Source organism: Sphaerodactylus townsendi, linkage group LG07 (assembly GCF_021028975.2).
Source record: "Sphaerodactylus townsendi isolate TG3544 linkage group LG07, MPM_Stown_v2.3, whole genome shotgun sequence".
In the NCBI taxonomy this organism is placed as follows: Eukaryota; Metazoa; Chordata; class Lepidosauria; order Squamata; family Sphaerodactylidae; genus Sphaerodactylus; species Sphaerodactylus townsendi.
The window spans coordinates 114,820,461-114,950,971 of NC_059431.1; the positions used below are offsets into that span (position 1 = coordinate 114,820,461).

Below are 130,511 nucleotides of genomic sequence, written 5' to 3' on the forward strand. Positions count from 1 at the left end.
GCAGGGTTTGGAGACGAAAGGGGACTCAACAGGATATAATGTCCAACCTCCAAAATAGCTATTTTCTTCAGGGGGGCTGATCTCTGTCATCTGGAGATCAGCTAATCCTTGGGGAACAGACTAGATCCAAATTGAGGGTAACAACTCTACTTTTGGGACTGGGGCCATCCCTAGGAGACATGGAAGGTGACCTTCAATGGACCCTGTGTGGCTTTTTTTACTTGGCGGAAACAAATAAGTATTACCTCAATTCCTTATGCCAGTAAGGTCCAGCTCCTATGCAAGCAGAGGAAATATCTCTTCATCCAATCAGTTTTCAGCTTACATCCCAACATACCCATATTTATGGAATTTATCTCCATCAAAGCCTTGGGGAGACCTGAAATCATTATTACATGCATTTTAGTGGAGATGTTTTTCCATTGTGCGCGGCGGAGGGTGACCTACCGCACGGCTTTGATGGGCTGTAAGGCGGATCGAAGCAACGTTGGTGGCTACTGCCCAGCTGGTGGAAAGATGACAAAATCAGCAATCGCGTAATCTGCGGGATGAGTTGATTTTGGCGTCGTAACATCTTCAGTGAAGATCGGGCGATCCCTTCAACCAAAGGGAAAATAAGCTGCATGTTATTAAAAATCAGTGCTCACTCAGGTTCCTTTGAAAGTATTAAAATCACTTCTTGGTGACTCCTGGCATAAAATCTAAAAGTGATCCTGCGGTGGAAGTTACAGTCTTGGGCTTAAATGCTGTGGCACAGAAATTCTCAACATGGTGCCCGTGAGCCTCATGGCACCTATTGGCACATTTCCAGGCATTTGCCAAGTATTTTTAGAGGGTAGATGGGGGCAGGCAGGGCTTCTGATTGGCTGTGAAGTCATTTAAAAAGTTGCAGCCACCCGCACAACACTCAGATCTTCACTATGGGACTGAAGGTAAGCAGTTGGTCAGCAAGAAAATATTTTAAACAATGTGTTCATTTAAAAAGACCCTTGGAGAATTACTGGCCCTTTCCACACAAACCCTTTAAAACGTTTTCAGGCAGGAAATAAAATATTTCCTCTGGAATTCAACATTGGTTTTCCCCAACTTTGTTTCCAAAAAACATTTCATTTCCAGTCTGGAAACGTTCTATCTGAATCCCCCTTTAAAACGATTCTTTATTTCCGGAAAACGATTTGGTAAAGAGCATTCTCCTCTAGACAGCAGGCATATTAAAAACACCTTCTTTTTCCTGCTCCAGTTTTCCACACCTCTGCGCCAGGCCCAAACTTCCTCCTTGGTGCCATTTTATCGTGCCCCTGAGCTCTCTCGGTTCCCCCTCGTCTCTTATTTCCAACATTTCTGTCCACCCACCCACCCCCCTTTGTGGTGGGTTAAATCTTTGAACCATCAAATACACGTAGCTACAGAGAATCACTGCTAGGAAGCATTTAAGCAATGAAACATCAATTGTAAAAAATATCTCAAAAAAGGGGGAAAGCACCTCATGGTGGTCATAAATCTTTTCAAGGGTGGACAAACATTGTAAATGGGGGGACCAAAAATGTTTTGCAAATGTTTCTGGTGACTTGTGCAGAAAGAGTCGGTCGAAAGAAAGATTTCAGACGTGGCTGTAAAACAGCGCAAGGAAAGCGGGCGTTTTACGCCATTTGGGCCTTTAACACCGTTTCTACACTAATCGTTTTTGGCCCATGCAGAATCCGCTTTAGAGTTGTGCATGGCCTGACACCCTCGCAACTTGTTGTCGTGCCCTGTGGTAGCAATTTTTGTGGATCGCCAATTCCCGTGGCACCTATTCTTGGAGGTTTGCATTGACTCACCCTGAGCCTGAACCCGGCAGAGGTATCCTTCAGGCTCGCAAGATTGGGGACCCCCGCTGTGGCCGCTTTTTTTTTAACGTTGGATGATTGACAGCCGGCTTCGCCATAGGTGCCCTCTGGCTCTTCTGAGGCTGAAGGCCGGTCTTCTTCCATTCGGTCGCTGGAAAGAAATGCTGGTCCCCTAAAATGGGTAGTTTTGATCCCGCATAGGAAAGCCCAGAACTTACTGCGTATCAAAAGCTTTCACGCTGGATGACCGCGAAGTTGCTGAGATCGTACTTATATGGCGCGTAGTTCCCATGCCAGGCCGCGACATTGAATGGAGAACATGCCTGTAAGATGGAGCAGAGTGCAAAATTAGTCTGATAACCAGAAGGCACGAGAATAGGTAACTGGTACAGCACAAAGGCCCCTTCCACACACGCAAAATAATGCGTTTTCAAACCACTTTCACAATTGTTTGCAAGTGGATTATGCTATTCCGCACAGCTTCAAAGAGCACTGAAAGCAGTTTGAAAGTGCGTTATTCTGCATGTGCGGAATGAGCCAAACAGCGACTAGGAATGCTTTTCTTACACAGGGGCTGATTAAAGCAGCGACCAGGGCTTACCCTGGGCACTGTCTCCAAACAGCTATACCCCGTCCCCAAACTCCTTGTGGCATTTGTGGCAGGGACGCAGTTGGGCCAACCAATGGGGTTGACCTGGTTCCTAAACTCCACATGGAGTTTGGGAGGGATGTGGGCCTTTTTGGTGCTGGCTTCAGCTTGCCTGGGTCCAACTTTACACTGCAGGCTACAAGCCTGCAGTTTAAAGCTTGAGCCAAGCCTTGCAGTGGGCCGGCTCAAATTGAGCCAGCTGATCTGACCAGCTTCAGTTTTACATTGTTGACTCTGACCAGTTTTTGTCCACTCGGTCTAATCTCGAAGAGCCAGCATTGCATCCTGCTTAGAGTATTTGACTAGAATCCAGGAGGCCCCTGGTGCCCCCTCCCGCCCTTTCCCCTCAGAATGGGTGGGCCTTGATCAGATGACAGGCCCCCTCCCCCTTTCCCCCCAGGGTGGGTGGATCACAACCAGAGGCTGGGCCCCCTTTCCCCTCCCCTTCCCCCCAGGCTGGGTGGGTGGGTCACGACCAAATGATGGGCCAGTCACTTCCAGTTTAACCTACCTCAAAGGGTTGCTATAAGAATAAAATGGATCACAGGAGAACAGTGGCATAACGGCAAGGGCCCGGGGGGGGGTGCGCAATGCACTGGGCGCACGCCGATGCGGGGGTGGACAGGCGCTTGGCAGGGGTGCGGGGCGCATGCGTGCCGTGGACGCAGTTCCCCCTCGCTCCAGCCCTGGAGGACAATGCTGTAAGCTCTTTTAGGTCCCCGCTGGGGAGAAAGGCAGAGTGTAAGGGACATGAATAAATTTCAGAGGGGTAGCCACATTAGTACATTGCCGCAACGTTAAGCAGCAGTTCAGTGGTGATGTTAGCACTTCATCAGCTGCATGGCATGTATGTGGCAAACTTCTATACTTAAAAGCAACACAAAAGGGCAGGAGTTAGACGTTAAGAGAAAAAGGGGGTGGGCTAAGAGAAGTCAAGCCAGAGGGGCTGAGGTGGGGGTCACTCCTAGTTGTTGACAGGGGTAGGATTAACATAAGGGTAAGATGAGTTTTCCGCAGTGTCTTTAGCAGCTGGCTTCTGAGTTTGGAAACAAAAAGGTGTAAGACGGACCATTCAGCCGAACAGCTATTTGGGAGCTCTAGCCTTGTTTCAGGGCGGCATAAATAGGACTTGCAACGGCCCATTCCGGCAGAGGAAGGGGACAGACATTGCTTTTCCGCAGCACAATTTTCAGTGGAACTCCACCCTGTCAGCTGCTTAACTCCACCCCACAGCTTATTTTCAGTGAAATCCTTCATGCTCACTGGCGTAATGCCCATTGGGCAAGGTGGGCAGCTGCCCAGGGCATCACCTTGTAAAGTAATCAAAAATGCTGGGTTCAAGTATTTTAGCGTGAAGCTCTTCCATTTGCGGCCTGCAGGTAGGGTGCGGTTGCTTCGGTTAGCGGCACTGTAATTTCAGCGTATCATCAGGATCTGTTCTTGTTGTACTCCCCACGGTAGAGCGGTTCTGGGAGTCCAAAGTTATGGACTCCCAAAGGGGGTGCCCCTATCCCCCATTGTTTGCAATGGGAGCTAATAGGAGATGGGGGCTACAGTTTTGAGGGTCCATAACTTTGGCCCCCCTGAACCAAACTGCACCAAACTTGGGGGCTATCATTAGGGAAGTCTCCTGATGAGACCCTGAAAGTTTTGAGACTGTGCCTTCAGAAATGTGCCCCCACAGCCTGCAACCCCCATTGACAGCAATGCAGAAAACTCAATGCAGAACAAAGATTCTTGGGCAAATTTCTAGGATGTGTTTGGCCTGCAGGGGGCGCATTTTTGGATTGGGAGCACCAAAATTTCAGTGGCATCATCTGGAGATGATGGTAATCCCCCCCTGCTTGGTGCAGTTTATCTCAGGGGGTCCAAAGTTATGGACCCTCAAAACTGTAGCCCTCATCTCCTCTATTAGCTCTCATTGGAAACAATGGGGGATGGGGCACCCCCTTTGGGAGTCCACAACTTTGGACTCCTTGAACCAAACCTCACCAAACTTGGGGGGTAGCATAAGGACAAATCTCCTGATGATATGTTGGAATTCTAGTGTCTTGGATATGTCTAAAAATGCACTCCCTGCAGGCACCAATGTCCTGGTGCAAAAATTTTTTTGGTCATGGTGGAGTGGCCGCCTGGGGGGGGCATCCAATTCAGGTTTTGCCCAGGGCTACAGTTTGCCCAGGGCTGCCTCGTTACGCCCCTGTTCATGCTACGAACAGACGATGCTTGATTTCCCAACCTGCATGTCACGCGGCGAGCTTCCCCTGGCAGCCTCTATTGACGACTGTGTACCCTTTCCTGCGACTCCTTTCAGCTTTGCCCCTTCTAAACCCTGGTGCAACGGGCACAAGGAAATCCCGTGGGTTAGCCAAACCGTTAGCTCCTGAGGGAGAAAGCAGCAGGTCTTGGTAACATCTTACATACTGGAACAGCAGATGTGGATTGTTGGTCTACTCCTGAGCAGCCTCTAATGCAGGGGCCCATAACCTTTTTGAGCCTGAGGGTACCTTTGGAAATCTGACGCAGCATGGCCTGTGTGGGGACAAAATGGCCGCCACAGGACCTGAAGCCAGCCACAAAATGGCTGCCCAGCTTACTTTCAATCACACAGCTTAGGATCCTTTTGTGCTGTGGTGGCTACAGCAAAAGCCAAAACTCAAAAAACCATGCAAAGTGTCTCAATTAAATACAATAATAGTGGAAATCCCTAAAACATTATCATGCAAGGGCTTACACGCATAGATAGCATGCTTGAAACACGTGAGTTTATATCATGCCATAGAAGTGCAAATCCCAACAAATGCAACATAGTCAAATGAAAGCAAGCAAGCTCCTGAACAGGCGTAGCATTAGGCAAACGCCTTATGCGATACCTTGCGATAATATGGAATGTCCTGAAAGCCCACAACACTTGTGATGTTTTTCAGGAAATACTTATTGCATGTGAGAATGCAGACCAAGTCCCTGCCTCTGGCTCCCCCCACGTGACCGAAAGGCTGGTGTCAGCGCCCGGCACCCCACCCCCAGCCTCCAGGGATGAGGGGAAGCTCTGCTCTGCGCCCCCTGCCCTACCCCTCCACTTGCCCCAGTTGGAGACTGTCTTTGGGCAAGAAAAGGTTTGCCTCCCATTGACTGTGAGAAGAGTATCATTTTCCAGCAAGGGTCACTGCTTGTTAATGATGTGTTCAGCCAGTTTGAGATGAGAGCCATATTTTAATGTTCTAAGCTTGCTGTAACCTGCCCAGAGCCCTTCGGGGGTTAGGCGGGATATAAATGAATGAATGAATGAATGAATGAATGAATGAATGAATGAATGAATGAATGAATGAATGAATGAATGAATGGAATGGAATGAATAGTGATACTGGTATTCCTTGGCGGTCTCCCATCCAGGGCTGGCCCTGCTTAGCTTCTGAGATCTGAGGAGATCAGGCCATCAAGCTCAGGCCCTTAAGGAGCAGCAGTGGCGTAGGAGGTTAAGAGCTCATGTATCTAATCTGGAGGAACCGGGTTTGATTCCCAGCTTTGCCGCCTGAGCTGTAGAGGCTTATCTGGGGAATTCAGATTAGCCTGTGCACTCCCACGCACGCCAGCTGGGTGACCTTGGGCTAGTCACAGCTTCTCGGAGCTCTCTCAGCCCCACCTACCTCACAGGGTGTTTGTTGTGAGGGGGGAAGGGCAAGGAGATTGTCAGCCCCTTTCAGTCTCTTACAGGAGAGAAAGGGGGATATAAATCCAAACTCTTCTTCTTAATAGACCTATCTTCTGTAGCTTTGATCCTTTTCAAAAAAAGGTTTTCTAAGTTACCTCCACAAGTTAATGATTTGCTGTGTTCACTTTTTTAAACCTATCCACTCCCAAACCTTCTAGCACCCATAGATAACGCAGAAAACGATAAGGATCCTCTAGCAGTAAATGCACGGAGGGGATTTGGCAAGGCCAGCGTATGTAACGGATTGGCCTCTCAGGTATGTAACTCTTGGCTTTTTTTTTTACACATTTAATTAAGTTTCCTTAGTAGCAAATCTTTACCGACGTGGGTCCGAGGGTCCGCAACTCCAAAATGTACCTCCATAGACTTCCTGTGGATGTAGCCCCGGTTTCCCTAAACACTTCCACGCTTTCGAAACGCGATTCCTCAGCTGGGAGACAAAAAACAAACAAACAAAGCTAGATATTAAAGGCCTGCTTGGGCCAATTGCTGTGGATGGGCATCCGGTCGATCCAGGGGCAGTCATGTACGTGGAGCTGCCTTCTGCTGAATGAGAAAACCAAGGTCGGTATTGTCTGCTCAGGCTGACAGCAGCTCTTTTGGGACCTCAAGCAGTGGTCTTTCCCATCACCTACAACCTAATTCTTTTCAAGGGAAGTGCTAGGAATTGAACCCAGGGCCCTCTGCATGCCAAGTGAATGTTCTACCACTGCGCCACGGCCCCTGCCCAGGAGTGCATGAAACACCATTGACTTCCTTGGATCAGAGAAGAAGACCAGCATATGGCTTTTGTTGGGCCAAGGATGACACCAAAACATGGCAGCCATCTTTCATTTTCGGCTTTGGCATTCCTGAAAGTTTTAAGTAATCTGAGATCATTCTTTTGGATTCCCTTGAATTTAGTGCACTGTTTCACAATTTTCACAAGGGGGGGGGGGGTTCGTCAAAGATGGCAAGCTGGGAGTGATGTATTTTGCAATAGACTGCCATAGTGCAGATACACCTTAATGTAGTATTTGGATTCTTGGATATTAATTTATATACTGCTCTCCCCCGAAGAGCTCAGGGTGATGAACAACATCAAATAATGAGATACATCATAACACAATACAGCACATAACAATGCAGGGAGCAGCAGTGGCGTAGTGGTTAAGAGCAGGTGTACTCTGATCTGGAGGAACTGGGTTTGATTCCCCGCTCTGCCGCTTGAGCTGTGGGGTCTTATCTGGGGAATTCAGATTAGCCTGTGCACTCCAACACACGCCAGCTGGGTGACCTTGGGCTAGTCACAGTTCTTCTGAGCTCTCTCAGCCCCACCTATCTCCCAGGGTGTTTGTTGTGAGGGGGGAAGAGAAAGGAGATTGTAAACCCTTTTAAGTCTCTGTACAACTCTTCTTCTTCTTCTTCTTCTTCTTCTTCTTCTTCTTCTTCTTCTTCTTCTTCTTCTTCTTCTTCTTCTTCTTCTTCTTCTTCTTCTTCTTTCTCTTTCCTTCTTCTTCTCTTCTCTCTCTTTCCTTCTTCTTTCTTTCTTCTTCTTTCCTCTTCTCTTTCTTGACTTTCCATAGGTATAGTTTTCTTTGTTCTTTTACTAGTTACTACCCTGTATCTTCCCTTTGTATTGGTTGATTCAGTGTACAGCAGCTTCAAGGATCCAAGGTGAAAACTTCCACCTGAAGGAGAATTGCTGCCAGTCTGGTTGACCAAGGGACTGATTCAATATAAGGCAGGCTTTGCATGTGGGGCTCTAGAAATATGTCCAGAAACACAGACAGGATATTCTAGCAATAAACCACAACACAGAGGAAAGATTTCTTCTGATTCTATCCGCCGCCACCCCTCCAACTGTATGTTAGATGCCTTTTGCTCAGGTCTGTGATGGAGAAAATCCTGTTTCATTCTGGAGACCAAGAGCACCTGTCGCTTACCTGTATGACACAGATCTCGTTGATATCCACTAGTAACTTCCCAAACTCTGTAGTGATGAGGAGCTTCCCTTGTTGGGGTACTGGAGGAAAGAAAAGGAAAGTACACCTTCTTGGCCAAATCCCCACTGAAAATTTAATCTAGATACAACCAAGTTTCAAAAGAGTCGGCCCCTTTTCGTCCAGGTTCCAACATCCTCACTGCAGCATGTTTCTAGTGAAGATGTCGAGGCCTGCCCCTTGGGGGGGGGGGGGGCTGCTGTCAGGGGTGCAATTGTTCAGCTAGCAGCACCAAAATTTCAGAGTATCTGTAGGAGACCCTCCTGATGATACCACCCAGGTTTGGTGAAGTTTGGTTCATGGGGGCCAAAGTCATGGACCCTTAAATGTGTAGCCCCCATCTCCTATTAGCGCCCATTGGAAACAATGGGGGATGGGGGCACCCCCTTTGGAAGTCCATAGCTTTGGACCCCCTGGACCAAACTTCACAAAACCAGGGTGGTATCAGTAGCAGTTCGCCAGCTGTTCAGTGGGATATCACCCCATGGATCATAATGACTCGGCTCATGCACAGAGGACTAACTTTACCTTTAATAAGGGCTGTGTGGTGTAATGGAGCAAGAGAACAGAGCCTATGGTTACTGGATTGAAATCCTTCACTGTACAATGGAAGCCGGCCGGGTGACCTTAGGGGACAATCACAATCTCTTAGTCTAAACTACTCTCACACAATTGTTGTTGTGAGAATTAAGTGGGTGAGGGGAGAATAGGGCAAGAAGCCTCTCTGAATCCATAATCAGGGGAAAAAGAAGAATATAAATAAAAAGTAAGCTTAAAAACAATAAGTATATATAAGGAGAAAAGAAGAAAGCAACCACAAGTTCTTACAAGTTCCCTCCATGCCACCCTAACATTGGGAAGGGAAGGAGAGGTGGCATGCAAGGGAAGGGGAGGGAGGGGAGGGGCCCCAGCATCTGGATGTGGCCCACCCACCCTAGCATTGGGAGGGGGAGGGGAAGGAGGGGTGGCATGCAAAGGGAGGGAGGAGAGGGAGTGAAGGGTGGCATGCAAGGGAGGAGAGGGAGGGGCCCCAGCATCTGGACGTGGCCCACCCACCCTAGCATTGGGAGGGGGAGGGAAAGGAGGGGTGGCATGCAAAGGGAGAGAGGGGAGGGAGTGAAGGGTGGAATGCAAGGGAGAAGAGGGAGGGTGAGGGGGCCTGGCATCTGGGCATGACCCACCCACCGTAGCGGAGGGAGGGGAAGGGAAGGGAATAGTGGCATGCAAGGGGGGAGGGAGTGAGGGATGGCATGCAAGGGAGGAAAGGGGAGGGGAGGGGGCCCGGCATCTGGATATGGCCCACCCACCCTAGTGGAGGGAGGGGAAGGGAAGGGAGGGGTGGTATACAAGGGAGGGGAGGGAGTGAGGGATGGCATGCAAGGGAGGGAAGGGAAGGGAGGGGTGGCATGCAAGGAAGGGGGGAGGGGTAACTATAGAAGACAGCCAGCTGCTCAGTGATATTATATATTTATCAATGCTGAGCCTGAAAAAAAATAAAATATTAATTTGTTTGGTATTATTGGATGACCCCTGCATTTTATGCTGGGGAATGGAGAAATAATAAACCTAGTCCTGAAAACTACATTAAATTTAGAAGTGGTCCCACTTCAATGAGGATTGCTAGCTGTCACATTTCTCCATTTTGGTCTGCACCCAGATTCCTTAAAACCATTTTATTTATTTTACTTGAAAGATTTATACTCTGTATTCTGAGCTCTTCGGTTCTCAAGGTGGCTTTCAGCAAAGGAGCAATACATTACAATTACGATGTGTACATAATGTCAGTGTTGACAATCATAAATCAAAAGATGGCAGTGGAACACTTAAAGTAGTGAAGCAGGATAGTTAAAATGACAATAGTCTGCATGGATGATGATTAAATTTAGTAATCAAGGAACCATAAACCAAAGATAAAAACCAAAGCAGTGCATCCAATACTGTGTAGACAGAAAGGTCTTTACTTGGTGTTGAATTCTCATCAAATTTGAGCCCGCCATGGGTGTGGTTACAGTCAGTAGTGCCATGATTAGAGAATCCAACCGTTCCACCTTCAGAAGGTGGCAAGACACGGGCAGATGGTCAAGAAGCAAAAGGACAAACTCCTAGAGGTACAGATGTTGGGTTGCTATACCCACAATACACTGTGACTGATTTAAACTGGACATCCTACCAGAGGTATGCTTTTGAGGGATCTAATTTCCCATTACTATGCAGCAGATTACATTTCTTACGCTCATTAACTACAATATTTTCTGGCAGGACCTGGTTGCAAGTGGCATAGACCCCATTAACACAGGTCAGAGTTGATCTGAGGGGAGGGATGAGGGTTGAAACCCTGACTCGTTTCCCACCCTGGAGTGTGATGCAGAATTTGGGCAGCCAATCAGCACTGCGATGAACATGCAGCCTTTCTTTAGTTTCATTTCTGCTTTTGCGATCGGCCAGCAGAAGGGGATGCAAACATTAAACAGTCAAACGCGTAACTTTGAATTGTTCATGGTTTACACAGGTAACGATTAACTGTTTGCACAGTTAAACAGTTAAACGTTAAACTTTTACACGCTGGTTTTTTTGATCACGGCCCTACAATGGACGTTTCCACAGTGGGAAAAGGTCCCACCCCATCAAGGCACACCAGCCAATCAGGGGAGACCGGCGAAGCGAGCTCGCCTGGTAGTGGGGATTGCTAAGAGTTCTGCAACCGGGTGTGTCTGCTGTGTGCTCGCTGCGATGGGGAGGGAGAAACTCTGATGAAGAGGACACAGTTTCACATCGAACAGGTTTGGATCTGCGTGCACATTTCAAGTGGGGATTCGACCCATGTTGCAAACCTCTAAGATTCTTCCAACCACCTACATTTCCATACTTCAATTTTACATAAGGTAGCAATAACAGTCCACAAAAGAGCAGAGGTTTTTTTTAAAACAAACAAACAAACAAACAGATCAGGACAGACACTCACCAATCAGAAAATCCCCATCTGAATTGTAAAAGCATCTGTGAAGAAAGAAGAACATTTGATTTGGGCTCGTACGATGGGTGATTTTGCCGGATGGATTCTCAAGTCATCTCAGAACACACAGCAACATTCTGCATCCTGCCAGAGGAGTTTGAGTCCTTGTCCTTGAAATGAGGGGGAGGGTTTTCATGTTGCCGGTTTCAGCTCAGACGAGTCGGCTGAGCACCAAATCAGGAAGCAACGCCGTTCAAACCTCAGGACTTCTTTGTGAATAATTAGTGCTGAGGCAGATGCTCTGTTGTCAGCAGACATATATTGTCCATTTGCGCTTTGGTTAAAAAATTGGATCCTGACCTGGATGGCCCAGGCCGGTCAATCTCATCAGCTCTTGGAAGCCAAAACAGGGTCAAAGTCTCATCAATTGATTGTACGGGTATAGCCCAAGAAGTTGCTACATAGAGCCGGGCAATGGAAAACCACCTCTGAACATCTCAGTGGCATACTGCCAGAAAATGGCACCCAGAGCAAGTACAAAAACTGTGCCCCTGGGCCCTGCAAAACCATGTCCTCACCCCATAATTGTGCCTCTATCTCTCTAAAGCAGGACCAAGTGGGAGTTTGAAAAGTGGTTAGTGCGCGAGTGCAGACCACTGCCAAGCAAGGCAGCTAGCGATGCAGCTGATGAAAGCATATGGAACTGCTTCTCATGCATACCCAACACTCCAAGAAACTCAATCAGGGGACACAGCAGTTCAGTTGATGAGGATGAGCTGGAAGTCTCTCCTCACTTAATCTTCATCAAAGGGTTTGTAAACGGAGGCTATTGCAAACACAATCACAGCCTCCAAACACCATTGTCCAAATGAAACTCAAAGATTTATTTATTTATTGATTGATTGGTTGGTTGGTTGTTTAGTTTTATATACCGCCCTATCCCCGAAGGGCTCTGGGCAGTGTACAACAAAATTAAATCATAATACAACTAAGCACAATCAAAACTAAACAATTAAATTTAAATACAAATAAATTATTAAATCCCCTTTAAAAACAGCGGTTAGTACAAAATTTAAAATTGAAGTCGAAGGCGCCCAGCAAAACCCATTTTTAAAGCCCTCCGTAAATGGGAAGACTGCTGGCTCCATCAATAAAAAGATGTAAACAGAGGCGAGAACATTTATTGGGAAAAATTCCCTGAGGTTAAATAATCAGCTCCCCATGTAATATGTCAAATCTTAAAAGAGATAGTAAATACAAAATTAACACTCTGAGTCACAGAGGTTTAGGGACAGTGGCGGAGCTGCAAGGGGATGAGGGTTTTTTTGCGTGTTGCACTGTACGTGCGCCTGGGGTGTGTGAAAATCACCCCCACCTGCTTCTCCCCTGGCCCTGCCCCATCGGCCTGGCCCATTTTCAGCTGACAGAAAGCTGTTTTCTGCCAGCTGAAAAAGGTAAGTAGCCACAGGGGGCGGGGGGAGGCGCGGGTGAGGGGGCATGGCCACACGGGGCAGAAAACACAGAGTGTACCCCAGGCGCACTTCTGCCCAGCTACGCTTCTGCTTATGGAGGAAGGAAAAAGCCAACCGACTCTCAGTGAAACACAGCCTCCTCCTTCTCTTACCTCCCAACAGTTTTTAAAAGTCAATTACCCCGCTCAAAGACGGGCTCGCCCCTTCCATCACTGAAACCTGTGATAACCATTTCCAGGTGTCATTAGGGAAAGAGTAAGATAGCAGAAGACAGTTTGTCGAGCAAAGTCAACCCTCATACAGCAAGCGAGGCAGGAAGGGACAGCACCGGCGACCAAATGCACCCCCCACCTGACAAGGCAAGTAGCACCTGAGACGTGAGACACACACACACCCGGTCCCCTCAAGATATGCTTGTGAATATCTCTTTCCTTGGAACCCTACAGCAGAGGTGTCAAACTCACGGCCCTCCAGATGTCCATGAACTCAAATTCCCATCAGTCCCTCCCAACATGAGCATTGGCTATACTGGCAAGGGCTGATAGGAATTGCAGTTCATGAACATCTGGAGGGCCGTGAGTTTGACACCTGTGCCCTACAGGATTGCCAGAAATCAGCTGTGACTTGATGGCACTTTCTACCACAAAAAGGATTAGAGGCCAAAGAGGCCATGTTGACTGACATCTGGATATACCGGTCCCTGGAGTGAGCAACTCTGGGTTTGCCCCCACTTTCTCAGGTGCCTGGTGTGCTGGATTTATCAGTGGCACACGGCTGCCAAGTGCACATAGAGAGCTAACATGTCAGGGAAATGCATTCTAGCTGCTCCTGGCTAGCAGTTTAGGAACAGACGGGTTTCTTTTATGGCGGAGCATTCAGTTATATATGATCTCACTTGGAGTCCAAAGTGGTTGAGCCCAGATAGGAAATTACCAGCCTAGTTTCTACCTCTGCGTGGAGGCAACGGTGGGCTTTTATTTATTCATTCAATTATAGTTTGGTGATTTATAGGCTGTCCGACTCTATAAATGGGCTTAGGGTGGCTTACAACAGTTGATTTACAATTAAAACCTAATCCAAATTATGAAGTGGGGAATGAATTAAAGGGTGGAGGGAAAGGGAGGGAAAAGGAAGGGAAAGGGAAATAGGACATCAGCTATGTTGTGGGACCGGTTTAGCTGTCAAACCCACACAAAAACCTTGGTCTCTTGGTCGGTGTCTCCGGTGACAGAGGATGAAAGCAACCTCCTTGCTGTTGCTTATAGTGTGAATTAGAACTATGCTATGTGTGGGCTTCATTGAAAGGCAGGGGTGGAGCGAGGGGGAACTGGGGCATGTGTGTGTCCTGCGCCCCTGCCACGCCCGGAACGCCCCCGCCATGCCCCCGCCATGCCCCCGCACTGGAGTGTGCCCGGGGCAAGATGCCCCACCTGGTCCCCTGAGCGCTACGCCACTGTTAAAAGGGGTGCATCTAAGAAAGGGGTGCATCTCAGAGCATGATCTTGGAGAGTTGCAGGCTTGGGAACTGGCAGTGAAGATGAAAGGAGGGGGTTGCTTAGCAACTGAGGGAATAGAGGGAATTAATGGGAAGGACGGGGGCAAAAGCTTTAGTTTAGGCAAATATCTTTGAAGTGTAACCTGTTTGAACTCCAGTCAATTAATCAGTTTTGTATCTGCAAGCCTGTCCATAGCATCCCGCTCAAATGGCTAAGGAGGAAGGTTTTGTTTCTGATCGTCATCACGTCAGCCAGAAGAGTCTCCGAGCTCCGAGCGTTTTGTCTACCAACTCCAACCTATGTTCTTTTCATGAGGATAGAGTAGGGGAAGGCCACGAGAGAGGACAACTGCCCTCAATCACAGGCCCTGCAGAACTATGATAAATCCAACTTGGCACCTCGTTTGCCAAAGCATCCCACCAGACTGGAGCCAGAGCTGAAAGCTATTTGACTATTTTTCAGGTCAACCAGTTGTTATCCGTACAACAAAGTGCTCTCTGGGCAGTGATGGGGGGTGCAGTCCTGCCTTTCACTAACCAATTTAAGAGGCAGTCCTACCTTTTACTAACCAATTATTAGGCCTACAGCCAGTTGTGGGATTCTATTAATTTATCTACCGGTTTGCTCCAGTGGTGGGATCCGAAGATTTTAGTAACAGGTTCTCATGGTGGTGGGATTCAAACTGTAGCGTAGCGCCAATGGGGCTGGGCGGGGCACGACGGGGGCGTGGCTGGGCATTCCGGGGGCGGGGCATTCCTGGGCGGGGCTGTGTACATGAGTAATAGTTATTACAGTTCATCAATTTATTACGCTTCCTTGTGTTGTGGCAAGTTATTGTTGGATTTTGGCTAACCCGGTTCCTGTTTCCCCTTCCCCTTTACTATCTTGCCCTTTTTTCTTTGATATGCCAATCCTAACTCTGCAGTGGTTTCTTAATCTCTTCTTGGGGTTCGTTTTCCTTTTCCTGTGCAGAGTAGCCGAAGCCAGGATTTGGGAGAAGAAAGAGAGGGGGAAAGGAGCTGGGATTGGAAATCTCTGTTCCTGTCCCATGGTGTATTATGTGTAAAGTGCCATCAAGCCACAGCCAACTTCTGGTGACCTCGTAGAGTTTTCAAAGCAAGAGACTGTAAGAATTGGTTTGCCATTGCCTTCTTTGGCATAGCAACCTTGGAATTCCTTGGTGGTCTCCCATCCAAATACTAACCCGGTCCAACCCTGCTTAGCTTTCAAGATATGATGAAATTGGAGTAGGTCAGAACCCAGGTCAGGTTCTGACCCACCCAGGTCAGAACCCATTGTGTACTGCCCGTGCATTTCCCCTAATGGCTGAGCCCCCCCTGAAAATAAGCAAGCATGCAAGTGCTGTATACTGGCAAGCTGGTGTAGCCCCTATGGCTGATCCCTGGTCCGCATCTCATTTTTGTCACATATTCGATAAGTGACCTTCAGGAAGTCTCAGCCACCCTATCTCCAGACAACACTGTCTTATTTTACAGGGTTGTAGTAAGGATTACAAGCCAATGCATGTCATGTACTTTTGAACACTGAAAGCTCTCTACAAGTCCTCAATTAGTATCCATCTCCTCATAGGTTACCAACTCCAAGTTGGACAATTCCCAGAGTTTTGGAGGTGCAGTTTGGGTGGGTGGGGTTTGGAGATGGGCCTCAGAAGGGGATAATGCCATACAACCCACTCTCCAAAACAGCTGTTTCCTCTAGGGTAGGGGTGGCCAACCTATGGTGCTCCAGATGTTTATGAACTACAGTTCCCATCAGCTCCTGCAAGCATGGCCGACCATGCTGGCAGGGGCTGATGGGAATTGTAGTCTGTGAACATCTGGAGCACCATAGGTTGGCCACCCCTGCTCTTAGAGTGATTCATCTGGAGGCTGGCAACCCTAATGCTCAAAACTACTTTAGTGGCATTCTAAAAACCCATGGCTCTGTAAGAAACAGGGAGAGCGGAGGGGGAAGAGGGGAGAGAAGTTGACTTGACATCTGTCGAATCTCAGTGGACCATCAATATCCCTCCTGTTTTTGAGAAGACACAGCATAAATCACAGATCAACCCTCTGGGGTTTGAAGCAGAACTTTGAAAGAGGCATGACACCTCACTTACGAACATATGACTCACAGACCTGTTGACCATGGAAGTGTTGCAGGTGAAGATGTGGACTGCCAGCCCATTCCTAGACCTGGGTTCTCCAGCCCCACACAGTGTGTTCATCCCCTGTGAAAAGAAACATCCCAAGGTAGAGCAAACAGCAAATGCCTCTACTGTAAGAGCACTTGCTAAAAGTCCATATATCAATCAAACAGAATCCCTTGGTCTGTTAGAACAACTCCAGAACTTTGGAAGTCTCCATGCCTGAATTGGCAGAACATGTCACAGTGTATCTAACATGTATCTGTTGTGGGTTTTCTGGACTGTGGACATGGTCCAGTGGTTTTAGCTCCTTACATTTTGCCCACATCTCTGGTTGGCATCTTCAGAATCGTATCATGGTAAGCAATGGTGGGATCCAAAAATTTTAGTAACAGGTTCCCTCGCCAGCCCGCCCTCAGCAAAAGGAGCAGAGGCCTACCTAGGCAAACCTGAGCCCTGGGCAAAACCTGAGTTGGATGCCCCCCCCCCACATGGGCAGCCACCCCACCACGACCCCCCCAATTTTTTTTTGCACCAGGTCATTTCTAAATCATCATCACATTATAGAAAATACCCCAACTCACAAATCTGAACACACCAATGGTGAAACACACAGGTTCTTTGATAGAGACTGGTGAGATAAAAGGTACGAAAGGCTGAGAATCCATGAATTGCAGTACCTGAAAGGGATTGACCCAGTTCAGGGAGTTACATTATTAGTCGCAATTTCTATATGGAACCTTCACATTCAAAGGCAGTATGCCTCTCGGGTAGGCGAGGGCGTGGAGATGGAAAAGCGGACCCAATTAGTAACCCCCTCTCGGCACACACAAATAATTAGTAACCCACTCTCGGGAACTGGTGAGAACCTGCTGGATCCCACCTCTGATGGTAAGATGTCTAACGTATTAAAATGAAACACAGAAGTGTCATGCGGAGTGTTAAAAGGACATAATTGCTTTACGAGTTTTGGGATAATGGCCAATTTATGTTGTTCCTTTAAATATTTTTTCTAGGCTTACATATTGGGTGGGATCCTACCAACTTGTTCTGCTCTATCGAATCCAGTCTCTGCTACCAAAAGAAGCCCCTTTCTTACCCTCACCAGCAGAAAAGTTGGCAGAGGTTTGTACTTCTCTGCTTCATATGTGGTCATTGGGGATGGGGAAGTCCACCTGTGTGGGGCCAGGCAAAGAGAACATGTTCACCGTATGTCAGAAATCTCCCCATCAGGTTGAAAGTGTGGGAAACAGTGGCACGATAAAGAGTTTGCATTATCATGTGGCTATCCTCAACAGTAGGGGTCCCTAACCAGAGGTGGGATCCAGCAGGTTCTCACAGGTTCTCGAGAGTAGGTTACTAATTATTTGTGGGTGCTGAGAGGGGGTTACTTATTGGTGATTTTGCCACGGGATTTTTGCCTTAGTGACGCCCCTCCTCTCAGCAGTAGCGAGCAGAACTTGAAGCAGTCTAGCAGGAGGTGCACCGACGTGCATGGCAGCCTGCGCCTGTGTGCATTTGTTTCCCGCCCAAGGACTGGCGCAGCGGCTGCATCCTTGCCACAGCCCCGCCCAGGAATGCCCCATCCCCGGAATGCCCAGTCACGCCCCTGTCATGCCCCGCCCAGCCCCATTGGTGCTACGCCACAGTTTGAATCCCACCACCATGGGAACCTGTTACTAAAATTTTTGGATCCCAACACTGTCTAACATTTATGAGCCTCCTGGCATCTTTGGCATTCTGACACTGCATGATGGAAAAGCCACAAAATGGCTGCCACAAGAAGCACAGCCACTCACAAAATGGCTGCTGTAGGAGGCAGGGCCTGTCACAAAATGGCTGCCACAGCTTACCTTCAGTCACACAGTGACGATCCTGGAGCTGTGGTGGCAGCTTGTGCTAAAACGACGTTTTTAAAAATCTGGGCAAAGGGCCCACCTGGCTCCATCTGCTTTCTAAAAGCACTCGGCAGATGCCACGGGGCCTGAGCTGGGGATCCCTGTTCTGCAGGTAGCCAGATTCTTACATGCTTAGATGCTCGTTGCATTAAGCAGGCTGTGATTTATATCCATTTGCCATCTCATTTGGAAATCAGATTAGAGCATCGGGCGACTCTTCCTCCCCTCTTTTATTTTTCTGGTGGAGACTAGGAGTGAGGATCTCAGTCCCCAGAGTGTGAACTGTGCGTGCATGATTCAATTATGCATGTGTGTGTTAAGTGCCATCAAGTCGCATCCGATTTATGTCGACCCTGCGAATGAATGGCTTCCCAAACATCCTATTGTTAAAAGCCTGGCTATTACCGTATTTGTCATACATGCCAGTATCTGTGGCAGAGTGATTGCTGTAATATCTGGCTCTTGACTTTGACAGGCAGCTGCCTTGGGGCCAGTCATCTTGCCTCATTTATTTTCTCAGTTGCAAACTGTAAAGCACCACTGCAGAGGCGTAGCTGGGCCAAAGTGTGCCCGGTGCGCAGTGTGTTTTTTCCGCCCTCCATGGCCCCCCGCGCCCCCCGTGGTACCCCCCCTTTCCCACACCCCCTTTCACACTTACCTTTGTTCCTTTTCTTTTTCTAGTACTTTTTCAGGCTGAAAAAAGCGGCCTCTTCACAGTTCAGGCTAAAAACTGCCTGAGGAACTATACTTCCCAGGAGCAGTGGTGTACCTGCCTAGGGACAGGGGGTACCCTATGTCCCCGGGCGCCCCCATTTGGTCACGTGGGGGGGCACCAACATTTCAGGGTCGTTTGTGTGTTTTTAATTTTTTTTAGTGTTTTTTATGTTTTGGCCTGCAGGGGGCGCATTTTTAAGGCTAGCGGCACCAAAATTTCAGGGTACCAGGAGACCTTGTGAGCCCCAAGGTCTCCTGGGAACTGTAATTCCTCAGGCTGTGTTTGAGCCTGAACTGTAAATAGGCTGCTTTTTTCAGCCTGAAAAAGTACTAGAAAAAGAAAAGGGACTAAGGTAAATGTGGGAAGGGGGAAAGGGGGGCTGTGTGGGGGGGTTGCAAGGAAAAGTGGGAGGGGCCGGGGCAATTTTCTGCCCCCAGGCGTGCGCCCGGTGCGCAACACACACCCCGTTCCCTTGCCGCTCCGCCACTGCACCACTGTCTGGCTTCCTTCGTCAGAAGGACCTCCTGAGAAACTCTTGGGTTAACTTACTGTCACAAAGTCCAGCTTTTTCTGTGAGGCTGTAGGTATCTCAAAAGGTTTCCATCTCAGCTGGAATTAAACAGATAAAAATCAATTATGACACCATGAAACAACTAGTTCTTTATCACTATGTATCTGCCTCCCACCCACAATTCATATCCAGTTTAGCTCCTTCACAGTCTCTGACTAAGATCTTTCCACAGCTGCAGGGTAGACTCCTGCAGAAGTGAGGGGGTCTCTCTTATCCTTTGCTGAGTGTAGCATCTGCTGTTTTTTCCAGGCAGGTTTGAAGACGGTTTGTAGGTTGTGTTTTTTCATCAGTTTCCCAATTTTGATCTGTGATTCCCTTGATGTATGGTAGAAATATTTTTCTGGTGGTGGGCTGTTTCTCCTCAGTCCTCTGGGTTTCTCTTGGTCTTAAAGCTCCACACTTCTGTAGGAGTCTGTCACATACCCTGCAGCTGTGGAAAGGTTTACATGGGAACCACAAAATGCAGCATTCAGACTCGCATTAAGGAGCACGAAAGACACTGTCGGCTTAACCATCCTGAAAAATCTGCAGTTGCAGAACATGTGTTAAACAAAACGAGACATAACATTTTATTTGAGAACACTGAAATTCTGGACAATTCAGAAGGTTACTATGTCATACTGCACAGGGAGGCCATTGAAATTCACAAACACCAAGACAACTTCAACAAGAAAGAAGAGACTCTGAAAATTAGCAAATCTTGGCTACCAGTACTTTAAAAAATGGACTGATAACCCCACCTGCAATACAATGCACTCAACGACACCTTTGCATAAAAAGTTCCACCCAAACACTTACTTATTGCCCCCCCCCCGAGACATGGACAATATACCCCACTAAACTTTCACCTTCTCACTAGACACGGTGTGAAACAGACTTTTCTCTGTGATACACCTCTGAAGATGCCAGCCACAGATGCAGGCAAAATGTTAGGAACAAGATCCACCAGACCACGGCCACACAGCCTGGAAACCCCACCACAGTGCAGGAATACACAATCAAAGGACTGACAGTTGGCCATCCAGCCTCTGTTTAAAAACCTCCAAAGGAGACACCTCCACACTCTGAGGCAGTGCATTCCACTCTCAAACAGCTCTTACCATCAGGAAGCTCTTCTTAATGTTCAGGTAGAATCCCTTTTCCTGTACTTTGAACCATTTGGTGAAGTTTAGTTCAGGGGGTCCAAAGTTATGGACCCTCAAAGGTGTAGCCCCCATCTCCTATTAGCTCCCATTGGAAACAATGGGGGAGGGGCACCCTCTTTGGGAGTCCATAACTTTGGACCCCCTGAACCAAACCTCACCAAACCTGGGTGGTGTCATCAGGACAGTCTCCCAAAAAATCCCTGAAATTTTGGCACTGCTAGCCTAACAACTGCACCCCCTGCAGGCCAAAATGAAAAAAACACTAAAAAATACAACAAACAACAAACCTGCATTTTTGCGCCCCCCCACAAGGGGGCGCCCAGGGACATTTGACTCCCCATGTCCCTATGGCAGATATGCCACTGTCTACTTACCTGGTTGGGCTCTGGCTCTGCTTCATCCCAGTTATGTGTCAGAGAGCCCTGATCCAGAGGCAGAAAGGGCTTGTGGCAAACAGAGGGCAGAATCCTATACAGCCAACTGTAGCGACAAGAAAGACAGCTACTGAGGGGGAGATCTTGCATCTGAGACAGGTTCTAAAGCACAAGGACATTCATCTCCCACTGTAGAGGGTTTCAGGCAATGCCTGGAGAGGGATTGTAACTTCGTGGCAGAGCTTCTGTTTCGCATACAGAAGGTCCCGGGTTCAATTCCTGGCATCTCCAGGTAGAAGGACCTGGAAACACATGATGTGAAAGACTTCTGTTTTGTGTGTGTAAATTATCACACAGTAATAAGCTTATGTAGATATTGTTTAGGTTACACAGTACAAAAGCTTATTTGTAATTGTTTAAGTGTATGTATATTGAATATTAGAGACATTGGGACATTAATACCATTAGCCATACAGGTGCTTGCTTGGATTGTTAATCTCCAGGTGGGGCCTTGAGATCACCTGGGATTACAATTGATCTCTAGGCGACAGAGATCAGAACCCCTGGAGAAAATGGCGGCTGTGGAGGGTTGTAATTCTGGAGATCCTCAGACCCTGCCCCGAAACTGGAAACTCTAGTCGTGAGAGACAGATTGCCTCTCTCTTCAGAAGAAACTGCCCCCAAGGCCTTCCTGATATACTTTTACCACAGCCTCCTTCTCTGTCCTCACTCAAGTGTGACCCTTTCCCCCCACATCCAGGCATTACAATACCTTCTCTTGTTGGAGGATCGTGGGCAGGTGAATGCTGAGCCCGACAACTGCTCGGCGTACAAACCATATGCACACACCTGGGGATTATTCTAAAGCAAAACAGGTTACAGGTTACACGGGTTGATTCCCCACTGGCAATTAATCGCATGGTACTTAAGCAAAAAAAAAAGGATTCAGGAATGCCTCCCCACTTCTTGAGCGACAAAGAGGGTCTCTTACAGTTTCTGGCGCTTGTCCCCCCCCTTATTCTGCATCCTGGTTGTACCTGCTTGAAAGTATAACTCTTTCTTTTACTGCGGTTTTTGCCAGTCTCAAGGGGAGGAACAGGGGACTAATCTTCAATTAAAATTCCTGCCATAGAGCGTGACGTAAATGTCGACAACCGATCGGTGATCGGCGATCGGCGATCGGCGGGCTCTGAGCGATGGGCACACAACATTTCCTGGTTGCATTTTCGCCTTTGGGGTCAGAGATCGCTTGCACAAGGAGACGAGGAGTCGTTGTCCTCTGAGCGAGCTGCATGCTGCCTAGGCAGAGATAAGTACCCTGTCCCCAGCCGCAAAGGAAAACTTTTTTAAAGTAGCTGCTGACGAAAATGCGAGAGCACGAGAAAACGTTAGGTCTCGCGAGAACATGAAAACACGTAAAAACGAGAAAACGATAACCAATTAGAAAGTAGGGGTGGACGTGTTACCATTCTAACGTCATGACGGATTTGACTTTTTTTGCGGGGGGGAAAAGGACGCGCCCCAACACGGCACGCCAGCCAATCAGGAGAGACGAAAAAACAGAGATCAATTTGTCGTGGGGATTGCTGCATTTCTGGAACCCGATATAGTCCTACATGCCTTCGCTGAATAAATGCTGCAGTAGGGAGGTTGAAACCCCGATGAAAAGGTGCAGTTTATTTTTAAACTTGGTTTTAACGATATTTCATTTCCAGTGGGGAATCGCCCATGGATAAAAAAACCTTGATTGTACAAGTCCTCTCAGAACCACAGGGGATCCAGGTGGATCATCCTGGGTCATATAGATTCAACTATCCATTAGCGTCCAGTTTGAAATGTACATTATGGCATCAATTCACCAACTAACTGAAAAAGAGAGGGAAAACACTTAAAGGCGGCCATGAATCATTTTGAGGAGGTGAGCCCGAAAGTACATCGTTCTAAAGGGGGGGGGGGATTGAAAATGTTTTACAAACATTTACAGTGATTTGTGCAGAAAGACCCTTTGCCTCCCAAGCCTTGAAGGCTTCAAATGGCACGCTAGCAAAGGAAATATCTGAACTGGGCCTTGTACTGGCCAGAATTCTCCCGGCCGGGGCCATCTGGGAAACCCAACACTGTGGTCTGTATCCTGCGCCACAATCACCCATCTTTTCAAATACCTGTCCTTGTGGCAAGGCTCCAGGACAGCGGGGATCTTCGGAGCTGAACTCATTCCCAAATCCTGACATGTACTGCAAGACAAAAGAACAAGGCAAAACCCAGGTGAGGCCGCTTTTCCCAAACGCCGGCCTGCCCCATGAACCACGGCCATGCTGTTTCCCATAAAACAGGCCTGCGTAACTGTTGACACCAGGGGTGTAACGAGGCAAACTGGAGCCCTGGGCAAAACCTGAGTTGGATGCCCCCCCCCACCATGGGCGGCCACCCCACCACGACCCAAAAAGTTTTTTTGCACCAGGTTATTGGTGCCTGCAGGGGGTGCATTTTTAGACAAATTGCCACCAAAATTTCAGCGTATCATCAGGAGGCTGTCCTTATGCTACCCTCCAAGTTTGGTGCAGTTTGGTTCAGTGGGGACAAAGTTATGGACCCTCAAAAGGGTAACTCCCATCTCCTTAGCTCCCATTGGAAAGAATGGGGGATGGGGCACCCCCTTTGAGGGTCCATAACTTTGGACTCCCTGAACAAAACTGCACCAAACTTGGGGGGTAGCATAAGGACAGTCTCCTGATGATATGCTGAAATTTTGGTGCCGCTAGCCTAAAAACTCCGCCCCCTGCAGGCCAAAAACGGAAAACCACTAAAAATTCCTAAAAATGAACCCTGCATTTTTGGTGCCCCCCACAAGGTGATGCCCTGGGCAGCTGCCCACCTTGCCCAATGGGCATTATGCCCCTGGTTGACACACCAGCCAAGCACTGCAGTTTGCCAGCCACTTAGGGATGCCAACCTCCAGTGGGACCTGGAGATCTTCTGGAATTACAGCTCATCTCTTGACTCAGTTTCCCAGAAGAAAAGGGACGCTTTGGAGCTTCAGAATTATTCAGGAACAAGTCTTTGACTCAGGCTTGTTTTACTACCCATTTTTATGCGGCATCCGTCCGATGCGTATGGAGAAGGTTACATTCAAAGCGACCCTATTGCGAAGTACGTAAATTCCATCAATAAATCAAGGTACATGCCAACATTTAGTTTTGTTGAATTGTTTAATTAAAAAAGACATTTGCGTACTTGGTTAAAAATTGTTATATTAAAAACCAAGAAGCATGTTTGCGAAAACACACGGTTTCAAATAATGTAAGAATTGTTGACATTTACGATGCAGTGAGAATCTGGTATGCGCTCATGACTTTCCTGGAAGTAAGCTATACAGACTGAAATGGGACTTGCTTCAGAGTAGACTGCTTAGGTTTGCTTAAGAACATAAGAACATAAAAAAAGGCCTGCTGGATCAGACCATCTAGTCCAGCACTCTACTACTCGCAGTGGCCCACCAGGCGCCTTTGGGAGCTGACATGCAGGATGTGAAAGCAAGGGCCTTCTGCTGCTGCTGCTGCTGAGCACCTGGTCTGCTAAGGCATTTGCAATCTCAGATCAAAGAGGATCAAGATTGGTAGCCACAGATCGACTTCTCCTCCATAAATCTGTCCAAGCCCCTTTTAAAGCTATCCAGGTTAGTGGCCATCACCACCTCCCGTGGCAGCATATTCTGAACACCAATCACACGTTGTGTGAAGAAGTGTTTCCTTTTATTAGTCCTAATTCTTCCCCCCAGCATTTTCAATGGATGCCCCCTGGTTCTAGTATTGTGAGAAAGAGAGAAAAATGTCTCTCTGTCAACATTTTCTACCCCATGCATACTTTTATAGACTTCAATCATATCCCCCCCTCAGACGTCTCCTCTCCAAACTAAAGAGTCCCAAACGCTGCAGCCTCTCCTCATAAGGAAGGTGCTCCAATTCCTCAACCATCCTTGTTGCCCTTCTCTGCACTTTTTTGATCTCTTCGATATCCTTTTTGAGATGCGGCGACCAGAACTGAACACAGTACTCCAAGTATCTGTATTTCTTTCCCCAACGCAAATACAAGGGGCTCTTGACAGATTAGCTGGGTCTCTGCCTGCGTGGATGTACTGTTCTCTGTAAGACTTGAGTGAAATGGAATTCTGGTTTTGAACCCTGATTTTGAACCCTGGAATTCTGGTTTTGAACCCTGGATGCCCAGCCACGCCCCATCATGCCCCGCCCAGCCCCATTGGCACTATGCCACAGTTTGAATCCCACCACCATGGGAACCTGTTACTAAAATTTTTGGATCCCACCACTGCCCATGACCCTCTGTGACCCCCTCAGATCTTTGTCTGGCTATCCTGGTCATGTTGTATATGACGGCCAATGCGAGGCAAATGAATAGCATGCACGCATATTCTTTTGTTCCAGTAAAAATACTTGGGCATAAATTATTTTAATAATACTAGTTTTGACAGAACAGAGTGGATTTATGTTATTAGAGAGTAATATGCACATATAAGTTCGAAGTATTATTTGATATGTATTAAGTAAGAGAGGGTTAAGATAAGATGTAGATTGCAAGATTAGGAAGTAAAGCCATAAATCATAGGCTATAAACTGAGTCAGAATATAAGGATAGTGTCGGATAGAAAAGAACAGTTATTCCACAAAGTTAAATTTAGCTAAGCAATTCCTTCCATTGCCAGTATTAAATTCAAACTGCTTTATACCATTACTGTAAAAGCCATGACCAGCAATTTGTCTTCAAAGGTGTTTCGATAAGGAGAGGGGCTCCAAGTAGACCACAAGCTGAACATGAGCCAACAGTGTGATGTGGCAGCCAAGAAAGCCAATGCCATTCTGGGCGGCATCAATAGGAATCCATGTCTAGATTGAGGGACGTGATTCCGGGACAATAACTAATTTTGCACACTTCTACACATGCAGAATAATGCACTTTCAATCCACTTTGCCGCTGGATTTTACTGTGCGGAATAGTAAAATCCACTTGCAGTCAATTGTGAAAGTAGATTGAAAGTGCATTATTCTGCATGTGCGGAAGGAGCCCCAGTGAGCATCCAGATGGCAAGAGGGTCTATGTGGCTGCTCAGCCCTTTCCCTACTCCCTCGCTGGGGAGAACTGGAACCTCCCTCCACCCTGCCCCCAGCCTCCACTCACCATTGCTGCTCCTGCCCAGGAGAGACAGAAAGAGAGAGGGAGAGGAAGAGAGAGACAGGAAAAGAGGGAAAGAGACAGAGAGAGAGGGAGAGGGAGAGAAAGAGAGACAGGAAAAGAGGGAGACAGAGAAAGAGAGACGGAGGGAAAGACAGCAGTTTGGAAAAGTGAAGGAGGAGAGTGAATGAAGAGAGGAAGTCCTGTTGCTCCTGGTGTGGCACAACTCCCCACAGCCATTTGCGGAGGAAGGAGAGGTGCTGACAGAGGTGTAGCTGCAAGGGGACGGGGGGCACAATGCACCAGGTGCGCGCCCCTGTGGGAGTGTGGCGAGGGCATGGTGGGGCATGGCAGGGGTGTGGCGGGGGCATTCCGGGGCAAGGCGGGTGTGGAGGATGCACCAGTTCACTGGGCGCTCCCCCCTTTCTACGCCTCTGGGTGCTGGAAGGCTGTGCACAGCACAGCTGCCCTCCCAGGGTGCCCAGTTGGTCAGTCAAGGAGCAACATGTAAGACCACAGAAGCCTGCCAGTGCCTGGGTGGAGGCCCTCCCACCTCCTGCCCAGCTGCTCAGTCCCCGGGGAACTGGCTGCTCACTGCCCCATTCCTTTCCCCCCAAAGGGCAGTGCCTGGGGCGGCTACACACAAGGAAGGGAATGCTAAGTGAGGCTGCACTGCCCTGGCAGATGTGGCTGACCAAGGTAGGAGATGCTGTGCGGGCAAGGGGGGTGGGTGGGATTGTGCGACCCAAAAAGGCACCAAAGGCTGGAAAAGGAGGCACCAAAGGGAGCAGGGCACAGCTGCTAACCGGCTAGCCAGTTGGCAAGCACGGCCAACAGAGCGGAGGAGAGGTGGCTGCGGGGCTCACTTGCTCACACACTTTCTCCTGGTCCTGGTCATGCTGGCACTTGAAGAAGAAGAAGAGGAAGAGGAAGAGGAAAAGAGGAAGAGGAAGAGGAAGAAAAGGAGGAGGAGGAGTTTGGATTTATATCCCCCCTTTCTCTCCTGCAGGAGACTCAAAGGGGCTGTCAATCTCCTTGCCCTTCCCGCCTCACAACAAACACCCTGTGAGGTAGGTGGGGCTGAGAGAGCTCCGAGAAGCTGTGACTAGCCCAAGGTCACCCAGCTGGCGTGTGTGGGAGTCTACAGGCTAATCTGAATTCCCCAGATAAGCCTCCACAGCTCAGGCGGCAGAGCTGGGAATCAAACCACGAGCTCTTAACCTCCTACGCCACTGCTGCTCCTTTAGGACTTGGGGGGAGGACTTAGGGAGAGGCGTGAGTGGGCTATGTCCTTTCTCGCCTAAATCCCAAATGCTGGCCTGTCCCGTCCGGCCCCTGCTTGTCCTTCTGGCCTATGGGGGCGAGGTGGCCAAATGCCTAGCCACATGGGGTCTAGGTCCCAAGACCCCTTGCCCCGTCAAGATACACCCCGTCTCCATCCCCCAAATCTTTGGGCATTTTCCAAGCCCAAACTGGCCAGCCCAAAAGAGACAGTGGCGATGGATTTTGCAGATCTCCAGATAGGTATGAAGAGGAAAGGAATGACTCATTGTTTGTCCCATGAGTTCTTGCGGGGTGGGGGTGGGGGGGCAGATTCCGTGCTGCAATTTGGGGCTGGAAAAACACCAGCAGTTTTGCTGCCCCACGGATTGGGGAGAAAAGGTGCCAATTTGGTTTTTCATTTTATCAATGCCTGAGATTCAAGGTCGGCTTCTTGCTCTCTGAATACAAGATGACTCAGTTCCACACGCGCACGCACGCACGCACGCACGCACGCACGCACGCACACCCTTCACTCATGGCTCTGTACAAAGTTTTTGTTCTGAAAAGCTGCAACTGTTTGCATACTTTTTTCTTGCTCTGGTCACTCTTCAAGTCAAGGCCGTTCACTTTCGATTGGAGCAGGGGTCATGCAATTAAAAAAAAAAAAGTTGAAGGGAGCCCAGGGCAGCTAGCAAGAGCTGGATCCAATGAAGACAAACCAGCAATCCTGCATCGATTCCAATTGCTCTCCAGGACTGTTTGCAGATGATGCCCTTGCAGGGATTTAGATGTCTGAATGATGCAATTGATGAAAAAAACCACTGGGGTGTGTAGCTCCCTGCTGAATTAAATCAGGAAGCTGGTGGCACTTTGCAGATGCGTAAAAAGGACATGCCAGTAAGAGCTTTCATGAGTCACAGACAGTGCCAGATTTCGATGAAAAGATGCCCTCGGCTATGCCACTTGTGAGGCCCCTCCTAACCCCCCCTCACGACAAGAGGCAGATGGGGTCGACAAAATGGGGTCACAAAATGGGGTCCATTTCAGTGAAGGACAAAATCAATATGGAAATCAATGCGAGCGTCGAGTTATCGCCTTGAGGCAGTATTATTCCGAAATGGAGTGCAAGAAAAATTCCTGAAGGGTTGTTCAGAGACTACAGGGCATTATGTGTAAGAAAGGCCTATGATAGTGTGAAATTTAGTATACAACTTCGTCGCAGGCCCCCTAGAGTTTGAGACCCTACACTTCTGCCTGCCAAGTCTATAGGAAAATCCGGCACTGGTCGCAAGTTCACAACCCATTTCATCAGATTCCTGTAAACCATGGGTCCCTAACTCTTCAGTAGCCTGCAGGCATATTTGCAACTCTGATTTGGCATGGAGAACGCAGTGGCAAAATGGCTGCCACAAAATGGCCGCCAGAGTGTTGGCTGGATTTAGGTGAAAGCAAAGCATCGCAAAAGAACAATAGTGACGCAGATACCATTGAGTTGCTTAATAATAAGTTTTACTAGCTAAAAGAATGGTAAACGTGGAAGGAAAACAGTAAACTCTCATCTACGTGGTTCTAACTGCTACATATTCCAGCTGGCGCATGCACAGGATAAAGAAGCTAAGTTAACTTTATAACCTCAGATGTATATGTGTTAGCATGATCTGGACACAGAAATCCAAAAGGGAGTCAGAGCAAAAAGATTCTCCGCTTGATTTATGTAGTCGACCCACGCGGTCAGCGTAAGAACGAGACGAGACACGGAGATAACATCTGGTGGAGATCGCCAGCAGCGGGAGACCGGAGGTCCGTGTTCCTAGCGAATCTCCCGTCTGCCGGTTCCTGGCACCTTTTATTGTTATTCTATTGGGGGCGTGTAGGAGGGAGGACTGGGGGGAGTTCCGGGAGAACGGGAGGCGGGAGGTCGGGAGATCATCATGTGATGTATGATCTCATCTGGCTACGTGCGGAGAGGAGCGTACGCGTCTGAGCCTAATCCTCACCTGGGGGCAAGACCATTGTCCCTGCGCCCGGTGATTGAGTCAGACAGTTCATGACCCGTGACTCATGGGGGGATGAGGAGTGGGGGTGCGTTGCGACCGGCAAGGCCGCCCAGGTCGATTGGCGTCCCAGCAGCGTTCTACTTCACGGCGCTGCTGGGTCAGCAGTGCACTACTACCTTCCTCCTTTTTAATTTTTTTTTAGAAAAGGGGACCGAAATCTAAGAGGCGATTTAAAGGGCTTGTGTCTCCTCCGCCCGTTTAGTAGAAGTTGACCAAGCTGCTTGTGTAACATTAGAACTTGGCTGCGGGGTAAGGAAATTCGAGGGAATTCTTACACCGTTACAGGCAATATTAGACGCGCATTGAACGAAACAAGATCCGGATAATAAGGCACACAATTAAACCAATGCAGAGCTGTACAATAGCACTCAACCATCCTCCCGCAGCCAGCTCCAGAGGGCTGACCACCAATGGGGCAAAACATCATACTTCAGATTAGATACAACTTCTTGCGGCTCACGCTTTCATGTGAATCAACTGGGAATTATCAGAGATTAAAACAACACATATTATGTACATTCTCACAACCTTGGTGGTGTAACAACAACAAGTAATCAATAGCCTACCCACGATTGTCTAGGGTCGCTTGGCGGAAGTTCCTGCTGCTCGGAGGCCAGAGGCGTCCAGGCGGTGGAGGTGGAGTTGATGGACCATGAAGGGCACAGGCCAGCCCGGCCCAATAGTCTTAACATTGTAGGAAGCCCAGTCCGGGGACTCCCACTAGATTCACGAGGAGGCGAACTCTGCCCGGAGAGAGGCGACGCGTCAGCTCCGACAGGAGAAGTCCGAAAGGCAGAGCCGGGCGGCGGCGTCCGGAGCTCCAGGGGTGGAGCTTGGGGTAGGACAATGGTGAAGGCTTAATTGAGGCAGCAAGAAGTTCCGGCAGGGAGTCGAGAGGCGGAATCGTAGTTAAGCGTCCTCTCCCGCCCAGGTCCAGAACCAGCCTGGGGAGCAGGATGTTTCGAACACGGGGAATGTCCTCCATGTGTGTGCAGTTCCAACTGGCCGAGCAGCCGAATAGGCCCGGAGTCGGTTCCCGTTGGCTGGCCCGGTGATGCGGCGCAGGTGTTGGATTCGTGGGTTAGCGACAGTCTTGGTGACAAAGGAGAGAGCGCCAACGAGGGTTTGGACGGCGGGTCCCCAGTCGGGCTCACTTAGAGTATCTGATGGATGAAGGCATTCATGAAGGGCTCAGCCCAGACTCCGCTAGGAAGTCTCGGGTGCTTTGCAGGCGGGGAGCAGGCAGGAGCTTAGCAGGCTCCGACTCCTAAGTACTGGCCCAGGCAGAAAGATGAGGCGTTGGCAGCGGCAGCAAACTGCTCCCAGATGTTGGTCTGGTGAAAGCTCGTCAGGGGGGTGGCGATGCCATCGGCCAGGAGGCAACAGAGCAGGCAAAGGATGAGTGGTGGCTGAGTTGGCCCGGTGATGATGCTTAAAGGCGGCACAGAGGTTCACCGGGTGTCACCGGGGTGAGGTCTTGCTGAGCGCAGCAGCTCTAGGACCTGGCTGGTGGTCGCCAGCGTCTCCCAGGTCATTGGGTCTTTGGGCATTGGCGGCGGCGTTCCTGTTGAATGCGGCTGGGCGGGGGATCCTCTAGAGAATCGCACGTTCCATCTCCGGGATAGGGGTTGGTTTCCTCCTGGGGCCATTCCATGGGTTGGCCTGTCATGGGCGAATCGGAGTCCAGGAACCTGTAGGAAGAGGGACTGAAACACACCCACACTTTCCCAGGTTACGGGGGGGGCGAGGTCCCGCCAGGCTCAGTTCTAGAGTGGATGGCGGAAGTCGGGATCGAGTTAGTGTTTAGATTTAATATGGGAGAGGAAGAAGGCTTGTTTTGCAGCCTGTGAAGGTTGCTTTTAATGCAACCTCCTGGGGCGCCTACACTCCTCTTTCTTTAGTTGTTTGACAGGGAGGGCAGGAGGTGAGGCGACCCTGGTGGGAAGTAGCTTCAGAGCGTCATCAGGGTGCGTCAAAGGCGAGTCCGAGCCTTGAGAGGAACAGGCGAGGTCCTGGGGGATTGTGGTATGCATGCTTAATCAGCAACACAAGGGGCTTTGGAAGCACCTTTTGGGGGGGGATGGGTGCATCCGGGAATAGAAGCAATCCCGGCAATTAGAGCCAGTTCCCCTCGCACACATAAAGGAAAAAAAAAGAAGGGGTTTCTTTGCAAGGGAGTTGCACTTACCGTGACCTTGGTGGCTAATGCAGGAAGCTGGATGGTGCTAAATTTTGTGTCCGAATTATCTGCGAGAGTTTGCAGCCGCGGGGCCGCTCATAAAGGCGGCTTCGGCGAAGCGTGGCAAACACCACCCACCCAATCATGAAGGGATCTGTGTTTGCAGCAACCCCTTGTGGGTATTAGGGGCATAATGGCGGCAGCCCTTTTTAAACTGGGGCCTGTCCTGACAGTGCTGATATCAGGGCAGACCCAGATTTTAATCCAGGGAGGAGCCAGTCAGCCAATTGGCCCTCCGCCTTTACTGGTCGAAAAACAGAAAGGAGGAGAAGAGAGGAGGGAGAGGGAAACAGTTTTCCTGCGGAAGTAGAAAATAATTTTGGAGGGGCAAGATTAGGATCAACGTCTGTGGCGGCTTTACCCGTCCCAGACCAGAGTCGTTTTGACCTAACTCATGAGGTCCCTTCCCCAGAAATTGACATGGATGTCCAAAATGATGGAGCGGACTGTGAGCTGCCGCTCGAGTACTAGGCTGTTGACCGTGGCCAGGCGGATCTCCGTCACCGGCGGTTTGTCTCCCCACCCCAGATGTCGCGGGCAAGCCACCGATGCGGCCACTGGTCAGACCCACTCGGCTGCTCTGATGGCCGGTATTTTATCAGCGGTGTCCACAGGCCCTTGAACTTTATCCTTCTATGGCGAGCTCCAGATATGGGCCAGGGAGCTCGATAAAGCGTCTCCACCGCTCTGCGACGGTGGTGTAAGGCTCGCCATGTTGGCTGCTGGGGCACCGTATTAGCCTTTATTGGAATTACGGCAGCGGGCGCATGGGGCAAAGAAGAATCAGCTGGCGCAGCTGGCTCAGCGGGCAGCTCCTGTGGGATGTTTGTCCAGACCTGGAGAGGTGGATGGGTCACTTAGTGTGGAGTCCCGATCACTCGAGGAATGAACAGTCCTGTTCAGCGGCAGAGGCCGCTGGCAACACTAAGCCCAATTGTCCGGTAGGGACTGGGCTGCGTCATACTGGGTTGGGGCGACAAGAACCTGCATTAAGAACCAAGGAGATGGGCTGGGTGCATGCGAGCGAGATGCCACGAGAGGGGTGGTTTTGGTAGGGGCCTTGGCATTTGGGTCTGCTCTAGTACTCTCCTCCTTGGTCCTGGGCTGGGGAGGCGTGGAGTTTCCCGGCCAGACGGTCGTTTCTCCAGTGGAAACCCTTCTGGCAATGTGGGCACGGGTTTTGGTGGCCTTCTCCTCCTGGGGAGGACCCTCCTCCATCGGGGTTGTAGGCCCCCCGCCGGGCTGCCTGCCGCCGGAAGTGTCGGGGTCTGCCGCAGTTAAAGCAGTCATCCTGGGGCTGCCTCCCGCCCGGAGAGTGCTGCGGCGGGGAGGCCAGCTTGGTGGGCGGAGGATCCGATGTCCTGGCAAGCCTTAAGCATGTCGGCCAGTTCAGGATTTTTGCCCAGGCCCGTGATTGCCCTGCGGCACTCCGTGGGCGTTCATCGCTGCGAGAAGCATGAGGGGCTCGTTTTGGGCCTCCTGCAGCTATCTACCTGCCTCTTGACTTCCTGGAGCCTGTTCACAAAATGCGTATAGGGCTCTTGGGGTTTTGCGGATGGAGGGAGAAACTCTGGGTTATTTGGCGGCGTTGGGGACCTTAACAAATGCCGAGGCACTCCAGAAGCTGACCGTGGGGTGGCCTCAGGCAGGACAATCTGATCGTTAGGGTTGGCAGCATGAAGCCATAAAGCTGTCTTGGTGTAGAAGGCATGAGGTGCTGCTCTGTTGAAGCACTGCTGGCGGAACTCACTTTCCCAGACCACAAATTGTGCAGGGCTCAGGAGCATCACCGAAGGTGGTCTTCCAGTCATCTGGGACCATTAGGTGGTTCTGCGATGGCCTCAGCATGCCTCTCCGCGTAGGGCTAGTGACTCCCCTCGTCCCGCGTGCTTCTTGAATTTCGGTAAGGATGTTATAGTTTGAGGCGGTACTGGAAGCAACCCGGATGGCCACCCTCCCCTCAGTATCTGTGAAGTGGGCGGGGCACAATGCAGAATCGGCATGCGTCTTCCGTCCAGGGTTTCTTTCTTCTGCAGATGCGTGGCTATCGTTCTGCGAAGTTTTCGAAACCAGCGCCATTACGTGAAGCTGGCGGAGTGCAGTGGCCGGAAAATGAAGAAGCGAGGAGCAAGGGGAGGCTGAGCGGAGAGTTTGAAATGGTGAAGGCGAGGGGCAGAAGGAGGACGAGGCGTCCAATTTAGTGGATAGAGAAAATTCGGGGTTGAAATTGGAAGGTGAAAGATCGAAGGAGGCATTTTCTGGCAAAGGGAGACATAGGTCTGCAGGCTGATGGCGACATAACATTGTCTCCACGTCAGTAGCAGCGACATGTCGGCGGGCTCTGTCGCGAAGAGTAAGCCCGATGTTTTTCCCAGTCCTTAAGATTCAATGTCCCCCCTCACGGGTACATGGACGCTGGCTTCAATCTCCTCAACCAATTGCGCGGCTCCCTTCTCTTCAGGGGACCCTGCGGCATTTAAGCTAGCGGCTTTCAGTTCGTCAAAGCGTGCTTGTCATAAGCCTGCTTTTGCAAGAGCTCTCCCATACTCACCGGTGTTCCGTCCGGGCCGAGAGTGTCTAGGGCCGCTGTCTCTGGTCGCCGATCAGAGGATGGCGATACGAAGCGGTGGTCCCTGGATGCGCCGATCAGCGGACTTCGGTATGTGACCCTTCCCAGGCTGACGGTGAGCAGGGTGGAGGTTGAGATTCGGAGGTTTGGCACCAGCTTGTAGTAAATTACCTTGGTCAGTAAAGGAAGCGAGCGAGGCGGGGAGATAACATCTGGTGGAGATAGCCAGCAGCGGGAGACCCGGAGGAGTCCGTGTTCATGAATCTCCCGTCTGCCCCGGTTCCTGGCACCTTTATTGTTACTCTATCGGTGTAGGAGGGAGGACTGGGGAGTTCGGGAGAGCGGGAGAAGGCCGGAGATCATCATGTGATGTATGATCTCATACAGCTCACGATCTTGGAGAGGGCGTGCAGCGTCTGAGCCTAATCCTCACCTGAGGGCAAGACCATTGTCCCTGCGCCCGGTGATTGAGTCAGACAGTTCATGACCCGTGACTCATGGGGGGATGAGGAGTGGGGGTGCGATGCGACCGGCAAGGCCGCAGGTCCGTTGGCGTCCCAACGTTCTACTACGGCGCTGCTGGGTCAGCAGTGCACTACTACAGATTTAACTTACAGAGTCGCATCCTGTTTGTTAGCTGACCTGAGCCTAACCGCAAGCTAGCTTGTGTTAGCCACATCCTGTGGCGGTTTCCAAGAAGATGTCTGCCTCTCTTGTTCTTTGCAATACTAAAAAAAGTTCTTTGTTCTGTAACATTCTGGGTAGCCCCCACCTCTTGTCCAACATGAGTTGCTACCGTGTTTCCCCAAAAATAAGACAGTGTCTTATATTAATTTTTGCTCCCAAAGATGCACTATGTCTTATTTTCAGGGGATGTCTTATTTTTCTGTGTTCTGTTCGTCGGGCATGCTTCCAAACAAAAACTTTGCTACGTCTTACTTTCGGGGGATGCCTTATATTTCACACTTCAGCAAAACCTCTACTATGTCTTATTTTCAGGGGATGTCTTATATTTGGGGAAACAGGGTATGCAGAATATGTATTAACCTTGCTAAATTAGCTTTTGTAAGACGGAACTGCTTGCCGTATAAGGTAGCGCTGATGACATAGAAATTGATAGGTTAACTGAGCTAACTGCGCCCACTTGTATTCTCTATACAAGTTTATGCACGCCTTTGATTGGGTCCTGAACGCTCACGTACCCAGATGGCTATCTGTTGCTGTTATCAGGCCTGAATAAAACATCTTCCTGACCAAGAAACGGTCATCCAATTGCTGTTTGACCTTGTCCTGTTCGTGACTGCTGCCTTGGACAGAGGTAACATGTGCCCAAACAATGGCTACTAAATTGGCCAATGCCTAATCAATAGGCCAGCTCATTAGAATGTGACCTTGGCATCCTGTTGTCAGGACTGTGCCTGTCAGTTGATGGGTGGCGGGCATGGCAAGGGAAGAATGGTTTATTACTGCTTGTCACTTTGCAGATGTCCGGGGCTCTCTCCCTCCTTCCCAGGACAGCCTGGCCACAGATCTTATCTGGAGGGGAGTGTGAACTGTTCCCAGTCTTGCACTAGTGCACTGATGGCTAACCTATGGCACGGGTGCCAGGGGTGGCACTTGGAGCCCTCTCTGTGGGCACGTGCACACAGAATTTGTCATGTGGGGGGCAGAAAATTATCCCCCCCACATCTAGACTAGCTTGGGCCACTGAGAATGACGTGCGCGCACCGTGGCGAGCAGGGAGGACTCGGCTGGCGGGCCTGGTGCCTGTGCTCCAGGTGGCTGCTGCCCGAGGGGGGGTGCACAGAGGAGGCAGAGATGCTAGAGAGGCACAGAGCGGTGCACGCAGGACTTGCTGGAAGCTAGAGCAGGCTGGCCCCTGCTCGAGCGGGTGGGGCGGAGGAAGAGGGAGCGAGCTGGTTTTTTTCTAAACTAAAACCTCAGCATTCAGGTTAAATTGCCAGGTTGGCACTTTGTGATAAATAAGTGGGGTTTGGGTTGCAATTTGGGCACTTGGTCTCAAAAAGGTTCGCCATCACTGCACTAGTGCTTTGAAGTGGGGAATATAGAGGCCGTTTGGCTCTGGGGGAGGAGGCGGTAGAGAATACAGGCCCTGGTTTGAGCGGGAATCTTCAGTTTCCTCTTTGCTGATCTTTACCCTTCGCTGTGAAATAAAGACTTCAGTACAAATCTACGGTTTCTATTATATTCGGACTCGAGGTTTGACACCTGTTTACATACAGACAGATAATTAACACTTTCAGAGCTGGTTGTGACAGACATTTGCAATTCAGAATCAACCACAAAATAATTTCCGCAGTTTTATGGCAGTAACACAGTGCAGGTTCTTGTGCTGTGGTGGCACCTGCTGCTAAAGCAACATTTTAAAAAATCTACGCAGCCAAATGTCTCTCCAATGGCCAATCAGAAGCCTTGCTGGGCAAGAGCCGCACCTGGCCCCACCCACATCCTAAAAACACTTGGTGGGGGCAAGAAAAGGTGCTGACAGGAGCCATGGCACCCATGGGAACTGCGCTGGGGCCCCCATCTGTAAAGTGTCCCAGGGCTCTTGTTTTATTTTGCTGCTGCAAAATACCCATCTAGACTTACGTCTGTACAGAGTCCCATCTAGGAGAAGGATAATCGGAAGGGACGAGGCCTTGCCCATGCCTGCTTGGTCACATACATCTAGTGCACTGAATCCCACTCTTCCTTTCAAGGTTCTCAGAACAGCATTCATTTCCATATTATTATCACAACAGTCCTGTGAGGTAGGTCAGGCAGAACAAGAACCCAGGTTTCCTAGTCCATTCCTCCAACCAATATACAGCAATGATTCTCAGAAGGTTTGTTCTATGTAGGATTTATCAGTCCAGTTGGATTTACTTCTAAATAAATATCCATTTGCATTTGGAGCAGTGGCGTAGCGCCCAGGGAACGGTGGGGAGCGTCTTGCACTGAGGGCATGCCGGAGTGGCGGGAGTGTGGTGGGGGCGTGGCAGGGGAGCACTCCCAGGGAGTTCCAGGAGTCCTCGGGGTGTGGTGGGGGTGGGGGCATGGCAGGGGCGCAGGCACACACATGCCCCAGCTGCAGTTCCCTCAATGCCATGCCAGCAGGGGCTGGTGGGAATTGTAGTCCATGAACATCTGAAGCGCCAGACTTGGGCACCCCTGGACTAACTCACTGGGATCTGTTTCTCAGTAGGGTTTACTTTTCAGCTCAGAAAGATTTACTTCAGAGTTAACATGCATGAGTGGCACAAGACTTTCAATACAGAGAGTTCGAAATTGGACCCTGTAATATAATAATTTGGGGACTACTAGATAGCTTTTAATTGGAAGGAGCAATTGGAAGGAATCTGTCGCGCAAGTGAGCATTCTGGGCAGAGTCTGAGCGTGACCTTGGCGTCCTGTTTACATGACCAAGCAGACTTCAGCTCTGCGGGTTTATGACCTCTGTGTCAAGATTCCCTGGGCCAGCTGTTTTCGAATCTCAGAACTCTGGACCCCTTTGTGAAAACTCAACCTCTGGCCCGCACTGTGAACACTAGCTTTGCTTTGGGTGCTGCCTCTTGCTGGCAGCATGGGAAATTATGAACTTATCCAGGGAAGGCAACTGCTTGGAAGATCGAGGAAGAATGTTTAACTCGGGCAGACCCATCGGAATAAAGATAAGGCAAGGACATGTGAAAGTACGGAATGAAAATGAAAGCCCCTTTGTCATCCTGGTTTAAACCGAGACTTGGATTTCCTTATTATAATGTCTAATAATCCCAAAAGACCCTCTTAAATTTTTTTTTTAGATGGACTGTTCTTAACGTGTTATATTCTCCCATAATTCCATGCTGGAGCAGCAGTGGCGTAGGAGGTTAAGAGCTCGTGTATCTAATCTGGATGAGCCGGGTTTGATTCCCAGCTCTGCCGCCTGAGCTGTGGAGGCTTATCTGGGGAATTCAGATTAGCCTGTACACTCCCACACACGCCAGCTGGGTGACCTTGGGCTAGTCACAGCTTCTGGGAGCTCTCTCAGCCCCTTATACCTCACAGGGTGTTTGTTGTGAGCGGGGAAGGGCAAGGAGATTGTAAGGCCCTTTGAGTCTCCTGCAGGAGAGAAAGGGGGAATATAAATCCAAACTACTCCTCCTCCTCCTCCTCTTCTCTTCCTCCTCCTCCTCCTCCTCCTCTTCATAACTATCACTGGTATCGGTGAGTTCTTTCATGCTTCAAACTGCCTCTTCCTTAATTAGTTTATGTACCCTCCTTTACTGCAGGTTTATCTTCATTGCATGAGAAAGAATTCAGAACTTCTGATCTCTCCCACCATGCGTTTTATGGACGGCCACATCATTCAAGTCCTTACATGAAGAATATCTAACCTAATTTATGATACCAGATCTCTCTCTGCACAACTTGTCCCTCTCTCTCCTCCCCTTCTGTAATTTTCTGCAAAAAAAATGAGGAAAACAATTTTCTTTCTACCATTGCATCTGAGGAAGTGAGCTCAGTCTGATGAAAGCTCATGCTGGAATAAATGCTGTTGAAGGTGCTGCTGGACTTCTGATCGCTTTTGCAGCAAGAGACTAACATGGCTACCCCGCTGAAATTATAAGGCAAAGTGGTCAGAGATGAATCCTGACATTTAGGATGTCTTTTGAAGTCCTGGATCCTGGATTCATGGAATTGAAAGAAGGAAATGAAGGAGACCATTATTTACTTTATGCTATTATTTAATGTGTGCTGTATCATTTGCTAGAAAGTTGAAACTGCACAACCCATTTAGGGCTTTTTAACATTCTTATCTGATCTTCCAGTGTTCTCAAGATACCCACTTGTGGGCTCTTTAAACATTCTCTGGCGCTATTTAGTTGGCATCGGGAACTGGAAAGCTTAAAGCTTTCTACGATTTTGTTTGGCACGCTCAGGATCCTCTGGTGCGGCATGCAAATGTGACATTAAAGACATCATCTGTTCCCATTTCATCTTTCCCACCAAATTGGGGCGGGGATGAAAGCACAGCACGGCGTCAGGATTTAAACCCCTTGATTTGAATCAAGTGGGATGTCAAACGGAGAGTTCTCTTCAGGAGCAAGAGGCCGACCCGCAAACCACGACCTTTTGCAGACAGCAGGGGCAAAAAACCGAGTCTTTTGAAGCCGGACTCCATGGAGTGGAATAGGATTAAGGCAGGTCTTCAAACTCTGTGTGCACAATGCCATTTTTTATGCTTCCTGGAGCATGGCTATCTTTGGAGAATACTTTGGTAACTTTTAAGCAAGCTTGTGAGGGGTCCAGGGCTGATCTGCTCATAAGCACACAATCGAAGGTGAGAAATTTGTTTTAAGGGGTTCCGTGTGAGTGTTTTATTCGACCAGCATCTCACCACTACTAAAACTCCACTGGTAAGAGCACACCACCTCAAAATTAATTCAGTAGATGTGTGGATGTTGAATAAGGCTGCCAGCTCTGGGTTAAGAACATAAGAACATAAGAACTAGCCTGCTGGATCAGACCAGAGTCCATCTAGTCCAGCTCTCTGCTACTCGCAGTGGCCCACCAGGTGCCTTTGGGAGCTCATGTGCAGGATGTGAAAGCAATGGCCTGCTGCTGCTGCTGCTGCTCCTGAGCACCTGGTCTGCTAAGGCATTTGCAATCTCAGATCAAAGAGGATCAAGATTGGTAGCCATAGATTGACTTCTCCTCCATAAATCTGTCCAAGCCCTTTTTAAAGCTATCCAGGTTAGTGGCCATCACCACCTCCTGCGGCAGCATATTCCAAACACCAATCACAAGTTGCGTGAAGAAGTGTTTCCTTTTATTAGTCCTAATTCTTCCCCTCAGCATTTTCAATGTATGCCCCCTGGTTCTAGTATTGTGAGAAAGAGAGAAAAATGTCTCTCTGTCAACATTTTCTACCCCATGCATAATTTTATAGACTTCAATCATATCCCCCCTCAGACGTCTCCTCTCCAAACTAAAGAGTCCCAAACGCTGCAGCCTCTCCTCATAGGGAATGTGCTCCAGTCCCTCAATCATCCTCATTGCCCTTCTCTGCACTTTTTCTATCTCTTCAATATCCTTTTTGAGATGTGGTGACCAGAACTGAACACAGTACCCCAAGTGCTGTCGCACCACGGGTTGAGAAATATCTGAATATTTTGGGGGCAGAGCCTAAAGTGGGTGGGGTTTGGGGAGGGGAGGACCACAGTAAGGTATGATGCCATAGCAATATCATCTTTGGCCCATGATACTTGAAGTAGAAGTATGTCAAAGGAACTGATATACTGACAAAAGGAACTATCCCAGCTTTTACCCGCCCGGCCCACTATGCTCCAGGAGATCTAAGGCCATAGAGTCCACCCTCCAAAGAAGCCATTTTCTCTGAGGGAACTGCTCTTGGTCAATTGATCTTGGAAAACCAATGGTAATAGCAGGAGACCTCCAGAGGCCAGCTGGAGGTTGGTAGCCCCGGTATTAGACCTCCAACAAAACTGTAGCTGGCCGAAAGGAGATCATTCCAGATGAGTCACAGGGTTAGACTTGTTAACCTCCAGGTGGCCCCAGGAAATCTCTCTGAATTATAATGAATCTCCACGTGACAGTGATCAGAAAATGTCTGCAGAAAATGGCTCCTTTGGTGGGTGGACTTGATAGAATTGTATCCTGCTGAATTCCCCCCCCTCCCAAAACCTCCCCCTCCCCAAGCTCAATCCACAAATCTCCCGGTATTTCCCAGTCAGGCAATGGCGTATCTATGTGGGTCAGAGGAGGCATGCAGCCCAGGAGCTATTCGCTGGGTCATACGTGGGGGTGCATTTTTGGCCATCCACTCCCTCCTTCTTCCCCTCCTATGCCCAGTCCCTGGCCGAACTCCCCCCACCTCAGTGCAGCCAATCTGTAGCATAATTGGATGGGGCACTGCAATCCTCTGTAACAATCCTGCCAAGACTTCCAGATGATTGTCTGGCAAGCAAACCACCACCCCCCTTCCAGCGCAATCCTCCTCTGTGGTGCTACAACCAAGATGGCACTGGTGTGCTGCCCTCCCTTCCTGCACTGCCACTCCTGAAATGGCTGCCAAGCAACATGGGACGGTACGCCTCTGCCCCACTTTCCTATTGGCCGAGAGAGACAATTTTGGAGCAAAAATTAATATACGTCTTATTTTTGGGGAAACACAGTAGCTTCTTCTTATGTTGTTTGAAACTATTTTTTAAAAAGAATGTTGAGTGTACATCTTTTATGGCTCTGGCCCCTGCCTGGTGGAACACCCTTCCATCAGATGTGCGGGCCCTGCGGAATCTCGGCAAATTCCGCAGGGCATGTAAAATGGTTTTGTTCCACCAGGCCTTTGGTGAGGCCAGCCGCGGATTCCCCCTCCAGGATGCCCCTGTGCTGCGTGCTATTCCATCATTGGCACGCCCAATTTATCATTTAATCAGCACTGCTATCCCCTCCCGGACTTGGGATCGGGCGCCACACCTTTGTAATGTTGTTGTATTTTACTGTACTGTGTTTTATAGAGTTTGTAAATTGTTTTAACTTAATTTCTTTTATTGTGTGTAATGTTGCTTTTGGCCTATTGTGTGTAATACTGTTCTTGGCCTGTTGTACACTGCCCAGAGCCCTTTGGGGGTGGACGGTTTAAAAATCTGATAGATAGATAGATAGATAGATAGATAGATAGATAGATAGATAGATAGATAGATAGATAGATAGATAGATAGATAGATAGATAGATAGATAGATAGATAGGTAGATAGGTAGGTAGGTAGGTAGGTAGGTAGGTAGGTAGGTAGGTAGGTAGGTAGGTAGGTAGGTAGGTAGGTAGATAGGTAGATAGGTAGATAGGTAGGTAGGTAGGTAGGTAGGTAGGTAGGTAGATAGGTAGATAGGTAGATAGGTAGGTAGATAGGTAGATAGATAGGTAGATAGGTAGATAGATAGATAGATAGATAGATAGATAGATAGATAGATAGATAGATAGATAGATAGATAGATAGATAGATAGATAGATAGATAGATAGATAGATAGATAGATAGATAGATAGATAGATAGATAGATAGATAGATAGATAGATAGATAGATAGATAGATAGATAGATAGGCAAAAGCATGAAAGTGACAGACATGAGCTTGCTTATGGTCATAATCACCAGGTAGAGAAGGGTTAGCTGGGGCGTCCAGTTGTGCGTCCACTGTGTAACAGATGAAATGGCTGAAATCCTTGTGTAAGTAGGGACCTCATTTTGCAGAATAGATAGCTTTTTCTGTGCAAGGGCTCTGGCGCAGTGAATTCCTGCCCCAGTCCTGTTACAGATTAACTGCTGGTCTATCTGCAGGGGACAGCCGAACACACTGGGAAACATTAGCACTGTTCACAAAATCAGCCGACAGAGTCAAGGAGAATCGAGTTGTCATTCTTGGCTCTCCTCGGGTAAACAGGAATGGCTTGCCCTGTCGCCGCATCCTATTTCTGCTTGTCCTGCCTGGGACCTTTGGAGTTAACGGAGAGGCACGCAGGGGTGAGATATTTCTGATTGGCTAGAGGGGGAACAGCCCCCAAAGTGCTTGAGGATGTTATTGGGGGATGGTGCTGGGAGGAGGGGGTGTTTTAATGTCTTCTAAAACTTCTGAATGGATCCCCCCCCCCCCCAAAAAAAATCCTGGATGGGAAAGATCTGCTGCAAAGGGAATGAGGGTGGCCGGTTGCATTCGCCAAAATGACTGACTTGTAAAATGTGGTCAATGAATTGTTTTTTTAAAAAAGCAAGTCAAATGAGTTAGTAAAAAACTCATCCTCCCAGTCCAATGCAAGTACTAGCAGGGATATGGCTTCCAAAAGGCCCCTGACCTATGGCTGAATTTCCGTGCTGGTGCAAACATCTGGTATAAATAAGACTGCAAAGAAACCTGCTTACCCACGCACATCGCCCCATGGATCAGAACATGCTTTAGATCCACTGATAAAAAAGGAACCGTCCGCATTACTGGATAAGCCAAAATTCCTCTAGCCCGGGAGTCTGCAACCTGTGGCTCTCCAGATGTTCACAGACTACAATTCCCATCAGGGAATGGGAATTGTAGTCCATGATGGGAATTGTAGCCCATGAACATCTGGAGAGCCACAGGTTGTAGACCCCTGCTCTAGCCCCAGTGACTGGTCCCAGAATTTGGGTGCTCTGACGGACTTACCTTTAGCTCAGCCATTCTTTCCATGGCCCTTGATTGTCCGGAGAGAACGATCGCCCAGCCCGAGGAGGAAGGAAGGTGTTTGGTCCGAGTGATCAGAGAGGAGGCGCTCTTCCAGATTTCTCACAGCAACGGTTCGAAACGGGCGAGGCAGTGTGACGGCCGGCACTCGCAACCCCTTGCCATGCAAGAGAGGAAGTCCGAGGCATGTTTCCAATTGTTTACTCAGCCGAGTGAGCCTGGGATTAATCAGAAACAGGCCGCTCGCTTCAGGGACCAATCCAGGGACCAATCGTGGCAGATCAACTGGGGAGTGGGGTGGGGGGAAGGAGAAGGCCCACGTCTTTAGAAGTCTGAGGTAATTTTATAGCAACTATTGTTAGCTAAAGGAGCCTGTGGTGCAGATGAGTTTGAAGAAGAAGAGTTTGGATTTATATCCCCCCTTTCTCTCCTGCAGGAGACTCAAAGGGGCTGACAATCTCCTTGCCCTTCCCCCCTCACAACAAACACCCTGTGAGGTGGGTGGGGCTGAGAGAGCTCCGAGAAGCTGTGACTAGCCCAAGGTCACCCAGCTGGTGTGCGTGGGAGTATACAGGCTAATCTGAATTCCCCAGATAAGCCTCCACAGCTCAGGCGGCAGAGCTGGGAATCAAACCCGGTTCCTCCAGATTAGATACACGAGCTCTTAACCTCCTACGCCACTGCTGCTCCCGCCCGACTGCAGCCAAAACTTTAAGTTCGATCCAAACAGAAGTCAGTTTCAAGCAGTCGGCTCAAGGTTGACTCTGCCTTCCAGCCTTCTGAGGTTGGAAAAATGAGTATCCAGCTTGCTGGGCGTAAAGTGTAGGTGACTGGGGAAAGCAGTGGCAAACCACCTCATAAACATAGGTGGTTTCTGCACAGCACACTAATAACATGTTGCATGTTACCCTGTTTCCCCGAATATAAGACATCCCCTGAAAATAAGACGTAGTAGAGGTTTTGCTGAAGTGCGGAATATAAGGCATCCCCCGAAAGTAAGACGTAGCAAAGTGTTTGTTTGGAAGCATGCCCGACGAACAGAACACAGAAAAATAAGACATCCCCTGAAAATAAGACATAGCGCATCTTTGGGAGCAAAAATTAATATTATTTTCGGGGAAACACGGTATTAATGAACTTGGTTTCCCCTGTTTGCCTTTGCACGGGAGATTGTACCCCTCCCGGAAGCGACTGCAAACAGTCTGGGTTGCTGTGGCTCCTTTGGTTTCTCCCCCAAAAGTGCTGGTTTAGCGGTTTTTGTAAAATCTGGGTTGAGGGAAATATAACAGGTTGAACCCATTTTGGGGAAGAGCCCTGTGCGAAGTTCTTTCCCATAATGAGATAAATAGCTTCCTCAGCCTGTTATATGTGGGCTGTGTGGATACCACCATAGTCTGCCTACCCTGTTTCTCCAAAAATAAGACATCCCCTGAGAATAAGACGTGGTAGAGGTTTTGCTGAAGTGCTGAATATAAAACATCCCCCGAAAGTAAGACGTAGCAAAGTGTTTGTTTGGAAGCATGCCCGTCGAACAGAACACCAGAGCATGCAGCTGTGGAGCGGAAAGACATCCCCTGAAAATAAGACATAGCGCATCTTGGGGAGCAAAAATTAATATAAGACACTGTCTTATTTTCGGAGAAACACGGTAGTAGAAGTTGTGATGTGACATCTCCTCATGTGTTAGTAGAAGAAGAAGAGTTGGATTTATATCCCCCCTTTCTCTCCTGTAAGGAGACTCAAAGGGGCTGACAAACTCCTTTCCCTTCCCCCCTCACAACAAACACCCTGTGAGGTAGGTGGGACTGAGTGAGCTTCATAGAGCTGTGACTAGCCCAGGGGTCTGCAACCTGTGGATCTCCAGATGTTCATGGACTACAATTCCCATCAGCCCCTGCCAGCATGGCCAATTGGCATGTTGAAAAACCACCAAACTGAGGCTATCACACTTTGTTCACATTATGAGAACTAGAAAAGACAATAATGCTAGGAAAAGCTGGAGGCAGCAAGAAAAAAGGAAGAGCCAACATGAGATGGCCAATTGGCCACGCTGGCAGGGGCTGATGGGAATTGTAGTCCATGAACATCTGGAGAGCACACAGGTTGCAGACCCCTGGAGTAGCCCAAGGTATTGATCGGGTGCAATAGAGCAATAGAAAACAGGAGCATAGAGAAATCAGGGCAGAAAACCCCACTTCAAATCAGAATGCATATGAATACAGTGGAAGGCTTTCTAGCCATAGAAGATGTCATGTAACCAATTACTGGGGCTGTGCTCTGGGGAGGGCACTCTGTCCCTGATGGGTCTTGACTCATTCCCTGCTGTCGACAGCACAAAAGGATGTTGGCTTCCTCTTCTGGGCTTATGCTACAGCTGGCTTGTGGATCTAGCTCAGGGCTGTCCAACTCTGCCCCTCCAGATGTTCATGGACTACAATTCTCATCAGCTCCAGCCATCATTATGCTTCAGCTGGCTTGTAAATCGAGCTCAGGAGTGTCGAACTCTGGCCCTCCAGATGTTCATGGACTACAATTCCCACCAGCCCCTGCCATCATTATGCTTCAGCTGGCTTGAGAATCTAGTTCAGGGGCATCCAACTCTGCCCGCTCCAGATGTTCACGGACAATTCCCATCAGCCCCTGCCAGCATTATGCTTCAGCTGATTTGTGGATCTAGCTCAGGCATGTCCAACTCTCACCCTCAGATGTTGATTACGATTCCCATCAGCCCCTGGCAGCATTATTCTTCAGCTGGCTTGTGGAGGTGTGTTCAACTCTGTCCCTCCAGATGTTCATGGACTATGATTCCCATCAGCCCCTGCCATCATTATGTTTTCGCTAGCTTGAAGCTAGCTCAGGGTATCCCACTCTGGCCCGCCAGATGTTCATGGACAACTCCATCAGCCCCTGAGAGCATTATGTTTCAGTTGGCTTATGAATCTAGCTCGGGGGTGTCCAACTCTGGTTCTTCAGATGGTCATGGACTACTGGCAGAGGAGGATGAGAATTGAAGTTCATGAACATCTGGAGGGTCAGAATTGGACATGCCTGATACCTCTGATAGCTGGTGTGTAGTCGATTACGTGGTCAAAGCATAGAGCAAGAAACGAGACGAGGCGGAATAGATAACATCTGGTGGGAGATCGCCAACAGCCCGGGGAGACGAGGAGGTCCGATGTTCCCCTAGCGAGTCTCGCATGCGGTTCTTAGCACCTTTTATTGTTATTATTCTATCGAGTGTAGGAGGGAGGGACCGGGGGGAGTTCAGGCGGGGAGGCCCGGGGCGGGGAGGTGGAGATCATCATGTGATGCATGATCTCACCTGGCTACGTCTGAGGAGAGGAGGCGTGGCGTCTGAGCCTAATCCTCACCTGGGGGGCAAGATCATTGTCCCTCGTAGCCAGTGATTGAAGCCAGACAGTTCATGACCCGTGACTGTAGGGGGGGATGAGAGGAGTGGGGAGTGCTGGAGGTCGCGACCCCGGCAAGGCAGTAGAGTCCACGTTAGCGTCCCAACGTTCTACCACCCGGTGCTACTGGGTCAGCAGTGCATCACCCCATCTCTCCCTTTTACATTTAGAAAGGGGGGGACGAAGAAATGCTAAGGGGTGATTTAAAGGGCAGCTTGTCTCCCTCCGCCCGTCTGGTCCAAGCTGACCAAAGCTGCTTGTGTAACATTAGAACAGTTTGAGGGTAAGAAGAGGAAATTGAGGAGGCTACTTACACCGCGTTACAGGCAATATTGAACTGCATTGAAGGCGAAACAAAGATCCGATAGCTTGAGGCACTGAATTAAACCAATGCAGGAGCTGTACAATAGCACTCAACCATCCTCCCGGCCAGCCAGCTCAGGGGCTGACCACCAATAAGAGGGGCAAAACATCATGCGCTTCAGATTAGACACAACTTCTTTTGGCTCACGCTTGCTTTCATGTGAATCAACTGGGAATTATCAGAAAGATTAAAACAACACATATTATGTACATTCTCACAACCTTGGTGATGTAACAACAACAAGTAATCCAATAGCCCGTACGATTGTCTAGGGTGTCGCTTGGCCGAAGAGTTCCTGCTGCTTTCGGAGGCCAGAGTCCAGAAGCGGTGGAGGAATGTAAGGATTGATGGACTTCGCATGAGAGGCATGAGGCCAGCCGGCCAATAGTCTGCGTATTGTGAAGAGAGCAGGGGACTCCCACTAGGGAAGTTGCGGCGAGGGAGGCGAACTCTGCTTAGGAGGAGAGGCGACAGCGTCAGCTCCGACAGGAGAGTCCGAAAGGCAGAAGCGAGGAGGCTTGGTGGCCCAGCTGGCGTCGGAGCTCCCAGGGAGGTGGAGCCTGGGAGTAGGGGCGATGGTGAAGGCGACTAGAGGCAACAAAGAGTTCCGGCAGAGAGGTCCGAGGCGGGAATATAATTAAAGCGAACACCTCCCCACCCAGGTCCAAGAACCAGCCCTAGAGGGAGGCAGGATGTTTCGAGCATGGGGGGGAATGTCCCTCCCGTGTGTGTACAGTTCCAATTAGCCCGAGCCGATGAATGGGCCAGGTGGTTCCCAGCTTAGCTGCGCCCCGGTGATGCTGGCGCCCAGGTGTTAGAGTCGATGGTTAGCGGCAGTCTTGGTGATAAAGGAGGCGCCAACCCGAGGGTTTGGGCGACAAGGTCCCCAGTCGGCGCTCACTTAGGAGGTACCCTGATGGATGAGGCATTCCATGAAGAGGCGCTTAGCCAGATCCGCTAGGAAGTCTCCAGGCGCTTGCAGGCGAGGCAGGCAGGAGCTTAGCAGGCTCCCGACTCCCTAGGTACTAGCCCAGGCGAGAAGGATGAGGCGTTGGCAGCGGCAGCAAACTGCTCCCAGATGTTGGTCTAGGTAGAAAGCGCTTCGTCAGGGGTAGCCGATGCGCCATGCGGCGGGAGAGCAGCAAGAGCAGGCAAGGTGCAGTGCCCGCGCCGAGTTGGCGGTGATGATCCATAAAGAGAAGCTGGTACAGAGGTTCCAGGTGTCGGGGGGTGGTCTTATTTGTGCGCAGCAACCTCTGGGAGCTTGGTTGGTGGTAAGCCTTGGCGTCTCCCCAAGGTCATTGGTCTTTGGGCATTAGCGGCGATGGCGTTCCCTGTTAGAGATGGCTAGAAGGGCGGGGGATCCTCTAGAGAGATGTGTTCCATCTCCGGGATAGGAGTTGGTTTCCTCCACAAGCCATTCCATGGGTTGTACCAATGTCACTTGGCCCGAATGCTCGAGGAGTCCCACAGGGACCTGTGGGAAGAGGGACTGAAACACACCCCCTTTTCCCAGGTTACAGGGGGGGGGAGCCCGGGTCCCACATCGGAGCTCAGTTCTAAGCGGATGGCGGGGGGGGGTGGGATCGAGTTTAGTGTTTAGAATTTAATATAAGGAAGAGCTTGTTTGCAGCCTGTGAAGGTTGCTTTTAATGCAATCCTCCTGGGGGCCGCCTGGTTGGTTTCCTCCTGGCGCCATTCCATGGGTTGGCCTGTCATGGCGAATCGGAGTCCACAGGGACCTGTAGGAAGAGGGACTGAAACACCTTTTCCCAGGTGCAGGCGGAGTCCCTTCCAGGCTCAGTTCTAGGCCGGATGGCCGAGGTCGGGGATCAGTTTAGTGTTTAGAATTTAATATAAGAAGGAAGAAGGCTTGTTTTGCAGCCTGTGAAGGTTGCCTGTGCAATCCTCCTGGGGAGCGCCTACTCACTTTCTTTGGTTGTTTTGACAGGAGGGCAGGAGGTGGCTGACCCTGGTGAGTAGCTCCAGGCGTCATCAGAAGTGCGTCAAGGCCCGAGGTCCGAGAGCCTCGAGAGGAGGAACAGAAGTCCTGGGGGGGATTGTGGGTATGCATGCTTAATCAGCAACACAAGGGGGGCTTTGGGGCACCTTTTGGGGGGGATGGAGTGCATCGAGGAATAGAGGCAATCCAGGCAATTAGAGCCAAATTCCTGCACACACACAGGAAAAGAGGGGGGGGGTTCTTTGCAGGGAGTTACACTTACCGTGACCTTGGTGGCAGCTAATGCAGGAAGCTGGATGGCGCTAAAATTTGACCCCGAATTATCTTGAGAGTGCGATCCGCCGAGACCGCTCCTTAGAGGCTGACTTCGGCCAGCGCTAGAAGACCTGCAAGCTGAATTCCTTACAGCTGCCCTAGCGCTTTGTAAACCTACCACAAATCATGAGTGGATCTGTGTTTGCAGCAACCCCTTAAGTTGGGGCCTGTCCTGGCAGTGCCCTGCGGTACCAGGGCGGGCAGGTACAATCCAGGGAGGAGCTGAGTCAGCCAATTGGCCCTCCCGCCTCTACCTGATCGAAAAAACAGAAAGAGAGAGGGAGGGAGAGCAGTTTCCTTACGGAGATAGAGAGTGAACTTCTGGAGTCACAGTTGGGATCAATGATCTGTGATGGCCTTACCCATCCCAGACCAAAGTCGTTTTGACCTGACTCATGAGGTCCCTTCCCCAGAGATTGGCGTGGATGTCAAGACGATGGGGCCCGGACTGAGCTGCGCTTCGAGCCCTGGGCTGTTGACACCGTGGCCGAGGCGGTCTCCGTCTCAGCGGTTTGCCTCCCACCCCAGATGTCGCGGGCAAGCCTGGTCGGCCCACTGGTGTTGAGACCCACTCGGCTTCTCTGATAGCCCAGTAACATCAGCGGTGTCCACCAGGCCCCTTGAACCATCCTTCTATAGCGAGCTCAGGTATGGGCGGGGAGCTCCCGATAGAAGCGTCTCCACCGCTGCGGCAGTGGTGTAGGCTGCGCCATGTTGGCTGCTGGGGCTCATGCTTGTGGGCGACAGCCCGGGCAGCGCATGGGGCAAAGAGAATCAACTGGCGCAGCTGGCTCCGGCAGAGCAACTCCTGTGGGATGTTTGTCCAGACCTGGAGATGGATGGGTCCTTGAGTGCGTGGAGTCGATCACTCCCGGGGCCGATGAACAGTCCCTGTTCAGCGGCCCGGAGGCCTTTGGCAGCACCAGCCCAATAGTCCAGTAGGGATGGGCTGCGTCATACTGGTTGGGGCGACAAGAACCTGGAGTGGGGAACTTAAAGGGAGATGGGCTACAGGTGCATCGCGTGAGATGCCAGGGGTGGTTTGGCAGGGGCGGCTGCAGGGGCGCTAGCCGCCGGTGGGCTGGGGCAGGGGCCGGCGGTGGTTTCGGTGGAGGCACAGCAGCGTGGGCAGCCGGGTCTTAGGTAGCCTTCTCCTCCCTAGGGGGAGGACCCTCCCCTCCATCCCGGGGTTGTAAGCCCCCACCCGGGCTACTACACTCCCCGCCGGAAGTGTGTCGGGGTCTACCCGCAGTTAAAGCTTATTCATCCTAGAGGCTGCACCCTTGGTGGAAGTGCGCACTGCGGCGAGGAGGCTAGCAGTGGGCGGAGGACCCGATGTCCTGTGTCTGCATGTCGGCCAGTTCAGGATTTTTGCCCAGACCCATTGTGTCGCCCTCGGCCTCCGTGGAAGCGTTCTCTTTTACTTGAGGCATGAGGGAGCTTCGTTTGGAGCCTCCTAGCTATCTACCTGCCTCTTGGCGCTTCCTGGAGCCTGTTCACAAACTTCGGCACTTAGGAGCTCTTGGGGTTTTGCGGATGGAGGAGAAACTCTGGGTTAGCTGGCGGCGTTGGGGACTAACAAATGCCTTATAGAGCTCAGAAGGCTGACCGTGGGGTGGCCTCAGGCAAGAATAATCGTCGTTGGGAGTTGGCGAAAGCATCAAGCCGTAAAGCTTCTTGTGGCCCAGTGTAGGCGCCCATCCAGGGTGGCCTGTTGAAGCACTACTGGCGGAACTCACTTCCCAGACCACAAATTGTGCAGGAGCTCCAGGAGCATCACGAAGGTGGTCTTCCGGTCGTCTGGAACCATTAGGTGGTTCCCTTGCGATGGCCTCAACATGCCTCTCACGTAGGGGGCTAGTGGCTCCCTTAGTCCCGTGCTGCAGACTCAGTGAAGGATATTTATAGCTTAAAGAGGCGATTTTCGACAACCGCCCGAATAATACCCTCCCCTCGGTATCTGTGAAATGGGCCGGGGCACAATGCAAGAATCTGGCATCGTCTTCCCGTCAGGGTTTCTTTCTTCTGCAGATCATTAGCTATCGTTCTCGCGAGGTTCTGAAACCGCGCCATTATGTGGCTGAAGCCCGGAGGTGCAGTGGCCAGTGAAGGCGAACAAGGGGCTGACTGAGCCGCAGGAGAGTTTAGTGGGTGAAGGAGCAGGGGGGGCAGAAGGAGGACAGGCGTCCAATTTAGTGGATAGAAAATTCCGGGTTGAAATTGAAGGTGAAAGATCGAAGGAGGCTGACTGCATGAGAACCATGGGTCTGCAGGCTGATGGCGACAAACATTGTCTCCCGCGTCAGTAGCAGCGACATCGGCCTTTGCTTGAGCTCTGTCGCGAAGAGTGCACCCGATGTTTTCCCAGTCCTTAAGGTTAATGTCCCCCCCTCTGGGTACCATGGACACTGAGCTTCCAATCTCCTCAACCAATTGCGCAGCTCCAACTACTCTTCTGAGGTTCCCTGCGCGTTTATGCGCTTTCCAGTTAGATCAGCGTGCTTGTCATAAGCCCTGCTTTTGCAAGCTCCCATACTCCACCCGGTGTTCCGTCCCGGGGCGAAGATGTCCTAGGGCGTGATGTCTCTGGATCGCCGATCAGAGGACAGGCGATACCCAGCCGGTGGTCCCTGGATGCGCCCGATCCAGGCTTCGGTGTCAGCGACCCCTTCCCAGGCGACGGTGAGCAGGGTGGAGGTTGAGGGGGATTCCCGGGTTTGAAGCGCACCAGCTTGTAGTGCATTACGTGGTCAGCCAAGGCAGAGGCGAGGCGGAGGTGTATCTGGTGGGTGTAGCAGCCCGGGGGAGACAGGAGGAGGTCCGATGTTCTTGAGTCTCACCATCGCGGTTCTTAGCACATTGTTATTCTATGGTGGGAGGAGGACGGGGAGTTCGGGGAGGAAGCCCGAGGCCGGAGGTCGGGGAGATCATCATGTGATGCATGATCTCACCTAGCTCACGATCTTGAGAGGGCGTCGTCTGAGCCTAATCCTCACCTGGGGGGCAAGATCATTGTCCCTAAGCAGTGGAATTGAGCCAGACAGTTCATGACCGACTCATGGGGGGATGAGGTACAGGGTGGGTACGACCCGGCGAGCCAGCAGGTCCCGTTGGCGTCCCAACGTTCTACCACGGTGCTGCTGGGTCGGCAGTGCATCACTACACTGGTGCACCCCAAGCCCAGAAAGAGAGTGGTGTGCTATGCCAGGGGTGATAAAATACCCCCGTGGTTGTGAACCTTTGGCACTCCAGATGTTATGGACTACAATTCCCATCAGCCCCTGCCAGCATGGCCAATTGGCCATGCTGGCAGGGGCTGACCAGCAATCCCTGGGGCTCTAAGGTCGCCACCACTGAAATAGCCTGAAGTGGTCCCCAGTGGTGGTCTCAGTGATTTGGGAGCCCTGGGTGAAAGTCCGGGACTGGGCCCCAGAATTGCTGCTACCCCTCAGACGGGGGCCAAAGACAGGATGGTACCTGCCCCGTGCCAGGTGGACAGGAGCTGCTGCAGGTCTGCTGCTTGAGCCCCAAATGGGGCAGATGCAACTGGCAGTAGAAGTCAACGTTTCTTCTTCCCTCCCTCTTTCCCTACAGGCAACTTTCGTGGCGATACCTGCAAGCCTGGGGGATCTGGCCCTGCTGAGTGTCACCTCCACGCATCCAAGACCACAAAGAACTGCAGGTGCTGTAGATTAATGATTGACGAGGGGACAGATCCTGAATAAATAACGGAAAGCTCCTGCAGCTTTTATTATCTCCCCCCCCCCCAGCAATGTCCTGCTGCTGAGATACCAATCCTGCGGTGTGTGTCCCCCCCCACACTCCGCCCGGTCCTTAGTCAAACATGCTCCATGAAAGGAGATTCTTCAACTAGGGGGCCCAGCTCAACTTTCTGAGGGAAGTTCATAGGTACCGTATCAGGAACCGCAACTTAGTGCCGCATCCTTACCTAGTGCCTGGGCTATCCAGGTTAGGGCAAAACTTTCCCTAGGCTTAACTATACCCTTTCCCACCAACAGATCTAAGTGAGGTCAGCCATGATGCGGTGGAAGTAAAAGTAGTGTATTTCTACTTTTTTTCTGCTAGAGAGCAGCAGTGGCGTAGGAGGTTAAGAGCTCGTGTGTCTAATCTGGAGGAACCGGGTTTGATTCCCAGCTCTGCCGCCTGAGCCGTGGAGGCTTATCACAGAATTCAGATTGTATAATGCGCTCCCACTCCATCCAACTGGGTGACCAGGCTAGTCACAGCTTCGGAGCTCTCTCAGCCCACCCACCTCACAGGGTGTTTGTTGTGAGGGGAAGGACAGGGTGTAAGCCTTTAGCAGGTCTCCTGCAGGAGAGAAGGGGGGGGGGTATAAATCCAAAACTCTTCTTCTTCTTCTCTTCTACAGCAAAAAAGAGTCCCAAATGTCTATGAGCATTAAATAATCATTTTTCAGCCCAGTCTTTGTCAAAACCATCATTTCGTGCGCTATTAAACATGGCAGTTTGATAAAAGGGCATTTATATTGCCTTGAATGATATTTCATTTTCCCATTCTTCCTCCCCCTGTCCCACCTTAGAGCTCTTTCCTTTTTGTTGTAGTATGATTAGTAGTATTTCAGTGGGGGACCACCAAGGAATACCCGGGATGTCACATGGAGGCAGAAAATGGCAAACCACCTCTGAACGTCTCTTTCCGTGAAAACCCCATGGGATCGCCATAAACTCAGCTTGCATTCGTAGTTTGATGACTTATGAGAATTGCAGCTGGTCAGAGGGCTGGTCTACCACTCATCAAGCGGCAGTGGGTAGATCTATCCTCTGTGGACAGCTCTGCCCACTGCTTCTTAATGAGAGGTAGACCAGCCCTCCCTGGCCGGTTCCTTGATTCTCATATTGATAATAAATCGTCATTAACTACAAAAGATTTCTCATTTAAAACAACCACCAAAAATGAAAATGACGCCTGCGTGGGATTGCCAGGAAGAACAAACTTTATTCATCTGCTCTTTACATTCAAATGGCCTTCGGATGGAGGCTGTGGCTGAGCGGCTGTAGGAAGCGTTCCATGCCAAATAGAGGCTGACAGCGGAGAATTCTGAAGCTGACATAAAATGGCGGGTGCTAGAGCAGTACGAGGCAGGCCCAGGGACACGTGTGGAGAATTCCACTACAGCAGGGGTCTTCAAACTATGGCCTTCCAGATGTTCGTGGACTACAATTCCCATCATCCCCTGCCAGCATGGCTAAGTGGCAGGGCTGATGGGAGTAGCGGATTCCCTGAGCATCTGGGGAACCACTGGTTGAACCCTACACTGAATAAAGCCCAGGAAGACGTGGCGGATGAATTCACAATTGCCTCAGATCTTTTGGTGGAAAGGGCACAGTGGTGCAAAGGGCTATCAAGTCTCAGCTGACTTATGGTGACCCCATAGGACTGCAACTCCCAGCATGCACCGGCTCCCGCCTTTTGCCAAAAAGAGCGGGAAAACAAACTGAGAAGCTACATCCCACCGGAGCTTCAGAACCAACAAGAAGCCAGGAGCTGGAGGGAGTGGAAAAGTTGATTGGTTGCTGCCTGTTTTTGTAAATAGAATAAATGTCACTGGAGACAGGGACAGAATCCTCGGATTCGGCCTAATAGTTAGGGCGACATAATTCAGTAAAGTTCCTTTTTTAAAGTTAGCTTTGTCTGAGTGTGTTCAGCCTTACCCATGGGGTTTTCAAGGCAAGAGGCATTCAGAGGTGGTTCGCACTGCTTGTCTCTGTGTAGCAACCCGGGTATTCCTTGGAGGTCTCCCACCACAATACTAACCAGGGCCGACCCTGCTTAGCTTCTCAGACCAACCTACCCAGGTCAGGGCAAAAATGTTCATAGGTTTTAACAATTAGCCGATCCAATTAACTGTAACGCATTGGCCAGCACCCAAAGAGCTATTTGGATTCCTGAAAGGGATACCCGGTGTTACCCACCGTTTCTTTGAACGAACAAACTCTCTCCCTCTACTCAACACGCTACTTTTGAAAGGGCCCTTTGTTTGGGAGTGCAGAAACTGATGTTTTGAGGGGAGAGAAAAAGTCTAAAGCAGCAGTGGCGTAGGAGGTTAAGAGCTCGTGTATCTAATCTGGAGGAACCGGGTTTGATTCCCAGCTCTGCCGTCTGAGCTGTGGAGGCTTATCTGGGGAATTCAGATTAGCCTGTACACTCCCACACATGCCAGCTGGGTGACCTTGGGCTAGTCACAGCTTCTCGGAGCTCTCTCAGCCCCACCTACCTCACAGGGTGTTTGTTGTGAGAGGGGAAGGGCAAGGAGTTGTAAGCCCCTTTGAGTCTCCTGCAGGAGAGAAAGGGGGGATATAAATCCAAACTACTCCTCCTCCTCCTCTTCTTCTTCTTCTACTCCCTTGAGGATACAAAATTAGTTCCACTTTTGTTTTGGTCCATAGCCAATAGCCGTGTTATAAATATAAAATACACTGACCCTTGTGCCTGGAAGGCATGCATAAAATATTTATAATGAAACAAAAACAATGGTTAACACCCCAAACAACAAAATACAGAAAACCAGTACTTTCCTGCCATCAATCGTAGCCTGAAATTCATACACAAAATACACACTTTTCAATAGTTCAGTTGATCTTCCCTCTAATGCTCTGATTCTTGAACTGGGGAACATTTGCAGTCCAAAAATATTTGCATAAATGCAGAAAGTGTTTCTAAAACGAAACCCTCCATGCTGGAATAATCTGCATTCAAAGTATTTCAATAATTGTACACCGGGTTAAAGATACGGAGAATTTAAAGTAGATTACACTGTGGATGCTTACTGCTTAAATGTTTTTCACCCAGACAGACATAGAGCATGGCTCTCGACCAACTGCAAAGGTCTTTGAAGAGCACTATGCCGTCACTTGAATCGTGTACCATTCTGAACCAGCTAACAGAGATAGCATTTTTTAAAGAAAGGTTGATTTCTAGGAATGTGCAAATTGAATAACGGGCCAAGATCATCCGGGAGTAGAATCCTTGGCGAACTAGCTGGCTTGCGCCAGATAGTTATGGACTACAATTCCCGTCCGGCCTGCACTGGGCCCGGTTATGGCCAATTCATTACGCTGGCGAGGGAGGCTGATGGGAATTGTAGTCCATAACATCTGGAGTGCCAAAGGTTCGCCACCACTGTGACCTATGCAGAGCCTCGCTCTTTTAAGCCCAGTGAAGTTAATGAGTTTTGAAAGGTGTAACTCTTTTTTAGGACGGCACAGCGGAAGACAGACAATCGAGTGAGCGCTGTGTTAAGTCTTGCTAAAGGTCCTCGCTGTTGGAGTTTATTTTCAGTCTACCTTTTTTTAAGATGGCTTCCCATTTCCCCCAGGTGTTTTTGAGCAATTCTTTATTAATCACAGCCATTTCAAAGGCAGGATTCCATTACAATCAGTGGCACAGCCTCAACTATTAAACGACAGTGCTGATGTTTTCGTTCTCTGCAAATCTCTGATTCCTGGGTGGGTTTTAGTCTCAGCAGCATCAGTCGGCTATGGTGGGCTATGGATTCATAAATCTTTCCAGTTGTGAGGAAAACAGGCTTCTCTCTTGTGTGAGAACATACAGCGCCGGATACACAGGTGGATTTTTTGCACTACGGCCAAGAAGTCTTGTATTTCCAAGCCCTTGTGTTTGAACGGTCTTGATCATTTGCGAGCTGAAGAATCTCGATTTTGCTTAGCCCAATCGTCAGTTGAAGAGGCAGAAATGTTGTCTTAGAAAGCAAGGTAACTTATTTCCCACAGCCTCTTTGCAGCCAGCGATGGTCAGTCATAGTGAAGGCTCTTCACGAGTCCCCCTCCAAATCGCTTTCTGTCCGAGAAGCCGGGAATCTGTCGAAAAAGAGAGGGCCCGTGATTACGTCAGCTTCATACTGACAGCTAGGCTGATGCCCAATGAACAGCAGCCTTGATTTTCACATCGGTTAATTCTTTCAGCCTGTTTCAGGTGTGTGGTCAAGTTGGGTGTGGTAGAAGAACAACGCTCACATCTAGGAGCACTTTAGAAACCAACAATATTTCCAGGGTATAAGTTTTATAAGAGTCAACCCTCCCTTTCTCAGATATCTGGAAAGGGAACTCTGACTCTCCAAAGCTCAGAATCTGGAAATCTTGTTGAATTTTAAGGAGGCACCAAACTTGACTCTTGAATCTTGCTCTTCCAGCCTGTATCCTCTATGCCAGTGGTGGCGAACCTTTGGCACTCCAGATGTTATGGACTAAATTCCCATCAGCCAACTGGCCATGCCGGCAGGGGCTGATGGGAATTGTAGTCCATAACATCTGGAGTGCCAAAGGTTCGCCATCACGGCTCTATGCTAGCTGAGCCCAGCCGCACTCCATGCTTTCTATCAGCTGCTGCTCCCCTTGACAAGCGGCAGCATTCTGATCTGGGCCCATCAGGCACTCGTGTCAGCAGCGGAGGACAGAGCTGGGCAGAGTTGGTCCACGGGCAACAGTCTGCTTGTTGTTGTCCCAGGTTAAGTCTGCCTACGGGGGACTTCTGGGTATTCTTCAGGATGGGGCTGAGTAAAAGGCGCTAAGAGCTTGGCTGCACAGGCTGTGCCTCACCTCAAAAGGAACCAAGTGCAAGTCAAGCTCTGTCTGTTGAGAATTCTGAAATAGCCAGTCCAGTGGTTTACCGTAACCCCCCCCCTCCTGTGCCCAGCCCCTGGCTGAACTCCCTCCACTCCCGCAGCTCCCCCGCAACCTTTCCTTTGTCGCTCTAAGCCAGTGGTGGCGAACCTTTTTGAGACCGAGTGCCCAAATTGCAACCCAAACCCCACTTATTTATCGCAAAGTGCCAACCCGGCAATTTAACCTGAATGCTGAGGTTTTGGTTTAGGAAAAACTGGTTGGCTCCCTCTTCCTCCGCCCCACCCGCTCGAGCAGGGGCCAGCCTGCTCTAGACTCCAGCAAGTTCCACGCACACCACTCTGTGCCTCTCTAGCATCTCTGTCTCCTCTGCACCCCTCCCCTCGGGCAGCAGCCACCCAGAGCACAGGCACCAGGCCTACCAGCCGAGTCCTCCCTGCTCACCGCGGTGCGCGCATATCGTGCTCAGTGGCCTAGGCCAGCCTAGATGTGTGTGTGTGTGGGGTGTGTGTGTGATTTTCCGCCCCCCACATGACGAACTCTGTGTGTGTGTGCCCACAGAAAGGGCTCCGAGTGTTCGCCATCACTGCTCTAAGCAGAGTCACAGCTGGCGTGGGGAAAAGGCCAGGGAAGGCACGCTCCTTCCCTGGTCTGGTTCCTACCATACCCATTGTCTTGCCAGCCGTTGCCCCATTTGGAGGGATGGAGGAAAGTTAAGTGTATTTTAAAATGCACCTAGTTTTCCTGCATCCCTCTGAGCGGTGCCATGTCTCAGCCGCCAGTGTCTTGCCAGCTGTGGCTGGGGGCTGAGCATGGGGGGGGGGGGACAGGTGGCCAGAATGCGCTTGTAGGGAAAGTATTCGTATTAGCTTAACCGCAGCCATTTTGTTGTGAACTGTGTAATAGCTCAATCGCAGCCCTTCTGCTGTAAGCTTTCCATGAAACAGTTCTCGAAAATAATTGCCTATCTTTGGCTTCCCACCAGCTCTTCCATCCTGGTACCGAGCAGCGGTTAATTGAAGGTCTTGGCCCGGCTGCGTAAAGTTTTGCTAACGGCTGAAACTTCAATAAACCCTCAGACACAACACCTGATAAGAATGAGGAATCATACCAACTGCCTTAATTAATTGGCATCGTTTTGTGATTGGTTCGCTGAGATCACCTGATATGTAATTTCTCTATATCTGCTTTTCAATTTCAATATTGTAATAGCGGTTCCCTTTGTTTGTTTGTTTTGCTTCTTCCTGCCTGTAACTGCTGATACTACACAACGCTACCTCATTCCAGCTAGAGCCTGTCTTTTTTGACAATAAGACTTGCTTGCTTTTTGTTATAACCACTAAGCAAGCATGGATAAGGTTTATATTTTGATTTTAGTTGGTTCAATAGCCTTGTCTTTATTTGCTCTCGTTCAACTAATTGCATGCATAGTATGCCAGCTGACTATAGTTTGTTGAATGGCACTGACTTCAATAAACTTCAGAAATATGTTTTAAAGGCAATTTTTTTCTCTGAGCCGTGTGTGCGTTCAAAATCCTGACCCACGTTTAAGGAGAGTAGTTAACTCATCCTCTACAGCGCCCCTGTGTGACCCAGTGACGCTACATAGATCTTTTACCAGCAATATCAACACAGAGTAAGCTGCATTTTCTTGTATCTGAGCAGGACGGCAGGTATGGACAGCCGCATGAGGCCTATGGTTGTGTTCCCATTGTCCTGCCTGTGGTGGGAAATCTCCAGCCGACTGTAGCCCTTGCCCACTGATGCTCGGTTGATCAACAGGTAGGAAGATGGGGTTGGTGGGGTGTGTGTACATGTGTGTGTGTGTGTGTGTGTGTACATGTGTGTGTGTGTGTGTGTGTGTGTGTGTGTGTGCGCGATCATCCTGGGGAGAAAAATTCGGCCTCATCTACTTACAGGAGGTTCTGACCACAGAGCTCCTGATGGTTCCTAGGGCTATTCAGAAAGGAGGGAGTAGGTCTAGCAACCTCCAGAAACTCCGTGGTAATCTTAACGTGAGTTCCTGGCAATTCCCAGAGCTACCCTTGTCACTTCTGGGTAGCTCTAGGAATCGCCAGAAATTGTATGGTCAAAATCTCGGGTAAGTAGCCTTATTTTTCTTTTAATTCCCCCTCCCTTCCCCCAGGACTCTGCTTCCCACCACCCCTACACAACCCTCCCACTGGTTGCCAGGGAATTCCTGACAACCAATGGGAGGGGTCTGTGGTGGTGGTGGGGAGAAGGCAGAGCCCTAGGAGAAAGATTTCCTAGCAACCTTAACTATAGCAACCAAAGATTATCTTTGGGATTTTAGCCATAAATGATGAACAGGCAAAGCTGTGGACAGAATATGCCTTCGAGTATATAAGGAACTGATCTTTGAAGGTTTACAAATACGTAGCCAAATTACAGCTGGGATTGCTTAAGAAAAGCAAAACAGAAGAAGGAACACATACCTGGTTTCCATCTCGTAGGAAGTATCTCTTCTCTATGACCTAAAACAATATATTAAAAAGGAAGAACCTAAGCAGATACCATTACTCTTTTGAGGAATAAGTCATTGCCTGGTGTTTGGAAATTTCATTCTCGGCGCTTCGGCTCCGGCTTCCCAGGGGACTCAACTGTCTAAACCTACAGGGCAGGATTTTCTCATTTCAGAAACCAAAAGCAATTCTCATCCCACTGCCTGGAAGTGTAGATGCTTTTTTGGTATTTTAATGAAGGACATGCTTGGGTAGATTTTATCCCCGTCCAAGCGGTTTAATACCGTATATACTCACATATAAAACGACTTTTTCAGCACATTTTTGTGTACAGAAAATACCCCTAAACTTATCTGTGAGGTGTGTTTCAAAAAAAAAAACATTTTAGGGTTTTTACTTTGTGGGATTGCAGGGGAAACAGTTTTTTAGGCTAAGCTGACTTTCCAAAATTTCAGTCTATCATCAGGTGACACTCCTGATGATACCACCCAGGTTTGGTAAAGTTTGGTTCAGGGAGTCCAAAGCTATGGGCCCCCAAAGGGGATGCCCCATCCCCAATTGTTTCCAATGGGAGCTAATAGTAGATGGGCTACATTTTGAGGGTCCATAACTTTGGATCCCTTGTACCAAACTTCACCAAACCTGGGTGGTATAATCAGGATAATCTCTTGCTGATACCAGCCAGGTTTGGTGATGTTTGGTTCGGGGGGTCCAAAGTTATGGATCTGCAAAGTGGGTGCTCCCATCCCCCATTGTTTCCAATGGAAGCTAATAGTAGATGGGGCTACCCTTTGAGGGTCCGTAACTTTGGACCCCCTGAACCAACCTTCACCAAACCTGGCTGGTATCATCAGGGGGGTCTCCTAAAGATACTCTGAAATGTTGGTACTGCTAACACAAACATTCCTCCCCTGACAGGCACCCTCAAATTTCCCCCAGATTCTCCCTTTAAATCACCCCCACCCCCTTCTGAGTGGATTTAAAGGGAGAATCAGGGCTTACCAGTAGCTGCTTACCAGTAGCCACCCTCGACTTATACGTGAGTCAGTAAGTTTTCCCAGTTTTTTGTGGTAAAATTAGGTGCCTCGACTTATATGCGGGTCGACTTATACACGAGTATATATGGGTAAGTGTACTTTCACATGATGTCATTTATCAGGGTTCCAGGTTCCGCACAAATACACGGCAGCTTGGCGTTCGTATTGCAGAAGGAAAGCCAATGGCAGTTATCATATATCTAACAGTGATGTGTGATTCCTATCTGCAGATATCGGTGAACTGGGATCATATTGACGCTAAACAGATTTTTCTGTGAACTTGCACTTTGAAAGGAATCCTGTAAAATGCAGATTCTGCTTGAAATGGGAAGATTTGCTATTAGAATTGTGCGTAACCTAACTATACGCAAATAAAAGGGGGGGGGAAGGGCCAGGCGACATCTTTATAGTAATTTAAAGCCCCTATATCAGTGACGGCGAACCTATGGCACGGGTGCCAGAGGTGGCACTCAGAGCCCTCCCTGTGGGCACGCGCAAACAGAGTGCCCCCCCCCCCCCACATCTAGGCTGGCTTGGGCTGCTGGGCTTGATTATTAGCATTAACCCCAAGACCTAGTTTTGGGGAAGCAGTGTAGGTAACCCTGTTAAGCGCTGTTAAACCCCACTGATTTTCATGCGAAGAACTAAAGCGCGATCCTTTACCTGGGAGTAAGCTTGGTTGCTGGCAATAGGGCTTGCTTCTGAGTAAACCCTCCTAGGGTCATGATTCACCCATTGGAAGAGTTGAACGGTTGAGTCAAAGCAATGCCACCAACTACCACCAAGCTTACTCCCAAGTAACGGATGCCTCGGAGCCAACCGTTTTTTCTAAACTAAAACCTCAGTATTCAGGTTAAATTGCCGTGTTGACACTTTGCGATAAATAAGTGAGTTTTGGGTTGCAATTTGGGCACTCGGCCTCGAAAAGGTTCGCCATCACTGCCCTATATGTTTTCCTGAATAAGCTTTGTCAGGGGGATCAGAGTTCCTTCGTGTTGACCCTTTCCACAGCAGCTGAATTCTATTATTGATTGACTGGATTGACAGTCATAGATCAATCATAAACATAGAGGAAAACAACCCAAGTTGCAGAATAATAAAATGCAAGGCATTCAAGGGAAACGATAAAAGCAAGAAAAATGTTAACTTGCAATAAGAATATAGAAAAATAAAAGGAAAATATAGTTAATAAGGCTTGAAGATAAAACTAAACCCAAAAGCATTTCTTAAAGGATAACATTTAGTTTCAAAATGCAATCAGATCAAGCTAGCCGTGCGTTTTTTTAAAGTACCTGGGCACAAAAATTTGCCACCTGCCTCCAAGATATTTGGATTTTCATAGGCTAGCAGTTTGTCTAAACAAACCTTGTCTGAACAGGCTGGAAATGTGTCAAAGGGGGAGAGAATAATCTTTGCCCTTAACTTCGTATAAAAAGGGCAAGTCCTTATTAAAAAGGGCAAGAGCACATGACCCATAGTCTCAACTTCCCCTGTAGTACAAGGACATATTCTTTCTGAATAAGGGATAAGAGAGCCAGCGTGGTGTAGTGGTTAAGAGCAGGTGGATTCTAATCTGGACAACCGGGTTGATTCCCCCATTCCTCCACTTGAGTAGCAGAGGCTTATCTAGTGAACTGGATTTGTTTCCTTGCTCTTCCACATGAAGCCTGTTGGGTGACCTTGGGTATTCACAGTTCTCTCAGAACTCTCTCAGCCCCACCTACCTCACAAGGTGTCTGTTGTGGGGAGAGGGAGGGAAAGGGGTTTGTAAGCCACCTTGAGTCTCCACCTTGAGTCTCCTTGCAGGAGAGAAAAGCAGGGTATAAATCCAATCTCCTCTTCTTCTTATATCTGGCTGCACACTTAGCTAGGGTAACAGCTCCCCTAAGGGGAAGAAGAAGAGGAGTTTGGATTTATATCCCCCCTTTCTCTCTTGTAGGAGACTCAAAGGGGCTTACAATCTCCTTGCCCTTCCCCCCTCACAACAAACATCCTGTGAGGTAGGTGGGGCTGAGAGAGCTCTGAGAGCTGTGACTAGCCCAAGGTCACCCAGCTGGCGTGTGTGGGAGTATACAGGCTAATCTGAATTCCCCAGATAAGCCTCCACAGCTCAAGCGGCAGAGCGGAGAATCAAACCCGGTTCCTCCAAATTAGATACATGAGTTCTTAACCTCCTACGCCACAGACATGTAGGTATATTAGATAGGGAGCCAGAGTCCTAGAGCAGTGATGGCGAACCTTTTAGAGACTGAGTACCGGGGGCGGAGCAAAGGGAAACTGCACCTGGGGCTCGCTTGTGCCCCTTCCACGCCCCTGCCCTGCCCTGGAATGCCCCTGGAATGTCCCGAAACACCCCCACCCCGCTCCAGGAACACCCTCGCCACAACCCCCCAGTATGTCGCACACCCCTCGCCCCCTTGGCGCTATGCCGTTGCCAAGTGCCCAAACTGAGACGACAGCTCGAGTGCCCACAAAGAGGGCTCTGAGTGCCACCTGTGGCACCCATGCCATAGGTTCGCCACTCCTGTCCTAGAGTATCTTCATGTCACGGTTCTAATATTGTGTTGTTGGCTCCACCATTCTGCACCTGTACCAAGAATTACAAAAATTTCCATGGGTTCAAGGAAGTTTGGAGGCCCCTGGTCGAGCTGCTTGCCTGGTCGACTAAGGCCCTCACCCCGCCCCACCCGGTCAAGTCTCTTTCGGCTGAGAGTGCACCGTCAGGGCTTCAGCAGTCTGCGCGATACCCGAATCCGTATCGACGGTTTCAAGACCCAAACCTGCATCTGAAAGTAAACACGAAATGTAACTGAAGGACTTACCTTATCGAAAAACCTACTGAGTTTCACGGCATTGGAGGAGCCGGCTGCCAAGTAGCGCGGGGTGGTGCAATCCTGCAATGGACAAAAGGTCTCTTCGTTTTGGTAATTCACAGAAACTGTTGTCTCTAGGAAGTGCAGTGTCTCCGGTTAGGTTGCTGGCAGCGGGTGGGGAAATAACTGGATATTTCGGGGATGGGGTTTGGGGAGGGCAGGGTTTAAGTTGGGAAGGGACGTCAGCAGAGTATAATACCATAGAGTCCACACCTAAAGCAGCCATTTTATCTAGGGTTGCCCTTGGATGTCCAGAGATCAAGAAGAAGAAGAGTTTAGATTTATATCCCCCCTTTCTCTCCTGCAGGACTCAAAGGGACTTCCAATCTCCTTGCCCTTCCCCCCCTCACAACAAACACCCTGCGAGGTAGGTGCGTCTGAGAGAGCTCCGAGAAGCTGTGACTAGCCCAAGGTCACCCAGCTGGCGTGTGTGGAAGTGTACAGGCTAATCTGAATTCCTCAGATAAGCCTCCACAGCTCAAGCGGCAAAGCTGGGAATCAAACCCGGTTCCTCCAGATTAGATACACGAGCTCTTAACCCCCTACGCCACTGCTGCTCCTGCAATAATGGGAGATTGCCAGATCTCTGCAATAATGGGAGATTGCCAGATGCCACCTGTGTTAGCATCGTGGTTTTTTGTTGACTGAGAGTTGTGAATGGGACACTAATTCTTTTTCAGAATTTTCTAGGTAAATTAGTAGCTATATTCCCCAGCAGGTTCCTTCCATGCAGAGCTTCCCAAAACTGAAACTGGGCATAGAGTTTGTTAAGGTCAGGGAATGAGATTGCCAAAGCAAGCAGATGCCAGAAACAGCAACAAGCAACCGTTATACTTTGCGCACCAAGCAGAGGGATTGGAGGGGCCATTCGGCAGGGAGCAGTAGTGGCGTAGTGGCTAAGAGCAGATGCACTCTGATCTGGAGGAACCGGGTTTGATTCCCAGCTCTGCCGGCAGGCACTGAGGGGGAGCTTATCTGGGAATCTCAAGATTAACCTGCTGCACTCCCACCTGCATGCCAGCTAGGAGTGACCTTGGAGGGCTAGTCACAGCTTTTCGGAGCTCTCTCAGCCCCACCCACCTCACAGGGTGTCTGTTGTGAGGGGGGGAGGGCAAGGAGACTGTAAGCCCCTTTGAGTCTCCTACAGGAGAGAAAGGGGGGATATACATCCAAACTCTTCTTCTCTCCTGGTCTCCCCTGGGGGCACGGCAAGACCGCGTGGGAATGGGTCTTGACACTGGAGGGCAGCAATTTTGTCTCGGGCACAAGGGCCTGTGTGTACATGCTGGTGCATTTGTGTTATCAGGTCCACTTCACAAGACAGTTTCTACCCAGGCACCATTTACATGTCAGAAAGGTTGGAGAAATAAATACCGGCTCAATGGAACACCAGAAGTACCTCTCAATGTTTCTGAAATTACACTATTATCCACCCTGGGGCTTTTCTACTGCCCCCCACCCCACCCCACAGCTGAAACCTTGCCATTTGCTATTTTTGTGGTAATAAAACATCCAACCCAAAGAAGAGTCTCAAAGGCCAGCCGACTGTTCTGTAATATTTGGGTTTGCACTAGGGTATTATCCTGTCAAATTTTCAAAAATTATTGTGATGGACCAAAGCACCAGCACTTATTCCAGGGGTCTTTGGGATGAACGCCTCTTGTTAATAAGGTGCAGGGTTCTTCTCTCCTGTCTAGAAGCAAGGAATGCTGGGATTGGTAGTTCTTGGGAGTGCATCGCCTGGGGAAGCCTTAATCTGTTACTGAAAGGACTAGCTGTCCCTTCCCTTTCATGACTGGGCCGAAGGAGGTCGGGTCACTTTTTCACATTAGTGCTGAGAACCTTTAGGAAGAAGCCGTTAGGTAACAGAATCCCACTCCGGGCCCTTCCGCACATGCAGACCAATACAATTTCAATCCGCTTTTACAATTGTTTGCAAGTGGATTTTGAAATTTCACACAGTAAAATCCAGCTGCAAAGTGCATTGAAAGTGGATTGAAAGTGCATCATTCTGCATGTATGGAAGAAGCCTCAGTCAATTTGTTTCCTGAAATGGTCTCTCTGCACAGTTAAAAACCCAAGGATTCGAACTTGGGTCTCCCTACAGAGGCAGGCAAAGAAAATGGGTTTTACCCTGCCAGACTCCAGTGGCTACCGACTCTCTTGCATGGTGTAGTGCAGTGGTGGTGAACCTTTGGCACTCCAGATGTCATGGACTACAATTCCCATCAGCCCCTGCCAGCATGGCCAATTGACCATGCTGGTAGGGGCTGATGGGAATTGTAGTCCATAACATCTGGAGTGCCAAAGGTTCGCCACCACGGGCTGTAGTGGCTAAAGCACGGGACTAGCATCAGGGAGACCTGGGTTCAAACAACAACACTTCACTGAAAATGACAGAAGGTACTGACTAGGTTAATTTCTTCCGCGCCAAAATCCTCAGCCAGAAAGGCTGTTCTGGTCAAGACGTCGTTGCGTTTCGCCTCTGGGATCTGGTCCAGTTTGGTCCCTATGACGAGCAGGGGGATCTGGTTATCAGCAAACTGCTCCCGGTCGTAATCCCTGTGTGGGAAAAGGATGGACGTGGCTGTCAGCAAAGGAGAGCCCCAACTCAGTTGCAAAATGTGCCGACATCAGCTTTGGGGAAGAGATCTGAAGGGTGCCCGCACTGATTTTGGAAGCAGCACTGAATGTTGAGGGAACACAGAGAAAGCACAGACATATGGGAAGAAAAATGGGTTGGTTTTAAGGGCTGTACAACTGAGCTGGGAAGATCTGCATTGAAATCCTCACCCAGCTGAAAAGCTCACTGGGTAACTCTTTAATGCCTAACTTACCTTGTTGCAAAGTTAAGACATTGAGGAAGCCAAGTACAGAATAATGTCCCTTGTCTATCAGAGAAAAGGAGGGATATAAATGTAGTAAATGGAGAGTCAGAGTGGTTAAGAGCAGGTGGACTCTATTTTGGAGAACTGGGTTTGATTCCCCACTCCTCCACATGAGTGGCAGACTCTTATCTGGTAAACCAGATTTGCTTCCACACTCCTACATTCCTGCTGGGTGACCTTGGGCTAGTCACGGTTCTTCGGAACTCTCTCGGACCCACCTGCCTCACAAGGTGTCTACTGTGGTGAGAGGAAGGGAAAGGAGTTTGCAAGCCACCTTGAGTCTCCTTACAGGAGAGAAAGGAGGGGTCAAAATCCCAACTCTTCTTCGTCTTAAAATAAAGAACCACAGTTATAAGAGGAAGGAAGCAATGGTTTTGTTGAAGAATCAACTGGCTGTCGTAGGTTTTTCTGGGCTGCATGGCCATGGTCTACCCTGAGCCAAGGAGAGAAACACATCTTACCATGACACACCTCTGGAGGTGCAAGCCATAGATGCGGGAAAAACGTTAGGAGCTAAAGCTACCAACAGCCCAGAGAACCTGTTGATATTTACAAGCAGAGTGTTTGTGCAGGCTTTTCATAAACATCTTTGCTGATACTTGCCTTCAGGTGCCAAATAAAGACTACAGCTCAAATCCACAGTTTCTATTATTTTCGGCCCCGGGGTCTCACATGACCCCACCCGCTGCAAGCGGAATGCAATTCTTTCCCTCTCTGCAATCTCATCGCACCCCTTGTGTTGTGCCCTGTGACTACAGTCTCAACTGAAGAACTCAGGAGTGGAATATGATATTCTTTATTGCAGAACTATAGCAGAATATTGGCAGGTAAGAAATCATGGACAGATCTGGGAATACATCACAAGCTCCCCATTGATATACACATTAGAACCCCCTCCCCCCCACCACCTTTTCCAGTGCCAGGTGAAACCGGTTTAAGCAGACAGCCTAATATAATCGGATGTTGACATAACGGCAGAGCTGGGTTCTCAGGACAGAGTGAGCTATGTTATCCTTACACCAAGCCAATGGAATGCGAGCAGGCAGAGAGGCCTAGATAAGGAGGTGAGGGCGCAAAAAAGCGAAAGAGCAGGCAAGCATGCACTCTCTCTCCCTCTCTCCAAATACCAAGATCAGTTCCCAAACTCCCAACAGGAAAAGCAGCAGTACGAAGACTCCCAGACTCCTGGTCGAAGAGGACAGCAGCAATATGGCAGGACATGACACCTTGTTCCTTGGCTGTTGACCCTAAGATACCACCCAGAGGAGCGGAGATGGATCAGCATCTCTGCACACTCACCCGTTTGTCACCAGGACTCCAGAGGGGGCTGCGTCCCTGTTGAGAGCTTCCAAAGACCACCGGTACAAGTTCTGGGAGGACTTCTTGTTGGTTAAGTCGTGTACTAAAATGATGCCTAAGGAAGAAAAGGGCCGGGCATTTATTAAGCATTGTTTTCCAAACGGCACCAAAATCAGATCTGAGAGGTTGCCCTAAGAACCAAAGGAGTAGTCCAGGTAGCCCAGGTAGCCCTGGGCTTCTGTTCCCCAATCAGCAGCCCCCACCTCCCTCAGTACTTTCGAAAACAAGGCACTTTCAGTAAGAGTTTACAGGATGGAGCTATACTTGGCTGCACGTACAGATGATAGTTCGGTCAGTTCCACAGCACCAATATGGTGGCCGCGCGGCTGTGCATGCGCGCAGCTTACAGGGAAGACAGAATGGGAGGCTAGCTAGTTGGCAACCTCAGACATGCAGAACAGGATTAGGCTGTCAGTAGGCTGAGGCACCTCTGAGCCTCAACCAGGTTTATTTGGAAGGCACAGCCCAGCCGTCAAACTTGCAAAACAAAGTGCGCAGACACATCTGGGACCACCGGGCGGGTACCCTGTAGGGGTGCATCAGCGGACCCAGTAGAGCCTCAGAAAGTATACAGGAATGCCTGCGCCATCTGTCCCCTCCTGGGCTCGCACGCACACCCATCACGAGACCCCTCTGACTCACGGGTCACAAGATGCCCCAGACAAAGGGTCACAAGACCCCCGAATGTGGATTCGACCCAGACAGGAACGTTTCCTCCCGCACGCACGCAGCCCCCAATGAGTCATGAATTGCGCAACTTTCTCCCGCTCTCCCACATTCCCAAACCCTTAATAAAAGGTGCCAGGGACCCCAGCTCGGCAGATTAGCCAGATCCACGGATCACGCTAGATCGCCACTGGCTTCTCTCCACCGGATCCTGATATCGCTGCATCTCGACTCTTCATTGCGTCGTCCGTAACGACTTCAGTACCCGACAAGGTGTCAGAGAGTGCAGGACACACACTGGCACCATATTGGGTATCCCTGTGCTGAGCTAAACTTTGTGAAACCCTAGCAAATGGAACCTGAATATTAGAGGTGGGATCAATCATAGTTTGCTAAGGAGCACGATTCGAATTGATAACTATGTTGGGGTTCATTGGGCCAGGGTTTCCTAAAACTAGGGCTTGCCACTTCTCGGCAAACCACAGTTTCAGGTGATCCTGGCCAGTTCAAACCACATTCAGCCCCAAAGCAGGGAAAAAGGGAGAAGGAATCAGCAGGCCCACCCACCAACTTTGTGGAACTTAAGCAGGAGAAGGGGACCCTGTCTTACCATTAACTGAATTGTAGAACACAACCCGGGTGCTTTTCACACTCCTGGCGCTGCCCACTGATCCGCCAACATCCCACAATTCTATGTAGTAAGTCTTCTCTTCTGGAGTTCCTTCTCTGTAGTCGTGGATCTAACAGGGAGTAGAAGACAAAAGCCTGAAGTTGAGTGACAAAGAAAAGGACTGCAATACGAATCCATGTCCTTTGGCACAACGGTCCCATCACATACATCAAGACCCTGTCAAGATTTCGGCTCTTTCCTGGCTCTTGAGACCCTGTGTAGGAGGGGAGAAGGTGGTACCGTCCTTGGTTGTTACGCTGTTGACCCTGTGCTTGTGTATTGTCATTTTTAGGCCAGTGTTAACTTTTCTCAGCCTTCAAAGCAGCCAGCATCCAGCCCTGGTTTTCGATTGCACAGTCTGAGAATTTTCTGGCAATTTCACCTGGCTGGGGTGTCGAGGGAGAGGATGGGTGTTTGGGGAAGGGATATTAACCAGTGGCTGTGTAGTAAAACTCGATTCCAGCAAAGCGTGCTTGAATTCTGTTTGTACAGTGACTGTCAATAAAGTGATTTCTGAACTGAAGAGTCTGATTATTGCGGAAGGTCAACAGATCCTAACACCATTAAACTTGAGCAATGTAACAAAAATGGGGAAAATTCGGATTTGGCTTGATTTGGCTGTAAAATTATTGGTATGGCCGAATTAGCCGAATCCGCATATATATATTCGGATACACTGAAAAATTCGGGTTTGTTAGCATTTTTTCTTTTTTGGCCTGTAGGGGATGCATTTCTTAAGCTAGAGGCACTAGAGACTCTCCTGATGATATCACACAGGTTTGGTGAAGATTGGTTCAGGTGGTGCATAACTTTGGTGCATCCCCCATCCTGAATCCTCCATCCCCCATCCTGGATCTGCCTTTGAGGATCCATAACTTTGAGCCCCATGAACCAAACCTCACCAAACCTGGCTGCTATCATTGGGAGTGTCTCCTGAAGATATCATGACAATTTGGTGCCTCTACCTTTAAACATGTGCACCCCACAGATACCCCCCCCCCAAAAAAAATTCCCCATTGGTTGCAATGGAGCCACTTTAGAGCACAGAATCTCCCAGCTCTTCAGCAAGTTTTATGGTGGGAAAAAACAATGTTATGCCCAGCTGGTTCTATGCTGGAGATTTTATTAGAGGCTTTGGAGGGGTAGGAACATGAAATTTTCCACAGGGCTGCTGCTGAGTCTTCTCAAAGGAACCAGCCAATTTTGCTGAAGTTTGGATGGGCATCAGCTTCACCTTCAATTGGATGCCCTCAGCATTTGCCCTTCCCATGCAAACGGTGCTTTTTTATCAGTTGGTGTAGTGGCTACAGTGTTGGCCAAGGGAGACCCAGACTCAAGTCCCTGTTTGCCATGGAAATTTGCTGGATAATCTTGGGCCAATCATACACTCTCAGTCTAACCCGCCAGGTGTTTGTGAGGCTAAAATGGAGGAGAGGGGAACAAAGTAAGCCATTTAGGATCTCCACTGGAGAAAAAGTAGGGTATAAATGAGTAAACACTGTAAATATCTCAACTCAAGCATTGTTATAGTCACAAAAAGTCTCGAAAAGGCCAAGTGATGAAGCATGAAAACCGGATACCTTTGGATAAGAGATTCTAAAACTGATACTGAAGACAATGTATCACACTTCCACTCGTGCTAGTGTGCAATGCACGATTGCTTGTATTTTCACAAGTGCAGTCTCTGGAACCTCTGTCCACTCTGCCAGAGGCTTAAGAAGTTCGTTACGAAATTTCTTAAATTCCTTAAGAAGTCCCTTTCCAAGATAATGAGCTTGGAAAGAGAACTCTGCCAGGACCCTTCCCTGCATCTTGTTGGAGCAAGGTAGGATAAGTCACAAAAGAGATTTCTGAGGACAGCTGTGTAAAACGGTGTCCAGGACTCACCCTGGGTGCCCCCCTTCCCCTCAGCTGCACTCCGCCCCTCACAATTGCACAGAGAGTTGAGTTCAGGAGTTGCGTGCAGGGAGATCCTGCAGTGCACCCCATGTGACCCCAGAAAGTGGCACCAGGTGCTCCAGCCCCCCCGTCCCCCCTCGTTATGCCACTGCAGGACAGAGATGGGGATAGGGGAGATAGTGGTGAGGATGGATTCAGTGGTGGGATTCAGCAGGTTCGCACCACTTCAGCAGAACCGGTCGTTAAAATGGTGCTTGCATACAACCAGTTGATAAATTATTTGAATCCCACCACCGGAACCGATTGTTAAATTATTTGAATCCCACCACTGGATGGATTGTAAGAGAATGGACGGATACAGGATGAGAAAAAGAGCTGAATGTCATCAGCATATCAATGCTGTTTCTTTTGCACCCATCTCAATGCATTTACATACTACAAAGGGTGAAGGAACACGCCACCGAAGAAAGACATGGAATAGATCCTAGGAAGAAATGACTATTTCCTAACATCAGAATAGATCCTAGGAAGAAATGACCATTTCCTAGCATCATTCTGGGGTATACTCAGTCCAGCAGAACAGAGTAGGCTTTCCCTTGACCTCCTGGCCAACCTTTGGGTCACAAACCAGGTTGGACAATTATAAAGCACCTATGATATCTGACAATGGGAGCTCTGAATCTCAAAAGCTTATACTTTGAATATCTTGTTGCCCCCGTGGACCAACATGCACACCAACATAGTTAACCTCTGATACAATCCAAGAAGGGGTTAGACTTAGCCTAGTCCTCCATCTTTTAAACTTTTTTTTGGTGATGGTGGGGGGTGGGGAATTGTTCAGAAACTGACCAATGACTCCATTGATCCCATTACAATCACTGGCCTCTTGGGAAAGTGCTGTGGCATACAGAAAGTCCCATTCTTAGCATACAAGTATTGGCATACAGAAAGTCCCAGGTCTAATCTTCAAAGGGCCAGGTAGCAGGTGATGCTAAAGATCTCCAGCCGAGACACTGGAGAACCAATGCCAGCAAGTAGACGGGACTGACACTGGTGGACCAAGAGTCCAATTCAGCATGACAATTTCATGTGTCCACGTTCTCCTTCCATCTTCATTAGGGGACGTTTTGACAACTTTCCCAACTAGGCTTCGGGGTTTCAGCTCGAATAAAATTAAATGGCTCCCTTCTCATGCTCTCTGAGGCCGCTTCTGCACTCCCCTGGGACCGTTCGCACGAACAGTCCCGGTAACAACAGGGAAGACGGCGCTGCACCGGCACCTGATCGACTTACCTTCCCTGCGATCTTCCGGTGCGTCGCTGAGGCCAGGGTACACGCCCCCCTGCCCTGCGCGACCGCTCCAGAGTCGCAGGGCAGGGGGTGTGTGTCCCCAGGCCTCGGCGACGCGCCAGAAGGTCGCAGGGAAGGAAAGTTGATCGGGAAAGGGGGGGATGGCGCCTTCCAGCTGCTGCTGATGGCGCCTTCCAGCCGCTGCCCCGCCGCTGGGGGGGGAGCGAGGGCGGCGCGGCTGCGAAGCAGCTGTGCCCCCCATGCAGACAGCTCCCTAGGGACAGTGTTTTTGCCGTCCCTAGGGCGCTGTAAACGGCCCATGCGGAAAGGGCCTCAAGCACATTCACAATACATCAAAGCATTAGGAGTTAATTGGTTCACCTACTCGAACGTCTACCGAGCAGCCCACAGTCCAAGATGGGTTTCCCAACATTTGATTGTGGCACAGCAAGTGAACGAGAGAGGACTTCCCCACACCTGCAAGGCAAATCACAAAATAACCTTCTTAGAACGAGTGCACCGTTGTTGCCTGTAACATTATTTCAGTCTGAATGTGAGATTAAAATTAAGAAAGGGTGCACTGGCTGAAGAATAATGCCCTAGCCAAGAGAACTTGGAAAACAAAGGACTTGGATATGCAACCATGACAAAACTAATGAACTCTGTGATTTACAGCCCAATCCAGGTACCCCCGGTGGGGGAATCATCCTGTGGAGGGGTACGGACTCATGCCGGCCGAGGGCAAGCATGCCGACGGGCAGTCATGCCAGCCATCTGGAATGCCCAAATATGGCAATGGGCACCATGTCAGCACTCTTGCACCCCCACCAGCCCTTTTAGTGTAGAAGGCGCGCCGGAGGCATTCCCAGGGGTAGAGCTGACGTTAGTTGGCTTCCACTCTCGGTTTGTGAGCAGGAAAGCTGTGACCCAGGGCTTGGACTTATACCTCCCTTCCGGGTGACATAAGTCCATTGAGCCCTATGGAGGGATCTCTGATGGCAGGGAGGTTTTTCTTTATTTTCTACCTCCCCACGCCACTGGAAAGCCCTCTGGGGGCTACAGGGTGATGCGGTAGGAGTTCTGACCCTGGCTTCCTAGGGCTGTGGATAGGGTCCAGGGGATATGAGCTCAATGAGCATGTGTAGTGGGTAAGATTGCTTATTTTTTTACAGGTATGTGTTGAACCCAATAAGAGAGAAAAGCATATTAGCATTTTCCCAATGTAATGGAAGGATGTATTAGTCTGTTAATTATGCAATGCTCATGAGTTGATCTGGCCTGTAACATAAGAAGGAAGGCACACATCTCAATTGAGGGAATTGCTTATTTTTTTACAGGCCCAAGTTGAAGAAAGACCTCCTGCAGCCGCTACGCCCTATGCAGGAGAACAGATGGGAGAAAGAAACCTTGCATTATTAATTGTTTGGACTTTCTTGCTTTTCCTTATTTACTGGGTAGTTAGAAATTATAACTGTTTTTGAAGGCTTTTCCTAAAAGGCACTGAAGATTTTGTATCATTGAGTTGATATATATCACCTAAATATATCACCTAAATGATAGAAAGTTGTTGTGTTCAAAGGTTTGTTAATTTGTTCAAGCAATTTCATATTTGTTTGTCAAGCCACAGGGTGCTGTCATTATATCAACTTTTGATTTTTCCTACGTCTCTAATGGAGATTGATGTGGCCAAGAATAAGTAGGTGACAATTACATAACTTTTGCAAATAAAAGCCTATGCAGTTACGCTTTTATAAGCCTATTGATTTCAGCACTTAGATGGGTGCATCTCTGTCAGGACAGTGTTGTCAATCATTCAGGGCTTTGAACCAGATTTCTGATTAGAAGCAATTGGCAGTTAAAAGCAGGGAACTCTCTGAAAACCTCTGGAGTGGAGATATCTTCAATATGAAAATAATTAAAATAAATGAAATTATACCTTCAAATGTAAACGTAAAAAACAGTACGAACTAGCAAAGTAGGGAGAGAAGGTTTAGAGTAGGCAACTGACTTTCACCTGTGCCCAGGAGAGTCTTAGACTTTTGGAGCGTGTGTGATACAATCTTCCCCCTCCCCCGGGCAGGGCTGTACCACTTCCTCCTCGCGCATGCGCGGTCCAGACCCCGGCTCCCTTTCGCGACCTGTTCGGAAGGAGCTCTCACCTGAGTCCCCCAAAACCAGCACCTTCACTCTCTCCAAGGCCGCCATTTCCCCAACAGGAAGCCCTGGCAGCAACCGGGCAGCGAGCCCCGCCCACAGCTCCACCCCGCCTTCAACTTCTCTTGCACGACATCCTCCTCGCTCTTCTCATTGGCTGGCAATCATGTCACTCGCTCCCAGAGCCTGTCAACGATTGGCTGCTGGTGGAGTGGGGGCGTGGCCAAGGAGAACAGGCTTGCTTCCGGATTCCAGTTGCGTCGCGGAATGACGTTACCGTGACGCATATCTGTAGCGCCAGCACGTTCGGCGGTAGGTTTTACCGGGGTGTCTCACAGGTTAGTCTGGTGGCGGCGGTTTTCCCCCGCGGAGGGGGGGGGGGCAGATCTTGACCGAGCGACCCCTTCCCTTCCTCCCCCGTAGTCGAGCGCGTGCCGGTGGCCAGACGAGCCTGTGCAGCCAGATTTCTACATGCAGGGACAAGCGTTCACTTGCGGTGGGTGCCTGTGGGCTAAGGGGCAGCGGCTCAGACGGATTTCCTCTCCCAGGAAGAGCTCGATTTTAAGCCCCCCCCCCCCCCTTTAATCATGAGTCTGCTCTGAGCTCTCTCAGCCCCACCAACCTCACAAGGGGTCTGCTGTGAGGAGAGGAAGGGAAAGGACTTTGTAAGCCATCTTGAGTCTCCTTACGGGAGAGAAAGGTGGGTATACATCCAAACTCTTCTTCTTTTCCCCAGGCTGGCCAGGTAGAGGACGGGTCATGCTTGCTGTGTTACCTAGTGCTGTAGACGTTTGATGGTGTTACGTTGTCAGGATCTGTCTACCTCGCGCAATAACTGGACTGTTGAGTTCAGAAATAGGTTTATTGACTGGACTGTGTACCTCTGTATGAAAGAAAAGAGCCAACGTGAACTTGTTTTACAAATGAGAAGTCGATCTATGGCTACCAATCTTGATCCTCCTTGATCTCAGATTGCAAATGCCTTAGCAGACCAGGTGCTCAGGAGCAGCAGCAGCAGGCCATTGCTTTCACATCCTGCATGTGAACTTCCAAAGGCACCTGCATGTGAGCTCCCAAAGGCACCTGGTGGGCCACTGCGAGTAGCAGAGAGCTGGACTAGATGGACTCTGGTCTGATCCAGCTGGCTTGTTCTTATGTTCTTATGTTCTTAATGAACCTAGCTATCAGCCCCTGGACAGATCTAGGAGTTAAATCATATTGTGTGCTTTGCCTGTGTTGAAGGTAACAATAGGAACTATCTAGTGCAGTTAAACATCATGTGTATGCTGCTGTACAGATGGTGCATGTAATCTGTGTTGCTTCTGAACAGGGGTCTCATTTTCAAGGGGAAAGTGCTGTGTGGCAAACAGCGCATTTTGTGACCCACTGTCCAAATTCCTCTCTTCCCAAACTCAGCTCCGGTAGTGGGGCAGAACTGGATTGGCATGAAAATGCCTGGGGTGAGACAGAAAGGAGAGTAGAATGCCCCAGATTTGTGCCTATCTGTCGGCTGGAAAGTTCCCCCCTGATGCCCTGCTGTAGTTGTGTGCAGGGTTGATGTGAAATTAACATTGCTGCATGTGTTGCATTTAAAAAGCATAAGAGTAGCCATGACGGTTCAGATGAATGGCCCATTTGAACCAGTCTCCTGTTTGCAGTTTGGCTATTTGGATGCTGCAAGAAGGGCCTTCAGGCTACACCCATCCTCACCCATCGGTCAATCACTGTTGTCCCTCAGACCCTGGAGGTGACAACTAGCTATCATGAATGTTAACCAGTGATAGATCTATCATCCCCAAATCTGGCCATACTGTAATCCTTAGAATGATAGAGTTGGGAGAGACCACAAGGGCCACAGAGTCCAACTCTCTGCCATGCCAGAATGCACAATCAAAGCACTCCTGACAGATGGCCATCCAGCCTCTCTTTAAAGACCTCCATAGAAGGACACTCCACCACCCTCTGAGGCAGTGTATTCCCAGTCAAACAGCCTTTGCTAGTCAGGAAGTTCTTCCTAATGTTTAGGTGGAATCTCTTTTCCTGCATATTGAACCTATTACTCCTTGTTCTAGTCTCTGAAACAGCAGAAAACAAGCTTGCTCCCTCTTCGACACGACATCCCTTCAAATATTTAAACATGGCTATCACGTCACCCCTTAACATTCTGTTCTCCAGACCAAACATACCTAGCTCTCTAAGCTGCTCTTCATAGGGCATGGAATCCAGACCTTTTACCATTTTGATCACCCTCCTCTGGACCTGTTCCAGATTGCCACTATCATTCTTGAATTGTGGCGCGCAGAACTGGACACAGTGTCCCAGGTGAGGTCTGACCAATGCTGAATAGAGAGGTACTATTAGGTCCTTTGATCTAGACCAGGGGTAGGGAACCTGCGGCTCTCCAGATGTTCAGGAACTACAATTCCCATCAGCCTCTATCAGCATGGCCAATTGGCCATGCTGGTAGGGGCTGATGGGAATTGTAGTTCCTGAACATCTGGAGAGCCGCAGGTTCCCTACCCCTGATCTAGACACTATGCTACTGTTGATGCAGCCCAGAATCATATTGGCTTTCTTAGCTGCCACATCACACTACTGACTCATGTTCAGTTTGTGGTCCACTAAGACTTTAACATGGACTGTTGTCAAGCCGGGTGTCCCCCATCCTATATCTGTGCATTTCATTTTTTCTGCCTGAGATTTCAATATCTCTTGAAATTCATTGCTAGTTTTGGCCCTGATCTCTAATCTGTCCAGATCATTTTGAATTCTGGCCCTGTCCTCAGGGGTATTAAGCTACCCCTCTCAGGCCATTGGCTGTCACCTCCTGTTGGGTCCGTGAGTTTCCCAGGGCAACAGTTCATTGTGTGAAGAACCGCTCCTTTTACCCAGTCACAAATCTACTGCTAGTCAGCTTCATAAGAACAGCCATGTCAGTCGGTCCATTGTGTTTGTTGGTTTGTACTGTTGTGTGTATCACCAAGGTTTGAAGGAAGATTGTAAACTGTTGCTCTGGGGCCTCCACTGCTGGTAATGCAAGTGAACTGTTTTGTAGCTTGACTTTTGTGGCGCCACCAGAGCCGAGGCAGTCTTGGTGAGCATATTTTGGGAATAATGGAAAGCCCCCAGGGACCCAGTGGTGTGTTCAAGGAAATGTATTCCTGTGGATTTGTACCCAGAGTGTAAGATGCTAAAGGCATTGTCAACAGAGGTTTCACCATGAAGTGATATTTCTCTTCTCACAGCAGGCCCACAACCCATTGTAAAATTGTGACTTACATACTACACACTTTCCTGTTCGATCATGGGAGAGCCTGAAGTTCTCCAGCTGGGTGAAGGTAATTAATTACAATGGCAGCCAATAGTACCCTGTTTCTCCGAATATAAGACATCCCCTGAAAATAAGACATAGTAGAGGTTTTGCTGAAGTGCGAAATATAAGGCATCCCCTGAAAGTAAGACGTAGCAAAGTTTTTGTTTGGAAGCATGCCCGACGAACAGAACACAGAAAAATAACACATCCCCTGAATATAAGACATAGGCATCTTCAGGGGATTGCAAGAAGATTCACAAATATGAGAACCACTGTCTTATTTTCCTAGGCTCTGGATACTATTAGATTACAGTTCTGTGACGTTAAACTAGACCAATGGTTCTCAACCTGGGGGTCGGGACCCCTTTGGGGGTCGAACGACCCTTTCACAGGAGTCGCCTAAGACTCTCTGTATCAGTGTTCTCCATCTGTAAAATGGATAAATGTTAGAGTTGGGGGTCACCACAACATGAGGAACTGTATTAAAGGGTCGCAGCATTAGGAAGGTTGAGAACCACTGCTCTAGACTGAGAAAAAGCTCCTAACGGGGGGCACAAATTTAGCTGCCACTGTGAGCGAATCTCTGCTACTCTGGCAACCATCCTCTTCCCGTATCTGACCTGTCATTTTAAGTGCTCCTGAAAGTCAGTGCAAAATCAGCTGTGGGGACTGGCCTTCTTCTAAGCCCTCTGTGCATGTGGGGCAGGGGTCTGCAACCTGCGGCTCTCCAGATGTTCATGGACTACAAATCCCATCAGCCCCTGCCAGCATGGCCAATTGTCCATGAACATCTGGAGAGCCGCAGGTTGCAGACCCCCGGGTGGGGGGATGAGCAGTATCAGTCAATAGTTGGCTTTGGTAAGAGTCTCAGAGGTCAGAGTCAACGCAGTGGAATGTTGCAGGCGAAGTCTGGTTTTTTAGAACAGCTTAAGTGCGTACAGCCAAGTCGGAGGTCTCTTTCATAACTGTTGACCAGATTTTTGGGCGACAGTGAGAGGGGGGAGAGAGAGAGCACCGGAGCCTGAAACAGGTGGGAGATCTGTTCCAGACTCTGTGAATAATGTTACAAAACGTTATTTATGCCTTTAATTTAGGAAGTTTATATGCTGCCTCTCTGGAAAACCCACTTAAGGCAACTCTCCAAATAAAACGCTATTTAAAGAAATACAACAGCATGAAAGTAATCACAGTTAACCAACTATTTAAATCCCAGAAAAAGCATAATAAACAGCAACAAACATTGAGCAGTTTTAAAGCCCAAGGTAAGCCAGCAGGCTTCATGTGCAGGAGTGCGAAATCAAACCTGGTTCTCCCAAGTAGAGTCTGCCACTCTTAACTGGTATAGCAACTCTCTTAACTGGTATAGCAACTCTTAACTGGTATAGCAACTCTCCAAATAAAACGTTATTTAAAGAAATACAACAGTATGAAAGTAATGACAGTTAACCAGTTAACTATTTAAATCCCAGAAAAAGCATAAAAAACAGCAACAAACATTGAGCAGTTTTAAAGTATTTTTATAAAACACTGAAAATATATTAAACTCTCTGTGTGTTTGTTCTATGAAGTCATAGCAGACATACAGTAGACTCTGTAGGATTTTCAAGGCAAGATACTATTAAGGAATCCAACGTGCTCCATATCTGTGGATGGCAAAAGATTAAAAGATTGTTGACTAAAGAAATTAGATCTAGCAACTTTATTTCTCTTCCACTGTTTTAGACCAGCCAGGTATGTCAACCGGGAGACGGTAGACCTGTTTCTCCTTTCTTCAGGACAGCTGGGGACCCCTTAGGAACAAACTTTATAGCTCCTCTGTGGAAAGAGGTTGCTTGTTCATGCCTTTGGCAGAATTCTACCTGATCGGGGTGGATGGCTGCAAGAGGAAATTGATGGGCATTTCTTTTGGCTGTCTGCATGTGCTAGAGCACAGGTGTCAAACTCGTGGCCCTCCAGATGTTATAGACTACAGTTCCTAGAGCATTGAGTGAATCCATTCACTTGGAAATTAAAAGCTGGGTGACCTCTCGGTTGTCTTCAGATTTCGGCACATAAATATGGGGGGGAGGGGGAAGGGTTGCCCATGTTCGTGTGTCAGTGAGCCCAGGTGCTTGGTTAATAGAATGTGGCCGAGTGCCCAGGTGCGTGGTTAATTTCAACAGCTCTTTCTTGCTGTCCATCACCCCTGTCTTCTTGCCTTTAATGTTTCTTCAAGAGGCACCAGTCGCATTTTTCGAAAGCTGCAGAGACGAGTGACTGTTACATAAAGGACAGCTAGGAAAATTTCAACAGCAGCTTAATTGGCAAGGGTGAGTCAGCAGTAGGTGAGTCACACATGGGATTTGGCGTGCGGCGCAAAGATGTGTCAGATGGAGCCCCAGAGATTTGCCAAGGCAGTGCCCTGCGAACTGTCAGTTGTTTGTGGAGGTCGTGAGTTCTGATGGTCTCCTTCCGAGATGCTGAGAGCTTTGGTTCAGGAATGGAGATCTCGGAATGATTCGGCAGAAATCGTCTCCTACGGGGTTGCGAAAACGCTCAGCGCTGCCTCGCCGCAACAAAAGTTGCCTGCTAAAAGCAAGGGCAATAGGGATTCTCTTTTCAACCGTTCCTTCTGCGGCTGTGAAATCCTCAGCCTGCGTAACCGCAGCCAAAGCGATAAGAGTCGGCGAAGAAGAGTCTTCTGCTGCCAATCCGTTGATAATAGTGTTGCCTTTCGGTCCTGTTACTTGTTCAGAAACAATCACCTCCGTGCCCCCTCAGGGAGCTCTCTACACCTTGCCTCGGATCCAGCAATGCGTGAGCAGAAAGGGGAAATGTGCTTCGTTCCGCTTGCATGGGCAGCAGCACAAGGGCCGTGGTAGCACACAGCGTCTGCAAGACTGTTTTTGAACAAGACAGCCGCTGTTCAAATGGAGCGGTGGAGCGTGCAGCAGACAGCTCGCTTGGTTTTGTTAAATCCTGACATTGTTCACAGTAACAACGTGAGGCAGGTGTGGCGGGGGATTCAACAAATTACTGACTATAAATTAAATAACGATATTCCCGTAGATGGGGATTGCTTCTCTGGCAGAGGAGTTGAATCACTTGGAGCAGGTCCGTCAGAAGGAGATGACATACGGCCACGAGGTGATTGTAGCTCACACCTTACTGTGGAGGAACATGGAGTGAGGAGAGTTTTGAGGGCTGTGAATCCAAGGAAGGCTGCTGGACCGGATGGTATTTCCGGCCGAAGCTCCAGAAACTCATTGACCCAACTTACCTTGAGTGAACTCCACCATTCAAAATGGTGCACAATAGTTACAGCAAAGATCGGGTAACTGGGTTATGACAGTGACTCCTTCAATATGCTAACCTTCACTGAAACTTTTGCCCTCTTTAAAGGGAGGCTGTTAGCAATGGACTATCAACAACTGCAGAGCTTGGCAAATGAATTTTGTTCACCAACAAATATGTCAATTCCTTTCACGCAGGGATACCCAGCCTATTATATTACAGCGCTCACAAATCCCATACAGAGGAGAGCCTATATGCTGGCTAGATTTAACATCATGCCATCTCCGCTACATAGAGGAAGACTTAAAGGTCTTCCAAGCGATAAGAGGTTCTGTACCTGTAGCATAGGACAGCTGGATTCCATCCCACACATTCTCCTGAACTGCGTATTATACCAAGAACTCCGATCCAGCCTGTTATCCCAAGCTATAGACCCTATGATTGATTATACTGAATCAGATAAAGTAGTTTTTAAATTGTCAGGATTTTCATTGTTGCCTTATAGTGGCAAAGTTTTTGTCAGAAGTTTGTAAACTGAATGTATGACAAACGCGAAGTTTTTTACTATTCACTTTTTAACTGGAACTGTATTTTTATACTATCGTGTATATGCCAATAAAGGCTTATTGAAATTAATTAATTAATTGAAATTAATGGGTATTTCCGGCCGGGTGTTAAAGGACTGTGCTAACCAGCTGGCTGGTGTTTTTACTGGGATTTTGAATCGGTCTTGATCTCAGTCCATTATTCCATCGTGTTTGAAAGCTTCCATCGTTGTTCTGCTACCAAAGAAGTTCCCTGCTGACAATCTTCAGGATTACAGACCAGTGGCACTCACCCCCATTATCATGAAGTGCTTTGAAACATTGGCCCATAGGCAGGTTAGTTCTTGCCTTCCAAACACATTTGATAAATATCAGTTTGCATATAGAACTAACAGATCTACAGAGGACGCTATAGCCATTAATCTACACACTGCTTTGACTCATCTGGAACGACAGGGGAGCTATGTGAGGATGCTCTTTGCGGACTTTCGTTCCGTGTTTCATACAATCCTACCACAAAGACTGGTGACCAAACTTCTGGATCTTGGATTCTCCCATTCAATCTGTTTGTGGATTCGGGACTAGATCTTGGACTCTCCCATTCAATCTGTTTGTGGATTCGGGGTTAGACTGGGTAATCAGCTCTCCTCAGTTCTTACTCTCAACAGGGGAACGCCACAGGGCTGTGTGTTGAGTCCTCTACTGTACACCCTTTATACATACGATTGTGCCCCTGTCTATCATAGTAACACCATTCTCAAATTTGCAGATGACACAACGGTGGTGGGGCTTATCTCTGGAGGGGACGAGTCTGCCTATTGGGGTGAGGTGGACCGGTTGCTCTTGTGGTTCAGGGGAAATAATTTGGTTCTTAATATTAACAAGACAAAGAGCTTATAGCAGACTATAGAAGGAATAGGTTAGAAATTCAACCCTTGGTGATAAATGGGGATCGAGTAGAGCGGGTGGCCAGCTTTAAGTTCCTAGGTCAGTGATGGCGAACCTATGGCACGGGTGCCAGAGGTGGCACTCAGAACCCTCTCTGTGGGCACCCACAAAGTTCATCATGTGGGGGGGAAATCACCCCCCCCCCCCACGCACACATCTAGGCTGGCCTGGGCCACTGGGCTCAATTATTAGCATTAAACCTAAGACCTAGTTTTGGAGAAGCAGTGTAGGTTACCCTGTTAAGCGCTGTTAAACACACTGATTTTCATGCAAAGAACTAAAGCGCAATCCTTTATCTGGGAGTAAGCTCGGTTGCTGGCAATGGGGCTTGCTTCTGAGTAAACCCTCCTAGAGTCCTGATTCACCCATTGGAAGAGTTGCATGGTTGCTTCAAAGCAAAGCCATCGACTACCACCAAGCTTACTTCCGAGTAACACACGCCTCAGAGCCAACCATTTTTTCTAAACTAAAACCTCAGTATTCAGGTTAAATTGCCATGTTGGCACTTTGCGATAAATAAGTGGGTTTTGGGTTGCAGTTCGGTCTTGAAAAGGTTCGCCATCACTGTCCTAGGTGTTATGATTAAAGAGGACTTGATCTGGGGTGTTCAGACTGCCACAGTGGTTAAGAAGGCCCAGCAGCGACTGTACTATCTGAGACTTTTAAGGAAACAACAACGGCATGAAAAACTGCTGGTGACCTTCTCCCGCTGTGCTATAGAGAGTGTCTTAACATACCGCATCTGTGCATGGTTTGTTGCATAGTGGCAGATAGGAAGGCGCTCCAAAGGGTGATCACTACTGCCCAGAGGATTATTGGCTGCCCTCTCCCCTCTTTGGAAGAACTTTACAATTCCAGCTGCCTAAAGAAAGTTCAGAAGATTCTGAAGGACGCGTCTCATCCGGCATACTCTCTTTTTGAAATGTTACCATCTGGCAGACAACCATCTGGCAGACAATATAGGATTATAAGAACCAGGACAAATAGGCTCAGAGACGGAACTGTGGCTATGCTGAACTCCATGGTTTCGTGCTGATGTGGTTGGGCCTGTGTAGTGATGGTTGGAGGAAGGGGAATGTGAGGATGAGGTGTGAGGTCTGAAATAGTGTGCATCGGGGAATGCTTGTATTCAACCATAACAACAACAACCACCACCTTTATTTGGCATTTAAAAATAGGTTCTAGAGCGTTGCCAGACATTTTTGAAATACAAATCAAGAGTGCATTCAAAGCGCAGACAGGAAGACTGTATATAGCAGTATACATTACTTAGAAAGTTCTGTCACTTGTAAAAGAAATTTTGCTACTTTTTCCAAGAGCATGACATCTGTGTTGTTTAACAGAAGCTCCACAACAGAACAGTCAGAGTCACTTTCAGATTTGTCTAGGGCCAGCCTGGGAGAGAAATTCCTAATGCCCACATATCTCGGACAGTCAAGAATAATGTGAGCAAGAGTCTCCGCTTGATTTTTACAGTGTGGACAAACCCAATCCTGGAGAGGGATGGATAAGTAACGACCCTTTGTAATGGCCGATGGGAAGGTATTGGATCTGGCCCTTGTGATAATCCATCTCTGTTGGGGTTCAGTTAATAATTCAAGATATTTGGCTATGTGCCCCTGTTCCGGTATTATTCCGACAGAGAGGGGTGAGCATGATTTATTTGCTTGCCCCAACAAGATATGATATTCCTGTTCTAGAAGTCTACTTTTTAAGGTTCGGAAAAATCTCTCTGGGTGTCAGCATACAGAGATCTTCAAGTAATAAACCTATTGAGTAAATTTTTGATTTGAGAAGTTGATACCATTCGAAGGCAAATTCTTGTAATTTTCGTTGTGCTTGCTCAATGACAATAAATGCTTGTTGTTGTTATTATTTTGTCACAGGAAATTTCATCTTGCACACTGGCTGTGGTTCCATTTACCACTGGCCAACAGCCAGGTGTGATTTGAGCACTTCCGCTAGCGCCGGGACAGTCGCCCAGGTCCAAATCTTCTTACGAACCCACTGCTCTTGTTAGCCCCAGTGCAACGAATTTCTCAACAGCTCCAGCAGTTCACAGTGCAATTAAGATTGCTGACGAACAGACTCGGCATGGTACTGTTTGTTCTGATAATTAGAAACTGATAAATTTGATAGCTGGAAATTGTCTGTGTTCCGGGAGCCTGCTGCGCGTCTCAAAATCTTCACACAGGGCCTGGCCTGAGCCAACTTGTGCCTGCAAATATTTCTGCAATTTCTCTCTTAAAACTTCAGCAGTTAACCTGGTGTGGGCTTTTTTTCTTTTCAAAACATATTTGTTCTTGAGTCCCAAGGTCGCATAACCAAAAAACCCCCTCATCTCAGTCCTGTTAACAGTACAGTTATCCCTTCTGCATCGCTGGGGTTAGGGGCGTGGCACCTCCTGTGATCTGGAAATCTGTGTAAAACTTTTTGGCCCTTCCTTTGTACCAGAAAAGTCTGAATTTTTCTTTTTATTCTAACTTTAAAAAAAGGAAATGTGTATATTTATGGTATTAAAATGAGATTTATGGTATTAAATGAGGAGCAGCAGTGGCGTAGGAGGTTAAGAGCTTGTGTATCTAATCTGGAGGAACCGGGTTTGATTCCCAGCTCTGCCACCTGAGCTGTGGAGGCTTATCTGGTGAATCGGATTAGCTTGTGCACTCCCAACACATGCCGGCTGGGTGACCTTGAGCTAGTCACAGTTCGGGAGCTCTCTCAGCCCCACATATCTCAGAGGGTGTTTGTTGTGAGGGGGGAAGGGCAAGGAGATTGTAAGCCCCTTTGAGTCTCCTGCAGAAGAGAAAGGGGGGATATAAATCCAAACTCTTCTTCTTCTTCTAAAAGATAAAATAAGTTGATGTTGTGCAATTCCATACGTATATTTTATGCCTTTCTGAGTTTCTAAACTTTTTTTGCGTTGTGCCTTCGTGTGTCCTCTGTGCGAAAATCCCTTAAAAATTTTCCTTTTAAAGGAAAATTCCTTTAAAAATCCCATTTAATTTCTTATTCTGACCTGCGATATATCAAAACCACGATGGGAAAGTCGTGATGACTGTATTTCACTGTGGTTTGGGTGACTGTATTTCAGAGGGGTGACTATTTCACTGTGGTTAGGTTCCTTGATAGGTGTTTTAAATCTATCCTTTGCGGGTAGCCAGGTGTATGCTAGAATTGTCAGTCTTCAGGTGGTGTTTGAAAATCTGCCGGGGTTACAGCTCATTTCCAAACTACAGAGATCGGTTCCCTTGGAAAATATGGCTGTTTTGGAGGGCGGACTGTGCCCCCTACCATACTGAAATCCTTCTTCCCATGTCCCACCCCTCCCCAATTTCCAGGAATTTCTCAGATCTGAGTTGGCAACCTTTTTACCTGCCTTTTTGCAGTGAAGCTGTGTGCTGTCGTCGTACACTGACATTAGATGTGACGTTGCTGACTGGGATGTGGCAATGCTGGGTTGGAGGAAGGACAGTTTGGTTTCATCTCCTTATAATGGCAAATCACGGCTTGACCTGATTCATGCCTCCCCTACCCCGCACTCCCCGTGCTTCATTCATTCCTTCTTTTGTGTCTAACCAGAGTTTGTTGTTGCACCTCACGGGTGACCAACCTGTGGTGCTCCAGATGTGCATGGACTTCAAATCCCCATTATATCAGTTGGCCATGCTGGCAGGGGCTGATGGGAATTGTAGTCCATGCACATCTGGAGCACCATAGGTTGGGCACCCCTGTTGTACCTGAACCAAGCAAATTACAGCTTGTTGGAATTGAAAATCACGTTTGCTTTTGATATCCTCGGATAGCAATTGAAAGTGCTGTTTCTCACCTACGGGGCTCTATTGGTCAGCGTAATACAGATAGGGAAAGAAAGCAATAAATAAACATTATTTTGCACTTATATGTATTTACAAAGTAATAAGAAAGTGGGCATTGCATAGTGTCCTATTTAACAGTGCTTCTGCCTGAAATCTTGAAGAATTACCATTACAATTATGTATAACCTCAAGCCCTGACATTTTGCAGTTGACTCCAACTCATGAGGAATTCATTTTGTGGTTGGTCCCCCATCTTGTGCCCAAAATCCCAGGCTGAAAAAGATTAGGGACCCCTGCTGTAAAATCAGTAAGACAAATAATGGCAGCAGAAGAAACGAGAGACAGAATTAGAGCATAGGGTGTTATACGGGAACCAAACCAATTTCAGTAACCAAAATTATCGGACAGTGGGATAAGAACATAAGAACACGCCAGCTGGATCAGACCAGAGTCCATCTAGTCCAGCACTCTGCTACTCGCAGTGGCCCACCAAGTGCCTTTGGGAGCTCACATGCAGGATGTGAAAGCAATGGCCTTCTGCTGCTCCTGCTCCTGAGCACCTGGTCTGCTAAGGCATTTGCAATCTGAGATCAAGGAGCATCAAGATTGGTAGCCATAGATCGACTTCTCCTCCATAAATCTGTCCAAGCCCCTTTTAAAGCTATCCAGGTGAGTGGCCATCACCACCTCCTGTGGCAGCATATTCCAAACACTTATCACTCGTCGTGTGAAGAAGTGTTTCCTTTTATTAGTCCTAATTCTTCCCCCCAGCATTTTCAATGTATGCCCCCCTGGTTCTAGTATTGTGAGAAAGAGAGAAAAATGTCTCTCTGTCAACATTTTCGACCCCATGCATAATTTTATAGACTTCAATCATATCCCCCCTCAGACGCCTCCTCTCCAACAGGGCTGAAAAACTCGGCTTATATGCGAGTATATACGGTATATGTATTTACAAAGTAATAAGGAAGTGGGCATTGCATTTTACCCAGTTGTTTCCTTGTGTTTGTGTTGCAGGGGGCTCGCGATGACAGACCCGGACGTTCTCACGGAAGTCCCTGCCGCTCTGAAGCGCCTGGCCAAGTATGTCGTGCGCGGCTTCTATGGGACAGAACATGCTCTGGCCCTGGACATTCTGATCCGGAATCCCTGCGTGAAGGAGGAGGACATGCTGGAATTGCTCAAGTTCGACCGGAAGCAGCTGCGAGCCGTCCTCAATACCCTCAAAGGAGACAAGTTCATCAAGTGCCGGATGCGAGTGGAGACGGCCCCGGATGGCAAAACCACCCGGCACAACTATTACTTCATCAACTACCGCCTGCTGGTCAACGTGGTGAAGTACAAACTGGATCACATGAGGAGAAGGATTGAGACCGACGAAAGGGACTCCACCAACCGAGCGTCCTTCCGGTGTCCTGTTTGCTTCAGTACCTTCACAGACCTGGAGGCCAATCAGTTATTTGACCCTATGACAGGTAAGGGGCAAGCAGGCAGCCCTTCAGTGACTCATTGAGTTAGGAATCTTAGGCCGATTTCCCCTCTGCCAGGCGTTCCCTGCTCTTGCCCCACCTTCGTGCGAAAAGTTGCGCCAAAAATTCTCTGTTGCTGTTGAATGCAGCAGTGGCGTAGGAGGTTAAGAGCTCGTGTATCTAATCTGGAGGAACCGGGTTTGATTCCCCGCTCTGCCGCCTGAGCTGTGGAGGCTTATCTGGGGAATTCAGATTAGCCTGTGCACTCCCACACACGCCAGCTGGGTGACCTTGGGCTAGTCACAGCTTCTCGGAGCTCTCTCAGCCCCACCTACCTCACAGGGTGTTTGTTGTGAGGAGGGAAGGGCAAGGAGATTGTAAGCCCCTTTGAGTCTCCTGCAGGAGAAAAAGGGGGGATATAAATCCAAACTCTTCTTCTTCTCTATTTCCCTGTGGAAAGCGAGAAACAGGCAAGGGGCAAAAGAGGAAGCACATTGAGACGAGAAATCTTGCCCCAACGAGCATCCTCTTTCGACACACTGCAAAGAGGAAGTGCGACAGGACAAGGTTTACCCCCTGATGTACCTGATCTCGGCGCGCTGCAAAGCGCTTTGGGGCAAGGTTTTCACGGCCGGAATCACTGGGGTGCTGTGTGGTTTCCAGGCTGTATGGCCGTGTTCTAGCAGCATTCTCTCCTGACATTTCGCCTGCATCTGTGGCTGGCATCTTCAGAGGATCTATCAGATCCTTTCCTACTATCAGATCCTCTGAAGATGCCGGCCACGGATGCAGGCGAAACGTCAGGAGAGAATGCTGCTAGAACACGGCCATACAGCCCGGAAACCACACAGCACCCCAGAGTTAAAATGCCTACAAAAACTTTAAAATGTTTGTTCCGGAAGCAGGGATCATGGAGGGAATGCTGAACGTAGCAGGAAAGCCTTCCCCTGTTGGTGGGAGATGGCAACAGAAGGAGGCAGATGAATCTTCCGGGAGAGAGAGTTGCAGAGCATTGGGGCCGTGAGCAAGAAGGCCCTCCCCAGTTTTCGCCCCTCTAACCTCAACAAAATTAGGACAGCTTGCATCAACGTGGTACTTCCCTGGCTGGCGTGCGGCAGCCCTTGTGGGCGGTGCCTAGTGTATTGCCATCTCTGGCTTAGGAAATTCACGGACGTTTGGGCATGAAACATGGAAAGGGCAATAGTTGACTAGAGGAGAGATCTCGGTGGGTTTAATGCCACAGAGTCCACCCCACAAGATACCCATTCCCTCCAGCAGAGCTATCTCTGAAGTCTGGATGTCAGCTGTCACTCTGAGTGTTCTCCAGGTCTTTCCTGTCAACCCGAGTTATGCTGGTGCATATCTGAGTCAGCCAGCTTTGGCGCTGGCCCATAAGAGGAACTGACTCATTTTGAATTGTGTCCCCCGCATCAGAGCTTCCTTGGGTGGGCAGAAGAAGAGGAGTTTGGATTGACACTCCATCTTTCTCTCCTGTAAGGAGTCTCAAAGCAGCTTACAAACTCCTTTCCCTTCCTCTCCCCACCGCAGACCCCTTGTGAGGCAGGTGAGGCTGAGAGATTTCAGAGAGAACTGTGACTAGCCAAGGGTGGTCAACCTATGGCGCTCCAGAGGTTCATGGACTACAATTCCCATTACCCCCTGCCTGCATGGCCAATTGGACAATACTGGCGAGACGGTCTGAACCGTCATAACTGAATGGAGACTGTATGTTCACAACCAGGGCGCCTCTGCAGGGGAAATGACGTGGAATAAAACCAGCAATCTTCTGTAGGAGATTCCAGAACATTCCACTCACAGCTAGGCTAGGCCCTTGCAGCCAGCCCCATATAGGGTCAGCGGTGCATGTTTTTCCTGTATTGCTCATTCTACCAGGCGATCCGGTCCAAGCGCATAACTTCATTGTTTGGGAGTGGGAACCGGCCAATTGGCCATGTGGGCAGGGGTTGATGGGAATTGTAGTCCATGAACCTCTGGAGCGCCATAGGTTGGTCCACCTCTGGACCATCACCCAGCAGGCTTCATGTGGAGGATCAGAGAATGAAATCCAGTTCACCAGATGAAAGTCCATTGCTCACGTGAAGGAGTGGGGAATCAAACCTAGTTCTCTGGATCAGAGTCCACCTGCTCTTAACCGCTGTTCCACACTGGCTCTCAGAACTGTTTCCTCATCTGGGCATTTGTGTTTCTGGCATCAAAGTCTATGAGGAGAACAGCCAGATTCTACTCTGTGCAAGGTACAGTTACCTCATAGAATTTGGTGACAGAAAGAGACGATACTGGCGAGACGGTCTTTGAACCGTCATAACTGAATGGAGACTGAATGTTCACAACCAGGGCGCCTCTGCAGGGGAAATGACGTGGAATAAAACCAGCAATCTGTCAGGCCCAAGCCTGTCAGTGCCCAGATGTCTTGCTGTGTAAGAATTGCAAACGTTTTCCTGTAACTGCTTTTCTGTTTCCCTCTTCCCTTCCTGGCAATCCCCTGGCGCCAGCTCTCCTGCAAGAAGGTGTGAACGGTTCTCAGGTTCTTTGAAGCTCTGTAGTGCAAATGTTGTAGAATTTGTGAGGCACATTTGGTGTGGGACAAATGGGGGGGGTTTGAAGGATATAATCTCTGGATCTAAGCTGGAGAGCTTAGATTCAGCTTTCTACTGTTACTCTACGCGTTGTTAGAAATAAACTGCTTTAGGACTTTCCTACAGTCTCTGTTATTTCCACGTTCGAGAGTCTGACACAATCATCTGTGGGAGATTCCAGAACATTCCACTCACAGCTAGGCTAGGCCCTTGCAGCCAACCCTGTATAGGGTCAGCAGCGCATATTTTTCCTGTATTGCTCATTCTACCAGGTGATCCGGTCCAAGCGCATAACTTCATTGTTTGGGAGTGGGAACCGGCACTTTGCTGACCGTATGGTATTTTTTCTTACAACAGCCCAGGATCCAGATACAATAGACCCAGTTGTGAAGTTCTTGCACTGAGGAACGAGAAGTCGTAAACGTAATATATCGCTCTGTTAATGCCGAAGCCTTGAATTTTATTGATCTGATTATATTCTACTCATTTTCTATTTCATCGGAGTCTTTTATATGCCAATAAAGGCCTTGAGTTTGAATTTGAATAAAACCATTAGGGGAAGGCAATTGGTGCCTTGCCTTGTTTGAGAGCTTCTTGCTGCTCGCTGCTGAACTGGGGGAGGGGCTGTGGCTCAGTGGAAGATCATTGGCTTTGCAAGCAGAAGGATGCAGGTTCAGTCCTCAACCCCTCCAGTTAAAGAACAGGGAGTAGGTGATCTAAATACCTCTTCCTGAGACCCAGGAAAGCTTCTCCTAGTTTGAGTAGACAGTAGTAGGTTGTGCACAAGGTGTCTGTTGCATGGTGGGGCAAATGTCTGTTGCAGTGAGATTACTTGTACGGATGTATTTCCTCAAGCCCTGCTTTCACTTTCCATTCCCTCTGTAGTAAGCAAGACCCTTTGTAACGGGACCGTCTTACCCCATACCCCACTTTCCATTCCCTCTGTAGTAAGCAAGACCATTTGTAACGGGACCGTCTTACCCCATATGTCACTTGCTGGTGATCCCCAGCCCCTCGATGATACGGCTGGCCTCCACCCGGGCCAGAGCCTTTACAGCTCTGGCCCCTGCCTGGTGGAACGCTCTTCCATCAGCCGTCCGGGCCCTGCGGGATCTTGCTGAGTTCCGCAGGGCCTGTAAGACTGAGCTGTTCCACCGGGCTTTTGGGGAGACCAGCTGTTGATAAGGGCCCCCCTTCCTTCCTCCTCTTTTCTCTCCATTATGACATCATGGAGATCCTGCCACCCCTTTCATTTGGGGTTTATGGGAATTGGTAGAGGCCGCCATCCTGAGTCAATTAATGCTGCATTTTAAATGGGGAAGGGTTTATTTTTATTCTTATTAGAGCTGTTTTAATCTATATTTATTGTATTTAAAATGTTGTTGTGCTCTATCCATGTTGTACACTGCCCTGAGCCCTTCGGGGGAGGGCGGTTTATAAACCCAAATAATAATAATATAAACCCAAATAATAATAATAATAATAATAATAATGATTTTATTTTGCTTCGCCGCCAAAGCGGGTGTATTTGCCACTGAGCACAGCTTTGCCCCAGACACCTTCCCTCCAGCCATAACCAGCCTACCTAGCTCCACCCTTCCCACTCTCTCACACTGCATCCCTTTCCCCACTCCATCCCCTTCCATGTTGCCGACTCACAGAAAAGTTACAGAAAAGAAGCTCGCTCAAATGGGCTTAGCCAGAACATACTGACCTTCACCTCCTCATGTTGATATATCAAGATATCAACAACATAATAAGAACAGAGAGTGCTTGGAAATAACAAACCTTTCTGTCCTCTCACGGCAGCAGCAGGAAGTGGGGGGAACAGAGAATATCGGCTATAGCACAGTGTCCCCTACTTCTGCAGCATGTGGTGCAGGGAATTATTTTGCTCTTTTATTTGCCGGGGGTGTGGGGGATGTTTTTGGAACAGTAATATTGTACTATTGTTTTAATTTTTATATGATCATATTTTAAACGTTTTAAATCAATTATTCATAAGCCGTTATGACCCACCCTGATCCCTGTGGGAACAGGGTGGGATATAAATTTGAATAAATAAATAAATAAATAAAAGTGCAGTTTAAAGGCTAAGCCAGCCATTTTGACTACTGGGTATAATTAGATCTGTGCCTTTGAGAATAAATGCCTTTAAGATCTGTGCCTTTAAGAACAAGTTGATGGGCGGAATTAAGGGAACTAGGCATGGGAGAGTTTGCTACAGAAAAAATTGCACACCTAGAGTGAGTGTCTCCTCACGTGTAAACAAAGAAACATGAGGAGACCCCAATATAAGCCCATTCCACACTGAAATGTCCCAAGGTAAGCCTTCCATGCATAATCGGCCAGTAGTCTGGTCTAATCCAGTATAACACAGTTTCATGGGTGTGGCTATATATTCAGTCTTGATCTGTCTGAATCTTTCTTTTTCTTGGGAGCAGCATTGGCGTAGTGGCTAAGAGCAGTGGCTAAGAGCAGGTGCACTCTGATCTGGAGGAACCGGGTTTGATTCCCAGCTCTGCCGCTTGAGTTTTGGAGGCTTATCTGGGGAATTCAGAGTAGCCTGTACACTCCCACACACGCCAGCTGGGTGACCTTGGGCTAGTCACAGCTTCTCGGAGCTCTCTCAGCCCCACCCACCTCACAGGGTGTTTGTTGTGAGGGGGGAAGGGCAAGGAGATTGTAAGCCCCTTTGAGTCTCCTACAGAAGAGAAAGGGGGGATATAAATCCAAACTCCTCCTACTACTCCTCCTCCTCCCCTCCCCATGTGGACCTAAAGTAATTTATATCTCTGTCTCTTTCATTGTACTTTCTCAACATTATTTTGAGGTAGCTTAGGCTGAGGGTGTATGACTGGCCCCAGATCACGCAGTGAGCTTCCACGACAGAGTGGAGATTCGAACGTGGGTCCCTTGGATCCTAACTATTTCACCGTGGTGGCTCTCACGTTCTTGAAATGAAGTTGGAAGTGCTTTTCCAAGTAGCGCAATTCAGTCAGGTTTGCTATTTTGCCTGGCACATGCTGAGAAATCGTCATGGTTTAGATCTCTAGGGAGGTTAAGAAAAAGGCTCTTAGTGGGGGAAAGTAAAGGATCCCCACTCACGACGACTTGTCTTTGTTTGCTACCTTGTCGATGTAACGTTTCTCGAAATACCTGGAGGTGGTTTGGTCTCTCTAGTTTGTTCACTGGGAAGGAGGAGAATACAAAGGAGCTGTTTGAATTTCTAAATGGTTGGAGAGGCTCTTTTCGGTCCGCGGTGCGGAAATTGCTCCCCATTATGTCTGGAACATGAAATTCCGCCGCTTTTTCTAGGTTAGAGCATGCTGTTCTTCAGCATTATAGGGTACTCAAAGAGGTAAATGATTTCCTTTTGCGGCCGAATTACAAATTGCCATAATAAGGCAGGGAGCATTATAGTGCAAAATCTAAATGGATGTGTCTAAGGAACCCCGAGGCTTTTCTTATTAGGATGCGTGGTATATTCTATGGAGTCTGCTGTATAAACTGCGTCTAGGCAGTCAATGCGTTCGAGTGGTGGTGGTGGTGGGGTGTTGTATTTCCTTGGCCTTGGATGTAAACAGAACTGTAATTGCTCTCTGCGGCTTTGGTGGGATGTGAATAAAAATGGGTTTCTTACTGTTGGCAAGGATGGGGCGGGGGTGCCGCTATTGGCTGGTTCCAGTCGTTGCTTGAATTGTAGCTGCAGGCTGGGCTAGCCAGATGTCCTTAACTGGTAGTGGGCTCTTAGCTCTGGTTGCAGTCTCTGGGTTGGGAGGAGGCGGAGAAGAAAAAGAGTAGGAGGAGTTTGGATTTACACCCCCCTTTCTCTCCTGTAAGGAGACTCAAAAGGGCTTACAATCTCCTTTCCCTTCCCCCCCAATGACAAACACCCTGTGAGGTGGGTGGGGCTGAGAGAGCTCTGAAGAACTGTGACTAGCCCAAGGTCACCCAGCTGGCATGTGTTGGAGTGCAAAGCTGGTCTAGTTCCCCAGATAAGCCTCCACAGCTCAAGTGGCAGAGTGGGGAATCAAGAAGAAGAAGAAGAAGAGTTTGGATTTATATCCCCCCTTTCTCTCCTGCAGGAGACTTAAAGGGGCTTACAATCTCCTTGCCCTTCCCCCCTCACAACAAACACCCTGTGAGGTGGGTGGGGCTGAGAGACCTCTGGGAAGCTGTGACTAGCCCAAGGTCACCCAGCTGGCGTGTGTGGGAGTGTACATGCTAATCTGAATTCCCCAGATAAGCCTCCACAGCTCAGGTGGCAGAGCTGGGAACCAAACCCGGTTCCTCCAGATTAGATACACGAGCTCTTAACCTCCTACGCCACTGCTGCTCAAACCCAGTTCTCCAGATTAGAGTGCACCTGCTCTTAACCACTATGCCACTGCTGCTGCAGATACCTGGAGACTTTGGGGGTGGAGCCTAGGGAAGGAGAGGTTTGGATTGCGGAGGGATCTTAGGGGTGGGTAGAAGGCTATAGCCCAGAGTCCATCCTCCAAAGCAGCCTTGTCCCCAAGGAGATCAGCTCTACTTCTGGGAGGCCTCCAGGTACCACCTGGAGGTTGGCAACCTTACCTTAGCCCTGGAGCCAGGCTTGGGGATCTGGAGACACACTAACCCGTGGTGGCGAACCTTTGGCACGCCAGATGTTATGGACTACAATTCCCATCAGCCCCTGCCATCATGGCCAATTGGCCATGCTGGCCCCCCCCCCCACCCCCCCCCCCCCCCCCCCCCCCGCCCCCCCACACCCCCCCCCCCCCCACCCCCCCCCCCCCCACCCCCCCCCCCCCACACCCCCCCCCCCCCCCCCCCCCCCCCCCCCCCACCCCGCCCCCCCCCCCCACCCCCCCCCCCCCCCACCCCCCCCCCCCCCCACCCCCCCCCCCCACCACTCCCTCCCCCCCCGACCCCCCCCCCCCCCCACCCCCCCCCCCCCCCACCCCCCCCCCCCCCCACCCCCCCCCCCCCCCACCCCCCCCCCCCCCCACCCCCCCCCCCCCCCACCCCCCCCCCCCCCCACCCCCCCCCCCCCCCACCCCCCCCCCCCCCCACCCCCCCCCCCCCCCACCCCCCCCCCCCCCCACCCCCCCCCCCCCCCACCCCCCCCCCCCCCCACCCCCCCCCCCCCCCACCCCCCCCCCCCCCCACCCCCCCCCCCCCCCACCCCCCCCCCCCCCCACCCCCCCCCCCCCCCACCCCCCCCCCCCCCCACCCCCCCCCCCCCCCACCCCCCCCCCCCCCCACCCCCCCCCCCCCCCACCCCCCCCCCCCCCCACCCCCCCCCCCCCCCACCCCCCCCCCCCCCCACCCCCCCCCCCCCCCACCCCCCCCCCCCCCCACCCCCCCCCCCCCCCACCCCCCCCCCCCCCCACCCCCCCCCCCCCCCACCCCCCCCCCCCCCCACCCCCCCCCCCCCCCACCCCCCCCCCCCCCCACCCCCCCCCCCCCCCACCCCCCCCCCCCCCCACCCCCCCCCCCCCCCACCCCCCCCCCCCCCCACCCCCCCCCCCCCCCACCCCCCCCCCCCCCCACCCCCCCCCCCCCCCACCCCCCCCCCCCCCCACCCCCCCCCCCCCCCACCCCCCCCCCCCCCCACCCCCCCCCCCCCCCACCCCCCCCCCCCCCCACCCCCCCCCCCCCCCACCCCCCCCCCCCCCCACCCCCCCCCCCCCCCACCCCCCCCCCCCCCCACCCCCCCCCCCCCCCACCCCCCCCCCCCCCCACCCCCCCCCCCCCCCACCCCCCCCCCCCCCCACCCCCCCCCCCCCCCACCCCCCCCCCCCCCCACCCCCCCCCCCCCCCACCCCCCCCCCCCCCCACCCCCCCCCCCCCCCACCCCCCCCCCCCCCCACCCCCCCCCCCCCCCACCCCCCCCCCCCCCCACCCCCCCCCCCCCCCACCCCCCCCCCCCCCCACCCCCCCCCCCCCCCACCCCCCCCCCCCCCCACCCCCCCCCCCCCCCACCCCCCCCCCCCCCCACCCCCCCCCCCCCCCACCCCCCCCCCCCCCCACCCCCCCCCCCCCCCACCCCCCCCCCCCCCCACCCCCCCCCCCCCCCACCCCCCCCCCCCCCCACCCCCCCCCCCCCCCACCCCCCCCCCCCCCCACCCCCCCCCCCCCCCACCCCCCCCCCCCCCCACCCCCCCCCCCCCCCACCCCCCCCCCCCCCCACCCCCCCCCCCCCCCACCCCCCCCCCCCCCCACCCCCCCCCCCCCCCACCCCCCCCCCCCCCCACCCCCCCCCCCCCCCACCCCCCCCCCCCCCCACCCCCCCCCCCCCCCACCCCCCCCCCCCCCCACCCCCCCCCCCCCCCACCCCCCCCCCCCCCCACCCCCCCCCCCCCCCACCCCCCCCCCCCCCCACCCCCCCCCCCCCCCACCCCCCCCCCCCCCCACCCCCCCCCCCCCCCACCCCCCCCCCCCCCCACCCCCCCCCCCCCCCACCCCCCCCCCCCCCCACCCCCCCCCCCCCCCACCCCCCCCCCCCCCCACCCCCCCCCCCCCCCACCCCCCCCCCCCCCCACCCCCCCCCCCCCCCACCCCCCCCCCCCCCCACCCCCCCCCCCCCCCACCCCCCCCCCCCCCCACCCCCCCCCCCCCCCACCCCCCCCCCCCCCCACCCCCCCCCCCCCCCACCCCCCCCCCCCCCCACCCCCCCCCCCCCCCACCCCCCCCCCCCCCCACCCCCCCCCCCCCCCACCCCCCCCCCCCCCCACCCCCCCCCCCCCCCACCCCCCCCCCCCCCCACCCCCCCCCCCCCCCACCCCCCCCCCCCCCCACCCCCCCCCCCCCCCACCCCCCCCCCCCCCCACCCCCCCCCCCCCCCACCCCCCCCCCCCCCCACCCCCCCCCCCCCCCACCCCCCCCCCCCCCCACCCCCCCCCCCCCCCACCCCCCCCCCCCCCCACCCCCCCCCCCCCCCACCCCCCCCCCCCCCCACCCCCCCCCCCCCCCACCCCCCCCCCCCCCCACCCCCCCCCCCCCCCACCCCCCCCCCCCCCCACCCCCCCCCCCCCCCACCCCCCCCCCCCCCCACCCCCCCCCCCCCCCACCCCCCCCCCCCCCCACCCCCCCCCCCCCCCACCCCCCCCCCCCCCCACCCCCCCCCCCCCCCACCCCCCCCCCCCCCCACCCCCCCCCCCCCCCACCCCCCCCCCCCCCCACCCCCCCCCCCCCCCACCCCCCCCCCCCCCCACCCCCCCCCCCCCCCACCCCCCCCCCCCCCCACCCCCCCCCCCCCCCACCCCCCCCCCCCCCCACCCCCCCCCCCCCCCACCCCCCCCCCCCCCCACCCCCCCCCCCCCCCACCCCCCCCCCCCCCCACCCCCCCCCCCCCCCACCCCCCCCCCCCCCCACCCCCCCCCCCCCCCACCCCCCCCCCCCCCCACCCCCCCCCCCCCCCACCCCCCCCCCCCCCCACCCCCCCCCCCCCCCACCCCCCCCCCCCCCCACCCCCCCCCCCCCCCACCCCCCCCCCCCCCCACCCCCCCCCCCCCCCACCCCCCCCCCCCCCCACCCCCCCCCCCCCCCACCCCCCCCCCCCCCCACCCCCCCCCCCCCCCACCCCCCCCCCCCCCCACCCCCCCCCCCCCCCACCCCCCCCCCCCCCCACCCCCCCCCCCCCCCACCCCCCCCCCCCCCCACCCCCCCCCCCCCCCACCCCCCCCCCCCCCCACCCCCCCCCCCCCCCACCCCCCCCCCCCCCCACCCCCCCCCCCCCCCACCCCCCCCCCCCCCCACCCCCCCCCCCCCCCACCCCCCCCCCCCCCCACCCCCCCCCCCCCCCACCCCCCCCCCCCCCCACCCCCCCCCCCCCCCACCCCCCCCCCCCCCCACCCCCCCCCCCCCCCACCCCCCCCCCCCCCCACCCCCCCCCCCCCCCACCCCCCCCCCCCCCCACCCCCCCCCCCCCCCACCCCCCCCCCCCCCCACCCCCCCCCCCCCCCACCCCCCCCCCCCCCCACCCCCCCCCCCCCCCACCCCCCCCCCCCCCCACCCCCCCCCCCCCCCACCCCCCCCCCCCCCCACCCCCCCCCCCCCCCACCCCCCCCCCCCCCCACCCCCCCCCCCCCCCACCCCCCCCCCCCCCCACCCCCCCCCCCCCCCACCCCCCCCCCCCCCCACCCCCCCCCCCCCCCACCCCCCCCCCCCCCCACCCCCCCCCCCCCCCACCCCCCCCCCCCCCCACCCCCCCCCCCCCCCACCCCCCCCCCCCCCCACCCCCCCCCCCCCCCACCCCCCCCCCCCCCCACCCCCCCCCCCCCCCACCCCCCCCCCCCCCCACCCCCCCCCCCCCCCACCCCCCCCCCCCCCCACCCCCCCCCCCCCCCACCCCCCCCCCCCCCCACCCCCCCCCCCCCCCACCCCCCCCCCCCCCCACCCCCCCCCCCCCCCACCCCCCCCCCCCCCCACCCCCCCCCCCCCCCACCCCCCCCCCCCCCCACCCCCCCCCCCCCCCACCCCCCCCCCCCCCCACCCCCCCCCCCCCCCACCCCCCCCCCCCCCCACCCCCCCCCCCCCCCACCCCCCCCCCCCCCCACCCCCCCCCCCCCCCACCCCCCCCCCCCCCCACCCCCCCCCCCCCCCACCCCCCCCCCCCCCCACCCCCCCCCCCCCCCACCCCCCCCCCCCCCCACCCCCCCCCCCCCCCACCCCCCCCCCCCCCCACCCCCCCCCCCCCCCACCCCCCCCCCCCCCCACCCCCCCCCCCCCCCACCCCCCCCCCCCCCCACCCCCCCCCCCCCCCACCCCCCCCCCCCCCCACCCCCCCCCCCCCCCACCCCCCCCCCCCCCCACCCCCCCCCCCCCCCACCCCCCCCCCCCCCCACCCCCCCCCCCCCCCACCCCCCCCCCCCCCCACCCCCCCCCCCCCCCACCCCCCCCCCCCCCCACCCCCCCCCCCCCCCACCCCCCCCCCCCCCCACCCCCCCCCCCCCCCACCCCCCCCCCCCCCCACCCCCCCCCCCCCCCACCCCCCCCCCCCCCCACCCCCCCCCCCCCCCACCCCCCCCCCCCCCCACCCCCCCCCCCCCCCACCCCCCCCCCCCCCCACCCCCCCCCCCCCCCACCCCCCCCCCCCCCCACCCCCCCCCCCCCCCACCCCCCCCCCCCCCCACCCCCCCCCCCCCCCACCCCCCCCCCCCCCCACCCCCCCCCCCCCCCACCCCCCCCCCCCCCCACCCCCCCCCCCCCCCACCCCCCCCCCCCCCCACCCCCCCCCCCCCCCACCCCCCCCCCCCCCCACCCCCCCCCCCCCCCACCCCCCCCCCCCCCCACCCCCCCCCCCCCCCACCCCCCCCCCCCCCCACCCCCCCCCCCCCCCACCCCCCCCCCCCCCCACCCCCCCCCCCCCCCACCCCCCCCCCCCCCCACCCCCCCCCCCCCCCACCCCCCCCCCCCCCCACCCCCCCCCCCCCCCACCCCCCCCCCCCCCCACCCCCCCCCCCCCCCACCCCCCCCCCCCCCCACCCCCCCCCCCCCCCACCCCCCCCCCCCCCCACCCCCCCCCCCCCCCACCCCCCCCCCCCCCCACCCCCCCCCCCCCCCACCCCCCCCCCCCCCCACCCCCCCCCCCCCCCACCCCCCCCCCCCCCCACCCCCCCCCCCCCCCACCCCCCCCCCCCCCCACCCCCCCCCCCCCCCACCCCCCCCCCCCCCCACCCCCCCCCCCCCCCACCCCCCCCCCCCCCCACCCCCCCCCCCCCCCACCCCCCCCCCCCCCCACCCCCCCCCCCCCCCACCCCCCCCCCCCCCCACCCCCCCCCCCCCCCACCCCCCCCCCCCCCCACCCCCCCCCCCCCCCACCCCCCCCCCCCCCCACCCCCCCCCCCCCCCACCCCCCCCCCCCCCCACCCCCCCCCCCCCCCACCCCCCCCCCCCCCCACCCCCCCCCCCCCCCACCCCCCCCCCCCCCCACCCCCCCCCCCCCCCACCCCCCCCCCCCCCCACCCCCCCCCCCCCCCACCCCCCCCCCCCCCCACCCCCCCCCCCCCCCACCCCCCCCCCCCCCCACCCCCCCCCCCCCCCACCCCCCCCCCCCCCCACCCCCCCCCCCCCCCACCCCCCCCCCCCCCCACCCCCCCCCCCCCCCACCCCCCCCCCCCCCCACCCCCCCCCCCCCCCACCCCCCCCCCCCCCCACCCCCCCCCCCCCCCACCCCCCCCCCCCCCCACCCCCCCCCCCCCCCACCCCCCCCCCCCCCCACCCCCCCCCCCCCCCACCCCCCCCCCCCCCCACCCCCCCCCCCCCCCACCCCCCCCCCCCCCCACCCCCCCCCCCCCCCACCCCCCCCCCCCCCCACCCCCCCCCCCCCCCACCCCCCCCCCCCCCCACCCCCCCCCCCCCCCACCCCCCCCCCCCCCCACCCCCCCCCCCCCCCACCCCCCCCCCCCCCCACCCCCCCCCCCCCCCACCCCCCCCCCCCCCCACCCCCCCCCCCCCCCACCCCCCCCCCCCCCCACCCCCCCCCCCCCCCACCCCCCCCCCCCCCCACCCCCCCCCCCCCCCACCCCCCCCCCCCCCCACCCCCCCCCCCCCCCACCCCCCCCCCCCCCCACCCCCCCCCCCCCCCACCCCCCCCCCCCCCCACCCCCCCCCCCCCCCACCCCCCCCCCCCCCCACCCCCCCCCCCCCCCACCCCCCCCCCCCCCCACCCCCCCCCCCCCCCACCCCCCCCCCCCCCCACCCCCCCCCCCCCCCACCCCCCCCCCCCCCCACCCCCCCCCCCCCCCACCCCCCCCCCCCCCCACCCCCCCCCCCCCCCACCCCCCCCCCCCCCCACCCCCCCCCCCCCCCACCCCCCCCCCCCCCCACCCCCCCCCCCCCCCACCCCCCCCCCCCCCCACCCCCCCCCCCCCCCACCCCCCCCCCCCCCCACCCCCCCCCCCCCCCACCCCCCCCCCCCCCCACCCCCCCCCCCCCCCACCCCCCCCCCCCCCCACCCCCCCCCCCCCCCACCCCCCCCCCCCCCCACCCCCCCCCCCCCCCACCCCCCCCCCCCCCCACCCCCCCCCCCCCCCACCCCCCCCCCCCCCCACCCCCCCCCCCCCCCACCCCCCCCCCCCCCCACCCCCCCCCCCCCCCACCCCCCCCCCCCCCCACCCCCCCCCCCCCCCACCCCCCCCCCCCCCCACCCCCCCCCCCCCCCACCCCCCCCCCCCCCCACCCCCCCCCCCCCCCACCCCCCCCCCCCCCCACCCCCCCCCCCCCCCACCCCCCCCCCCCCCCACCCCCCCCCCCCCCCACCCCCCCCCCCCCCCACCCCCCCCCCCCCCCACCCCCCCCCCCCCCCACCCCCCCCCCCCCCCACCCCCCCCCCCCCCCACCCCCCCCCCCCCCCACCCCCCCCCCCCCCCACCCCCCCCCCCCCCCACCCCCCCCCCCCCCCACCCCCCCCCCCCCCCACCCCCCCCCCCCCCCACCCCCCCCCCCCCCCACCCCCCCCCCCCCCCACCCCCCCCCCCCCCCACCCCCCCCCCCCCCCACCCCCCCCCCCCCCCACCCCCCCCCCCCCCCACCCCCCCCCCCCCCCACCCCCCCCCCCCCCCACCCCCCCCCCCCCCCACCCCCCCCCCCCCCCACCCCCCCCCCCCCCCACCCCCCCCCCCCCCCACCCCCCCCCCCCCCCACCCCCCCCCCCCCCCACCCCCCCCCCCCCCCACCCCCCCCCCCCCCCACCCCCCCCCCCCCCCACCCCCCCCCCCCCCCACCCCCCCCCCCCCCCACCCCCCCCCCCCCCCACCCCCCCCCCCCCCCACCCCCCCCCCCCCCCACCCCCCCCCCCCCCCACCCCCCCCCCCCCCCACCCCCCCCCCCCCCCACCCCCCCCCCCCCCCACCCCCCCCCCCCCCCACCCCCCCCCCCCCCCACCCCCCCCCCCCCCCACCCCCCCCCCCCCCCACCCCCCCCCCCCCCCACCCCCCCCCCCCCCCACCCCCCCCCCCCCCCACCCCCCCCCCCCCCCACCCCCCCCCCCCCCCACCCCCCCCCCCCCCCACCCCCCCCCCCCCCCACCCCCCCCCCCCCCCACCCCCCCCCCCCCCCACCCCCCCCCCCCCCCACCCCCCCCCCCCCCCACCCCCCCCCCCCCCCACCCCCCCCCCCCCCCACCCCCCCCCCCCCCCACCCCCCCCCCCCCCCACCCCCCCCCCCCCCCACCCCCCCCCCCCCCCACCCCCCCCCCCCCCCACCCCCCCCCCCCCCCACCCCCCCCCCCCCCCACCCCCCCCCCCCCCCACCCCCCCCCCCCCCCACCCCCCCCCCCCCCCACCCCCCCCCCCCCCCACCCCCCCCCCCCCCCACCCCCCCCCCCCCCCACCCCCCCCCCCCCCCACCCCCCCCCCCCCCCACCCCCCCCCCCCCCCACCCCCCCCCCCCCCCACCCCCCCCCCCCCCCACCCCCCCCCCCCCCCACCCCCCCCCCCCCCCACCCCCCCCCCCCCCCACCCCCCCCCCCCCCCACCCCCCCCCCCCCCCACCCCCCCCCCCCCCCACCCCCCCCCCCCCCCACCCCCCCCCCCCCCCACCCCCCCCCCCCCCCACCCCCCCCCCCCCCCACCCCCCCCCCCCCCCACCCCCCCCCCCCCCCACCCCCCCCCCCCCCCACCCCCCCCCCCCCCCACCCCCCCCCCCCCCCACCCCCCCCCCCCCCCACCCCCCCCCCCCCCCACCCCCCCCCCCCCCCACCCCCCCCCCCCCCCACCCCCCCCCCCCCCCACCCCCCCCCCCCCCCACCCCCCCCCCCCCCCACCCCCCCCCCCCCCCACCCCCCCCCCCCCCCACCCCCCCCCCCCCCCACCCCCCCCCCCCCCCACCCCCCCCCCCCCCCACCCCCCCCCCCCCCCACCCCCCCCCCCCCCCACCCCCCCCCCCCCCCACCCCCCCCCCCCCCCACCCCCCCCCCCCCCCACCCCCCCCCCCCCCCACCCCCCCCCCCCCCCACCCCCCCCCCCCCCCACCCCCCCCCCCCCCCACCCCCCCCCCCCCCCACCCCCCCCCCCCCCCACCCCCCCCCCCCCCCACCCCCCCCCCCCCCCACCCCCCCCCCCCCCCACCCCCCCCCCCCCCCACCCCCCCCCCCCCCCACCCCCCCCCCCCCCCACCCCCCCCCCCCCCCACCCCCCCCCCCCCCCACCCCCCCCCCCCCCCACCCCCCCCCCCCCCCACCCCCCCCCCCCCCCACCCCCCCCCCCCCCCACCCCCCCCCCCCCCCACCCCCCCCCCCCCCCACCCCCCCCCCCCCCCACCCCCCCCCCCCCCCACCCCCCCCCCCCCCCACCCCCCCCCCCCCCCACCCCCCCCCCCCCCCACCCCCCCCCCCCCCCACCCCCCCCCCCCCCCACCCCCCCCCCCCCCCACCCCCCCCCCCCCCCACCCCCCCCCCCCCCCACCCCCCCCCCCCCCCACCCCCCCCCCCCCCCACCCCCCCCCCCCCCCACCCCCCCCCCCCCCCACCCCCCCCCCCCCCCACCCCCCCCCCCCCCCACCCCCCCCCCCCCCCACCCCCCCCCCCCCCCACCCCCCCCCCCCCCCACCCCCCCCCCCCCCCACCCCCCCCCCCCCCCACCCCCCCCCCCCCCCACCCCCCCCCCCCCCCACCCCCCCCCCCCCCCACCCCCCCCCCCCCCCACCCCCCCCCCCCCCCACCCCCCCCCCCCCCCACCCCCCCCCCCCCCCACCCCCCCCCCCCCCCACCCCCCCCCCCCCCCACCCCCCCCCCCCCCCACCCCCCCCCCCCCCCACCCCCCCCCCCCCCCACCCCCCCCCCCCCCCACCCCCCCCCCCCCCCACCCCCCCCCCCCCCCACCCCCCCCCCCCCCCACCCCCCCCCCCCCCCACCCCCCCCCCCCCCCACCCCCCCCCCCCCCCACCCCCCCCCCCCCCCACCCCCCCCCCCCCCCACCCCCCCCCCCCCCCACCCCCCCCCCCCCCCACCCCCCCCCCCCCCCACCCCCCCCCCCCCCCACCCCCCCCCCCCCCCACCCCCCCCCCCCCCCACCCCCCCCCCCCCCCACCCCCCCCCCCCCCCACCCCCCCCCCCCCCCACCCCCCCCCCCCCCCACCCCCCCCCCCCCCCACCCCCCCCCCCCCCCACCCCCCCCCCCCCCCACCCCCCCCCCCCCCCACCCCCCCCCCCCCCCACCCCCCCCCCCCCCCACCCCCCCCCCCCCCCACCCCCCCCCCCCCCCACCCCCCCCCCCCCCCACCCCCCCCCCCCCCCACCCCCCCCCCCCCCCACCCCCCCCCCCCCCCACCCCCCCCCCCCCCCACCCCCCCCCCCCCCCACCCCCCCCCCCCCCCACCCCCCCCCCCCCCCACCCCCCCCCCCCCCCACCCCCCCCCCCCCCCACCCCCCCCCCCCCCCACCCCCCCCCCCCCCCACCCCCCCCCCCCCCCACCCCCCCCCCCCCCCACCCCCCCCCCCCCCCACCCCCCCCCCCCCCCACCCCCCCCCCCCCCCACCCCCCCCCCCCCCCACCCCCCCCCCCCCCCACCCCCCCCCCCCCCCACCCCCCCCCCCCCCCACCCCCCCCCCCCCCCACCCCCCCCCCCCCCCACCCCCCCCCCCCCCCACCCCCCCCCCCCCCCACCCCCCCCCCCCCCCACCCCCCCCCCCCCCCACCCCCCCCCCCCCCCACCCCCCCCCCCCCCCACCCCCCCCCCCCCCCACCCCCCCCCCCCCCCACCCCCCCCCCCCCCCACCCCCCCCCCCCCCCACCCCCCCCCCCCCCCACCCCCCCCCCCCCCCACCCCCCCCCCCCCCCACCCCCCCCCCCCCCCACCCCCCCCCCCCCCCACCCCCCCCCCCCCCCACCCCCCCCCCCCCCCACCCCCCCCCCCCCCCACCCCCCCCCCCCCCCACCCCCCCCCCCCCCCACCCCCCCCCCCCCCCACCCCCCCCCCCCCCCACCCCCCCCCCCCCCCACCCCCCCCCCCCCCCACCCCCCCCCCCCCCCACCCCCCCCCCCCCCCACCCCCCCCCCCCCCCACCCCCCCCCCCCCCCACCCCCCCCCCCCCCCACCCCCCCCCCCCCCCACCCCCCCCCCCCCCCACCCCCCCCCCCCCCCACCCCCCCCCCCCCCCACCCCCCCCCCCCCCCACCCCCCCCCCCCCCCACCCCCCCCCCCCCCCACCCCCCCCCCCCCCCACCCCCCCCCCCCCCCACCCCCCCCCCCCCCCACCCCCCCCCCCCCCCACCCCCCCCCCCCCCCACCCCCCCCCCCCCCCACCCCCCCCCCCCCCCACCCCCCCCCCCCCCCACCCCCCCCCCCCCCCACCCCCCCCCCCCCCCACCCCCCCCCCCCCCCACCCCCCCCCCCCCCCACCCCCCCCCCCCCCCACCCCCCCCCCCCCCCACCCCCCCCCCCCCCCACCCCCCCCCCCCCCCACCCCCCCCCCCCCCCACCCCCCCCCCCCCCCACCCCCCCCCCCCCCCACCCCCCCCCCCCCCCACCCCCCCCCCCCCCCACCCCCCCCCCCCCCCACCCCCCCCCCCCCCCACCCCCCCCCCCCCCCACCCCCCCCCCCCCCCACCCCCCCCCCCCCCCACCCCCCCCCCCCCCCACCCCCCCCCCCCCCCACCCCCCCCCCCCCCCACCCCCCCCCCCCCCCACCCCCCCCCCCCCCCACCCCCCCCCCCCCCCACCCCCCCCCCCCCCCACCCCCCCCCCCCCCCACCCCCCCCCCCCCCCACCCCCCCCCCCCCCCACCCCCCCCCCCCCCCACCCCCCCCCCCCCCCACCCCCCCCCCCCCCCACCCCCCCCCCCCCCCACCCCCCCCCCCCCCCACCCCCCCCCCCCCCCACCCCCCCCCCCCCCCACCCCCCCCCCCCCCCACCCCCCCCCCCCCCCACCCCCCCCCCCCCCCACCCCCCCCCCCCCCCACCCCCCCCCCCCCCCACCCCCCCCCCCCCCCACCCCCCCCCCCCCCCACCCCCCCCCCCCCCCACCCCCCCCCCCCCCCACCCCCCCCCCCCCCCACCCCCCCCCCCCCCCACCCCCCCCCCCCCCCACCCCCCCCCCCCCCCACCCCCCCCCCCCCCCACCCCCCCCCCCCCCCACCCCCCCCCCCCCCCACCCCCCCCCCCCCCCACCCCCCCCCCCCCCCACCCCCCCCCCCCCCCACCCCCCCCCCCCCCCACCCCCCCCCCCCCCCACCCCCCCCCCCCCCCACCCCCCCCCCCCCCCACCCCCCCCCCCCCCCACCCCCCCCCCCCCCCACCCCCCCCCCCCCCCACCCCCCCCCCCCCCCACCCCCCCCCCCCCCCACCCCCCCCCCCCCCCACCCCCCCCCCCCCCCACCCCCCCCCCCCCCCACCCCCCCCCCCCCCCACCCCCCCCCCCCCCCACCCCCCCCCCCCCCCACCCCCCCCCCCCCCCACCCCCCCCCCCCCCCACCCCCCCCCCCCCCCACCCCCCCCCCCCCCCACCCCCCCCCCCCCCCACCCCCCCCCCCCCCCACCCCCCCCCCCCCCCACCCCCCCCCCCCCCCACCCCCCCCCCCCCCCACCCCCCCCCCCCCCCACCCCCCCCCCCCCCCACCCCCCCCCCCCCCCACCCCCCCCCCCCCCCACCCCCCCCCCCCCCCACCCCCCCCCCCCCCCACCCCCCCCCCCCCCCACCCCCCCCCCCCCCCACCCCCCCCCCCCCCCACCCCCCCCCCCCCCCACCCCCCCCCCCCCCCACCCCCCCCCCCCCCCACCCCCCCCCCCCCCCACCCCCCCCCCCCCCCACCCCCCCCCCCCCCCACCCCCCCCCCCCCCCACCCCCCCCCCCCCCCACCCCCCCCCCCCCCCACCCCCCCCCCCCCCCACCCCCCCCCCCCCCCACCCCCCCCCCCCCCCACCCCCCCCCCCCCCCACCCCCCCCCCCCCCCACCCCCCCCCCCCCCCACCCCCCCCCCCCCCCACCCCCCCCCCCCCCCACCCCCCCCCCCCCCCACCCCCCCCCCCCCCCACCCCCCCCCCCCCCCACCCCCCCCCCCCCCCACCCCCCCCCCCCCCCACCCCCCCCCCCCCCCACCCCCCCCCCCCCCCACCCCCCCCCCCCCCCACCCCCCCCCCCCCCCACCCCCCCCCCCCCCCACCCCCCCCCCCCCCCACCCCCCCCCCCCCCCACCCCCCCCCCCCCCCACCCCCCCCCCCCCCCACCCCCCCCCCCCCCCACCCCCCCCCCCCCCCACCCCCCCCCCCCCCCACCCCCCCCCCCCCCCACCCCCCCCCCCCCCCACCCCCCCCCCCCCCCACCCCCCCCCCCCCCCACCCCCCCCCCCCCCCACCCCCCCCCCCCCCCACCCCCCCCCCCCCCCACCCCCCCCCCCCCCCACCCCCCCCCCCCCCCACCCCCCCCCCCCCCCACCCCCCCCCCCCCCCACCCCCCCCCCCCCCCACCCCCCCCCCCCCCCACCCCCCCCCCCCCCCACCCCCCCCCCCCCCCACCCCCCCCCCCCCCCACCCCCCCCCCCCCCCACCCCCCCCCCCCCCCACCCCCCCCCCCCCCCACCCCCCCCCCCCCCCACCCCCCCCCCCCCCCACCCCCCCCCCCCCCCACCCCCCCCCCCCCCCACCCCCCCCCCCCCCCACCCCCCCCCCCCCCCACCCCCCCCCCCCCCCACCCCCCCCCCCCCCCACCCCCCCCCCCCCCCACCCCCCCCCCCCCCCACCCCCCCCCCCCCCCACCCCCCCCCCCCCCCACCCCCCCCCCCCCCCACCCCCCCCCCCCCCCACCCCCCCCCCCCCCCACCCCCCCCCCCCCCCACCCCCCCCCCCCCCCACCCCCCCCCCCCCCCACCCCCCCCCCCCCCCACCCCCCCCCCCCCCCACCCCCCCCCCCCCCCACCCCCCCCCCCCCCCACCCCCCCCCCCCCCCACCCCCCCCCCCCCCCACCCCCCCCCCCCCCCACCCCCCCCCCCCCCCACCCCCCCCCCCCCCCACCCCCCCCCCCCCCCACCCCCCCCCCCCCCCACCCCCCCCCCCCCCCACCCCCCCCCCCCCCCACCCCCCCCCCCCCCCACCCCCCCCCCCCCCCACCCCCCCCCCCCCCCACCCCCCCCCCCCCCCACCCCCCCCCCCCCCCACCCCCCCCCCCCCCCACCCCCCCCCCCCCCCACCCCCCCCCCCCCCCACCCCCCCCCCCCCCCACCCCCCCCCCCCCCCACCCCCCCCCCCCCCCACCCCCCCCCCCCCCCACCCCCCCCCCCCCCCACCCCCCCCCCCCCCCACCCCCCCCCCCCCCCACCCCCCCCCCCCCCCACCCCCCCCCCCCCCCACCCCCCCCCCCCCCCACCCCCCCCCCCCCCCACCCCCCCCCCCCCCCACCCCCCCCCCCCCCCACCCCCCCCCCCCCCCACCCCCCCCCCCCCCCACCCCCCCCCCCCCCCACCCCCCCCCCCCCCCACCCCCCCCCCCCCCCACCCCCCCCCCCCCCCACCCCCCCCCCCCCCCACCCCCCCCCCCCCCCACCCCCCCCCCCCCCCACCCCCCCCCCCCCCCACCCCCCCCCCCCCCCACCCCCCCCCCCCCCCACCCCCCCCCCCCCCCACCCCCCCCCCCCCCCACCCCCCCCCCCCCCCACCCCCCCCCCCCCCCACCCCCCCCCCCCCCCACCCCCCCCCCCCCCCACCCCCCCCCCCCCCCACCCCCCCCCCCCCCCACCCCCCCCCCCCCCCACCCCCCCCCCCCCCCACCCCCCCCCCCCCCCACCCCCCCCCCCCCCCACCCCCCCCCCCCCCCACCCCCCCCCCCCCCCACCCCCCCCCCCCCCCACCCCCCCCCCCCCCCACCCCCCCCCCCCCCCACCCCCCCCCCCCCCCACCCCCCCCCCCCCCCACCCCCCCCCCCCCCCACCCCCCCCCCCCCCCACCCCCCCCCCCCCCCACCCCCCCCCCCCCCCACCCCCCCCCCCCCCCACCCCCCCCCCCCCCCACCCCCCCCCCCCCCCACCCCCCCCCCCCCCCACCCCCCCCCCCCCCCACCCCCCCCCCCCCCCACCCCCCCCCCCCCCCACCCCCCCCCCCCCCCACCCCCCCCCCCCCCCACCCCCCCCCCCCCCCACCCCCCCCCCCCCCCACCCCCCCCCCCCCCCACCCCCCCCCCCCCCCACCCCCCCCCCCCCCCACCCCCCCCCCCCCCCACCCCCCCCCCCCCCCACCCCCCCCCCCCCCCACCCCCCCCCCCCCCCACCCCCCCCCCCCCCCACCCCCCCCCCCCCCCACCCCCCCCCCCCCCCACCCCCCCCCCCCCCCACCCCCCCCCCCCCCCACCCCCCCCCCCCCCCACCCCCCCCCCCCCCCACCCCCCCCCCCCCCCACCCCCCCCCCCCCCCACCCCCCCCCCCCCCCACCCCCCCCCCCCCCCACCCCCCCCCCCCCCCACCCCCCCCCCCCCCCACCCCCCCCCCCCCCCACCCCCCCCCCCCCCCACCCCCCCCCCCCCCCACCCCCCCCCCCCCCCACCCCCCCCCCCCCCCACCCCCCCCCCCCCCCACCCCCCCCCCCCCCCACCCCCCCCCCCCCCCACCCCCCCCCCCCCCCACCCCCCCCCCCCCCCACCCCCCCCCCCCCCCACCCCCCCCCCCCCCCACCCCCCCCCCCCCCCACCCCCCCCCCCCCCCACCCCCCCCCCCCCCCACCCCCCCCCCCCCCCACCCCCCCCCCCCCCCACCCCCCCCCCCCCCCACCCCCCCCCCCCCCCACCCCCCCCCCCCACAGATGTTATGGACTACAATTCCCATCAGCCCCTTCCAGCATGGCCATGTTGGAAGGGGCTGATGGGAATTGTAGTCCATAACATCTGGAGTGCCAAAGGTTCGCCACCACGGCCCTAGAGCAGAGGTCTGCAACCTGTGGCTCTCCAGATGTTCATGGACTACAATTCCCATCAGCCAATTGGCCACGAACATCTGGAGAGCCACAGGTTGCAGACCCCTGCCCTAGAGTAACTGAGGTCCGATGGACCACTCCCATTCCAGTGAGGCAGTCAAGGGGAATTCTCGTGGATGCCAATGTCATATCTGCATCTCTGTTGCGGTTTGTCCCGTTGTTTCCTTCATTTGTCGTCCATGTGTGCCTGCAGGTGGCCGAGACACGGATATGTTCCAAGAAGGGGAAGAGAGTCAAGGTGCTCTGGATAATAACGAGGAAGTGATGCGCGCTCTGCTCATCCATGAGAAGAAAACGCCCTCCGCCTCTGTTGGCGCCCTGGGCGGGGCGGCACCCTTATCCAGCGCCAACGCCAGCGATTCCGAGAGCGAGACGAGCGAATCGGACGACGACTCCCCTCCCCGGGCAGCCGCTGCCACGCTCTACAACCTAGTGGAGGAAGATGACGACGAGTTTGAGGTGGTGACTGAAGACCCCACCATCATGGTGGCCGGCCGGCCGTTCTCATACAGCCAGGTGAACCAGAGGCCGGAACTTGTGGCCCAGATGACTCCCGAGGAGAAGGAACTCTACATCGCCATGGGTCAACGCATGTTCGAGGACATGTACGAGTAGCTTCCTTCTGCCTTGGCAACGCTCGCGGTCGACCGTCGACAAGAAGTGCGGGGAGGAAGGGAACGGGCAGATGATATGTGCCCTTTCTCCGCCAATCCAGTCATTCTTTAGAGGTGAAAAAGAAAAGGGGGTCAGAGAGAGGACCAGAGATGACGTGAAGGCCACATTATATTTGTCTGTGAATGAAATCGAGGGTGGGGGCAAGGGGTCTATGTTTTAAACAGAAAGGAGGTTGCGGGGGAGGAGATCCAAAGCCCGCTGTTCCTTTGAGCTCTTGTGATGGAAGCAGCTTTCTGCTCACCTTGGGAAGAGAAGCAATCCAAGGACGACGAGGGATAGCATCAGACTCCCTCCTCTGCATCCTCTTTTTCTTGCAGACAATAGACTCACCCACATGAGCATCTGTGAGCAGAGCCGCGCACAACGAGTCCGCGTGTACGTCGGAGTAGGGGAGACCTCGCAAGGTCTTTCAGACATGGCCAAGTGTTGTTGTTCTTCATTGTTTCCTTTTTTGATTCTCTCTGTGACCTTGTACTCCCCCCCCCCCACACACACAGTTCAGCCTGGAAAAATCTGAATACCTGTCTTGAAGAAGGGTCGTACAAAACATTCCTTTTGTGTTTGTTGAATTCTGAGATAGCAGCCCCTCTAAAATAATAACCTGAGGACAATTTCCTTGTAGATAACCTGAAGATGCTCTCCGTGTAGCTGTTGCGCTTTGGGGGTTTCATCTGTAACAGCTCGAAGACAAGCATGATTTAAATGTGTGTCTGTCCCCCCACATATGTCCTTTTATTTTCCAGTATACATATATATGTGATAGTAACCGCAGAAAATAGTTGCAATCATGGTAACTGGTGGCTGTTTGGCACAGAGCCGTTTGCAAATTGTTCCTTCACAATAAAGAGGCATTAGGGACTGGTAGATATTTTAGATTTTGCCGAAGAGTGGAGAAATTGCCCAGAGACCATATTCCCAGCAAAGCAATCTTGTAAAACACTCCTTTAAGAATTCTTTTACAGGTAACTGACTCTTACTTCTTTGCTTACGTGAGCAAATTCCCATCCTTCTGTCTAATCTAATTAGCCATAATGGGTGTAATTTTCAAACGAGAAGGCTCAGGGTTTTTTTTTAAAGTGTAGCTCTGCTTTATTTCCCCCACCTCTTCCTGTCAGGGTTGCGTTCTTACGGTTCCCACCGTCCTCTGTGTATCCGAACTGAGCCCCTGTAGTTCCCAGAATGACACAATGAAAATTCTCTAATGGGATTCTTTCGACTCTGGGCACGTTGAATGAGCAGAACCAAAGAACTCCAAGAAGGCCATAAGAAATATTTTTCTCATTCCTTACCTCTAAATAAGAATGCTGTTGCCTGAGGTTTGTGTGGACATCAAGGTCATTGTGTGTGTGTGGGGGGGGGGGGGGTTCTTATTGAACAAGGATTTTATTTTTTAAAAAATTATGAAGAACGTTGTGGGATTCTGATGTTTAGCACGGCACTGTCTAATTCAGGGGTGGCCAGCCTATGGGGCTCCAGATGTTCATGGACTACAGTTCCCATCAGCCCCTGCCAGCACGGCCAATTGGCCGCGCTGGCAGGGGCTGATGGGAATTGTAGTCCACGAACATCTGGAACCCCATAGGTAGGCCACCCCAGTCTAATTGAATGTTTCTAGCCCTGCCTATGCAAACGAATCCCACTTTGTAATTGTAACCTTTTTTTAAAAAATTAAAAATTACAATTAAAAAAATCGTGCAAGTCCCGCCCCCCCCCCCCCCGCTCCAAAAAAAGCGCTGGCCTCACAAAACATTAGAGACAAACAGCTGGCCTGCTCAGTTCCCGCTCATATTTTACACAAGCCCCTTAAATTTTCTGGGAGGACACAAACAGGCAAAGATTCCGTTATTACGCAAACGAAATTCGCCCTGATTTGTTGGGCCTGCGCAGTGCCTTTGGTGGTTTTATTTTCAGGTGCTTCATAGCTTTTAGTTTCTAACACAAATACAGAATGTGTTTGTTGGATATTAAAATAAAGGAGGAGGAAAGACCACGACACATCCGACCTGCTAATAAAGTCGACTGGCTTTTTTTTACAAAAACGTTGGTGGACAGTGCCTACTGAAGAGCTAAGCCTCTGCATTCGGATGATACCCCCATTATTCCTAGAACAGAACGGAGCGCATCTTTAGTAGTTAGACGCTGGATACCCAACTTTTTTCCTGCATGGATATACACAAGATTAACCCTGACTTTGATGGCCCAGACTTCCCTGATCTTGTCAGATTTCAGAAAGCTAAACAAGATTGGCCCTGGTTAGGAGAAGAGTTGGTTTTAATACCCTGCTTTTCTCTATCAAAAGGAAGAAGGCGAGTTTTTAATACCCCTCCTTTCTTGTAAAGAGACTCCAGGCGGCTTACAAACTCCTTTCTCTTCCTTACCCCACAACAGACACCTTGTGACATAGGTGAGGCTGACAGAGTTCTGAGAGAACTGTGACTAGCCCAGCAGGCTTCATGTGTAGGAGCGGGGGGGGTTCAGATAACTACTCATGTGGAGGAGCAGGGCGTCAAACTCAGTCCTCCAGATTAGACTCCACCTCCTCCTAACCGCTACACCACACTAGCTCTCAGACTCCTTCCCTTCATCTCCCCGCAACAGGCATCTTGTAAGGTAGGTGGGGCTGAGAGAGTTCAGAGAGAACCGTGACTAGCCCAAGGCCACCTAGCAAGCTTTTCGTGGATGGGTGGGAAATCAAGCCCAGTTGTCGAGACTGGAGCCCACTGTTCACGTGGAGGAGTGGGAAATTGAACCCGGTTCTCCAGATTAGAGGCTCCTAACCATTACACCACACTCCTCTTTCCCCCGCACCCATGAGCCCCAAGAGTTGCCCCTAAACAGTAAGCCATGGTTGAATGCTGCACCTTAATAGAGCCGGCTGTTTCAGATTTGCTTTCCAATCCAGCATAATTGTAAGGGATGCAGATCGTCATGGTGACGGAAGGGTTCCCTTTAGGCTGGGATATAAAGACTCAGTGATCTCCATTCCTACTGGTATCTGGTGATCAGTGCTTTGACTCTCAAAAGTTCATGCCTTCAAAATCTTGCTGGTGTCTACAGTGCTACTGGCAGGGCTGCAGCAAGGGGGAACTGTGCCCAGGGCACACGTGCGCCCTGCACCCCTGCCATGCCTTGGAACGCCCCCGCACCAACGCCTGCCCGGTGTATTGTGCACCTCCCCGTCCCCTTGGTGCTACGCCACTGGCTACAGGACTCAAATCTCACTGTTCTACTGAAGACCGATATGGCTACCCTCTGAAACTATCTCCATGCTGAGAAAAGAAAAAAACTTAACTGAACAGAACAAAATAATCTTAGCAGTGCTGAGATCTGACAAAGGGCTGTATGTTGCTTCTGAAGAAAAGAAGAAGAAGAAGAGTTTGGATCTATATCCCCCCTTTCTCTCCTGCAGGAGACTCAAAGGGGCTCACAATCTCCTTGCCCTTCCCCCCTCACAACAAACACCCCGTGAGGTAGGTGGGGCTGAGAGAGCTCCGAGAAGCTGTGACTAGCCCAAGGTCACCCAGCTGGCGTGTGTGGGAGTGCACAGGCTAATCTGAATTCCCCAGATAAGCCTCCACAGGTCAGGCAGCAGAGCTGGGAATCAAACCTGGTTCCTCCACAAGCTCTTAACCTCCTACGCCGGAAATTTACCCCTAGCAAAATATTTTTTTCCCCGTCCTGTGTGTGTTCCTGGGGTGTTGGTTTTCTCTTACTGGCATCCAGCCATTATTCGTAATGAAATCCAGAGGTTTGCTTTGCCAGGCAATAGATGCAGATGTTGATAAAGGTAAATGAATAACAAATCCCACTTTACCTGTTGGTCAGCTGTCTCCATATTGAAAACTAGACCTCAAATACTTAAAGGTAATACCAGCGTTCTGGGATACACGGGGCAGGACTGGGGACAGAGGGTAGCCTAGGGAGAGAAGGTAATCACCACAACACCCTTTGGAATCCCTCAGGGAACGATCCAGTCAGTTGCCCAGTTAGTCCAAGTTTTGGACTGGATTGTCATCACTATCCAGTTGTATCTGCTGATGGACGGCCAGTCAGGTACCATCCCAAATACCTTTGGCCAGGTGTGGTGAAAAGGTTGAAGCAGAGTCAGTTGAAATTAAATCCCTCAGAAATAGAGGTTTTATGGCTGGGTTGGGGGGGGGGGGCGGGGGTTGCAGGATTGTGACGCTATCTGAACATAATGGAATTCGCACCAACTCTAGCTGTCAACAGTTTGGGTGTAACCCTGAACAGCACCCTTTCTCCAAAGGCCCAGTTCACTAACTCAGCCAGAGTGGTTTCCCCCCATCTTTAGCAGGTTATTCAATGGCCCTCTATCTGCCTTGCCTTGACCTAGCGATGGTGATGGTCACCTCCAGACTGGACTACTGTCGCTCCCACCATTCAGGACAGCCCTCGAGGTTGCTCTGGAAACTTCCGCTGCTCCAGAACGCAGCGGTGAGGGTCTTCACAGGGACTCTGTCAAGGGCGCACGTTCAACCACAGCTTTGCCAACAGCACTGGCTCCTCGTTGAGTACAAATCAGATTCAAAGTGTGGGTGTGGACCTTTAAAGGCCTAAATGGTCTGAGACCATCGTACCTGCTGGACCACCTCTCGGGCTGATACACCTCCCAGAGGGTATTGCACACATCTTGGAACAACCATTTGGTGGTCCCTGACTCTAAAGATAGTACTCAACCAGAGCCCTAGTGGAACTCTGTAGAAAGTGAGATTCAGGTTGTTGTGGCCCTGGGTTGTCCAATAATCAGACTCGGTTGATAACAAACTCCTCTATGGAAAGACACCTCCCGGGAATGCAACATGGTAAGAACCTTTGACAAGACTGCTTGTTGGTGCCCACATCTCCAAGATCTACAGCTCTATAGCCCTCCTCCCGTTGCTAAGCAATTCAACCCCCCCCCCCTTAACCATTACTTAAGCCGTGCCAAGTTCCCAGACAGAAAACAGCTGCGTTATCTCCCTGCCTGAGAATCTGCGTCCTTGAAGCCCGCATGCTAGAAAAATAGCAAAGTGGCGAAAAGCAAAAGGAACCGGGAACTAGCAAGGATCAGTTAGAATAACAATCCAGACGCAGAGATGCCACGTCTTGTCTGGGAGGCTTGGTGAGAATGGAGCAGGTCTTGTCACAGGCCCAGGGAGATTGGGTTCAGTTATGCAGAGCCTGTAAGGTTCAGATGTTCCTCCAGGTCTCTGGCTTAAACTATGACACCAATGGTCCTCAGAACTACTGAATGCTATTCAGCATCCCTTGCAGGCATCTCAACAGGGTCACTGTTTTGAACAGTTATGGTGATTTCTGCTATTGGCGTCATTTTTTCACAGGATTTATAACAGCTAGAGCTTATTGTACCAAGCAGGTGTGGACTGGTGGTTAAAAGACTAAGCTGAGAACCTGAAAGTCTCCAGTTCAAATCACACCCGGGCTTCAGAAAGCCCCTCCCTCAGGAGCAGCAGTGGCGTAGGAGGTTAAGAGCTCATGTATCTAATCTGGAGGAACCGGGTTTGATTCCCAGCTCTGCCGCCTGAGCTGTGGAGGCTTATCTGGGGAATTCAGATTGGCCTGTGCACTTCCACACACACCAGCTGGGTGACCTTGGGCTAGTCACAGCTTTTCGGAGCTCTCTCAGCCCCACCCACCTCACAGGGAAGGGCAAGGAGATTGTGAGCCCCTTTGAGTCTCCTGCAGGAGAGAAAGGGGGGATATAAATCCAAACTCTTCTTCTTCTTCAATCCCAGACTCCTCACCCTCAGCAACGATAATACCACTGACCACCTGACAGGGCTATTTTTTTTAAATATATATATATATTAATATGTTTATTAAATTTCAAATTGTATAATACATACAAATGACCTTCTGGTAACATTTAAAAAAATTAAATAGTAATATATTCATATCCCTTACCAGGGATTGTCTTGTTATAATAAAACATATATTCAACTATTAAGACTTCAACCAGTCGTCACTATTATTCTTCAGTTATACCTATAGTAACAATTGCTAGCTTCTCAACTCATATAGTTTTTAACTTAACTTAACGTACTGTACTCAGTCAACATACCTTGTGAGAAAACCAAAAACAGGTGGGTGAACTGAAATTAAGGACTGGATGTTGGGGGGAAAAGAAATTACTGACAGGGCTATTGAAAAGATTACATGCATGGAACGCTATGGATGCTCTAAAAGCTTAGTATTGTAAATACTAAGTCTTATCACACATCTAGCACAGTGTAGTGGTCGGGGCGGAGCAAGGGAGAACTGTGCCAGGGGAGCGCATTCGCCGAGCGTCCTTGCCACACCCCAGCCCATCCACACACAGCGCGTCCCCGGGGCAAGACGCCCCACCCTATCCCCTGGCAGCTACGCCACTGGCAGTGGTTAGAGTAGGGCAGTGATGGCGAACCTATGGCACGGGTGCCAGAGGTGGCACTCGGAGCCCTCTCTGTAGGCACGCGCACACGGTTTGTCATGTGGGGGGCAGAAAATCACACACACACCCCCCCCACATATCTAGGCTGGCCTAGGCCACTGAGCACGATGTGCACGCACCGTGGTGAGCAGGGAGGACTCGGCTGGCGGGCCTAGTGCCTGTGCTCCAGGTGGCTGCTGCCCGAGGGGGGGGGGCACAGAGGAGGCAGAGACGCTAGAGAGGCACAGAGCGGAGCGCGCAGGACTTGCTGGAGGCTAGAGCAGGCTGGCCCCTGCTCGAGCGAGTGGGGCGGAGGAAGAGGGAGCCAACCGTTTTTTTTTCTAAACTAAAACCTCAGCATTCAGGTGAAATTGCCGGGTTGGCCCTTTGCGATAAATAAGCGGGGTTTGGGTTGCAATTCGGGCACTCGGTCTCGAAAAGGTTTGCCATCACTGGAGTAGGGAGAGCCGTTCTCTCCTATCCAGAATGGAGTTCACTAATAAAAACTCCTCTTGTTAATTAGAAACTATGAATTGGCTCCGAGCTTCTTCTGCTGCCAGGGTACACCCGCCTGCCTGGGTGAACGCCGCTGTGTTTTGCCTCTGTGCACTCTGCTGTAATGAAAAGGTGTCTCTTAACAGAGAGAACTACCAACAGTCACGGCAGGGGAGGAAAACTGTTAAGGGCTACATGGTGAAAAAAGAGAATTCGCAAGCATTGTTCTAGATCAGTGGTGGTGAATCTATGGCACGGGTGCCAGTGGTGGCACTCAGAGCCCTCTCTGTGGGCATGTGCCAACAAAGTCACCCCCCCCCCACACACATACACATCTAGGCTGGCTGGCCTGCTGGGCTGGATTATTAACATTAAACCTAAGACCTAGTTTTGGGGAAGCAGTGTAGGTAACCTAATTTAAAGCTATTAGAGCCCCACTGATTTTCATGCAAAGAACTAAAGCGCGATCTTTTATCTGGGAGTAAGCTCGGTTGCTGGCAATGGGGCTTGCTTCTGAGTGAACCCTCCTAGGGTCGTGATTCACCTGTTGGAAGAGTTGCACGGTTGCTTCAAAGCAAAGCCACCAACTACCACCAAGCTTACTCCTGAGTAACGTACGCCTCGGAGCCAACCGTTTTTTCTAAACGAAAACCTCCGTATTCAGGTTAAGGTACGTGTTATTGCCCTTTGCGATGTCATTTGGTTTTAGGGTTGCAATTTGGGCACTCGGTCTCGAAAAGGTTCGCCATCACTGTTCTAGATAAATGCTTTTGGCTGGTTTTATAAAAGCCTTCCTTAAATGCGGCCTTCTTGGCATTTTCTGTAACAGTATGCAGACACCGAGGCATTAATTAAGGATTATGTGCCTTTTTACTTTTTAAAATTGTCCCGGTGTTTGTTATTTCTGGGCCAGGTTCCCCCCCCCCCCCCCTTGTGCTTCCTTGACGAATGGGAAGTCACTTTAATGCATATCCAACAACGTATTCGGCAGGCAAGGGAAGCCAGTGAAGAAATTATGATCAAAGATATATGAAAATATGCAACGGTTCCCCGCACATGTGCGCAGGTAGTTAATTATTTAAGTCCGTAGCAAGAAGAAAGGGCACCTCTTTCCATTTGCTCTTCAAGTCAACGAAGCAGGTGCTGAGCAGCGAGGAGTTGCACAATTCAGCCCCAGAAGCAGCCGTTCAGAACCGAGAAGAGATGCCGCAAATGGTTGCCTCACCCCCAGTTCAAGCTGTTCAGAGAATCTTCATGGATTTTTAAGACCAGAACAAATTGTCTCATTAGCTAGTCTGACTTTTACAGTTTCGTTTAGCATTTCCTGGAGCAGCAAGTAGGGAAGTCAAACCAAACTACAGGGGACTCTGTAGAATAGAGGACCCCGTCTTGTTTTAAAGACACCAGAGACTCACTCGGATCTCGTGGGCCGGCTTGACCTTGTCAGATCTCAGAAGCTAAGCAGGGTCAACTCTGGTGAGCCCTTGGATGGGAGGCTCCCAAGGAAGTCTAGGGTTGCTACTCAGAGGTGATGATGATGGTGTTGTCCATTCAGTCATTCTTGACCCTTGGCAACCCGACATGCAAGCTCTTTCCACATTTTTGATTAAGTTCTGCTTCCTTTAGCTGGTTGATGCTCATGCCTGCATCAGCTTTTATGGTATCTAGAAGAGAAGAAGAAGAAGAGTTTGGATTTATATCCCCCTTTCTCTCCTGCAGGACACTCAAAGGGGCTTACAATCTCCTTGTCCTTCCCCCTCACAACAAACACCCTGTGAGGTGGGTGGGGCTGAGAGAGCTCCGAGAAGCTGTGACTAGCCCAAGGTCACCCAGCTGGCGTGCGTGGGAGTGTACAGGCTAATCTGAATTCCCCAGATAAGCCTCCACAGCTTAGGCGGCAGAGCTGGGAATCAAACCATCATATTCTTTGACATCCAGGTCTTCTCCCACCATTTGACAAGTCCGAGCATCATAGATTTTTCTAGCGAATTTGATTGCATCACATGACCGAAGTATGTAAGTCTGAGCCTGGTCATTTCCCCTTCTAGTGATGTATCTGGTTTTATGAGGCTCAAGACTTCTGCATTTGTCACCCTATCTGTCCGTGGTATGTGCAGTAGCAACTGATAGCAACTTGCATTTTCCACGAAGACTAGGAGTCCACCATATCTGTCGAATGGTATATCACTCTCATGGTGAGATTCGCCACTCCCATGTGCTTCTCTGAGAATGCACATATCACTTGTCTCAACCACTGAAAGCAGCTGAAAGCCAGTGGGCCAGGGCAGAGCATGGCTGGAGGGACTCGAGTTCAAATCCCCACCCTGCCATGGAAGCTCACTGGGTGCCTTTGAGCCAAGCACCCTGTCTCAGGATAACCTACCTAACAGGGTGGTGGTTGTGTGGTTAGGATGGGGAAAATGAGGCTGTACGCCTCTTTTGGATCTCCGTGGAGACTATAAATATCTAAAAGAATATGTTTAGATGCCTCCTGGGACCATATTTCTGCATTTAGGTCTCTTGCACTTGGTGATTATAGAATCATAGAATCGTAAGGAGCCATAAGGTCATCTAGTCCTCTGCACCTTATGCTTTGGCTTGAAAGAAGTCTGTACTTCTAACTCATGTTGGAAGGCCGTAAGGAATTGTGTCAGATGATCTGGATGGGAGGCTTTTCACATGGTGAAGCCATGAAGGGATGTTTGCCAGATTTGTCCCATATTGTTAAGAGAAGACATTTCCCCTTCGATACTTTCTATATGCCCTACATGTCTGAGAACCCCTCAATCCCTCCCCTCCCTCACCCCCTCCCCTCCCTCACAACTTTCCTATACAGTTGAATCCACTGCTGAACTGCCCTTACTGTGATTTTCCCCTAATAACCAGCCTGTACCTTTCCACCTGTAATTTCAACCAGTGGTGGGATTCAGCAGGCTCACACCACTTTGTCAGAACCGGTTGTTAAAACTGTGCTTGTAACAACCAGTTGTTGAATTATTTGAATCCAACCACTGATTTAAACCCATTCTTGCCAATTCTCTGCTGCCAACCGGAACAGCTCCCCGCCCTCCTCGAAGAGCCAGCCTTCCAAACACTTAAAGGGAGCTTAAACACTTAAACACTTAAAGTGTCTCCCCACAACCTCCTCCTCTCCAAACTGAGGCCCCTTCCGCACACGCAAAGTAATGCATTTTCAAACCACTTTCACAACTGTTTGCAAGTGGATTTTGCTATTCCACACAGCTTCAAAGAGCACTGAAAGCAGTTTGAAAGTGCATTATTCTGCATGTGCGGAATGAGCCTGAGCTTTCCCCGTCCCACAGCCTTTTTTCATAGAATCTGGTCTGCAGACCCCTGATGGTCCTCTGCGCTCTCCTCTGCCCCTTATGCTTTGGCTTGAAAGAAGTCTGTTCTTCTAACTCATGTTGGAAGGCCGTAAGGATTCGTGTCAGATGATCCGGATGGGAGGCTTTTCAAATTGTGAAGCCATGAAGGGATGTTTGCCAGATTTGTCCCATATTGTTAAGAGAAGACATTTCCCCTTCGATACTTTCTATAGCAACGCCCTACATGTCTGAGAACACAACAAACCCTTCTAATCCCCCCTCTCTGTCGGAATAACACCGGAACAGGGGCACATCGCCAAATATCTTGAATTATTAACTGAACCCCAACAGAGATGGATTATCACAAGGGCCAGATCCAATGCCTTCCCATCGGCCATTACAAAGGGTCGTTACTTGTCCATCCCTCTCCAGGATCTGGTTTGTCCACACTGTAAAAATCAAGTGGAGACTCTTGCTCACATTATTCTCAACTGTCTGAGATATGTGGGCATCAGGAATTTCTCTCCCAGGCTGGCCCTAGACAAATCTGAAAGTGACTCTGACTGCTCTGTTGTGGAGCTTCTGTTAAACAACACAGATGTCATGCTCTTGGGAAAAGGAGCAACATTTCTTTTACAAGTGACAGAACTTTCTAAGTAATGTATACTGCTATATCTAGTCTTCCTGTCTGCGCTTTGAATGTACTCTCGATTTGTATTTCAAAAATGTCTGGCAAAGCTCTAGAACCTATTTTTAAATGCCAAATAAAGGTTGTTGTTGTTGTTTACCTTCTAATCCAACAGGAGCCAGCCAGAACCTCTGACAACTTCCGAGAAGCACATTTAGCACCCCAGCCGTTTCCTCCCAGCCCCTGGTTTCAAATGGCGCTGTCCACATGGAGAATCCATTTGGCTACTAGGACTATTAGCCACTAGCAGATATGTTTAAACCTCCATAGAGCTGGAAAACCATCTTTGAAGCCATCAAACCAAATAACTCCCTAGTGAATTCCATAAATTAATTACACAGTTTTCTCCCCTGAATCCAAGGACCTCACTATTAATAATTTTAAAAGCTGTCTCATGTGTTCCTTCGGCCTCTTTTTTCCTCTAAATTAAAATGCCCCAGTAGTATAACCTTTCCCTACATGGGAAATGATACCATTGGCACTGTGGTAGCTCTTGCTTGGAGCACTTTGCTTGACAATTGTGTTCTGGGCTCCCCATCTGGGAATGCTGCTATCTCACCTTCTGACCTTGGGGATGATTGTGTCAGGCAGAAGTTTCGCTTTTGCCCGGAGACAGAGGGAAAGGGGGAGGTTCAGCTCAGCCTTATACTTTTTTTTTGGCTAAGCTTTTTTTGTGGTCAGTCCCGGCACTAGCCCATTGTGTCACCATCACAATTTCTCAATAAACACAGACTTCACTAGCCCTCGAGTCTGACTTATTGCAGAAGAGCAGTGGCATAGTGGCTAAGAGCAGGTGCACTCTTATCTGGAGGATCTGGGTTTGATTCCCAGCTCTGCCGCCTGAGCTGTGGAGTCTTATCTGGGGAATTCAGGTTAGTCTGTGCACTCCCACACACGCCAGCTGGGTGACCTTGGGCTAGTCACAGCTTTCTGGAGCTCTCTCAGCCCCACCTACCTCACAGGGTGTTTGTTGGGAGGGGGGGAAGGGCAAGGAGATTGTAAGCCCCTTTGAGTCTCCTACAGGAGAGAAAAGGGGGACATAAATCCAAACTCTTCTTCTTCAAACAGCGGAGGCACAGTTTTGCCAAGCAACACTGGTACCAGTTAACAGACATGTCTGATGCAGAGCCGTAGCAAGGGGGAACTGTGCCCGGGGCATGCATGAACCCTGAGCCCCTGCCACACCCATGCCCGCCCAAGCCACACCCCAGAATGCCATGCCACACCCAGGTCACAAACACCCCCGTCCCCTTGGCGCTACGCCACTGGTCTGATGAAATAACCCAGTGGTGGCGAACCTATGGCACGGGTGCCAGAGGTGGCACTCAGAACCCTCTCTGTGGGCACGCACAAACAGAGTGCCCCCCCCCACACATCTAGGCTGGCCTGGGCCGCTGGGCTCGATTATTAGCATTAAACCTAAGACCTAGTTTGGGGGAAGCAGTGTAGGTAACCCTGTTAAGCGCTGTTAAACCCCACTGATTTTCATGCAAAGAACTAAAGCGCGATCCTTTACCTGGGAGTAAGCTCAGTTGCTGGCAATGGGGCTTACTTCTGAGTAAATCCTCCTAGGGTCGTGATTCAGCCATTGGAAGAATTGCACGGTTGCTTCAAAGCAAAGCAACCGACTACCACCAAACTTACTCCTAAGTAACGCACGCCTTGGAGCCAACTGTTATTGTTATTCTTGTTGTTGTTGTTCTCCTCCTACTCCTCTGCTACATTTGACTCCAGGCGGCTCAAAGCCTCAGCACAGCACAAGGCGGGGTGGGGTGGGGTGGGGTGGGTGGGGAGGAGCTCATCAGGTATTCTGCAGCATTAACAGACACCAGCTGATGGAAGAGTGGAGGGTGTCTAGGGTCTGGGGAAGAGAGAGAGATTAGTGAGGCCAAAGAAGGTTACCTAGGGGGGTCCATGTCTCCCACTGCTTAGAACTTGACATTTTTGAACATCTCCTCAGGAGCCTTCAGCTTCCCCTCTCTTTGCTCACCATAGTCTCGCCTGACTAATATAGCCACACTAATAGCCTGCCTTACCATCGGCTGTGACTCCCCTCTGGGGCCTGGGGTTTCCCTCTTGCTACCCCCGCCTTCTAGCAGCAGCTTAACTGGGGAACAGCTAGGGCAGTGGTGGCGAACCTTTGGCACTCCAGATGTTATGGACTACAATTCCCATCAGCCTCTGCCAGCATGACCAATTGGCCATGCTGGCAGGGGCTGATGGGAATTGTAATCCATGCACATCTGGAGTGCCAAAGGTTCGCCACCACTGACCACACACTGCAGAACAAGCCACCTCTGCTGGGCAATTGAGTCTTCCCCCACCTCCTCCCAGCAGCCTCATGGGGGAACAGGTCCTGCTGTCACTTCCATGCAATTGAGCCCCGTCACCTCCTAGCAGCCGCCAAGTGCAGAACGAAGCATCTCTGCTGGGCAACTCCGCCATTCCCATCCACCAGCAGCAGGAGAGTCAGGCCCACGCTGCGGAATGAGCCACCTCCTCCAGGCAATGCAGCCTCCCCTACCTCCTAGTAACAGCTTAAAGGCACAACCAGGCACATGCCACAGAACGAGCCGTCTCTGCTGGACCATTGAGACACCCCCCCCCCCAACTCCCAGGAACAGTTGCAGAACAAGCTTCCTCTTAGGCACAGTTCAGCCTCCCCCACCTCCTAGAGCAGTGATGGCGAACCTATGGCATCGGTGCCAGAGGTGGCACTCGGAGCCCTCTCTGTGGGCACGCGCACACAGAGTTCGTCATGTGGGGGGTGGAAAATCACCCCCCCACACACACACACACATCTAGGCTGGCCTGGGCCACTGAGCACGACATACGCGCACCACGGTGAGCAGGGAGGACTCAGCTGGAAGGCCTGGTGCCTATGCTCCAGGTGATTGCTGCCGGGGGGGGGGGGGGTGCAGAGGAGGCAGAGATGCTAGAGAGGCACAGAGCAGTGCGTACAGGACTTGCCGGAGGCTTGAGCAGACTGGCCCCCGCTCAAGTGGGTGGGGTGGAGGAAGAGGGAGTGAACCGGTTAAATTGCCGGGTTGGCACTTTGTGATAAATAAGTGGGGTTTGGGTTGCAATGTGGGCACTCGGTCTCAAAAAGGTTCACCATCACTGTCCTAGAGGCAGAACTGGGCGCGCACTACAGAACGAGCCCCCTCTGCTGGGCAAGCGAACCTCCCCCACCTCCTAGCAGCGGTCTAATAGAAAGAACAGGCCCATTGCAGAACAAGCCATCTCTTCCGTGCAATTCAGCCACCTCGACCTCCTAGCAGCAGCGCAATTGTGTGTGTGTGGGGGGGGGGGGGTGTCACAGGGTGTATGCTGCAGCACAAACCACCTCTGCTGGGCATCAGAGTCTCCCCCATCTCCCAGCAGCAGCGTACTGGGAAAAGCCCCCCACCCCTGCACGGCCTCCCGCAGGCCCAGGTGCTCCACGTTGGCTCCTCTACACCGACCCGGGCGCCCGTGCGGGAGTTCACACCCCTGGCCCCCTTCCCCACCCTAAGCGCAGTTTATGTAACCGGCTTCCCCCGACTCGCCCTCCGGCCTCTCGGCCCGGGGGTGGGGTGGGGGCACCGCCGCGCCTCATTGGCCCTGCCGGCGCGGGAGCCCCCCCCTAACCCGGAGGGCGGATTGGCCGCGGGCGCCGTCCGTCACCTCCAGCTCTGGCCCCGCCCTCGCTTCGCTCCCGCACTGGCGCGCGCCGCCGGGGGAGGGCGGGGGGCAGTTTGGAGGAGGAGCCGCCGCCGCCGCCGCCGCCGGAGGATTTCAGCACCTTGGAGAGCGGCCGCGGATTGCCGTCCACGGACTGCCGCAGCGGCGACGCCGGCCCGGCCAGGCAGGCCAGGCGAGGCCAGAAAGGGCTGCCCCCCTTCCGGGCCCGCTTCCCCACGCCCCGCAGCAGCCAGATTTCCAAGGGACCGGCGATCTTGGCGCTTTGCTGCCGTTGCAGCTGTCCTGGCGCCAGCTTTGCAGTCCCCCCCCCCCTCCGAGGCATTTTTGGCAGCTCCAGGAGGCTGTGAGCAGACCCCCCCGCCCCAGGTAGGGAGCGGCTGCTTGCTCTACCCTGCGCTCTTGGAGGCTTGGGGGTCAACCCCCCCCCTTTAACCCAGCCCAAGATCTGGTGCCTCCTTTTCAGCCCGATGGACTGGCCGCCTGAGGCTCCTCTCTGGCCAACAAGTTCCTCGCCCAGAAGAGGGCCGCTGGCTGGGGGGCTCCGGGCTCTGAGGAAGCTTCGCCCAAAGACTCATTAGCCGGAGACTTTTCTTCCAGGAGGGAGGGGTGTGCTTTGGGGTCCAGATCCGGGAGGGAGGATGGGGGACTGCTCCCAGTTTGGTACCCCAGGTACAGCGCAGCCACTTTGGCGCTGCACTTGAGGGGGGGGGGCACCGATTGGCCAGGACTGCAAGGGGCGACTGGACCAGGGAGGATGCCATTCGGCCACTGCTGGGAGGAATCATCGGCTATGCCAGGAGAACAGAAGGGCACGGCGTGGAGGAGCCGTTGATTGCTCCCTGGGACGATTCCCTACCCAGCCACTGCCGGGGAAGATCCAGGAGATCCCGCAACTGCTGTTGCAGCAGTAAAATTCAGAAGAGGAGCTCGCCTCTCGCCTTTTGGTAACATCAGTTGCTTCACTATGGAAATATTTTTTCCCAGGTGATGAAAGTCCACGCCAGAGAGAGTCCCTAAACCCATCGATTGTGGCTGTTAAGAGTGTTTCTGAATTGTGGGTTCGTACCCGCCACTGATCCTCTTTCGGATGCCTCGGGTTTGCCAACTGTGGAATCCCCTCTTTAAGGCCGTCCTTTCCGAGCACCTTCTATATTTTGATACAATGAAGACTTTGCACCTTGCAGGCGGGCAGATGCAATACTGAGGTCCCGGCGAAGGCAACGGACGATCCGGTCGTTCTGTCGCCCAGTTCTTTGCTTTTTCCTTTTCCCCCCTAAATGTGAGCGACTCTCCCGCCCTCCGTGGAAAGCGTCTCGTCAAGATTCCTCTTTCTTCAAAATGAAGAAATTTAACATTCACAGAGTTTTGGATGGTTTAACGTCGTCCCCCAGCGGAAGCAGCGGTGGATCCAGCAGCAGCGTGAGCGGTTGTGGGGTCACTGGGGGTCCGGGCCACTCAGGGGGAACTGCGGGGACTCCCCGAGAGGAAATCCAGGAGACCCTGACTTCAGACTGTTTTCAGATTTGCAAGGTAAGAATAAGAACCTTTGTTTTGGTCTTTGAAAGATGCAGAGTGCCGGACAGGTCGGACGCTAGAGCCAAGTCACAGCGGCCTAGATGATGAAGTGTCAAAATTATCCTTCCGTTCGATGTTCTAATGGGAGTGGGGTACAAATGGTTTCTATTCTTCCCTGTGCAGAGCTATGTGTAAAAACTGCAGCATCAAGGGGCTGACCCGGGTATGTTTTGGTCCGAGAGTTTGTGACAATTTACGGCATTTGTATAGCGTCATTATGAGCACACTCGTTGGGAAACAAGTAACATCTTTGGGGCTAAGCACTGGCCGAAATGATAGCTTGTTCATAATTTAACCTATACTTTTTCATTCATCAAACACTGGCTTCTGTACATTCTTTGAGCACTCTCGGTGAAATAGGTTTGCATTTGAAATTCAGCTGTGGCCTCCTAAAAGCCGGAATGTCCCCTTTAAATTCTCTTTTGCACAGGTCTGTTCGTCGAGTCGGAATACTAATAGGTGTTCGGCATGTGATTTTGTTTTACCCTTCTGTCTTTTTCCCCCAGTAGAAGCTTCTCCATGTGATGTATAATGGAATCATTCCTAGAAGCTTGGCGTGTATGACTAATCATACAGTGATAAATCACATGTTTACAATGTTAGCCTTAACAAAGCAAAATAGTTGGGTGCTGTGTGGTTTCCGGGCTGTATGGCCGTGTTCTAGCAGCATTCTCTCCTTCGACAATACAAAATAGTTGGGATCTATTTTTGATTTTCTGACAGTGTGTGAATTTGGTAGCAGTTTTACCCAGAACGGAAAGCAAGATTTATGTATTCTAATGTTAACCAGTTCAGTTTTTTTTAAACACACACACACACACACACACACACACACACACACACACACACACACACACACACACACACACACACAGAGACAGACAGACAGACAGACAGACAGACAGACAGACAGACAGACAGACAGACAGACAGACGAGGGAAGGGAGAGTTGTTTGGAGTTTCTCTTCCCTCTTAACTAGAGTTTTTCATAGAGTCCTTTCAAAACTTTGTAACCTACCCCAAATAAATCGATTTAGACAACGGTAACATTAAACATCTCTAAAACTTATAATGTCAGAGAGGGGAAAGTACTTTGGCCGTTGAATCAGTCAGGAAACTAAAATAGGACAATTTAATACAGAAGCAGGCTAGTAAAAAAAAATTATATGGAATCTTCTGTGGTTGTTTATTGCAATGTTCAAAAAATGAATTCTGTGTCACTCTGGTTTTCTCTCACTGTGAAAAGCAGAGGCAAGGATCAAATCTTTAATCGTGCAAAAAAGTGTTTTTGCAGATTTGCAGCGAGGGGAAATTGGGAATGGAGTAAAGGTCAAGTGTGTCTTGCATCATCTTATTGTTGTCGCCATTCAGTGTCCTGTTAGCGTCTCCGCGAGAAGAGAAATCCCTCTGGCTTCCTTGGTTTCAGAAGTCTTTGGCTTAGGCCTTAGATAAGCCATAATTAAAGGCAATCTGGCTCCTCCGGATACGCTGAGCTAATGTCGCTGCAGCTACCCTGATTTCAGTTCGCTAGCTCTTCGCTGTACTAAGGTAAAAGTTGGCCCCGTTCACATTTCTGTAGAAACAGCCGCTCAGACAAAAACAGCCCATTTCTCCCTCCCCGTCTCTTTTGAACACCCGTGAGAAAGGAACAGGAGACGTCCTGACGGCGTGCTGCATTAGCCTCACTGGCCCTGCCAACGAGGGGACAAAAGGAAAAGGTATTCGGAAGGGAGTTGAAAGTTAACTGGCTCTGACGGCATATTCGTGTGGCCCTTATGTAAGAGACCCAAGACGTTGTCTGGAAGGGGGGGTCCTTCATCCCGTTTTGCTGCATCCTGATAAAGGCCAGGCAGGCTGTATCAGTGGGAGGATCCCACAAGGGAAAATGCCTGTCCACAGTTTTCCCAGCAGGGAACACATCCGAAGCTGTTACTGAAGCAAATCCCTTGGCCCTTCAAGGGCAGCGTTGTCTAAGATTGGCAGCAGCCCTTTCAACTAGAGGTGGCACAGTTCGAACCTGCATGCCGAGCGGATGTTTTGCCACCTAGCCACGTTTTCTCCCTGGAACAATGACTGTCATCGCTTGTGAGTAAATCTCTTGGTGAAAACTCATAACTCTTCCCCAGATCCTTCTATCAAGACTAATAACATTAAGAGGCTGATGGTGTGTGTTGGGGGAGGGGGAGGATTTGTATCAGGCAGAAAACATGGGGGCAAATCTATACCCTTCCCTATCTCAGTCCTTCAGTCTTAATTCCAGTCATGGGGTCCTCCAACCAGCAATCTTCAAGCAGCAGTTGGGTGAATACTTGTCAGGGATGCTCTAGGC

At 54.4% G+C, this 130,511-nt stretch overlaps 3 protein-coding genes and 1 long non-coding RNA gene across 5 annotated transcripts; 2 read left to right on the forward strand and 2 right to left on the reverse strand.

The window, feature by feature from the left end:
- Window positions 1–2,053: 2,053 nt before the first annotated feature.
- On the reverse strand, window positions 2,054–43,665 carry LOC125437081 (homogentisate 1,2-dioxygenase-like). The gene is made up of 11 exons (XM_048504450.1): window positions 43,450–43,665; window positions 23,105–23,176; window positions 21,715–21,803; window positions 20,943–21,048; window positions 19,402–19,461; window positions 16,232–16,323; window positions 11,135–11,169; window positions 8,116–8,195; window positions 4,718–4,861; window positions 2,431–2,622; window positions 2,054–2,152 (listed from the first exon to the last, which is right to left on the reverse strand). Exons 1-11 carry the CDS (start codon window positions 43,471–43,473, stop codon window positions 2,054–2,056), a joined length of 993 nt encoding a protein of 330 aa, XP_048360407.1. The 5' UTR covers window positions 43,474–43,665.
- Window positions 43,666–53,032: 9,367 nt separating this feature from the next.
- On the forward strand, window positions 53,033–59,642 carry LOC125436826. Its single transcript, XR_007245121.1, has 2 exons — window positions 53,033–53,201; window positions 59,126–59,642. It is a non-coding gene; the product is annotated as an uncharacterized LOC125436826 (long non-coding RNA).
- Window positions 56,854–75,547, reverse strand: RABL3 (RAB, member of RAS oncogene family like 3). 2 transcript variants are annotated; one of them, XM_048504151.1, is made up of 8 exons: window positions 75,465–75,547; window positions 73,691–73,782; window positions 70,057–70,186; window positions 68,721–68,835; window positions 66,945–67,095; window positions 64,483–64,554; window positions 60,597–60,635; window positions 56,854–57,378 (listed from the first exon to the last, which is right to left on the reverse strand). In XM_048504151.1, the coding sequence occupies exons 1-8, from the start codon at window positions 75,508–75,510 to the stop codon at window positions 57,313–57,315; spliced, it is 711 nt and encodes a 236-aa protein (XP_048360108.1). In that variant the 5' UTR covers window positions 75,511–75,547; the 3' UTR covers window positions 56,854–57,312. The 2 variants fall into 2 exon arrangements, with proteins under 2 accessions (XP_048360108.1, XP_048360109.1); XM_048504152.1 differs by lacking the exon at window positions 60,597–60,635.
- Window positions 75,548–75,815: 268 nt separating this feature from the next.
- Window positions 75,816–113,986, forward strand: GTF2E1 (general transcription factor IIE subunit 1). The gene is made up of 3 exons (XM_048504451.1): window positions 75,816–75,955; window positions 88,374–88,831; window positions 111,374–113,986. Exons 2-3 carry the CDS (start codon window positions 88,384–88,386, stop codon window positions 111,922–111,924), a joined length of 999 nt encoding a protein of 332 aa, XP_048360408.1. The 5' UTR covers window positions 75,816–75,955; window positions 88,374–88,383; the 3' UTR covers window positions 111,925–113,986.
- Window positions 113,987–130,511: the final 16,525 nt, after the last annotated feature.

Bases quoted from the DNA above. Each gene is read 5' to 3' on its own strand.
- GTF2E1 (XM_048504451.1), top strand. From the start codon at position 88,384: ATGACAGACCCGGACGTTCTCACGGAAGTCCCTGCCGCTCTGAAGCGC. The intron at 88,832-111,373 runs GTAAGGGGCAAG...AGAGTAACTGAG, and splicing joins GTTATTTGACCCTATGACAG to GTCCGATGGACCACTCCCAT.
- LOC125437081 (XM_048504450.1), bottom strand. From the start codon at position 43,473: ATGGAAAGAATGGCTGAGCTAAAG. The intron at 23,177-43,449 runs GTAAGTCCGTCA...TTTGTCTTGCAG, and splicing joins AAAGAATGGCTGAGCTAAAG to TACATGTCAGGATTTGGGAA. The intron at 19,462-20,942 runs GTAAGTAGACAG...GTTTAATTCCAG, and splicing joins CAGAGCCAGAGCCCAACCAG to CTGAGATGGAAACCTTTTGA.
- RABL3 (XM_048504151.1), bottom strand. From the start codon at position 75,510: ATGGCGGCCTTGGAGAGAGTGAAGGTGCTGGTTTTGGGGGACTCAG. The intron at 73,783-75,464 runs GTGAGAGCTCCT...TTTGCCTTGCAG, and splicing joins GCTGGTTTTGGGGGACTCAG to GTGTGGGGAAGTCCTCTCTC. The intron at 70,187-73,690 runs GTAGGTGAACCA...ACTCCCTGTTAG, and splicing joins GCTGCTCGGTAGACGTTCGA to ATCCACGACTACAGAGAAGG.